Here is a 144,179-nt window from a genome sequence, read left to right on the forward strand (position 1 = left end):
CCAACCAGGCCTGTTATCAGCTTCCCATTTCAGTCTTAGCAATTGCTTTCCACATTATCAACTGAGTCTGTCTGTGCTCCGCTGTCCTCTCCACACTCACTTTAGTTTACCTGTACCATGCACTGAACCGTCCTGATTTGGGCTCTGCCTGTGTATCTAACTGCCCTATGTGACTGTGGCATGCACTGAATCCATCCAGTCTGAGCACCCCACCAGGCATCAAACCAGCCAGTATAGCCAGCTATACAACCCAACCTCAGCTCCCAGCCCCAGTTGTAATTCTGCTGCTTCTGGCAGGCAGCCAGCCTGCTCATTCTTAGATCCTGTACACAGGCCTCAGCTGCTCCCTGATCCCACTACTGAGTGCCTGTCCCATTCCCAATGCAGTGCTGTGCACCTATGGCACTCGCCTGGTTTTTTTTTTTTTTTTAAATCTTCATACTTGTTTATTGTGCCATGCCCCAAGCTTGCTTGTTCTCATCTCCCCACCTCAGTCTGTTTACTGTGTGCCATGCACTGTTCACAGCTGCCTGCCCAAGTCCTGGAGCTCTGTGTCTGCCTGTTCTCAGCTGTCACACGGCGTACTGTACTGTTTGTGTGCCTGTGTTAGCCTGCCTTGTCTGCGCTCACTTCTCATACCTTGCTTTGAGTGCTTACACCAGGACTATCTTGCCCCTTCTCAGCTCGGCACACTGGTCTCAGGACGTGTCTGTGGCGTGCATGCACGTATTCTTCCTGGTTTTAGCACTCCACTCTGGGCTCAGCCTGGACTGTGGACCTGCCTGGCTGCCTGCACCATGCCAGTCTCAATTAATCTGCAATCCTGCACAGTGCACTTTTGGCATGCACCGTGTTTGTCTGTCCTCAAGCCCTCACCCTAGTCTCAAAGCTGTATGCCTGTGCCCTCTGCTTGCCAGTTAGCTTCCTGCAACGCCAGGGCCCAAGCATAATATTTTTGGGCCCAGTACAAACTTGTAACATGGGCCCCCCCTCCCACACACATACCTATGGAGGGGTTGCGGCCTGAGCCGGGCACCCCAGGGCCTCCAGGCCACAGTAAAGCTTACCCACCCCCCCCCTGCGGGGGGGACCCTGCGCAATGCTACTTGTCGGTGGTAGTCAGTGAGCAGGCCTGGTCACCGCTCCCCACACTAGTCATGGGTCTTTAGCCTGTGCCTGGCTCCGCTGTTCTTAATACTCTCCCTAGTCCCAGGGTTGTGTGCCTTAGACATGCACCGCCCATGTCAGTTCTCCAGTTTCAACTGTGTGTGTTAGCGGCATTCACCAAACCGGCTCCCCAGCCTAGTCACAACTCTGGATGCCTAAACTATGTGCTGAGTCTGCCTGTTCTCAGCTTCCCACCCTGATAGCAGAACTGTGTACCTGTGGCATGCAGTAAGTATATCTCCCAGTAACAGCCTCAGTGCAGTGAGCATGGAGCTTACACTGCCCAAGCTATTTCTCCACTAGCAGCTCTCCAGACCCATCTCAGTGCTGATTGTCTCTCCCATGGAACAAGCCTGCCTATTATCAGAACATTTTGAATGGTACTGCAGTCAGACCCACCCATAAAATGCCTCTAAATATAAACAGAGCTGACAAAAAAGCCATTTTTAATTGTAATCCCTTTTTAATGAGGATAAATATTTAAAGCCTACCAGAAAATTAAATTAGTCACTTAAAAAAAAACCCCATCACGTTCACAGTGTCATTTTAAAAAGTGTTTGAATGATTATTTGGGTGCATTCATTGATAAGAACTGATGGGCTCTCTTGCTTCCTTTTTGAGACATCAATCTCTTTTATTTCTTTGGTTTCCCTTTCCTAAAGAGAGTTCATTACAACCTGTTCACTGGAACCACGCATGATTGAAGGTTTTCCAAAGAATAGTGCGTTGTCTATCATGTCACTATCAGAGCAGATGTTAAGGAAATGCAGTTCTGTTTGTAAAAACAGAACTCCTATTTGATCAGCTGGGTAGCTAGCTACTGCTGGTCCAATTCCTGGGCCTTGCTTTATTTGAGTAAACAGTGCTTTGCACTAAGAAGCCATTGGCACAGATGTAATATTTATGTTCATTTTTAACAAACCCAACTTTGATGACGTCTTTCGCCATCTACTAGTATAGCTTGAATTAACATTAGGGAAAATGTCAAAAGCAAATTGTAAGTGATCGTGTAGTTTATATGGCAATTGCAGTAGGAAATGTGCCTAAGTTGCTATGCAAATTATGCTTTTAATTTGGGGCTTTGATTATGTGTAAAAAGTATAAATTATGTTTTCTGAGCAAATGAGCAGAGAATTGGGTTTTTTTGCCTTCGCTCAAAAACTACCCACTGTTTTTAATTAAAAACAAGACGCTTGTTGACTTCACTAATTTTTCATGAACACTAAATTCACTTATCATTCAAGATGCTCAACTCACAGTACTGTAATGTGAAGTCCTGACTGTACCCACATAAGTCATGCATGGAAAGCAGACTGCATACGCTCTTCACAACCTCAGTGTGCCTCCCCCGCATGTGCCACATAAACAAGGAAGGCAGTTCACTCCCTTCCATCCCTTAACTCATTGCCCACAGGCCAGCACTGTCAAAAGGAAGTCGCTTTTAGCCACTAGGGCCAGATTTGAATCAGTAATCCAATAACAGCAAGTTCTAGATCCCACTGCCAGTCAAATAGGAGCCATCCCATCTCCTGTTTGTTTACAAGTCTTCAGGAGCCTGAGCACACACATCAGGTTCAGGCTTTCTTTGCACAGCTAATGGGAGTTTTGGTGACACAAGGAAGCAGGATTGACTTTTAATGCATACATTTTTTAGGGTGAACCATCCTGTGCAACCGGCCAGCACCAAGCACATGCAGTTTTGCCATGACTGAGCATTCAAAAAACATGAGTCAGACCTCCCCACCCCCAAAAAAAAAAAAAACTGAGATTGACTTAAAAATCACGAGATTTTTAAAAATAACAGTCAGAGCTGGGTTCTTTCTGTTACTTGCCTTCTGGTTTTTGAGCTTTTAGGTTTCACATTTTCAAACTTTTGTCTACAATTGCATGAGCTATAAATCAAAATAAAACAAAACAAAACACACTGAGCTACTAATATAATCACATGACTCCAGGAACTGGAATATTAAGAAAAACAACAAATTTTGCAAGACATATGATAAAATCTTAAGAGTCAGCATCACTGGCTATGCACCAATTAAATCACACCTATGGCCTCAAAACAAAGCTCAAGTGGGAGGCAAGTGATGCACAGTCCTTCTGTTGGATCTTTGTACAAGGGCAAATGTCATCTTTAATGATTCTGAAACTGTAATTATTTTAGATCACCTCTGACAGGGAGCCTGTTCAGGACTGGGGGATAAGGGAAGGCAGGGTTTTATGACATGGGTTGCCAATGGAGTGTGTCTAAGTATCAATGATATTTATGCGACCCACCATCATCCTAGTATCTGAGCACCTCACAATTAAGGTATTTATTTTCACAACACCCCTGTGAGGTAGAGAAGTGCTGTTACCACCATTTTACAGATGGGGAACTGAGGTTCAGAAAGGCTAAGGCCTAGTTCCTCAGAGGTATTTAGGCTCCTATCTTCCATGGAAGTTAAATGCTTTTGAGGCTCTGGGCCTTAATGACTCACTCAAGGTCACACAGGAAGCCTGTGACAGAGTAGTGATTTGAACCCAGATGGTTCAACTCCTCGGCTAGAGCGTACAGCAGGATACTACATTTAGTTGACTCAGCAATTGCTGGTCTGTGGTCAGTTGCCTTTAAAGAGCACGCTGTTCAGGAACAAGTCTGGCCGAGCCATTCACGTCATGTCATCCTTCCCCTAGGTGTCACTTAAAAACTTGTGAAAGCTTATGACAAAAGTAAATAAAAACAACTTACACATCCAGAGTACTGAGACCGCATATATTTATCAAATTTACCAAGTAATTGTGTAAAGCAACTCAGCTTAAAGCACTGCACACGTTTTAATTAAAATTCACATCTATATAAAACAAGGAATTTGTGGTGTCTGATAATTAAACCTTGACAGAAGAATTTTAATGGAAAATGCCAATGTTTAACTTGCATTAATTATGTAATGCGCCTCAGTATGGTTTTCCCTCTGGCTTCACTGATGGAGTGGGAATGAGAAAACCTGAGAAAAAGAAGACTACAGCAGAAACCTCTCTGCATAGGACAGGGTTTTATTCACAGGGGTGGTGGATGTTCACTTGAAATGCAGAGGCGAAGGGGGGGAGCAGAGGTGCATAGCGAAACGCAAACATACTAAGCACTGGGAGTGAGAGGAAAGTGAGGTGACAGAAGTCATGGTGGGTGCTGTGGATGGAGACTGGGGGCAGTCAAAGGCGGGGGGGAGTTTGGGTGTCGGGGATAGGAGTAGGGTGGGTGCTCTGCATAGGAAACAAGGGGAGCTACTTGTGATTTGGCAGGGAGGGGCAGCTGGCTCCAGACTGGGGAGCAGGGTGCTGGTAGTTCACATCTCTCACCAGGGGTTGCTGCTCCCAGTCCCAGCCTGATCACCCTGGTTCCTACCTGGTCCCTGGCCCAATCCCAGGTTCTGTGACAGCCTGCTGGGCCCCACTCTCGCCTCCACCCCCAACAGCCATGGAGCCCCGCCCAGCCTAGGCATGTCAAACAACTCATTTAAGAAAGACGCACAGCGGTGGGAACGTAGACCAGACCCCACTATATTTCCTGGTTCTGCCACCCGATTACTATGGCTTGGTCTACACTACAAACTTAAATTGACAGAAGCCACCTTACGTTGACCTAATAATGTATGCTTCTTACACTACCATGGCCCTTCCGCTGACCTAATCCACCTGTCACGTCGACTTAATTACTCCACCTCTGCGAGAGGTGTAGCACTTAATTCCATACTGATGGGTCAACAAAGAAGATATGTAGACACAGTGTTGTGTAAGTCAACTGAACTGGCCTCCAGGTGTCCCACAGTGCTCTGTTGTGACCGCTCTGGAGATTGTTTTCAACTCTGCTGCACCACAACCCCTCCCCTGTCCAAGCCCCGGGAACTTTTGAATTCTCGTTTCCTGGTTGATCAGCATGGGGAACTCGCCAGCCCAGCTGATCATAGCAACTGAATGTCCCAAATGTGCTCCAGCCTGAAGTAGACAGGCAATGGGGGAATGGATCTTGTTGGTCTGTGGGGAGAAGAGTCTGTGTAGGCACAGCTCCAATCCAGCTGAAGGAATGTGCATATCTATGAAAAGACTGCTTGGGACATGATGGAGAAGGGCTACACTAGGGACATGCAGCAGTGCCACGTGAAAATCAAAGAACTTCGGCAGGCGTACCAGAAGACAAGGGAGGTGAACAGTCATTCTGATTCTGCACCACAGACATGCCGCTTCTATGATGATCTGCAGGCAATTCTTGGCGGCAACCCCACCACAACCCCCAAACACAATGTGGATACCTCCCAGGAGTCTGAGTCTCAGGCCACCTCAGGCAACAACGATGAGGACAGTCTGGACGAGGAACAGGAGACGGAGGAGAATAGGAGACAGGTGAGTGAGGAGCCAGGAGCTGTTTTTAACCCCAGAGCAGTCCAGCCTGTCGCAGGACAGCATGGTGGCTGAGCGTGATGCTAGAGAACGCACCTCTGGTGAGTATGCAATTCCAATCCAACTGTAGGGGCTATATCCTCTTACGTTTAATATGAAAAAAAAGTGAGGTGCAGTGGGTATCTGCTTCCCAGTGGCCACTCCAGCTATGTAGAGGGTGCCCTGTGGAAAAGACTGTTTATGTGCACAGGAATGGCATGAGAATCCTCCATGGAGATCTCCAGGAAACTTTCATGGTATCCTTTGTAGAAGGTTTATGGGGAGGGCTGCTTTATTTCTTCCACTGTGGTATGACACTTTGCCACACCACTCCAGTATTAATTCTGCTGGCATCATTGCAGTACACAACATAACAGCATAAGGACCAGATCTGTACCCAGACACTTGCAGCATCTGATCCCATGGCAATTTCTGGGTCCCTCCACTACAGTTTCCCTAACATGCCGGTGGTTTGGTTGGCAGGGATCAGGGTTGACCTCAGAATCTGCTAGTCCAAGGTGACTACTGCCAGCAGCATTAAGGGTGGTGGAGTGGGCTTTGTGTTTTCTCATGGTCACAAACTCCCTCCCATCCCATCCCAGAGCCGCCTCAGACAGAGACCGCAATTTGGGAGGCTTAATGCTGGTCCCTGGTCTCAAATAAATGTCCATGTTGCTGGGGTGGTTTGGGGTGGGAGGAGGGCACTGTACACCAGCCATCCTCTGCTCCCAACTCAGGTTTCCAGCAAGTTGCAGCACAAGTCCCATCACCCATGCCACTGGGCTATAATGGAACAGCAAACCGGTTCCCTGAATAGCTAGGGATTTTAATTATGTTCTGAGCTTGCACTTCCAAGCATCTAAGAAGATCTCAGCTTCTTTTCCTCCCTCGCCATCTCACTCCCCTTTGCATCTTTGTCACAGCAAGTTTCTTATCCCATTTACCACATTTTGACCTTGCAGGCTCCACATGAGAGCTGTCCATTTGCATCAGATGGGACTTCCTTTGAAGCATGATAGCACCATCTTTACTCTGCCAAAGGAAACATTAGGCATTTTCTTCTCCTCGTCACTGCATGGTACTACCACTACCTCCATCTCACTCCAGACCTCTGCTAGCCCAGAGGCTGAGAGAAGGCACTCCTAGCAAGAGTGAGTACAGGGGTGCTGGAACAATGTTTTATAGTGGGGGTGCTGATGATGGAAACCATGTATCTGGTGTTGGTTATTACTACTTTACACCAGGGGGTTTGGCTGCACCTCCAGAACCCCTAGTTCCATTACCACTGAGTGAGTATCAGTATTTGTTACATATCTCCCTCAGTGGCCCCTCCACAAAGGAGATGAGTCTTCACAGCGTTCAGCAGCAAAGCCTGGCTGTTTAGCTCAAACTATAGAGACTCAAGGCTTGTCTCTATGACCACTGACTTTGGGGCAAGTTGGGGTATACATCTCTTCTGCAATAGCCTGTCACACATTCAGGGTCAGTCTACACTTGAAGAGGTGGGGTATGATTCCCAGCTCAAGGAGACATATTCATACTAACTCTCATCAAGATAGTGTGCTAAAAATAGCAGGGCAGCCTGGGAAGCAGCAAGTAGTGGGAGGGGCTAGCCGCCCTGACTACAAACTTGTACAGATCCCAGGGGTATGTATTCAAAGAGCCAGCCTGAGCTGCGGCCTGTGCTACTGCGGCTATGCTACTATTTTCAGAGTGCTAGATCAATGAGAGCTAGCACTAGTATGTCTCCTCAAGCTGGGAATCATACCTCCAGCTCCAAGTGTAGACATACACGAAGTGGCTGTGTGGACCCTGCTGTCGCACACTACAAGTGCCCTAGTGTATTTTGTTCTATCTTACTTTGAAAAGGGAGTAGATCAAAGCACACTAGAAAACTTTCAGTGCATGGCAGCAGGGTTCACACGAACACCTAACGTGCGGCAGGCTGGTATGGGGTAGATTCACAACCCAGCTTCCCCAAACTAAGTGTTCATGTAGACAAGCCGTCATGTGCTCTGCTCTCTGGAGATCCCCCATTCAATCCTCAGAAGTTGGCCAAGATGGTGTCTATCACACAAGTGCAGGAGCAAATACCGATTCCACAATGCCTAGGCTGCCATGCTGAATCATTTGCAAAACAATCTATTGTTGTTCTAGTCTGTAGGAATTGCAAAAACACCAGCTAAGAGGCTGATCAAGGCTGGAAGTGCCTGAGGTCTCACCGGAAATCCTGTGCTTGTCAGAGCTGCAGCCCAATTTGCAAAGACTTGAGTTTAGTGACATTTCCAGACTTCTGCATACTTATCCAAACTGGAAATTGAATGCTGAACCTTTGGAGATTTGCTCAACACATGCACACAAGAAGTAGGCAATGGCAAAGGACAGCCAAAGGAACACAAGCTGACATCAGAAAGAGATTCCACCACCAACTACATAGAAAGCTATCCTATAAGTGAATGATATTTATATCTTTTAGATGCATGGGTAAGTGAATGGTTAGCAGCAGTAGGCCTATGGACAAAGATGGGGGTCCCTGACAGTGCCCCAGTCCAGCTGGCAATGGGCCCCTTGGGACCATGGAACGACTGATTCTCTCATGCTCAGAGCATAGTAGCAGCAGTACTTTACCTTGCTCCTTTGCGTGTATGCAGGGGGAAAGGAAGAAGACATTCCCTGCACCTTCCCATTCAAGACAGGCAGCATTTATCTGTATGGGGGAAAAACTGTTTTCATGCAAGTATCTCTGATATAAAATAAAATAGCATTTTCCTACAGAGAAGGTATTTTCCTCAAAAAGTTTTCTATTAAGTATCAACAGTTTTTCAAGAAGTAAGTTCATCTTTTCCCCAAGAGGCTTCTGAAGAGTCTGTGTTCCCAGTTATCTAACAACTGCCAACTAAATTAGAGCCTATTCAGCCTGACACAAATCAGCACTATCCAGAGAGAGGTTATAAATTAATTTTCAGGTCTAATAATCTCTAAATGCTAATACTAGGATTTCAGTTTAGGTAAATGCAGGTTAAATAGCAGAGTTTACATGTCTAGCTCTCCTAATGGTTACCTCTCCCGTGTGTTCAAAATGGGAAGAAACATGTCAAAGAACTTGCGAGATGCTGGACCACAAAGCACAGCTGAACCTTTAAGGGTCTGTCTACCACGCACTATTAGAACTTGTGCTAGTGCTCTAAAAATAACAGCGGGGACATTGCAACCCGGGTGGCAGTTCAGGGTCTTCAGCCCATCTGACGCCCCTCGGTCTGAGCTCAGGTGGCTAGCCTATGTAGTGCCACAATGCTATTTTTAGTGCTAGTGCAAGTTTGTCCACCCAGGCAAGGAGGCATGCTCCCAGTTGCAGTGCAGACATACCCTAGGTGGTAGTGTGCACAGTCTGGATTTATTATAGAGAACATTTACATTTTAGTCCCATCCTACACTGTAATTAATGCTGGGGCTATACAAGGCTACCGGCGCAAGTACTGCAAAACCACCCGTGCTCATACCCATTCATTCATTACTTTTTTGTTGTGGTGGTTTCCGTCAGACTTTATTTTCTATTGCATCCTTTACATTTTGCCCCTTTCTTTTCCTGCTTAAGTGAAACAAGAATCTTGCATATAAGGAAGCACATGCTATGGGACTATCCAGCAATCAGGCAGCTCTGGAAAAAGATGGACGGAAGAGTTAAAATAGCGCTCGGCTTCTGCAGCCAAACCACAGCTGAAAATATATCTTAGGTTATTTACCTGCTAAACTGGATTTAATTCTGCCACAAACACTTTGGTTCTTGAGGGCTCCAATGATCACCAAGCGCATGACTTTACAAAAATGGAATAGTCAGCTTACGTCTGGAAAAGCGCAGTGGTATTCGGACTTGTCTGAATTAGAAAAAATAGTTTATCGCTGTAGAGAGCATTAATTGAATTTGAAGACATTTGGACCCCATTTCTAGATACATTTGGATAAAAACTTGAGACAGCTCAAAGAGTGCCAGACCTCCATTCCACCTTACCCCTGTGCTTTTTCCTCCCCGCTCCAGTCACCTTCTTCCCTCCTCTCCTTAGTCATATGTCTTCACCTATTTTATTACTGTTAGCCATAACATTTTAGACAGGGGTTGTGTAGTGTTGTCTGGTCTTGACAAATTGTAAACTTGCATAATTCTATTGGAGGTCCTGTGATGCATGCCGTATTTGAAAACATACAGGAGCTATAAATCATTCATCTTCTGTACTTTTACTTGTCCGTTTTTTTATGAAACTCAATAAAACTTCATTTCTAAAAAAAAAAAGATGAAAAACTTACACGTGCTGCTTTTTTGGCTTTCCCATCACATGTGCTTCTTTCATGAGCATCTACTGCACTTCATTAGGGCTTGGTCACTCTGAGGCCATGGAGAAGCACAAATATTTTCCCCAGTGCTTGCACTCTTTGCCCAATGTGTTTAACAGAAGCATACAGAGAAGGGAAGAGTGAACAGGAGAAGAGATGAGAGGGGTGGAAAGAAGAACACTGCAAAGAAAACAAAGCGCACAGGAAAAATATAGAGGGGTTTGGGATTTCTGAACCAAAGCAGCAGGCATTGGGAACAGGTGCTATGGGCCTATCCTATTGTCATTTCGTCTCTTCTTTTCTGTTTCCAATGGCTGGATTGTTTCCTCCTCCCTCTCTCATTTCTGGGAAGGGAAAAGCGGGGAGCAACTTGAGACACCACAATCTGATTTTCAGAAGCTGAAAAAAAACAACAACTTTGGAAGCACTTTAAATTGGGCACCCAAAATGGCTAGCCACTTTTGAAAATCTTGACCAGTGTCAGGTGGGGGGAAGGGGAATCCGCTAGAGCAGTAGTTCCCAACCTATGGCTCAAGGGCCAAAAGTGGCCCACAGGGGCTTTCACAGTGTCCCACTGCTCCCCTCTTGCTGGCTGCAGAACGGAGCCGCTGCCTATAGACCCAGGGAGAATGCGTTTCCCCAGGGCTAAAAGACGGGTGCAGGCTCCTTGCTGCAGTCAGGGGGACAGGAGATCCACGCTCCCCTCCCCCAGACTGTAGCAGGGAGTACGGCAAAACACTCCACCTAGGTCCATAGGTGCTGGGGTCCCTTCTGGAGCCAGAGGGAGACGAAATCAGCGCTCCCCTCTCCCGACTCCAGCAGAGAGCAAAGCGCTCTGCCTGGGTCCCTAGGCGCTGGGGTCCCTGCCGGAGCTAGAGGGAACAGAGCGCTGATTTCCTGTCCTCCTGGCTGTAGAAGGGAGCCACTGCCTAGGGACCCAGGTGGAGCTCAGGGGGTTACAGGATGCCTGTGGTTTCCCTGCTGCAGCCAGGGAGCTGGGAGATCAGCGAGGAGACAGCCTCCCCACTGAACTCCTTCTGTCTGGCTACAGCGGGGGGGAGGGGGCTGCTGTGGCCCTTTAGGACTGTACAAATTATATCTGTGGCCCTGGAGCCAAAAAGGTTGGGAACCACTGATCTCCAGGGCAGCCACATTCCCCCTCTCCCCGCAGCAGGCGGTAGCGGCGCTAAGCCACCAGCGCTGCCTCCAAAGCCCCTTATGAGCCTGTGTAAAGATAAAACCACCCAGCCCCCCTTGCAAAGCGCGCGTCTGCAGGCAGCGCTCCCCGGGCCATCCCCAGAGCAGGGAGTGAGCCGGGCGAGGCAGCGACTTACGGGGCCAGCCGCCAGCCACAGGCTGGCTCGCTCCTTTAGCAAGAGCGGCGGCTCCCCCTGCCAGCGTCTGTCGGCAGCGCCTGGGACCCAAGCTCCAGCCGGCCCCGCGCGGGGGTGGCACAAAGGCGGCGGGGCGGGCCCGCGCCGGGGAGAGGCAGGTAGGTGCAAGGACGCGCCGCTTCGCCCCAGCTGGCCTGCGTGTAGCCGGAGCGGGAGTCGAGACGGAGGCGCGCGTGCGCTTCTAGCCGCGCGCTCCGCTGCCCTGCAGCCCCCCCGGGCCGGGCCCGCCGCAGGGCGCGTGGGCTGGAAGGGCGGCGGCTCGGCCGGGCTGCAGCCCTGGCCTTGCTCGGCTTTGCATTGCGCTGCGGGGGGGGCACGGGACGGGACGGGACTCTCTCTGTCCGCCAGGTGGCACCCGGGGCTGTGCCGGCAGAGCTGGTGGGGCTGGCTGGGGAGGATGCAGCAGCAGCAGCAGCAGCAGCACGTGTGGCATTGTACAAGATTAGGTTAGTACAATTGCCCTCCCTGCCCCCGCCCATGGCGGGGGTTGTACTTGTCTGCGGACAGCCTGATCCTGCTGCTCCAGCAATCCATGACACGACTGCCCCTGAGAACATACGAACGGCCACACTGGGTCAGACCCATTGTCCGTCTAGCCCAGTGTCCTGTTTTCTGCCATTAGCCAGTGCTGGATGCCTCAGAGGGAATGAACAGACCAGGCAAACATCAGGTGATCTGTCCCTTTCCTCCACTCCCAGCTTCTGACAGGCAGAGGCCAGGTACACCCAGAGCATGGGGTTGCATCCCTGGCCATCGTGGCTAGTAGCCATTGATGGACCTATCCTCCATGAATTTATCAGATTTTTTTTTTTTTTGAACTCCACTGTAGTTTTGGCCTTCACAACCCCTTAACGCCAATGGTACTCGTGTGGGCTCTCACGACCCTGCTGGGACATCATAGGATATAATGACACAACCTGGAACGTGAGTAGGACACAATAGCTAGACACTGTTACAAAAAGATCTTTTCAGAGGGGTAGCCGTGTTAGTCTGTATACAGCAAAAACAACGAGAGTTCTGTGGCACTTTAAAGACTAACAAATTTAATATTTGCAGGCATAAGCTTTCGAGAGACGTCAGCTCTCTTATTAACCTGTGTAGCCCCACAGCTGGACGCGATTCCTTACATACACAGTACGCTATAGTTCCTTCACTGCGGATTTTACAGTCTGCTTTGAAAGGATGTTATACAAATATTTAAAGAGTAAAGCACAAAGAACTGGAGCAGACAGTCATAGGAAATCTTTACTGACTGTGAATGGACAGCACCTATTTTATATCTCATTTAAAGAAACTATAGAGGGGGATAGTTTATTAGCTTAATAGCCTTTTCAACCTCCATAGAAGAGCAACAAAAGGAATAACTACTAAATACTTTTCTTATACTTTAAACATAAATGAACTTAATATCTATGAATTACAAGATATTTTATCAATCTGTGATGACATCCATTGATCTTGCTACGATGCACCATGCCACTACTGGTGTTTTTCCTACATGTTTATGCTGACTATTGATTTTTGTAATGGACAGACGGTGTTTTTAGTTTCCGGCCAAGTATATGTTTCTTCTTTTAGGAACACAAACACATTTTCATTTGTCTCATGAACTTCTGCAGAGAATAAACAATTCTGGTAATCTGCCACAGGAACAAGCTGTGAAATGATTTCCCTTAATGGTGTACCTGTTCTGTCAAAGCAACTAGAATTCTTCTGAAATTATGCCCATCTTTTGAACACAAATGAATTAAGAAAATTTAGGCTCAATCCTTTAAGGAGCTGGATACTGGCCATGATCCAGGAAATCATCTCTATTCAGGAAAAACATTTAATCATGTGTTTAACTGTGTTGACTTCAGTGAGAGATAAGCACGTGCTTAAGTATTTTCCTGAATACAGCCCTGTTTGGGACTATTCACTGCTTAAAGTTAATCACATGCTTAAATGATCTGCGGGATTGGGACCAACATTTCCAGCACCTTGCAGAATGAAGACACTAAATATGTTTATCTGTTTTGGTAATTTGTTTATTGTGTGTTTTAATAGGTCTGTATGTGAACACACTTAAAGAACACAATTCATTTCTCTCTTAAAAACACTGTTAATACTCTGGATGAGAGGAATAGATCAGAATTAACTAAGAAAAATGTTGGTATCTATACCACAACACAGAAACAACTTATCTTTTGGATAAATTGCTATATTAATAAAGATAGGCTTGAAAACCGGATAAGCATATTATAGAAACAAGTCTGAAAAGTAATAAATATTTCAGAGGTTTAAATGCTAAAAGGAGTTTAATCAATAATGGGAAAGGTACCAAAACAATTCTGTAAGACTGTATTGATTTTTAAGTCTTCTGAGAAAGGGAAGGTCATTACTAGGCTAGATGGGAAAACCCTGAAAAGTTTAGAGGTTTATGTTTTTATTAGAAAATACAGCCTCAAATTGTATAACGTTTTATAAAATTACATATTCACTCTGACCTACAATATTTATTCTTAGGAAACCACAGTGCCACACAGTATATAAGGAAGAATTCTTTCAATTGCTAAGCAACACGTCTCTAATTACTGTGCTTCAGTCTAACCATTAGAGAGGATACATCTGCAGTCTGTTTCATGATTTCTGAAAAATAAAGGTTCTCTCAGATTCCCAATATACTGACATACCCAGTTAAATACATTCTATTTTTAAATTTTCATTCAGCTAATTAATAACCCATTCCCATTCATGTCTTCTAATATAAAACTAAAAAGGGGTATGAACTTGCCTGGTTACCAGCCTTAGCTACTAAAACTGAGACACCATTATCACTTCTGTGCAGGAGTCTGGTATAAATGTATTGCAGACCCCGCAAAGAACACCAAAGGAGGCTGACCAAATCCAGGTTTCTCTTGTCCTTATTGACTAAAACATCTGCGGTTTGTAACTTTTTTTCTGATAATTTTTCAAAATATATGCATTAATTCTGGACTGAATAGTTTACTCCAACACGTTAGCCTGAGGAGCCAAGATGAAATATACCCAGAGTCGCAAGAGTAATAAATTGTCCCTATGCCAAAGAGAGAGATGGATGCATTAAGGATGATGATGTCATACCAGAAGTCCTGCCTTACCTTGATGTTACAGGAAATTATATTGTCATTGGATATGACTTAAATCATTGTCCTTCTGGAGTCTGGCTAAATCCCTTTCACACTCCTGGACCCCAACCAGAAGTCCCATTTTACCTAGACAGGTATAGTCCAGAACACCTAAACCAGGGCTCCGCCCCTAGAAGTGATAAAGAAACATTGCTAAAGGCACAAAAAAAAGCTAAAATATAAAGATAGAGATGTTTATAAATATGTGCAAAGAGACCTGTAAAAGGAAGAGGTGTATGCTTATAAATATCTAAAATGTTCCAGAATGTTTTCATTGGAGAGGGCTGTGACCCAGACCCCTAGGAGCGTCCCAAGGCCCTCTTCACTTAGGAAAGGAAACCAACAGCATTAGGTATGTGGCCCAGAACCAATGATTGATAGGTAGCCTCACCCCTAGATATAGGGTGACCAGATAGCATATGTGAAAAATTAGGATGGGGTTAGGGGGTAATAGGCACTTATATAAGAAAAAGCTCCGAATATCAGGATTGTCCCTATAAAATCGGGATATCTGGTCACCCTACCTAGAAATGATAAAGAAACATAGCTAAAAGAATGAAAATTCTAAAATGTAAAGGGGCAGGGGAGTTAAAAATACGTTGAAAGGGATTGGCTAAAGGAAAAAATGGATGTTTGTAGAAAAAGTTTGTTAGAATCTAAATATTAACCAAAATATCCTAGTGAGAGAGGGCCCTATCCCAGACCCCTATGACCTCTCAAAGGCAATCCATATCTACAGAGGGAAACAAAAAATTTGGCATATGGCCCAAAGCCCCTAAACCAATGACTGATAAGTAAAATGAAAACAAACTGCAGCTAAAAATATTAGAAAAGCTATAATATAAAGAGAGAGGTGTTTTAAAAGACTTGCAAAGAGACCTGTTAAGGAAAAAGAGATGTTTGTAAATCCGAATGTTTACTACACACACAGCAACATGTTTTACCGCATGCATAACTGGAAAGAAAATTATTTAAAAACAAGATATAAATAATGATACTTTATAATAATTTGTGATATGAATTATATATTTACTTATGTGTTTGTTAGAAAGCAAGTGTGAGGCTTTTTCTTTAAAGTTAAAACAGGATTGTCACTACTTCTTATAAGCATTAAAAGAGAGGGAGCAAATTCAAAAGGTAAGGGAATAGAGAAGGCAGCAGCCCAGTACGTATGCAGATTGTTATTGATGTTTAAAAACCGGCTCATCCCATTTGCCTATCTTTTCTCAATTGTTAATCTAATACAACAAAGATGATGCAAGGGATGGAATGCAAGCCGTACGAGCCAAGGCTGAAGGAACTGAGTATGATTAGTTTGGAAAAGAGGAGATTAAGAAGGGGACATGATAGCGGTCTTCAGATATTTGAAAGGCTGCCATAAAAAAGATGGAGAAAAGTTGTTCTCTCTTGCCACAGAGGCAGGACAAGAGGCAAGGGGTTCAAACTACAAGCATAGCAGATTTAAATTCAATCTCAGGAAAACCTTCCTAAGTGTGAGAGCAGTAGGAGTAGGAGAGCAGTACTGCCTCAGGAGGTTATGTAAGCTCCTTCACTAGCGGTTTTCAAACATCTTGGCAGGGGGGTTAGATTAGATGACCCTCGCGATCCCTTCTAATCCTATGGTTCTACAGGCAGTAAGTCACTCCTTTTCTCTTAATTATTTTATTTGGTTCTGTAGAGGGTTCATGTTTTTGCAGCCAAAGTGATAAAATCCATGTAGTGGGTGTAATCACAAAGATCCTAAAATATTTTATTTAACTTCAGTCTTATCAGGAGCTATTCTGATCATCGTGGCCACAGGAACTTGGGGGCTGTGTCCCCTGAAATTAACAGTGGTGTCAATTTTCTTCTTATGCATGACTTTAAAGTCAAAAAGAAAAAATGTGTAATGCCTGTGTGTTGTCACACATATATGATACATTCATAATAACCCGCTGTGATAATAAATGGAGAAAACACTTGTGTTGTGCGTCACACTGTCTGGAGTGGTTCACAACTGTGAGTGCCAACCTCAGGGCAGATTGTCAAGAAACAGGGCAGACACCCCAAACTGGTTGTATGTTCTATAATTAGATTTCACCAACCCAGTAACAAGTGTGAACTCCTAGAGCACTGTAACAGTTTTACCACAGAGTCACAGATAGACTGGAATGCCCAGTGGGACTATCTTGCCACCCAGGCAAGCCGGACTTAGTGATAGTTGTTGCTGTACACATAAAAACACAAAATATTCAGATTGCTTATAGTCACAAGAGACCAGTCACTTACCACAGGTCAGTCGGTAACTTAGATCTCACACCAAAGACTGTAGTCAATCCTATAGCAAACCAACTAAGGGTTTATTAACTAGGAAAAAGAAATGAGAGAGTTATTTATGGTTAAAGCAGGCAAATGTATATACACAAATAAGTTACAGTCTATGGCTCGACAAGGTGACAGAGTCGTAGGAATCTGTCAGTACTGAATGTCTTTTAGGGCTAACCTGGGTTGACCTTGAGGATCTCTGCTTCTGTTTCGTAGATCCAGCCCTAGAGTCTAACCAGCCAAAGAGATCAAACATTTTCTTGCCAGCTATCCTTATTTCCTTCTTCCAGAATAGCCTTTTGTGGGTGTGCAGCGGCAATTAGCAAAGTCTTTGTATTGCAGTGTCCCACAATAGCTCATTTAGTTTTGATAGTCCTTCCTGATGGGCAAGATGTAATGCCTTTCATAGGGATTTAGCATTTTGCATTAGGTAAAGTTTATTCTTGTTTGGTGAGCTACGTAGTTTAGAAGAAATATTTTACAGCTATATAGCAAACACTTACATATTATCTTAGAGCATGGGATACAGATCTTATGAATAGGATTAATACATGTAGTAGCTTACAAGTATTTCATAAAGTCCAAACACATTGTTAAAAGCCCAATACCCATCTTAACCATACTAACACACAGGTGAGTTGGACAGGTTTCCAGCAATGAATTTGTGGCCTAAAGCCTGGGCAAGAGATGGCACCTGGTTTACCAGCATCACAATGTCTACCTACTTAAATTATTAAAATTAAAACCATGCAAGCAGAATAATTTCATAAACATATGGATAGGGAATATATCACTAAGTATGTACAAGCTCCCACCCTGTTCTCCAGAGAGGGGACTTAGACACAATTTTCACATAGTGGTATCTAATTTATTTTTAAACCCATAAACACACACACAGGCAATCACCCAGACATACATTTAAATTTGTTTTTAATTTATTTTAGCAAAACATACAATGCAAACATATATACACATCCTGCACCATTCCGTACCACTTTTTTTTTTTTAGTGGTTTGAGCTAGTTTAAACAATGGACATCTATAGTTCTTTTTCATGTTAGGTTGCAGCCACAACTGAGAATTTATTTTTGTATTTTTAATGTGTGTTTGTGTGTAATTTATCTATAAAGTAACAGACTGATTTCAGAAAAATGGATAGTTGTCTATACAAGAGTATGTAAGTTGTGTATCTTGTACTGCGTTGGTTTCAGTGTCAGTTTCTTTTCCATTTCCTTCCATGTCATTGTACTGATCACTGTTTCTTTCCCTTTATTATGTTCTCCACCTTTTCCTCATATCTTGTATTGTTATCATAAATAGATTTTACCTGAATGTTCAATATTTAGTAAGACACAAAGAAGTGGAAAACCCAAACTTGGTGGAATGAGGATGATTAATGTGACACAGTATTACACAGGGTACAAAATATATCAGAATGACAGAAGAGATTGTACTGGTGAGGGAGTGAAAGAAAACATAGTCAAATGAAATACAAATCTTAAATGAATCAAACTGTGCCATAGAATCTCTATGGATAATAATTCCATGCTTGAATAATAAGAATATAGCAGTGGGGATATACTACCGACCACCTGACCAGAATGGTGATAATGACTGTGGAATGCTCAGGGAGATTAGAGAGGCTATAAAAATAAAAAACTCAATATTAATGGGGGATTTCAACTATCCCCATATTGACTGGGTACATGTCACCTCAAGACAGGATGCAGAGATGAAGTTTCTTGACACCTTAAATGACTGCTTTTTGGAGCAGCTAGTCCTGGAACCCACAAGAGGAGAGGCAATTCTTGATTTAGTCCTAAGTGGAGCACAGGATCTAGTCCAAGAGATGAATATAGCTGAACCGCTTGGTAATAATGACCATAACATAATAAAATTGAACATCCCTGAGGGGGGAGAAGGGGAAGGGGGGGGGAGGCAGACAGACAGCAAAGCAGGCTACCACAGTAGCATTTAATTTCAGAAAGGGGAACTACACAAAAATGAGGACGTTAAACAGAAATGAAAAGATACAGTGCCAAAAGTGAAATCCCTGCAAGCTGCATGGAAACTTTTTAAAGACACCATAATAGAGACTCAATTTAAATATATACCCCAAATTTAAAAACATAGTAAGAGGACCAAAAAAGTGCCAACATGGCTAAACAACAAAGTAAAAGAAGCAGTTGGAGGCAAAAGGGCATCCTTTAAAAAGTGGAAGTTAAATCCTATTGAGGAAAATAGAAAGGAGCATAAACTCTGGCAAGTGAAGTGTAAAAATATAATTGGGAAAGCCAAAAAAGAATTGGAAGAACAGCTAACCAAAGACTCAAAAAGTAACAGCAAAAAAAATTATAAGTACATCAGAAGCAGGAAGCCTGCAAAACAACCACTGGGGTCACTGGACAATCAAGATGCTAAAAGAGCACTCAAGGAAAATAAGGCTATTGTGGAGAAACTAAATGAATTATTTGCATTGGTATTCATGACAGGATTTGAGGGATATTCCCAAACCTGAGCCATTCTTTTTAGGTGACAGTTCAGATTGAGGTGTCATTAGAGGAGGTTTTGGAACAAATTGATAAATTAAACAGTAATAAGTCACCAGAACCATACCTGAAGAAACTCAAATGTGTAATTGTAGAACTACTAACTGTGATATGTAACCTATCATTTAAATCAGTTTCTGTACCTGATGACTAGAGGATAGCTAATGTGATGCCAATTTTTTAAAAAGGCTCCAGAGGCGATCCTGGCAATTACAGGCTGGTAAGCCTAACTTCAGTACTAAGCAAATTGGTTGAAATTATAGTAAAGAACAGGATTATAAGACAAATAAATGAATATGATTTGTTGGGGGAAGAGTCAACATGGTTTTTGTAAAGGTAAATCATGCCTCACCAATCTAGTAGAATTCTTTGAGGGAGTCAACAAGCATGTGGACAAGGGTGATCCAGTGGGTATAGTATACTTAGATTTTCAGAAATCCTTTGACAAGTTCCCTCACCAAAGGCTCTTAAGCAAAGTACCCGGTCATGGGATAAGAGGGAAGGACCTCTCCTGGATCAGCAACTGGTAAAAAGATAGGAAACAAAGGGTAGGAATAAATGGTCAGTTTTCAGAATGGAGAGAGGTAAATAGTGGTGTCTCTCCGAGGTCTGCCCTGGGACCAACATTGTTCAACATATTCATAAATGATCTGGAAAAAGGGAGGTGTCAAAATTTGCAGCTGATGCTAAACTACTCAAGATAGTTAACTCCAAAGCAGACTGCGAAGACTTACAAAGGCATTTCACAAAACTGGGTAACTGGGCAACAAAATGGCAGATGAAACTCAATGTTGATAAATGCAAAGTAATACATATTGGAAAACATCCCAATTATACATATAAAATGTTGGAGTCTAAATTAGCTGTTGCCACTCAAGAAAAAGATTTTGGAGTCATTGTGGATAGTTCTCTGAAAATATCCACTCAATGTGCAGCAGCAGTGAAAAAAGCTAACAGAATGTTGGGAATCATTAGGAAAGAGCTAGATAATAAGACAGAAAATACCATATTACCTCTTTATAAATCCATGGTACGCCCACATCTTGAATACTGCATGCAGATCTGGTCACTCCATCTCAAAAAAAGTGTATTAGAATTGAAAAAGATACAGAAAAGGGCAACTAAAATTATTAGAGGTATAGAAAAGCTTCCATATGAGGAGAAATTAATAAGACTGGACTTTTCATCTTGGAAGAGGGAATATGATAGAGGTCTATAAAATTATGAGTGGCGTGGAGAAAGTAAATAAAGTGTTATTTACTCCTCATAAAACAAAACCCAAAGATCACCTAATGAAATGAATAGGCCGCAGGTTTAAAATGAACAAAAGGTAGTATTTCTTCACACAATGAACAGTCAACCTGTGGAACTCCTTACCAGAGGATGTTGTGAAGGCCAAGACTATAACAGGGTTCAAAAAAGAACTAGATAAGTTCATAGAGGATAGGTCCATCAATGACTATTAGCCAGGATAGGCAGGGATTGCTGTTTGCCAGAGGCTCGGAATGGCCAATGGGATGGATCACTAGATGATTATCTGTTCATTCCCTCTGAAGCACCTGGCATTGGCCACTGTCAGAAGATAGGTTACTGGGCTAAATGGACCATTGGTCAGACCAATATGGCTGTTCTTATGTTCAATAATTAAGCCTTCCCTGTGGTTTTTCTTTACAACAGCTTTTAATCAATTTCCTTCAGTATTTTCCTTCTGTAGCGAGTAGCATTGTTAAATTGTTTGTGATAAATAGCTCCAGATGCTTTAATTTAAAAGGATATTTTAGTTAATGCCCTGTTGGGAGCAGTAAAAGGAAGTAGACTTTATTTATTTGTGCAGTCACTTATGCTTCCAGATGGCCTCATCAACATCTGTTGAAATTGGGACATTTCTTCTCAATAAAGATTAAATAGCTTTGTTGAATAAATGGTCATTCTCTGAACAGGTTTAAGTATAAGCCTCCAGCATTTCTGGTAAATCTCATATGAAATGTGACCCAACGAATGAGATTATTCAGAACGTGCTAAGAGAGCTCTGTGTTGTACTAAGCCAAAACCATAAGAGTGCATGAATGTACCTAATTAGGTATTACACAACCCTCCCACTCAAGCTAAAGTAAGGCAATTGCTATGCAGTGATTTGTGAATTAATTCCTTTTTATCTTGGGAGTTATGAAGACTTGATCAAAAGCAAGTCCCTCACTGGTAGTCCCCTCCCCCCCACACACACACACCTTGTCCCCTTTGACTATGAAAAGTACTTTTAATATATCAGATAATTGGATAACACACCACAAAGACAATTACAGAAAAGTATATGGAAAAATATTAATCTTATTTTGTTGATTTGTTTTTATAGAGGTCACAGAACAGTAGTATAACTACATCATTTTCAGTCATTTAGCCTATGCAAGAAGTTAGCTTGAAATAAACACACCGCCATACAGGCCATCATAGACAAATAGTATAAGAGACAAAGATAATGGCAATCATTGAGTGCTTCTTGAACACAGTAAACACTGACCAATATTTTCAAAAGTGACCAGTGATTTTCAGAGAGTAAAATCATACTGCTTTCTGAAAATCAGACCCTGTCAAGGTGTCTCAGAAGTTGGGCAACCAACTATTGACACCCAAAGTCACTTGTCATTCTTGAAAATCTGGCCATATTGGCAATAAATTAACGTTAATAATGAGAAAACTTTTCCAAAGACAGCTTCTTAGCTTAATAATATTTAGAGCATTCAAAATGAAAATGATCCAAATATAAAAACAGGTGTTGTATGAATCTCTATTTTAGGCTAGTCATTAATTCCAGGTTCAGCACTTTCTCTAAGGAGGGAAATAGGACCACTACAAACAGTTCTCTCTATCCTTAGAGTTTTTCCTGTATTAGCAATAGGATGGAATATCTTGAAGTGTTGGGGGGCCCATTTCAATCTAAGCCATCATTAAACATTCATATGAAAATAGGCACCAGCAAATTATTAGTTTTTAAAAAAACAAGTCAATAGAAAAAAAAATCTGATCTAGAAGCTTCATTACAGAGAGTAAATGAATTGCACTTGGAACGTCCTCTCTAGGTATAGGATTATCCAATTGTCTTGGTACTTGAATATCTTGCCTAAGAATTCTTTAATGTTTTTTAACTGACTGTACTTATAGAAATAAATAATTTTACAGTAAATTTCAAATTCAGATAGAATGTCTTTGCTTTTAGTCTTCCTATACTTTAATTTCTCTCTTATAGAATCAGTTCTGGGATTTATGTATTCTCTTTTTGTTTTGAAAAGCAAGTCATTTGTCTTTCCTTTCCTTTTTTTTTTTTAAGACCAGAGAATTGTTTACTAAATTTCATGAGATTATTGTTTTTTCCCCAGAGCGAAGAATTTATACGAATTAATATCTTATTAATCCTTAAGGATCTACTCTTTTTGTTATTATTTATTTTTAAAGTAGATAGAGATTTTTTACTGGAAGACCTAACTTAGGTAATTGTTTTCTGATTTGAAGAAGGTAAGAATAAAGGGACTTTAATTACTGCTTTGACAGCATCCTATCTTGTTTGATATTAAGTGTTCTTGTGCTTATTAGATAAAATTATATCCAACTTTCCTTGGCATAAAGCTTTGCTATTAAGATGGGGTTATTATTATGATTGCTAGGAACTGTTTAAACAGTAAGAGACAGCCCCTTTACCAAAGAGCTTCTAATCTGAATAAACAAGACAGAAAAAAAATGGTGAGGAAGGGAGATGCAGGAAGTCTGTGGAAGAGCTGGGAATGAAAATCAGATCGCCTGAGACCCAGCTCAGAGGCTTAACCACTGGTTATAACAACACAGTTGTATAAACGTGGTTCGCAAAGTAGGTTTTTTTGGTTTTTGTTTGTTTTTTGCTTTACCACTGCTTACTCAACTTCTACATCCAGTGGGAAGATGTTTTAGCACTAAGAAGCTGCACTAATGCTGGCGTTACTTTATCCCACAGATTATTGCCATGTTAAAATTCAGGTTTTTTGCAAAAAACTATATTTTCCAATCTAATAGGTCTTCGTTCTCTGTTCTATAAATGTCATTAATTGCTTTAATTTACAGTAGGATAATCAGGCTGAACAACAGTATTGCATGCACATAAAATAAGCTCTTAAAGTTTATTAAGAAGTAAGTGCCATAGACTCAGATCAGTGACAGTCAATTCTCGATAAATGTTTTAGTAATCATATGGTATGTTAATTTGCACTAACTGTCTTATCACATGGAAGTAGTTACATTTGAGAGGATAGCTGATTTGTGTTCAGATACTACCAGATTATGGAGAGAATGGAGAATAAAGAACAAGCTGAACAGCAATTGAACTACCCAGATAAAGAGTACAGTAGCTGCACAGCATTGCTTCCTACAGTGGGTTCTCTTACTGTTGGAGGCCCAATCATACCAGGTGCCAAGGACCCTCAACTCCCATAGAAATCATTGAAAGTTGAGGGGATTAAACACCTTCCAGGCTTGGACCCAGAGATAAAAAGGAATAGAAAATATTTTTCTTTGAGACGCATAATGAAACAGTTGTACTCCATATGAATCACAAAGGCTTAATTTAAATTTAAATTTTATTGTTACTAGGAGATAGCTTTCCAAGGCCCCGAGTCAGGAAGGCATGCAAGCCAGAGGTTAACTTTAAACATCTGATTAGTCCCATTGAAGTCAAAGGGAATAAACACACACACTTCTGCACATGCTAAGTAACTTACTGAACTGGGGCCCAAACGTCATCACTCCGTGAGATTGTGCAGTAGTTGTGCTTTCCTTGCTCTACAGTCAGCACCATGCCTGCCTATCACACCGTTATTCTGGAGCCTCCTCATTCTCTGATTGCAAGACTGTGATATAGACCGCAATATCTCAGAAGTGGAAAGGTGTTTTGCTTGGTTTTTTTGGTACAGATCTTATTAAAATTGAATTTTAAAAGTTCAAATATTTGCATGCAATCTATTTTACTGAATTATTTTGATGATTGTTTTATTTATGATTAAAGGTCTAGAAAACATGACCTGTGAGGGAAGATTGAAAAAAATGGGTTGTTTAGTCTGGAGAAGAGAAGATTGAGAGGGGACATGATAACAGTTTTCAAGTACATAAAAAGTTGTTACAAGGAGGAGGGAGAAAAATTGTTCTCGTTAACCTTTTGAGAATAAGACAAGAAGCAATGGTCTTAAATTACAGCAAAGGTGGTATAGGTTGGACGTTAGGAAAAACTTCCTAACTGTCAGGGTAGTTAAACGCTGGCATACATTTTCTAGGGAGGTTGTGGAATCTCCATCACTGGAGATTTTGAAGAAGAGGTTAGACAACCACCTGTCAGGGATGGTCTAGGTAATACTGAGTCTTGCCTTAAGTGCAGGGGACTGAACTAGAAGAGCTCTTGATGTCCCATCCAGTCCTACACTTCTATGATTCTATAAAGCCATTAGGCTGCACTATTTCATAAATATATTAGATCTACTTACATCAGAAGTTTTCATCAGCTTGTTCATTCTCCAGTAGCAGTTTTCCAGATGTCGTTCTGGCTATGTTAATGTCTGTGGTGTGTGATTATTTCCTTCTGTAGAGTCCTGTATCAGGGTGTCATATCACAAAGAGTGTGTCTGTTACAAGCTGTAGTTATTTAAAGCCAGATTCTGACATACTTGCTATTGGTGAATAGTACCTTACTCTGAATATTCTTATTGAAATCAACGGGACTATACTCATGGAGTAAGCTGTTCTCAGGGTGAGCCCTGCTATCAGAATCTGGTCCTTAACATTTATGAAGAACCACCTAGGTCTGGTTCTCAAGTCTGCCACATACATCCTTGTCAAGTCATTTGATCTTTCCATGCCTCAGTTCCCCCTCTGTAAAATGATCATCCTTCCCTGCTTCTCAAGAATGTTGTGTAGATATAGTTGTTAATGTTGTGAGATGCTCAGATATTATAGTGATGGGAGCCATAAACACACCTATAGTGATAACACAATCTGTGAGGGAAGTAAATATTTTCATATCCTGGTTCACAGTTGGCTGAAAAGAGTTGTGTGATAAGGCTATGAGGATCTGATTCTGAAAGAGAAATTGTTCAATCACACTCATTCCCTACGTCAACATCTCCAAGAAGCTCAACATTTCACAGAATGCAGCTGTACATTTGTATTTATTTCAAAGAAAAATATTTCAAATGCCCATAACATGCGCATTTATTTTTAGATGAATCTCAACATTTGTCATCCCTCAAAGTAAACACTGATTTATGCTTCACTTTGGATTGGTAAATCTTTATAATTGACCCCAAAACAAGTTAAGGACTAAATTCACCAATGGCAACTGAGTTGTCTTCTTTTATACAATGATGGGGGATTTTCCATATCTACAGACTACATCCGTTTAACACATAAGTATACTGGTGCACAGAAGGCTTATGAGACTTGCCCAAAGTCAAACAGGTCTATGGGAAGACCAGGAATCTAAGAATCTCAGAATCTAAGAATTCTGACTCCGGGTCTCCTTCTCTAGCTGCTAGATCCATTGTCTTTCACCCCCAGTTGTATTATACTTGTATACTGAAAATAGGACATGGCTGAGATGCATCCTGGCAGATTTCAGCATTTTAACACAGTGATATTTGTTTTTGTCAGGATTCCGAACAGAAAGCTTTTGCTGATTGGCCACTTTCAGATCACAAGTTAATAATAAATCCCATGGAATTAAACAAGTATGAATAGCATGTTGCCCAGCACAGCATCGGATGTGACCTCAAGGAACACTGAAAGAGCTCAGCTTCAGGATGACTACATGATGGCTTCTCCAGAATGGAACAGAGGTGTCCACAAAGATGATACTGCTCTGAAAGAAAAAGAGCACACTGACATGGTTGCTGGAGCCAGGGAGCCAAGACTGAGTGAGCCCCTGGGACAGACAACTAGCTGGAGTTTGCAGACTTTGCTCAGTAAGGAGGAGGAGGACGAATCCTTAAAATATTCCAAATATAGACGAGGAAGGTCAGCTGGTAGTATACTGTGTCTTGCTTCTCCTGAGCCTTTCTACCCACTTGAAAGGAAGACATTGAGATCTAGTCAATCACAGAGTGTTTTGGCACATTCCTTAAGCATAGTTTAAGAAAGCACATATGGAAGCCATTAACCAACACCAGATACTATCCAGGAGGTTGTGGATTATATAATAGGTGATAAAGTGGCTTTCAAAATATCTGTTCAACTGATTAATAATAATAGTCCAGGTGCTGCTCACCAGGTACATACAGGACCAGCAGGTCATGATGAAGCTGCCAATTTAGAACAATCTCCAGATGCTGCACTCCGTTTGCTTGCACCATGTCCAAGATGAGAGGGGCTTCCAGGAGATGGGATGCAAGATGGACAAGCACTCAGCTCAACTAATCAGCAGAATTTGCTTGATTCACATGAAATGCTGGTGTTGTCAGAGAGAGAAACAACAGCATTGCAATGCTCCTCTAATGGATCCTTTGCAGTAACGAACCAGGAAGGTCCTGGCTTAATCCAGGGGATTAAGATGATTGCAGCATTGTCAAAGAGCTCGTACGGCAGTGACACATCAACGATCTGCAGACAGGGTTTCTAATACTCATAAGGTAAAAAAGACACGTGAGAAGGCTGAGAAGTAGCCTATTTTCTATAGCATACAATCACTTAGAAAACAAATGAGGGCTTTCATGGTCTGGGGGACTGGAAATGGAACCTGATGCTTGCCACCCTAGGTTACCGTTAGAACTCAGACCTCGCTGATGGCGGGTGGCATTTTCAAAATCATCTCGAGGACTTAAGTGTCTAGCTCTTACTGAGTTTCAATGGGAGCTGGGCCCCTAACTACTTTGGTGACTTTTGAAAATCCCATCCAATGACTAAATGTTTTATCACGGGGCTATTTGGTGGCCAGTGTGGTTGCCACTCCTTGTGGACGGGGGCGCTCAAGAAAACAACAACTGACCTTAATTGGCTGTCACAGCTAAGAGGCCAAGAACTGAACTAACCTCTTGTACATAGTGACATGGTGAAAGGCACTCTCACCCAAACAGCCTGGAGCAAATTCCTGGGGCCGCTTGCACTGATATTTGCTGTGCTATTCCCTCTCATGGGACTAAACAAAGAACCTGAGACTTCAAAACTGCCATTTGTCATCCCTAAAGTCACATAAACATTTTAAAGTAAAAGAACCGTATATAAATCTTGTTGTGAGCTCTCCTTGCTAGCTCTGCCTAACCAGCTAAAATGTTACCATCATCATGTATTTCTCTTTAAAAAAAAATCCATACATCTATCCTCTTATGTTGAGAAAATCCACTCATTAAAAATGAAAGGAAAGGGAAAAAACAGCTTCTGTTCATCTCCATTTCTAAAGCACACAGCAGGAGGGCTGGAACGAAAGAAAGAGCCTTTTCAGAGTGTCCTGCTGTCTCCCACACCAGAAGCAGAGGAGGAGGAAGGTAGGGAGTGTGCATGGGAAAGCCGAGGATAGACGTGGGGGCAATACTGGACGCACTTAAAAAGCAGGGGAACAAGGGAGGGAAGCACCTTTACAGCAGCAGCTCATCTGTATTGCTTGGGTCAGGTAAGGCTGTGAAATCTTCTTTGCAGTGAATTGCTGCTACATGGAGTAAAAAGTGCAGGTACTCTTATTTGGGGCTGTGTGTGGAGTAGATTTATTATGTGTGGGTGCAGGTGGGGGGAAGGAAGGAGAACCTGTTCACGGCTGCACTTGGGGTTAGGGAGTACCGCAGCATGTCTTCTTGCTTGGAGACCGAAGTGTGGAATCAGGGCTTCTAATTTACAGAGTCCTGCTTCCTGCCAACTCATCCACTGACTGTGCAAAGCTGGGCTCAGGGAGAAAATTAACCCGACTGTGATTGTACCAAAACAATGCAAATCTATTTTTTATTTGACTATTTTTAACGATGCTCACATCATCAAGTTGGTGACTTGTAGATTTTAAAACAATACTGTTGGTAAGGGGGTCCCCACAACCAGCTTCATCATAGTTATTAGTACATGAACAAGTGAACAAAAAAGTTACCTTCAGCTTCCCACTGGCAGAAAAAAAAGATAGGTTACTACACAGAGGGGCAGCATTGGAAAAGAAACATAGGGCCTGATTTTCTCATTTACACTAAGATTCCTTTACACTGTTCTGCCAGTGCAAAGGGGTCTTCAGGTGTACTTTATTTACATTCAAAGCTACTTCAAGGCTAAGTGAGAATCAGGCCCCTAATTTTCAAGTTACTAATAAAGATGTATGGAAAGCAGTGGCAGGTTTCGGAATTGGCAGTGTACTAGTAACTCAAAAGAAAACCAGTGAAGAGCACACACAATCAACAGGCATATTGTATATTTATTAATAGAGTAAACCTGCCAGGTGCCAAATGTTGCTGTTGCGGATGATAGTCTAATTCGGAACCTTTCACAATAGGATGGATTTGCTATCACCCCAAACAGCGTGTGCAGAAATTCTCCTTTGTCCTAGGCTGACAGGCACCAGGCACCGTGCCCTTTTAAATAGCGCGATAGTGCACATGTTATGTTTATAAATGTTGAAGATGGCCAAAATGTAAAGTGGCTTTCTCAGTTTAATGCATCTTGCTCCTTCTCTGTGCATTGATGTACTGAGCTGACCAGATTTTGCTAGGAAGTGACTGTTCAGACCCCCTGATCCCCCTGGTATTTGACTGACATTTTGAATGGCAGGGCACAATTGCAGCTGCTCCAGCAGTCTTGCTGTCTGAAGCCCTCATCTCTTGTGCCTTTGTGCTGTTTAAAGCCTAACACAAAGGAGAACATGGATGTAAATGGAAGGTAATGCCTACACCCAAGGAGCATTGGGGATGCTGAATTTGGATGCATGAGCACAGAGTGACCAACTAGGACAATGAAGATAAGATGAAAGAAACAGCTGTTAAGTTTGGATAGGGATTTAAAACCAAACCAAACCTGAAATACAGCTTTTGTGCACAAAACAATAAAAGAAAGGGGCCTTCGTGATGGCAGCTGGTCTAAAATAAGCCTGTGTGTAAAAACCAGATAAATCATTTAGTTGCTATTTAAAGTCTGACATTGTATGTTTGTGTGATTATATTCCGATGCCTAGAAGATGTTTTTCAGCAAACAATATTTAAATACCCTGAATACTGATTATCTGCCAGAAAAAAAATACATTTATAATTTGATCTGCTTAACACTCGTTACCTTCAGGCACATTTTTGGTTCAACAAAACTGTTAAGCGACTGCAGAAATTTCATTTGACCTGTTTTCTCATCTTGAATGCACTGTGTTGCTTCAAGATCCCACTTCTATCTATTGATTCTTTTATATTGTATTTATATTTAGTCTTTGATGAGATCTAATCAAAATGGCTTTCTGCTTGTGTAATGGTTTATGCAACTTTAAAAGTTTCCCACATACAGATCTACGTGACTGAAATGTAAGTCATATCATAGAAATATAAACATGCTGAAATTGTACTTGTTTAGCTTTGCATTCAAATACACAAGCAACTACAAATTATGATGTATATATTACAGCAGTAACAAGCTAAGAATTGTTTACGTGGATTTAATGGTAAGTTGTTCTTCCATTTCACCTACATGGTATATTTTTAATATATCATTTAATGTATGAACTCAATTATTGTATCTGTGATCTGAACTGCTTTAGAGGCCTCACATTGCTCCCAATGGCAGACTGTTAATAACTAGATACCCTTTGTTATACTTTTAAATACTAGGCAACAGACATAGAAGAATCTCAGGCTATATCCCTGCATCTGCTGAAGTCCCTGGTTGAGACAGCAGAGGAAATTAATCAGCTTATGAGGAAAGTGCAGATTGAAAATCAGCAGCAGTTGGAGGAACGGTGCCTACTTTCTGCGGAAAATGAAAGGTTCAAAAGGGAGGTAAAATGATTTTGCTCCTTTTTTACTGTGACTTTTCTATATCTCAAGTTTGTGATGCTTAGTCCTGTTAAAAATAGCTGTGAAGTTCTGAAGAGAGATTGATGTGTTCATGCAATGTTTGTTTTAGAATCAGAGAAATGTAGGGCTGGAAGTCCTCAAGATGTCATGGAGTCCAGCCTTTGGTGCAGAGGCAGGAGAACCTAAACCTAGAACACTGATGACAGGTGTTTGTCCAGCCTGATCTTCAAAACCTCCAGTGATGAGGATAGCACAATCCCCCTTGGAATCCTCTTCCAGTGCTTATAGTTTTCTAGATATTCAGAAAGTGTTTCTTAATCTGTAATCTAAATCTCCCTTGCTGCATCAAGTGGTTCTTGAGAACAATTGAGCACAATCCTCTTTATAACAGCACTTAACATATTTTTTTAAGACTAAACATGCCCCCCCCTTTTTTTTTTAATTTTTCCTCATAGATCAGGTTTTTGAAAACTGTTATAATTTTTGTTTCTTTTGAACTCTCTCCCATTTGTCCATATCTTTCTTAAAGTGTGGCACCCAGAACAGACACAGTACTCCAGGAGAGGCCTCACCAGTGCTGAGTAGAGTAGGACAGTTACCTCCTGTATCTTACATACGACTATCCAGTTAACACACCCCAGAATATTAGCCGTTTTTGCAACTGCACTACATTGTGGACACATTCAGTTTGTGATCCACTATTACCCCCAGATCCTTATTGATATTACACATGCAATTATTTTTGTTATACACATAATCCTTTGACTCTGTCTTTTGTGACCAGTACTTCAATTATATTTAATTTTATGTCTGGACAGAATCTAATCCATGGAAATTTTAAGAGATGGGAACAAATCTTTACAAACTACTGATAATTCCAGATATTTTTATAGAGCAATGTCCTTTGTTCCTTTTTTGAAGACGTCCAAAAACAATAATAATATAATTGGAGAATAATTAGTTATTAGTTCTTTCTCTTTACTTTGCTACCCCTATAATAGACAGACGAGTAAACAGAGTGTTGCAAAAATCAAGGATGTGTATGTGGGAGGGGTTATTTACTTTTGCAATTGAAAATAAAACAATTTTTGTCTCAATAGCAAAGCAATTCATTTTAGATTTGGTGCTGTTGCACTGCAGATATTTTAGTTTGATAGCTTTCTACTGAATCCTACACCTTCAGTGGGCAAATTTGATTAGATATTATGATTTTTTCCCTCAACAAGCAAGGTGTGATTACACACACATTTAACAATTGTGCATGCAAATAAAAGTCCAGCATGCAACAGTTACTAGAATTGGCCCTCTGAACCCCTAGTTACCTGATTAATTCAATCACTGCAAATTAAGCAAGGAATGTCCCACCTAATTTCTTGGATGATCTAGTCCACAATGCCCATGAATGAGAAGTGTAGCTATGTGCACATATTGAGAAGAGAATATACGTGGCAGGCTTAATGTCACTAGATTTGTAAATATATTAGAATATATAATTTCAAACCATCAGTTCACGGCCTGGTCCTGTGAGTTGCGTCTAGCTGACAAACTTCAGGAGCGCTCCTTTGTGGGGGGACGGGGAGGAAAGGATGAGCTTTCAATTCTCAGTTCATCTAAAAATGCAAGACAGAAGCCACCATAATCTATGAGCAGTGCACATCTACTACCAGGGGTGCATTCAAACAATTTTAAGTTGCTCCCTACTCCAGGAGTTCAGAGGCCCTGTTGCCAGTAGTTGGTGGCCCCCTGGTCACTATCAACTCTGCCATACAAAAGAAAAACCCCAAAATTAGGAACTGTTGAATATCCCCAATTTCATTTTTGTGAAATGATGTGGTGAGTTGAAGGAGGCATTTGAAACCTAAACTGCTGCTGGGAACCAAAAGAAAAGAGGGACCCAAAGAGTCCAGAAAACTTTAGAAGGAAAAAGAAAGACAAATGTAATAAAAAACTAAGTTAACAATAAATAGATTCAAAATAATAGAGAATGATCATTCTTTTACCACAAGCTGCATTTCTGTGGGAAGGATATCTTGCACATGCCTGCTCCACGTCACACATAAAGGTCTTTTAGCAAGGATACCAGTGGGCAATTTTGTGACCGTTAGTGGCTTCTTTCTACCCCCATTGAAGTCACTGGGAAAACTCCCATTGGCTTTTGGGGTGCAGATCAGAGCCAAAGGGCACTTTTTGGGCAGTTGAAGGCACTCAACCTGTGGTCTCCTGTCTTGCAATGTACTTGGCCTATCAGTGCAAACACTGTTGCAACTTAATTGGCACATACAATGGCCACTCCTCTGATCCCTGCCCTCCCTCCCTCTTTCTAAAGTAGACATGTCATTTTACATACATGAATTGTGATCACAAACACACATCCTGTGGAGCTTAGGAGACATGTTGATTTTGGCCCACTTGCTGTTGAAAATGAGAATTTGTCCTCGGTGTATAAAAAGATTTGATTGACTGATACCTGGAAAAATCTCTCACATAAGCCACCCTCCCCCATTTGACAATTAAATATAATCAGTAACAGTGATACTGTAAAAACAACGAGAGTTCTGTGGCACTTTAAAGACTAACAAATTTAATTTTTGTAGGCATAAGCTTTCGTGAAACTCAGCTCACTTCGTCAGATGCAGAGGTAGAATGATACAGTAAACAGGAAACAGATATACAAGTGCATAGAGAACAATGGGGGAGGTGGATGAAAGCAAGGTACTTGAGGACTAATGAGAGTCATTGAGTAGGAGGTGAGAATGGGTGAGCAAAGCAATTACCTCTTGTAATGAGAGAGCCATTCCAAATCTCTGTTTAAACCCAGTTTGAATGTGTCAAGTTTGCAGATAATTTCTAACTCAGCAATTTCTCTTTCAAGTCTGTTTTTGGAGGGGTTTTTTTGAGAAGTACGGTGACTTTCAAGTCAGTGACAGTGTGCCCTGAGAGATTAAAGTGTTCTCCCACTGGTTTGTGGATGTTATTTTTTATGTCTGATTTGTGTCCATTTATCCTTTTGCGTAGTGACAGTCCAGTTTGGCCAATGTACATGGCAGAGGGGCATTGCTGGCACATGATGGCATATATTACATTAGTAAATGTGCAGGTGAATGAGCCCCTTATGGTGTGATTGATGTGGTTAAGACCAGTGATGTTGTTATTAGAGTCGATGTGTGGGCAGAGCTGACAACAAGGTTTGCTGCAGGGATAGGTTCCTGGGTTGGACTTTTTGTAGGGTGTATGGTTGCTGGTGAATATTTGCTTCAGGTTGGTGGGCTGTCTGTAAGCTAGGATAGGTCTGTCGCCCACTGCCTGAGCGAGAGATGGATCATCTGCTAGGAGAGATTGTAGATCTTTAATGATGTGTTGGAGGGGTTTTTAGTTGGGGACTGTAGGTGATGACCAGTGGAGTTCTGTTTTCTTTGTTGGGTCTGTCCTGTAGTAGATGACTTCTGGGTACCCGTCTGGCTCTGTCAATTTGTTTCTTTACTTCTCCAGGTGGATATTGTAGTTTTAGGAATGTTTCATAGAGATCCTGTAAGTGATACTGTGTATACCATCAACTAGACAAAGTGAAAACATATTATTTGAAGTACATCCAATCAAGTTGATATAAAATCAGATTTGAATAAAATAAAAAATCATTTACTGCAGTATATTGTGAAGTAACATTTAAAGCAGCAGCAATTACAAAAGTTACTCTCAATGCCTCAACATTCAATTCATTTCTTTTTTTCATTCCTTTTACTTGCCTCTCTGTTTTGCAGAGAGACAAGGAACAAATGACCAACTTCAACATTGTACCAGAAACACTGCTGTAAATTGATGGTACCCAGGAAAAATATACACAGCCATGCAGCTAACATCAGCGAGGCGTTTCTTTGGAAGGGGCTGTAGCAAATCTGGGACACAGGAGTGAAATGCTTCAGAAACAGATAATCTGAGCTCTTCACCAGACAGATGGCAATGCCAGGAAAGGAGATAAAAATAGTCTTGAACTGTTGAGCTGTTGCAGACTCATGGTCAGAACAGAAGATGCTCTGCAATACTACAGCTCAGAGCAGCTTTACATTTTTGTTTACTAGGGAGGATAAGAGTGAAGAAGAAAAACTCTGGGAGATAAATGGGGTGAAGAGTAAATGTATGTATAATAGTAAAAATATAAAGAAGACCAAAGCAAGTAATAAAGGGAAGAAAACTCTGGAAAGTTGTTAATATTTCCTTGGTAATAAATTCTATTAATTCTAAACAATTGGATTTCACTGTCAGGAGACAAGGAGTTTTAAAGAAAAGAGGACAACTCCCAGTCACCTCATCTTTGACCGCAGCTCACCTTTAGTACTACAGCAACAAATTGGTATGAAGCAATGTCATTTATCTGGGTCTATTGTTCCTTTTTCTTTGTCAAACACATTCACAAATTAACACATTCTTTTTGGCAGGACATCTGTCACCCGGCAATTAGCAGCTAATTTAAAACAAAGAGCTCAGGCAGAGTTTGCTAAATGACATGTGGGCATGAAATGTCACTGAAGAGTTTTACCAAGTCTAAAGAAAATCCAATCAAGAGCATGTAATCTAAAGCATGCTGATCTAAAACAATGATAATTGTTATTTGAATTATGGTAGCACCTAGACTGTTACCCAGGGTTCCTCGACCCAGTAACTTTTAGTCTCTGCGAGTTGGTGTCAGGACATAAATGAAAGGAAAGCCAGTACCTCCACCTGCTATATGGCTGCCACAGACAAGTCAAAGCCAAGTGCTTTTAACTTAAAGCTTTAATGGTCTCCAGCAATTCCCACTGGAATTACTTTTACTGGAAGTCTCCATTTATTAGTCTTAAGCACATACAAATACTACAGGCTGTTAGAGTACCTCAGAATAGATAGTTACCCCACAAGTCTGAGGCAGTCTTTGGGTGAATCAGTCACAGATTTCCAGATGGCTGGTCCTTCCATATGAGATCTTTCCAATGTGTCCATGAAGCGATCTGTCTGACTGAGACTTGCTACCTCCCCGTTATACCCCAAAAGTTACAGAGATATGTCAATCAAAAGAATGTTACATAGCTGACCAAACAAATCAATCACTGGGCAAAGGCAGGAGTTACAAAGACATGTCCTCCCCCCCAAAAAAAAATATTGTTAAACAAGCAGTCTGAAGCTGTTAGTCTGATAGCTAAATTTCCCCATATTGACAATTCTAAAATCTATCCAGACTGCCTGTTTTTCAAAGACATTCGCCCCAGCATATTCAGAGAGAGAACGCATAGAACAGACAAAGGATTTGGGAGGAAAGGGCTATTACATATAAGGAGAGTCAGTGAAGGGATGTTTGGGAAATATCATGCAAGTTCTGTGATTTATTGCTGCTTTGTTTCCTTTTCTATCTCCTCCACTTTTTGGGTGGGGTTGATGGGAGGACTTTGGAGGGAGAGGATAAGGTTTTAATGGGCCCTTTTGTGTCCCTGGAAGCAGGCTCTCCCTGCACAGTTCTGAGTGGAGGGACAGTGAGAGAAAGGCTAATCCCTATTGAGTCTAAAACTAGGCACAGTAAGGAAAAAGGAGGGTCCCCTCTGTACCTAATAGAGAGAATATTAATGATGGACTTGTGGTTAAGGCACTGGACTGGAAACTCCTGGCTCCTTTGCAGACTTTCTGGGCAGCCAGGGACCATAGTCAAGTCCACAAAACAATAAAGAATCCTGTTGTTTCTCCCATCCTTTGTAAACTCTGGTGCAGGGGGTGTGCCAGTGGCAGGCTTGTAGCGCATGATGCTGTGGGATTCTAGCCTGGCACAGGATGCTGAGGTGCTGCTCTGACTTACACCAAGACTCAACCCGTGGACCGGCTTAGAATCTGGAGGACCCAATGACCGCATACCCCACCCTCCTCACCCACATACTGTTTCCCCGGTCTGTGCCGCTCAGATTTGCCACATTCCGGTGGCTCTTCCTGGAGTGTCTGAGCTCTCTCTGCACTCCAAGGAGCTTGAGGGCATTTTAGAAAGAGAAAAACAACCAAGTTGCATAAAATAAGAGCTTGGTACTTTCTTGTTGGGATTTGTTCTGAAGTCATGAATCATGGTTCCTGAGAGCATTTTGAAATTAATCTCTACCTTGCCCTATACACACACTTATTAAACTCTAGACACATGCATAGTTCCATTGACTGCTCATGTGCCTAAAGTTAAACACATACATAAGTGTATGCAGGATCAGGGCTCAGAAAACTTCTCCATATTCAGCTTCATGTTGTCTCTCATTCCATCTATAGTTCATTGGAAAGACACTATTTATGGTTGATCATTATTTATTAATCATAATATTCAGCACTCGATAAATATTTTCTAACTAATCCCCTTGCCAGAGAAAAAGCTACAACTTTCTTTACCCACCTTTCCCACTCCCATTTAAAGAGTTGCCTCAGGCCACAGACAGATTTAGTGTCCGAGCTGTTATTAGGAATTGGAAACACGCAAGTCCTAACCAGATGCTCAGAGCACTAGCCCACTCCTCTTTCTCCTTAGGAGTGCCCTGTCAAATTAAAAATGCAAGACATGTGTCCCTTTTGACATAGTTAAGTCACACACGCCGATACGTTTGTTTTGCAGGGACTCTTAAGAGTCAGATCAGTGATCTTCAGGAGGCCAATGAGATTGCTGTTCTGGAGCTGGCAAATGCAGACAAAGTGATTGCACAACTGAAAAATGAAATGGCTCAATTAAAATCTGAATATCTGCAGAAGATAGAAGAAAATCATCTTCTCAAGGGAATGGTAAGGAGTCTCCCAGGCCACAGAGAAATCCTAGGTGGTGGCTACCTACTCAGAATAGTGTGTATTAAGGGAAAAACGTGTGATGCAAAGTTGTTGTATAAGAAGAATTTGCACTGGCTGTGCTAGCCCTGCCATACAGCGAGAGCAAAATGCAGAGGGGAATTTGAATGCCTAGAGCAGTGGTTCTTAACCTTTCCAAACTACTGTACCCCTGAAGCCTGAGTCCCACCCCCACGGGGCTGAGGCATGTAACTTAGTTTCATGGCGCCCCTGTGGCTCCAGGCAATTGCCTTTCTTGCCACCCCCAATACCAGCTCTGCACTTGCGACCCCTCTAAACCCCCAGGTTGAGAAACACTGGCCTAGAGTTTCTCCAGCTTTCCCTTCTGGCTGATGGACAGCATGTTACTGGCAAACTCTGGAGAAAGCTACATCCAACCCCTCACAGCCATTCCAATATGTGACTTTCTGGAAAGGGGAAGAAGAAGAAGAAAAAAAAAATGAGCGGAGCTGTAAGGGGATTCAAAATCTCACAGGACTGTCCCTTCTCACAAGAGTCATTTACATCATATGCAATTTAATGCATGAACGTCTCCATTTTGTTGGCCAGAAAAGCAACACAATGATGTATACAGTTATCTTGTATTGTAGCAACTTAAACCGTGTATCTGGTTTATCAACCAGACTGGGGCCTGTGTGTTCTCTTTCCTCTCACTGCCACAATGCTGGCTTTACACTGTGTTTTTAACAGCTTGCTGGGTTTTTTTTATAAAATAGGTCTACTTTTTACAACAGGACTGTTTTTAGCCGCTCCATCTCATTGATAATAAAAGTGGCCTGCTTCATGCACAGTAATTAGACCAACTGGACTTAAAGGATCAGGGCCTGTACTGTACATGAGTCAAATTGACTACTGAGAGTGGTCCAACTGAAGTTAATTCCTTCATGGCATAGAATACAATAGGATTGGCCCTATGAGTAAGGTTTGTGGAATCAGGCCCCCAATTTATCAATACTGGGACATCACTTTCAAAGTAGCATCTTTAATAAAACAACCTTGTTTTAGTACTATTTATGAGCAATTGAGGAAAAGGGCAATATGATTATATTTCACTTCCAGTTTTAAAGAACAACACTGAAAGCTACTGGGAAGCATCTACACATGCTGCTTTTATGGCTATAATAAAATGTGTTTTCGGTTTTAAAGGCAGGCAATGCAGTGTGGGAATTTCATACACTTGATGATTTTTATGGCTCATGAACACATGTACATTTCTCTCCTTGGTTGATGGATGATTAGGTGTCACAGCCAGCCTGCACCTAAATGCTTTAGTCATGTTTTGCATAATGCCCTGCTATTACTCTATTAACACCATTACTATTATTATATTTCTCTCCTTTTTTTATGTTATAGGCTTTCCTGTACTAATGCAACTTCCCAAGTAATTATTCTTGCTATGGAAAGCATGCAGGTAGAATTCAAAGCAAATCTATGAATGATTTTAACTCAGACCAATATTAAAATGAGCATTTCAAGAGCTCAGACAAGATAGATCTGACTTCAAAACCACATTTAGAAGTTGACCTCTCCTCTCTTATGTCTGTACATAATATAATCTCTCTCTCTCAAAACTAAAATCTCACCACAGCTACCCCCAAGGCTTTATCTAAATGCTATAGGCAATGAAATAATGCCATGCCATTTTTATTTTAAAGATGAACAGGGTGAGCAAGAGGCATACCCCACGGGCAACCTATTAGCAGGACCTGCATGAGGAGATTTTTCAACTAAGATGCGAGTCCAGGAGGTTGAGAGAACTCAGTCACCAACTAAATGAGGAAAACCACAGACTGAAAGAAGAGCTGTGGGATGTTAAGAGGGAATATGAACAGCTAGCTCAGATGGCAGCATTCAGAAAGAAGGGTAAAGCAAGCAACACAAAAATATGCCATTTTACAGTTTATTTCTGTGTCTCTTTAGAGGCCTAAGAAAAGGCAAGCAGTGAAATACTGAAGTGCATAACACTGATGCATGGCATTCTAAAACATTTTAACAAGTCTACTTGAAACCATTAGAGTTTAAATAAAATGCTTCTTCATGAAAAATGTGTAGCTCCCTTCTACAGCATGAGATATACCATAATTCTGGAGGTAAAATACAGAACAGGGTGTCTCTCTTGCAGGGTGTTCCATCCTGTTCTGTATTTTCTGCCACCGGGGAAGCATGTCATCTTAGCCCAGGCTCCAATAAGAACAATAGCTTATAAAAGTGTCTGGATGAAATGTAATGCACACTTGTATTATTTCTAAGGCTAGAGCTTTTACTGGAAAAACAGACTAGTCAGTTTGTTTCAATTTCAGTCATTACTCTTCTTCCACATACTGCATTGTGTATGTGGTGCCTTGCGTCAGTACACAATTTACAACCAGGGCTGTACCTCAGAACAATTTTTCTTGTTATGATTGGAACTCTGTGCCATACCGTTCACACTTGAGACTTAAACTGTGAATAACATCCATCCTGTAGAGTGCCATAATATCCACAGCACCCCAAGGGCTAAGGACAGCCAACAGCCTTCTCAAGACTGGCCTATAGAGTGCCCCCATAATCTTACTTGGTGAACTTTCTGCTGCTCTCAACTTAAACGTTCCATCCTTTTGAAGCGGCAATTTCCCGTTAGAAAAATTCTGAGCCCTAATTTGAATGGTCTTGAACAAATGAGAGAATGATTGAAACCAATTGGAAAAACTGTGTGTGAAAAAGGAACCAAGCAGGACTTACCAGTGGTCCTGCTTGAAAAGTCATTGAGGTGGGAGACTGAAGGTTACAGCTACATAAGAATGAATAAACATCGCAATGTCACTGTTCTGTGCATATAGAAGCTGGCTCAAACGCTCATTAGAAAGCACTAAATAAAGTTATAAAATGAATTAGATACACTTGGGGGGGTGGGGGGAAGAGATGCACTGTATCCATTCTGCAGTTCACTAAAGACACACATTTGAGTCATTGGAAGCCTTATTCATAGGAGAACAGGTATTGAGCACGGCAGCATCCACACATTCCAAAAGTTCTCAGAGTTGCTGTGTTGAAGGCCCTGATTCAGCAAAACCCTTAAACCCATGGTTAAGTCTCTCACTATTAAATGCATTAAGTGCAATGCTGAAGCCCAATTGGTAACAGAAGACCAAGGAAAAGGATGGAAGAGGGAGACGAATATAAAGGGAAAATGAGGGATAGAGAGGAACAGGAAGAACAAGGCTTAGAGGGATAAAGGAAGGAACAAGACAAAGCAAACAACCAATCAGTAGACAGTGATCAGCACAGTGCACATGGGTGAAAGCAGTGGGAATTCAGATAGATTTTAGGGATTAGAGGAGTTTCAAATCCTTCAAAGATCAAATTTCCTTCCTTCATAAAGTTTCAACTTGAATTTTCAGAAATCAGCCCATTTGTTTTTTAAACAGATTGAAAATGGTCTTGTTAATGTAAAAATAGCCATCTCTAGCCATCACTTCTCCAATCTCTAAGAAGTACCCAGAGAAAAACTGAGAAGTGAAAGGCTGGTAATTCGACAATAGACATATCACTAGACAATAGGCAAAAAAATAACTCTGCATTCAACTACTCTTTTTTAGGCCAGACCACAACATTAATTCCTTTGATTGATCTTTGCAAGAAAGACTCTCAGACTAGAATTCTGTCATCAGTGCAGTATGGGTAAGTCAAGGGAGAAATGCATGTAATCTTTTCTACCAATGTTATTACATTAGCCAGGGAATGTGGCTATAAGCAAGCAAGCAATACACATTGAGAAGAAATGACTAAAACTGGATACCACGGAAAAAAGCCAATACTTTACTCTCCGCTTACCAATACAGGAAGTTACAATCTAACCTTTACAAGCCCCTTTTTTGTATTTGTCCTGAATGCCCAACTATGCTGAGCAATTCTATAGGCACACAGTTGTTACTACCTGAACAAGTACTGGAAATACATAATAAATTAATCTTATTCAATTTATGACCCAGAGAATAGGATTAATTGTTCCTTCTTGTCAAGATCTGCTTTAACCAACAAGCATGTCAGAATCTCTTTTGGATATGATGGGAAAATGTGCTAAGATTTGAGCAATTCTGCTAAGATAGCATCTTTCTCTCCACACCCCCATCTGCTTTCACCAGTTTTGGAAATCTTTGTTTTGATATGAGTTACGTACAAAAAAAAATGATCTAATGATCATGATCCCTCATTTTCTTCAAAGAGCAGTAAACAATGATTGTATTTTCCCATACCTTTGCTCTTAGTAGGAAAGAAGGTTTACAAACAGATGAGATGAATGGAATTCCTAGCAGTAGAATGGTGTCTATCCTCAAAGCTTTCAACCCCCATTTGTCTGATGGTAAGTGATGTGCAGTTTGGAAATTGCCATGTTGGGATTAAAAAATAAAAATAAATTTTACGTGGGGCCTGCACTGGCTTTTGCTCCAGTAATGAAGGTGTGATACTGGGATTTTTAGTTATATTTCCAAAAACTTCCCAGTTGAGGTCTTACTGAGATAACACAAAATGAGCTCTGTGTAGGTTCAGAGATCTCCCTATGGACAGCTCATTACAGGGCTAGGGTCTGAAACAAGTTAAATGAAGATCTAACAAATATCCAAATGTAGCTATCGTTTTGTCTTTCTGACGAAGAAGAACTTTGTTGTTATTATTATTATTAGTGTTTTCCTTACAATGGCATAAGCAGTACATTTTAAAAAAAACAAATAAGCAGAATTTCTTTTCCTCAGACATTTTTTACCCTGTAACTTTTATGATTTGAATATTTTCCCCATTTTTTAATTAATTAAACAGGAAGTAGCCTAATGCCCACATTTTTAAGCCAGCCACACTACAGTTAAGGTTATATGATCCCTAAACAGTGCTTCTGAGATGCCTGGTCTACAAGAGGTGATAAGCAATAACTTTTCTCTTTTGCTTTCTTACTTTCACCACTTTTCTGCACTGCTCCTGACAGTAGAAATATTGCTTAAGAATGTATATGATACATGGCCATGTACACCAATATAGGAAACACTGATATACAAGTGATTTGTGACCTGAGCTGAAGTATGTCCTCTTATTTTGTTTCACTGCTTCCTGCATTAATGGAGTGTTCAAATTTAAATAAATGAATAAATAATAAAATTGCATTTATATGTGAGAATTAGATGTGTAACAAAGTCTCTCTCAAAGACTGGAAAACAGCCCTTTAAACCAATTGCTTAGCCTACTGTATTCCTTTATTAATAAATAGAATGGTAATTTTACTATTAAGCTTCAGGTTCATCATAATGAGCCTAGCTTTGCTTTCATAATGTAGTATCAAATTCTGCTTTCTGTTTAAAACTAATATCTGCTCCATAGTCGATGACTATGGTACTGGGTCACACAGGTGCTCCACCAATACAAATAAATAATAGTACAAGACTGTTAAGCCTTAGTACATTTTTTACTGCTCAAAATAATAATTTCATCTTTACAGTAATATCTAGAGCTGTAGAAGTTGATATGAGCAAACCTTTTTCTTTCTGTAGAAAGGCGACAAGACTGTTCTAAAAGCAATGCCTCCTCGGTGTCTCTGAACAGTGAGTCGACAGAGATTCTTATCACTGGATACTATGATACAGGCTTAAAGAAAGAACCTAAGAGAAACTCAAAAGGTACATTACTTTAACTGCATATTGTTTAGAGTTGTTCATTAAAACTCTTTCCAATTCAGTTGACGCTTTTCTCTACTGCATTACATAGAATTTTTATTTCCAATACCTCTGTGGTCAGAACCCTGCTTTGATGATGATTAAATAATCTTACCATATTTTCACATTCAATCAATCAATCTACTGTTGTCTTAATATTCACACAAGGCATTTTGTCTGCCCTTTATTCATATTTGTATCAGAAGTAATCCAAGCTGAGAAGCGGTGATCAAACAGGGCTTCTTTTTGAAAAAGCTGAATATTCACAACAGCAGTCAAAGATGTTCTCTGAGATATACAGTAGACCCTGGGGTTCAAATACTACAGTGATGGGTATCCTGAAAGTACTTTAGATATGGAAGCATGTTGCACAAATAATATCAAGGAAGCTTTTTTCTTTAAGTAAATTCTAATTATTTAATTCTTGTGAGCATTACATTTATTTAGTTCTGTTTTCCCCCAAAACACATACCATCTTTGTTCACCCACAGAAGAGGCCATAGACCATCTGCAGCCTGGGATCCTATAGATAACAGGGGGTCCCTACAGGAGGTCATACCCATCTGCATGGAAGTATTGCAACCTGCACCAGCTCTGGCGGCTCTTTGTCAGCACAGCCCCAGATTGCATTATTTTTTTATCAGCTTCCTCAGGGTTGTGGTGCTCAGTCTCTGTCCTTCTCCCAAGCCTTCACAGGCACCAAAGGTGCACTGACTGACCCTTCCTGGGAAACCCACACACAGAGTTTCCCCTATATGCATTGATCCCTGGAAGATGAGCTGTTTAGGTAAGAAAGGATCCACGATTAATCGGAATGACACATCTGCTGTTAGAGGTCACTTTGCTTTAAAAAGTCATCTGGAATTTCCACAGTCATAGATCTCTAGCCTCTTTTTTTTTTTTTTCATTACGCAAATTTAGTGCTTGTGAAATGCGCTGGCTATTGGTTTCAGGAGACTGAAGCTGCTGAATCAATCTACACCACCATAGACAGGAGCAGTGGTTGTGCAAATTCTCCACACTGCCTCAAAGTACTTCAGCGATGTGCTAGAGACTGATAACTCCTTAAATGTATGTGCACAATTCCAACTCATGGCCAGTTAAGCCTTTGACTCACCTTTGAGACTACCTGTAACACTGCCACTTGTGGTGGTAGGTATTTAGTTTATTGGACAAATCAAACATGTGACCATTAAATTGAATTGTGTCCATGGTTAAATTTCAGCTGGGTCAGCTGACAACCTCTTCTGCCCTAAGCTGGAATTGAACCAGGGACTTACATTGAAAGACTTCATTTATTATTATGAGCCATTCTGTTTGTGCATCAATCTACTACTTCCAGACAGATAAGATTAAGCTGCCGTTCGCAACCAAGTTTGGTATACATTCCTGTAGATCCTTTTCTAGCCTTTGGTTTAGAAAACTCATGTACTATGTACAACTTCAATGCACCCTCTAACCATGCTGGTTTTATTGCTGCTTTCAAGATGGTGCATGTGAGGAGATTCCAGAGGCGTGTGATGATGATTTGCCTGCAATCAGTCAGCACAATAGGACGTATCATGTGAACTCTCTACAGCATGATGTCGATGTAACAACAGGCAGCCTCTCTGCAATGGATACCTGCAGTAAACAGACCATGAACAGGTAATTTAGAAATTAGCATAAACCACAGGTTTATTGAAAGTAAAGCAAAAACATTTTGCTAGACGTTTTAAATTTTCTAATCCTATTTAAAAACAGTATTCCAAAATAAACTCTATCCCAACCGGAGCTTTCTATTCCCCGAAAAGGAAGAGGAGGAGGAGTCTCCATGAGACTCCAGAAGTCCACTAGAGATTTGGCTAGTGCTAATCTGCTTTCTCAGAAGATGCTCAGGTGCTTTGGTGATGAGCTGCAGTATAAAACCTAAAAACAGAGATGCTGATGAGTACATCCAGAAGCATTTTAGCTGTTCAGGCACTGATAGAATTAAGGTCTCCCTCTCAATTTATTTTTCAGTTAAAAGAAATCTGTGTGTAAATCTGCTTTAGGAACATGTGTTGTGTAACCAGGCAAGCGTCTCATCCCTTCTTCCACTTCCTGAAGTATTAGGAATGATGTATGAGGGGCTGCTTGTATGGCCACTTTCTTTAGTCACTAAATTGTTAAAAGCACAGTCGCCTGACACACGTGCCAGTGCCTCCCATGTACAACATCAGTTGTTAAAACATCAGCTAAAATCTTCAAGCCACCATTCTCAAGCAGAGACCCAACTGTAATGGTAATGATATGCCTTCCAGAATTCCCTGATGGGCTTCACATGGTGGCTTTGCCAGACCAGTGGGTGAAGTGAATTCAAGGGTCAACACATCCTGCTTCTAGTTTCTCAGACAAATTTATTTCAGTTACTGTGGTGGAGCACGAGGAGAGAGGCAGCCATCACCCAAAACTGTCGGGCTTTTGTAGATCAAAATCAACACCTTGAATTGCTTCTGGAAACTAATTTATAACTATACAAGACTACAGAGGACCTGTGTAAAACATTCCATGCTAGAAGCACTTGAAACAAGCAGGCAGCCACTTACTAAAGTTCTCAGGTGGGTAGCCCTGTATAGGGAGCCACTGCTGTATTGCAGAGCATAATGCAGTGAGGTCCACCTCGGAGAGGAAAAGTCACAACTTCCAAACTAATTTGGCTATAGTGGAACCTAGGGGAAGTGGGGAATCCAGATATGAAGGTCACTTACTAGATCGGCATCCCCTTACAGTGCAAGAAGCCAGTATCCCTTCCATTCTCTTCTGTACTCTAGTGTGTTTCTTCCAGCCAATCAGTATCCTCTTGATTCTCATCCACAAGGTGTTTCCACCAGTTTGTTTCTATGCCGCCCTCCTTCATAGATCAGACCCTCTGAATGTTTATAACTAAATCATGTTTTTCATAAAACTCATTTCAAACAAGAAAAAACTAAACTGTATCTCTCTTGCTTTGTTTACTGTGGCCCTGTAATAAATCAAAATGCTTTTGCTTAACTGAAGAGTACTGCTGATTTAACAGCAACCAGTGTGACTTGGTCTTGACCAAGAGGGGGAGGACTACTTCTAGGCAGGTGAGTATCCAGGTCCATTTAGTCCTCAGACTCACTGCTGAGACACAGGATCAAGGGTGTACTTTTTCTTCTTATTGTGAGGCGGACAACTGTTCATTAGGAACGGAGCAGTCATTTCACACAGGCCAGGGCTGAGTGATCAGATGATAATGATTTTTTTATTCCTACCAACCAGGGCTGGGATTGAAGCAATGGTCAATTGTCCTGAGTTATCTAACAATCCTTTCAGAGACATTTTTAGATATATTGTTTTTAAAGAGAGGCTGAGGTTTCTTTTTTCCTGATTATATATAATTGAATGTAGTGATTATGATGAGTGCTAGATTGGCAGCCAAGGTAACTGAATTACCGTAGACCAAAAACACGATGGCACAGGCTATGCTGATTTGTAACACTGCCAGTGCACTTACTTCTTGTTTTCTAAGGACCATCTCAAAGGGTGAGAGGGTAGTACAGTATCCATGAATGTTCAGTCTGCTAAGGCTAACAAAATTAAGGTAACGTTTGACAAGTCATTACTGTTAGGGAAAAATAAACAGTTTTCATAATACTTGTTGACTTCAATGGCATCTTAGGCCGCTGTCTTTAGCCCATTGCCAATTAAATGGCTGTATATTTGGGGAGTGGGGCACAGAGACTGAATACAATAACTAATGATGTCATAATTCATGTTCTTCATACTTTGTGTCTGTTGGTAGAACAATACAATTTAGCTGTTATTTAGTTTTGCTTATGCTTTTCAGTTACTTATTCTCTTATTCCTAACCAACATGAGAGAAAAAAACCACTATCACTTGTTTTAGAATGTGACCAAGCCGATTGCAAGAACGCTTTAAAAAATGCAGTCTTAGGTTAAAAGATTTTTAGAAAATCTGTCTAAAAGGTTAAACAAAAGTAGCAAAAGAACTTAACACTACCACGCAAGCAGCATGGCATTAGCCCTGAAGAAGATATTATATGAAAAAACACACATCCAAAAAAGTTGCCAGCAGTAAAACGTGAAACGCAAAATGTAAGAATCATTTGCAAGCAGACAGGCATTTTTGGAGTCAGTCATTCTGCAAGTTCACAACCTCCCTATGATTTAACTAGAAGACACTTCGGTAGCAATACTTCATAGTTAGGTAGCACCTTTCAGCAGAACATCTCAAACATTTAAACCACACAACTAGCCTGTTATGTAAAATGAATGTAAAACTTCACTACATCTGGGTAAACTGCAGAATATAGGGGTTAAGAAACGACTTTCCCATGGTTACGGGAAGGACCATGAAAAATCTGGGAATAGAACCCCTGGTAGAAGTCCTTGGTACAACTTAAAACTGCCTTCTCTGCAACAGCCCCAAAGGAAGAGGTAGTTCACTTGTGTTGTCGGTATTCACACATCAGTCAGTGTAAATCCAGCCTCTGGCATTTGTGCTGAACAATGGCCAAAAAAAAGTTGCCAGCCCGTATGTAATAATAATTCCATCTTCAGTCTTGGCTCAGGCTCCAAGCCCTTGCTAGAAAAAACATGCCAGGGCTTTGCCCAGGAAAGCTTTGGTGGGGTCAGTGTTCCTCACCTTGTGCCATGCAGGTAATTGTAGTCTAGTCTGGTTCAGGTGGCCCATGGAGTAACTGTTCCCTAAATACAGTATCCAGTTTGCTGGCACTCCTCAATGTATTATTTGTACCCTACACTCCACTTACAGGGTGCTTCACATTTTCACAAGTCATTCAAACATTCACTATGGATCCAAATCTACGACAAAGCTCCCACTGACTTAAATGGTGCAAGATCAAGCCTTAAGTCGGCATAACACCGCTTTGGTAGGAAAAGAGTAATTACTTCCATTTTAGAGGAGAAAAACAGCAGCTCGTGGACTTGCCCAAGGCCACACACTGAAGTCAGTGACACAACTCAGGATTATAACTCCTGTAGCTCCCAGTCCCATGTTTAGTCCATTATCCAGGGCTGCCTCTGTGCTCTGGCATGCAGTGAAAGAGGAAGGAAGGCATTCAGCCACGCTCAGCCCATAACACCGAGAAGGCATCAGTCATCAAATTTCTTGAGTGTCATGAGTCATAAAGGAGGCTTCTTCTTGGGCTTCATGGAAGGATCCAACTCTTTGAATAGCTTCAGCCACAAAAATAGGAAATTCATCACAAAATTGGCCCTGTTGTCCTGGAAAAAACATCTGTTCTGCTCAGCTGCTCCCTCACTGGAGCTGATAAAAAGATGTACGGCATAGAGTATCCTGATTATTGCTTCTCATCTAAACTGGTGGCTTTTGGTCACTTCCTGCAGGAGACACTGGCTGTGCAGATGACACATTACACTGTGATCATTTGGGTTTTTCAGTGCTGGTATAAATAACTTCATGGCATGAATGGCCTGATTTAAGCTCCAATACATTTTTGAAGGACCTAGAAAGAAAATCTGTTTGCAGTCTGTCGCTTTCTTTGTTCGCGGCTGAGTGAGGTCCTTCTGTGTGTAACCAACTCAAAGCAGTTGATAAATCATAATTCCAATAAAAGACCTCTTCCATTCTTTTACTTAACATATATATAGGGAATTCAAATCTCACAGGAATCGGAACCTTGTCAGGACTGGAATAGTTACCTGAACTTCAAGTTTGAAGAACAATATTGATTCTTTATCTCTGACCTTACAACCTTTACAGACCAGGAATTTACACATTCTCTCTTGCCCTCAGGCAGGGTTTCTTAGTATCCCAATGGGCTCCAGGGATTGTGAATTTGGGAATGGAGGTCTCAATCCTAGTGCATTCTAGTTTTAGAGAATTCTTGAACTAAGAACCGTTAGTCCAAGTCTGTTCCTTTGTACCAAAACAGTTTGAACATACACTGAGGTTTTTATCAGGCACAAAGAGTAATACTTAGACTGAGGCTGGAACTTAGGCCCCTTGGAGAGGAGGGAAATGGGGAATATGGTGAAGGGAGGAACATACATGAATATTTGAGGACAGTGACAGAACATGTTAGGCTTCTGATCCACTCATCCAGCACATTTTAGTGTATGTTCACCATCATATACTTAGCTTAGGTCCTCTCATCGGGAATACTTACCGGGTCCCTGCTGCCTAGAGAGAAGGGTCAGTCAGAAGGGTTTACTTATGATGGGAGTGACTCTGCTAGCCTGGAATTTTGCCAGAAGGCAAAATCTCTAACCACATCATCTCTGCAAAGTCTTCAGAAGAGCCCCCTTGCTCCCCCATTCCCTACCTTTCACAATGCATAATTCTCCTTGCATCCTTTTGTGTGTCATGGTGCCTTCAACGAGGCCAGTTCCATTGGGTTCACGATACTAGGTGATTTGTTTTAAGACTGCATCTTGGCATGGTGCTCCCAGTGTAGTGAGCTGAGTTAAGCCACAATCTCACCAGTAGTGAGAATTCTTGGCTCTGCCACTGGCCTAGCAGGCAGCAAAAGGACAAAGGGAGGGCAAGTGAAAGAATAGAGAGGCATAACATTTAGTGACAAATTTATAGTAGGTCATCTATTCCATGCCCTTGTCAGAATAGGATTATTCCATATAATACATTTCTTAGTGCTTCGTCCAATTCATTGCAAGTCCCAAGTGTGATAGGCTTTCACCATCTCTGTCCCAGTGGAGATGCAAATTATATTTTTGCTGTGGTTAGTAACTGGGGAGTGAGTATCTACACAGGCAAGCAGTTATCAGGAAGTGCACTGGGACTGCTTGTGTATTCCTATCCCTTTATAGTGAATGAATGTAACAGGAGAAAAATAAAAAACAAGTTACCTAAGCTGCCTCCGTGCTGTTGTGGGGCAGAACACCTCCCCCCCCCCAGAAGTCTTTCCGGATTGCCAGTTGAGAATGTAGTTTTAAGAAATGTAAGAATTCTAACTGGAATTCACAGGGCATTTATCAAAGTGGATCACACGTACAAAGAGTTATCTGGTACTCTGAAAAGAAGCCAGCAAATTAAGAGTTCTTCAAAGTCTAAAATTAGTTTTACTCTTTTAGAAAATGGTTTTGCTTTTTTTATTTTTTACACAAGGGCTACTGTGGGTAAGGTGCTGTTACAAAGACGACCATTTGCACCAAGAAGTGTTGCAGACTTGAAAGTTGGAAACCTGGTGAAATTCTCCCATCCAGCAGGAAAGATCAGTAAAGGAACAATCAAGTACTTGGGGCACCTGGTTGGGAGAGAGGACATGTATCTTGGGGTAGAACTGGAGGGCAGCGAAGTGGGAAAACATGATGGAACCTTTCAGGGAACAAGATACTATATCTGGTAAGATTAACCTTATAGTTACTTTCAACAAAACAGCCTCTTACTATTCCCCTGAAAAATCTGTGATTTATGGTTCTATAACTATTAGAAATAATTATAAATATATTTATCAAAAGATAATTTGCTGATAAATAGCTTAGCTTTTATTTAATCAACAAATACGTATAAGCAAAGAAAATGTATTGCCCATTTTCACTGCCAGGTCATCTAGTTTTGAAGCAAAATTAGTAAATTTTCAAAATTTATTTTGGACAAAGAGCAAGTCACATGAAAACCAAGACAAATGGCCCAAAATTAAATAAAGGACGTTTCAGGTGAATCAGAATGCATGGGGTGACCACCTGTCCCCGCTTGCAAGTTAAAGGTTGGCACACTTACCAATCATTTGGCATTTCTTAGAGCAGACCAGTAAAAACGGCTGTCAAACCATATTGATCTTCCAAGCTCATAAGAAACACAACATTATGCCAGATCAGCAGACTGAGTAGAACCATAAAAACTGGTTTTCACTTTGGTTTAGGGCGAAGCCCTACTGTCAGTTCTGCAAAATTTCTATCATTTGAAATACTGAATATTTAGAAACAAAAATTTGGAATCCAGATCTGCTTGTCAGATCCAAGAGCAAAATTTTACTCTGTTAGCAAAAACAGATTTTACTAACTAAACTGATTTGCAGAAATGAAAAAAAAAAATCAATCAGTCTTTATAGAGTGTATTTCATGATTTTTAATTAAATATTGTGTTTTATTTGGAGAGAGGAAGGAAAGCTGCATTTTGTTCTTAACTACTGTGGGAGTTTTAAAGTGAGCACTAAGACAGACATTTTGTAAACATTAACTGAATGTTTTGTATGGGGTTTTTTTCTAGCAAATCTAATAAAGGAGTATTTGTGAACTTCAGCAAAGTCATCATGGCATGGGAATAACGAATCCAGGATAACCTATAATAACCGCTCCCTCACTTGAGCCTATGGACTCTGACTTTTACAACAAAATGCTGGAATGCTATGCCCTTTGAATAACTGCAAAGAAACTAATTATATTGTTATACACAGCCCATTAGCCAGAAGTCTGTTGATGTATTTGTTGCACATTTTTATAAAAATGTTTACTTTAAAATATTTTTCTGGAACCTTTGTTGACCTTTTGGAAAATAAATATGAAGTGTTGTCGTTCTTGAAGGGAGACTCTTTAATGACATAACTGGATTTTACTTTTGTAAGAACAACATTGCATAATCAACAATTTAGCAAACCTTCTAAAGATAGAATTACCTGCTAAAATAAACACCTGTTCCTATAAAACTTGGCATAACACATTTATAATATACCAGAAAAAAAAAGTTTAATGCAATACCAACTGAAAATCTAAAGTGTTTCACTTATAGGAATGCTTTATGGAAATATACCAGAAAAAAAAGTTTAATGCAATACCAACTGAAAATCTAAAGTGTTTCACTTATAGGAATGCTTTATGGAAATATCTTTCTTTTCCCTCTGTACATAAATTAAATCCTGATCTACATTAGAAAATTTGCACTGGGTTAACTAAATGGATTTTTAACCCCCTCCTTGTCCTCCCCCCCAAAAAACAAACAAAACACAAAACAATCTAGTTAAATTAGTTCAAACCTCTAATGTAGCTTAATTTAAATCAGTGTAACCCTCACTTAAATTGGGTTAAATTAAACCAATTTAAGTAGGGGATAAGCCAGTTTAAGTGCATCTAAAGAAGAGGTTTGCAGTGCAAGGGTTTAACTACACAAATATAAATATTAATTTAGCTAACTTACAACTTTTCCTAATTATCTCACAGTATAGGACAGAAAACCAAGAATCAGCCTTTGCACCATTTTAACAACTGCAGATATTTGCTACTCAAACTAATTTTAATGTCCAAATTAAAAAAAAAATCAACTATTTGTTCATGATTAGCACTTAGCTCTTAAGGCAGCATAACAATGAGCAGATTACAAGAGATGCTTTCAGGAAAGGATACTTGTTTTCTAATTTTGAGTAATTAAGTGCTTGTCTACACAGAAAAGTAGCATTGGTTTAACTAAAGGTGTGGTTTAAAAAGCAATTTACTGAAACCAGTGCAAACCCCTGCACAGACAATCATATCAGTTTACACCTGGTTCATATTATTTTAGCTTGCATCACAAGGAAGCCAGTGTTTAAACCAATATAAAAGTCTCATATACAAAGGTCTAAACTATGCCAGGAAATTTACCAGCACAGATAAACCACTATAACTGTTTGTGTGGATGCAAGCCAAAAAAAGTCATTCTGACTAAAAGTGTTGACATGAGGTGTTATATGAGTAACTATGGTAATTCTGGTACATTTCCCCACTACCAAGATGAAGTTGTACCATTTTACATAAATTAGTTGTAAAACTACACCTTTAGTTAAACTAGTGCAACTTTGCATGTGGCCCAGGTCCAAGTGGCATTGCTAAGTAGTTAAATGAGTCTGTAGTGTGGAACAAATTTATATCTTGTTCCATACTTTACATTCAGTACTGGTTTAATCTATTTGGTGCTGGATTTTTCATCTCACATGCTAAGCTGATGCTTCATCCATTCAGTCTGTTGACAGCAAAGTGTTAAAACATACCTTGTGTCTTTCACCTTGCCACAATGAACACTGCAACTGCAGTAAGGGTATTGTTTGATTTGTAGGCTACACAGGTGCAAAGTTTACCTCATCGTATTGGCTTCCTTTGACAAAACCTGATGGACATGAGAAGTTTTGTCAATGCCACATTCTTCTACAGGTCAGGCTCCTTGTAAGAGGTTGCTTTTTAGAGGTTATAGATGGGAGCAGGGAGATAAAGCGTGCAGGTATGAGCGAGACAGCCCACAACGGAGTCATGAGGGAGGGGAAAAAAGGACTGAAGGTATGGAAGGGGCACTGGGGGGACCAGAGATGATGGTGTATGGAGTGAGCAAAGCTCCTGGGGCAGCATTCAGAGAGTGAATGCAGGACAAAGCAGAAGAATGCTAGTGTTTTCTGCCTTCTGTACATGACAGACCGGCTATGGTCCAAGTGCTTTGACCCGAAGCAGGAGGGCTGCAACAGTTCTTCTCCACAACCAGTTCTTCTCCACTAGCTAATCAGCAGCTCCTCACACACCAGACAAGGCTGCAGTCCACAGACCCAAAGTTAACTATGACCCCAGGAATATTATGTTGTGCTGAGACACACTTTACAAATGCGTAATGTTATTACTACATCCACAATCTGGAGGTGACAGTTAAACGTATACAGTGAGCAAGAATTAGAGGAAGTGAGTGTGTATGTGTATGTTGGAAGTGCTGTGTATGTTGGAAGTAAAAACAAATTTGTCATGCAGGTGGAGTCTGTGTGTAGGTGCTGTGTTTGGAAACGGGGAAGACCTGTACACCGAGGTTGTTTTAGGTGTTAATGTAGCCTAATCTGATGATTTCCTTGGTTTTCATTGATTGCTTTAACACAAACTGTACTTGAGCAACTTAACTCAATCAACCAAGTTTATGTGGTAATATTATATAAGGCACTCCCTTCCCACATAACAGATTATTTCCCCCTGTCCTCTCCCCCATTATGCTACACTGGCTTTTTAGAAGCTTGAATTTTTCTTCATTTGCTACAAAGCAGGAACTTAAAAAGCTACACAAACATTCAGCTTGCTCCCATGGTGGAAAGGATTGCTCTCTTCACTGGTATTGGCAGCGCTAGGAGGAGCCAAATTTGCTCATTTACAATGTAACGGTTTAGATTTTAGGCAATAGTCCCAAACGACCAGTTTTGAGCTAGGTCAAACTGGGGGTCGAAAGTGTAGGATTAGTTAGCTTGACAGTTCCCGCTGAAGTCAATGTTTAAACACCCATTCACTTCAATGGGAGAAGAGATAGGCCAACTCTGAGCATTTCCGAAAATCCCACTCAAGGAACTTGAATAGTCTCCATTCATAGTACGGAAACCTTTGATTCAACAGACATCAGCAAGCTACTATTTGAGACCGATTTTCAGGTTTCCAAAATTAGATGAAGTCAGTTGTCTAGCCCCAATATATTTAACCTGAGAAGCAACAATTAAACTGAGTACTTACATATTACCATACTTTATACAGAAAGGTTAAAAGGATCAACTGAAAAGATTAATTCCTATATACCTACCAGATCACAAGACAAATCAATTTTTTAAACTTTATAGTTTGAAGAAAGGAAATTATCTTTGCAGAGATGCATCACTGTCAAACCTGATTCATTCTTAGGAAAAATGATAACATTTCTACACCACTCATTCAATATAAGAACCTTTTCCTCAAGCCTTTGGGGAGAAAAAAATCTACAAAAAATATTCAGCTGCCATTATTAACAACATCTTTTGATATCTGAATGCTCCCTTTGTCTTGCTACATCTTGAAATGAAACACATTTTTAATATCTTTCAGATGCAATATTTCAATGAATTAAATATAAATAAATATAAGAACTTTCATTGGAATACAAATATTTCCTGCAATTTGTATATAACCGTTCAAAGTGGCAGGAAGTTTGTAAAACTTTAAATTTCTTAAATGCACGTGCTGACAAAACAAGATTGAAAAGAAAACTGTACTAGATATGTTAGACTAAACTGTACTTAATGATTGAAATAATGTGTGAACACAAGGAATATAATGTAGGACAACTGGAGAATTCAAGTTTGGAATGATTATGGAAAATTGATACAATCTAGATAATGGCAAATCCCATTTACAAAAGCATCTAACTTTCTAACAGAATGTTAGTTCATGTGTCAAATCCCTCTTCTCTCTCCCAAAACTTTTTCTCTCTCATTAGAAGCAGTAGGGGATTTGCCTCTACTGTCGGCAAACAATGTTATGTTGACCAGATAGTAGAAACACCTGAATTTGGGTCTAAGTTTGATCATCTGCTGGGGTATACAAAGCTGCAACTTTTTACAATTTCCTCACAGATTGAAAGGAAGAGAGGCCAAAACAATTTTGAACATCGTTTGTGCAAAGTAATGTCCCAGTCCTGCAATCTGAACTGCACAAAGGACCTTTGACTTTAGTGGGTTGCCACACAGCTCATAGGTCTGCCCCGTAGATCCACCTGTAGGTTGGCAGCCTAAGTTCAATGTAGAGCAGTTGTTCAGAAAGAAATATACTGACTTACAAAAACATAAATGTTTGATATAGCTATTGGTTTATGGGGAATACTGAACTTTAAAATAGAAACATTTAGTTGTGAAAGCAAGAAAATTTGGTATTTCAGAAATGTCTTCTACTACACATGAGAACAAATGCAGGATCTGATGTTTTCTTAGTTTATTAATTTATTTTTGCAGGAATCTGCATCTCTCCAAGTATGTACTTTCTGGAGGTACCATGAATGCATGCATAGCCTCTTAATGCTTTTGTACATTTTCATCTCTTTGTAATAATCTCATTCACAGCATACACATCTAAAATGTAGAGACACCATATTTACAGGATTTAACAAGATCTTGTCTTGTTGTTTTAATGAAAAAATTTAACAGGGTTTCACACAGCAGGAAATATGGATTAGATACATTGGTGCCACCATAAATAAATAAATTTCAAGAACACAGGTTTAAAAAATTCTTTAAGGTCTTGAAAATCCAAATTTATAATATTGCATTAACTCCACTGACCTCTTATTATTCAAATAAGTCAAGAAAAAACAACCTGTATTAATATTTATAGACAAAAAAGCAATGAGAATGCCCCAAACTCAAAAATATGGCAAGTTTCAATCATGGCCAACTTTAAATAATTAGGTCAAACATTTGGAAAGGAAATAAAATAGGTGCAAAAGAGAGGCAATATTGACTACAAGAGGCATTATTTGTGTGCATGTCATCTCTCTTTATAGGGTGGAGAGTCACAGTAGTATCACAGCATGTAAATTTTACAGTCTCGGAGAAGCAGTTAAGTATCTATGAGTCCAACTGACCATCTCTAACTGTGAAAGCCATTTTCACATTCCTGGGTAAACCAATGAATTTTAAAAAGACTCAAGACGACAATTTCATTTTTAACTTATTTGATATTCTCACATTCTTTTTTTAAAACATTCTTTTTTCTGTTTTGTTTTGTCCCCATTTCAGCTGATAAATATTTCTGAATTCAGTTTCAAAAGATTTTACAATCAATCTTAATGTCAACATGTGTTCCAACGGAAAAGTTGAAATGAGAGATGCATAATTGGGACACATACAGTAACTGAAAGAAAGCAATAATATATTTTTAAAGAACACATGATTTAGTAGCACATCATGATCAGAAAGTACTAAGACTGAGACCAGCTCTTTAAAAATTATTACACCTTCTCATCATACCTCCCATATTAAGGGAAAACACACGTACCACAGACACACAAATGCACAACTCAATCTGATCTTAGACTATATTTTACGAAGCATTTTCTTCTTAGCCCCCACCCTTCCCTTTGCCTTCCCAAACAAGCAAGGTTGATAATAACATCAAATTCAAAGCATAGCCAAGTCTAGGATTTCTTTTGGTATATCCTGAAATATTGTTCACAAGTCCCACTCTGACTAAAACTTTTAAAGAACTATGGTAGCAGGAAGGGATAATTGATACTAATAGGTGGTAAATATAAAATTAGCTTTTAAAAAAGTTCATTTACATGAATAGTGAAATCCTTTTGAATACCTAATGTCCAAGTAGGTTACCAACCCAACCATACAGTCTAGTAGCACGATTGAGGGAAAGCTCAGTTATTAAAAATAAGTAGTGCATTAACTCAACACAATGGCATCAGCCTCCCACCATCCACACTCACACACGCTCAAAAGTTTTATATAATACAGTGCATTTTATATGCCAGCTGACATTCGGGTTTTGTGTGCGTTAAATAAATATTACACACAGAAACCTTTTTTGGCATAATCTACAGTTCAGTTGGAGTGTGAAAGGCGTTGCCTGCTTCCAAAAACAAAATGGATGATCTAATATTCAAATACAATTTATGTTCTAACAAACTAAAGATTCAAGTAACAGAGTTATTTTACTGCTAATGTTTGTGCATGGACATTTACAAGTAAATGAACACAACAGAAAAATTTTTCAATACTTTTTGTACAACCAACAAATGAGAATAACTGAAAAGTTCAAATAAAAATCAGCTTTACTCTTAACATCAACTTGCCCATTTAAGATGGCACTAACTCTCACCCTCCCAAAAGCATCTCCCTACAATTGCCTCTTTTTGGTCTTCTGCTGGCTGGCGAAAGTTATGACTAAGACTAGAAGGTCTTCATAACACCAGAAACCATGCATTTAGGATTATTAGAGCTCACAATGGGTTGCATGCATTTCTTTTTTTCATCAACAGCATCCACGCTGTCTTAAAATAGTGGCACAACTGTTCTCAAGCATGCCATTACTCTCATCTGATGACTGTCATTTTAGTTGTTAGAATTTCTGCTATTCCAACATAAACCAAAGCTGTTAAAAATTCAACATAAACAGGATTGAAAACTGAAATCATACAAAAGAAAAGGCATCATCATTGAATAACTATGACAAAATCAGTATTGTACTAAGCAGCTGATTATACAACAGGTAATGGTGTTGCTCATCTATCGAGAAAGAAAAATGTTTTATGTAAAATGCTTCAGCTCATCTGTTTTCCATACTGTCCTTTCAGTTTTGCCAACTTGTCCATATAGACAAGCAGAATTACAAAAATTTATTCTTATTTTTAACTTCATCTGGACAGTGGGAATTTTATTTTCTTTCAGACATGAGCTCCTCATAATACAGTGCAAAATCATTATCAACGTAAAAAGAAATCTGCACTCCGATGCCTATGACTTCATTTTGCTTATTAATGCTGCACACTTTGATATATCTGCCTGAGATCAATTAAATAGATTTTAGGTTATGCTTAAGATTTAAGGAATGCAGGAACATATTTCAATATCACACCAGATAAAAGGCAGTTCCTGATCTGAATCACTAGACAGCAATTTCTGCTACTATCTTTTTAAACTTCATGGAGGCAAGACACCAGAAAAGGCAATACAGGAAAAGTAACAAATACTCTCCCCCTCTTTCAAATGCTGTGAAAATGTTGGATTTTAAACAATGAAGTTACAGTGTAAAAATTCAAATGCACTATACCAGCTTCTTACAGTTATGAAAAACATCCTAAATCAGTCACACACAATTTCATATCATAATCATTCAGCTGCCCGAACCCAGAAGTTCTGATTTCACAAATGACTGCTTTATTCCAGCAAACTGAAGCATTTAAACAAAACGGATCATCTTTATAATACAGTATATTATATGCATAAAAGTACCAGTATGGTTTTTAGTTTGCAAGTGTTTTGTATTCATCACTGTACTGCAAACATTTCCTGACCAAAATAAAAAATGCAGTGTGCAACATTTCAAGATCTGCCATCTGCTATTTTATACAGGCTGGTTTATTAACAATGTGCAAATAAACCTTTATTGAAGAGCTAATATTGATTATTTCTTTTTCAGCTAAATCAGGATTGGGGCACAAAGTACCTTCTGTGCTGTAAACATCATGAATTCTTCACAAAATTGGAAGCTGAAAAGGCCTAAGTAACAGGGTGCAAAGACTTCTCATACACAACCATGGCTGAGCTCAAATCTTCCAAGCAGAATTTGGAATAGGTTCTGCATTTGGCATACGTTCACTGTATTGCTACAGAGCACAGTCTTTAGAGAACGTTGTTCATAAATGCATGCTTTACTTTTAGCTTTAAAACGCAATGGCCTAATAAAAGCATGCAGCAATCTTTTAATCAGTAATATGGTAGAATTAGTTCTTAGTTAATTACCAGTGTTGACAATGCTTCGTGAGCACTGTACAAGCAAAAGGGATTGTAGAATCACCTCTGAATCTACTTTTTGTAAGACTCATACAGTACCTCATTTACTCACCAGAAGTCAATTTCAAAACAGCAATTTTTGTGTAGACTTAAATCACCCTGAAAAAAGCAGCAATTACAAATACCCCTTTCTTTCCTTTCTATATGTTATAAAATTTACAGTTGCATTTTCCTGTCTTCTTTTTCAGTAGTAGCACAGGGAGCCTTTGTTTTCCAGCTAGCTGGAACCAAGTAGGACAGTTCTGGCTCTTCAGTTTGTTTAGATAGCTGTAATATTTCACATGATTATTAAACAGTTTATATTTAAAAATTAAGAGCCACTAAGCAGTAACTGTAGCCACAGGATTAAATAGCAGCAGTTATCTGCTTTCCTGTATACATTCTTCAAAGAGTGAATCCTTTTCTGGTTTTGGGCATTCTTTCTGCTTTGCTCACCACAATGGGATAAGAAAAGAATATCCTCCCCTCTCCCCAATTTATTCTTTAGTGCAGTACAAGTGGAAACAGTTTCACATCTCCAACCACACCCTCCCACCCCCACCAATCTGAAAATAGTTGGCTGGCAAAGGCCTGGCAAATGGACTGAAAGGTTCCCCATGTTTCATTCTCCTATGGCTGTTGGCTCAAGAACCTGTTTTCAATCTAATGCAGACTCTTTCCAGATTCAAGTATAACGTGGCATTTCACACTGCTCGCAGCGATTTAGTGCTGGGTGGTTCAGAAAGGTGCAGCTATCACAATTCCATGGAGCTCCTTCAAAGTCTTCATCTCTTGGCTGAGTCTGTGGAGTCTGTTTGGAGCTGATTTGATGTTCTAAAGGGGGAAAAAAATGTTATTTTTCAAACAAACCTTTACAGGTAAGAATGATGCATATCATATTACTGGACTGTAGTTTCAAAAATATGTCTATATCAATATGAATCTGGAAATTTCTACTCTATAAAACTGTACATTAGAAAAGCATATTACATGTAAAAGCAAATTAGCTATTAAAATGTTTAAAGCCTACTATGAGCGTTTCACGTTCTCAAAAGATAAATGCAGCTCTATTCCTGTTCCAACTGTCACAAATAAAGAGCTTGTCAATATTGCTGTGTTACACATCATCAAAACAGCCCCTAAGCACCACCACCTAAGCAGTTATCCACGATGGAAATGTTTGTAGCAAGCATTTTGCACACTAAGGGTATGTCTATACTGATGGCGGCAAAGTCGCCACCCTCAGATCGATCTTTCTGGATCGACTAAGTGGTCAGCGTAGACTCGATCAGGAAGTCAACGTTAGTAAACCACCCCGTCAAGTGATATAGTGCTGCGTCGACGGGAATGCGGTTCCCGTCGGTGCAGTGCAGTGAAGATTGCGTGCAGAAGGGAAGCACAGCAGTCAACGGGAGTTACGCAAGCTACTGCGTCGACGGCCGCCGAATCTCCAGGTAAGTGTAGACCAGGGCTAAGGTAGCTCTCATCTGTTTCGCCCTCAACCTAAAAGAATTTAGATGTACAAATAAATCTTCACAAAATTGATGCAGCCTAGAAGCATTTTATTTACTGAGATTTGCTTATTTTTGCCATGATTTGATTGCTGTGCCTAAAGTGTTCTGCTCAATATTCCTGTGTGTCTTTCTTGAGAACACTTAAAATGAAAGATAAACTATTCCCCTCTATATTACTTAGTATTGCTAAAAGCTTGACAATTTAAAAAATTTTTAAAATAAAATGTTTGCTAAGGTAATACTGCTACCCTCTCCTCCCCTCCCTGTTAAAGGATTGGTGTGCATTGGTTTAAACATTCTGGTCTGAATCCCAAATCTTGTTTTCACAGATAGGTGTGATTCAAAATAGTCCCTTCAAACAGATGTACAGAATAGGCGGGGAGGAAGGTAAAGGGGAGACATAGAAGATTTGTCAGGTCAGAAGAACACAACATGGATTTCCAATGGAAATAAAGTACTAAGAGGGGATAATTTCCCCAATTCAGCAAGTATTTTTTTCTGCAAAAATCCTGAGGCAGTAATGTTCACACGCATGCATTACACATTAACTCTGAAGAATCAGAATTTTCTGATGCCTACTGCTGAGGCTCCAAGAGTTACATCCACTGCATGTTTGTAACAATGCAAGAGTCTTTGGAATGTATTATGAGATCTAACAAGACTTTTCTTTCATAAGAAAGTATACCAAGCAATTTTAGCAAATATTTAGAGGAGGTTAAGGTAGTCATCTGCTAGCTAGCGGTTTTCAGCTGTGTTTTACAGATATCTAAATGGCGCTGTACAATTGGATTAGGATTTGACATTCAAAACGTACAAAACACATACATTATATATTTACTACCTACTGAGAAGGCAGTCCAAAACTGATGACTAAGGATACGATTCTGTCACTGAGGTCATGGAAGTCACAGATTCCGTGACTTTCTGGGGCCTCTGTGACTCTTCTGGTGCAAAGGACTGAAGCAACTGTCAGCTCCTGGGCTGCAAGAGTAGGGGGGGTCCCCCAAACAGCTGACCAGCAGCTGCCCAGGCCCCTCCCCCAAACATCTGATTAGCAGCCCTAGCCTTCTTCCCACACTGCCAAACAGCTGATTTGGCAGCTGGGTTGGGTCAGCCCCCCGGGACTGGAGCAGTCACCCTCAGCCCCTGCCCCAGGAACAGCGGCAGGCAGGAGCAGCTGCAAGCCCCAGCAGCACTATGTTTGTCCCTCCTGCCCCAGGGTATTTTTAATAAAAGTCAGGGACAGGTCACAACTTATGTGAATTTTTGTTTATTGCCTTCAACCAGTCCCTGACTTTTACTAAAAATACCCATGACAGAATCTTAACCTTACTGATGACTGTTAGCAGGGAATGACATGAATCCATCCCAAGGCCCATGTAAATATTACTCAATGGATATACATGTATCAAAGGAAGGGAATTTTCTAAGAAATAGCGTGTTTGAAGACTCCATGCTAATTGCCAGGCATTCAGCCCCAAAACTCGTCTTCACTGGGCCGACAGTAGGAATGTTGAGGTCATGCAGAGCACCGCAATGCACTATTGCACTGGTTGCCCATAAATCAGCAATTTAGTAGAACTGCATGTAATACAACATATTTTACTTTGAAATAACTTGCTCTCTCATTAGGAGTATGGTTTATACAGCTATAGCACGAGTAGTGTCTGAAAAACTGCCATTTAGGAAGAGTTTGATGGTTCTCCCTTCTGTTGTCCTCTTTCCCATTTAACTACCTACGTTCTGCGTGTTTCAGAATAATACAAAGGGAGATACCAACTTCAGAAGCCAGATAATTGTTTTTATTTTTTCATCTAATCAAAAACTTTACCAAAAAACAACCCTTCCAAAAGTTTTATATTTTTCTTCTTTGAGGCATGACTCCTTTTCCATGTAGATTAATCTTACCATCAACCAGAACGTATTTATTAAAGCCTATATTTTCACACAGCAATTGCGTGAGAAGCCCAATTTACATATCCGTGGATTTTTCTGTACTTTAGTGATTTTTTTCAAGACTCTTCTTTCCATATTTGTTATTAGAGGCTATCAATAATTCATAACAAAAGATTTACCATAAAAAAACCGACAAATGGTCTGTCTAATTTACTATCCTGCATCCAAAAGTTGACATTGTAGGATGCCTCAGAGGAAGATAAAAAAATTCCACACCCCTTCCCCAATCCTTCTTTTAGTCAGTGATAAATTTCATGGAACTAGCTCCAGTAAGTTTGGGGAGGGATTGAGGAATCTCTTTATTTGTGTTCCTAAACAAGGCCAAATAAGAAGGTAATGCCATTGACAAGCAGACCAGCTTGTATATTAAATAATATAATTATTATATAGTATTCTTTGCTATAAAACATTCATATGCTGTTCCTCAAAAACATTGATACTCTGATGCTGCTATCGTCAACTGTGCAATATGAAGGAGGAGCAATTCGTGTGTGTGTGTGTGTGTGAGAGAGAGAGAGAGAGAGAGAGAGAGAGAGATTTTGTGGGAATTTATTTAGGAAAATACCTGGATTTGGGACAAGAACAGTCTACTATTCAGAAATGTCTGTTATGAAAGCCAGGGATAAAAGTTGTCTCGTGCAAATGTGATTCAAAAGTATCCTGAAGGGGAAAACTTTTGAGGCTGGTCAATCATCCCAACCTTCTTTCAGTTTGGTGACAGAGTTCTTAAGGTGTTCCTGTGCTCTCCTTTCAGCAACACACAGTCCTCCTGAATTGGGGCATGACCCAATAGCAATTGCTCATAAAAAAGTTAACATTCATTAAGTATATAAGTGTTTAAAATTGATTTGTGCCTTTGTCAAATATATCTGGAAATCAAACCTTTATATTTCAAGTTTTTCTGCAAAAATCGAAAACCCCAAGCATGTCACACTATCAAGACAAAGACTGGAGAAAAGAATTCTCAGGTTTCATTTCTCTTTATCCCAGACATTGTTATCCATTTTTCAGAATTTGGTGTTTTGTCCCAGGTTACCTGTTAACTGCTTCACTATCATCTCTTTGAATTCCTTATAAATTACTTAACCTGATTTATACCCTTATATGCTGGCATTTTCTAGAACACCAGTAAAATGAATACTTAGAAGAATGTAAATATGGCCTCAGCCTATCAAAGTCTGAAAAGCTCAAATAGTCAGTTTTTAAAATTGCACACCATTGTCAAAGCGCTGCCAACAAACTATTAGTCAACACTTGTGTAGATTATTTGATGTACCTTTTTTACTACACAGCACAAACTAATTTAGTTTAGATATTGCACAGAAATTTAGATATTCCATCAGAACCTTGACCAAAGAACTGACTTATGGGCACTACACTCTGCTAACTACCCATTTAAAATTAAAGCTGCATACTTTATCTATAGATGATCATGGCCTGACAGGGAGAGTTCATTAAGAGATTTACCCTGTTCTAAAAACAGTTTTAACATTTCTATAATTTCAGTAACTTCATCCAGCTGCAGCTTCTATGCACTCAACTTTTCCAATCAATACATCCTGAAAGAACAGAAAGGATAGAAAAGCAAGCACTGATCAGTATCCATTGCTCTCATTACACTGAAGTCACATTGTCACACACTTTTGGGAACACTACACTTTGTGAAATAATTGCCATGTACTGCTTAACTGAAAGGCATCAGGGTAAAAATAGCGAAGTTTAGGTGTATCTTTGGTAAACTTATCCAACTCTCTGCCATCTCCCGACTCCTGTCCATTCTCTACTGTGTTTTTTCTCACTCTTTTCCCCATTGTTCTACTCTTGTTTAAAATTATAAGATAATTTTGGGTTTGTATACAAGGCACCATAGTTCAAATGTGAATGCCTAAAGTTAGGCTCCTAAATCTAAATTTAAGCTCTTAAATAAGTGTTTTGATTTTTTATCCACACTAGCAAGCTGAGCAGTAACTCCCCAGTTTGGACACTAGGTGTGCAAACTAAAAAAGTACCTAGTTCACGTTAACTTAGTCCTGTTTCAAGCAGGACTAAGTAAATGCGAACTAGGTACTTTCAATTCATGCCAGTAGCGTCAAACATAAGAGAATTTGAGCTAATGCACAAAGCAATTCACACCCCATGCTCCAGACTGCAGGGCCTTGTGGACAAGCCCCACACTGTCAAAGGTGGGTGCCTCATTGTATTTACACTGTTAAATAAGCATTCAATTGAATTTAGGCCCCCAAATGCCTCAATCACTTTTGAAATAGACAGTCTCCTAAATCAGTTAGGTATTGCAAGGCTGCGCACAGCAATGCCTAAATACCTTTGAAAATCTGGGTCTAAATGACTTGCCTAAGGTCACAGGGAGTCTGTGACAAAGCCATGAATTGAATCCAAATCTCTCAAGTTCCAATTCTGTGCCTCAACCACAAGACCATCTGTTTTTTCCTAACCACAATAGTATTCTGCAATCATACTATCACAAGACAAAAGAAGTGAAGTGTGTCAACAACACAGAGCAAATTATACTCGCTAGGTTAGCCATCACAATGTTTTGAGTTTTTGGTGATCAGCCTACAATATACGAACCACAACACAAGTGGGACTCCTACTGCTGTGAAATGTTACTAAGTATGAAATTTACTCTCTGCAATCCTGGCCAAAATGGTGGCGGTTGAGCTGACTATGTTAATGGGAAAAACATAAAATACCATTCAAGTTATGAATTTGTATTACCAATTTAATTTATGTATGGCTACCACTGCAGTTATGTTTATAAAAATCCCCACAATGCACATTACTGGAAGGTTCAGACGTCCTAACCTAAATAAGATCTAACCAAACTTGCTTATTTAAAAAAATATGTTAATCAGAACTTAAAGTTAATCTGAAATCATCAACTATAAAAGTTTATATACTTTCAACTTCTATTAATAAGCAGTATTATGCATAAACAACATATGATGAAAATTTTAATTTCAAACACATTGATAGAAAATAGCTTTCAGTGCCAGTGTTATTGTTGCTGTATCAACATAAATCTGTTTAAGTGTTTTAGCTGCACAGCTTGTAAAATGTATAAATAATGCAAGAAAATGTTTCCTGCTACTACTGATTGTAAAAATAAGTGCATTAACAGTTACTGTAACACATGGAAACTCTCCTTCTCAGTGTGAGAGCTATTAAATAACAGTGAGAGATGTGAAAGGTTTTCTTGGCCTTTATTTGTCGACTTACCTTTTTTACATGGCTTTGGTGGCACAACAGGACCAGGCTCTATGTTATCATAAAAGTTGCTCATGGCTTTTGGATCAAAGTTACCTGATAAGAGGGATATAAGTATAAATAATATTAAGAAAGGATATTAGAGAGTATATGTACATTAAGTACCTTTTTATATGAAGGATGTTTACATCTTATTACACCTTCCATATCATCCCATTGCTGCCTTCTACTTTGGGGACATAATACTACAATGAAGAAACTGTAGCAGACTTGCCACATGTCCCTGAAATTCTGCCACTCTTCAGAACTAAGTTTAGCAATAAAAGCTGCACTATTCCACAGACAGCAGTGAGAACTTATAAAAGTTTAAATATGCCAAAAAATGTCCAAGAGAAAAAGGAGATAACACTTCATCTCATCCATCTTATTTCCTAGGAGGACACCAATTGTTCAAGGAACTATATACCTAAATTGAGATCCCCATGACCATGTGGAAATGGAAGCAAAATAATTAAGTCTAAAAATGGTACTGTTTTGATAGGATTGCCATACTAAAGATCTAACATTAACTTTTTTTAAAAAACAAATAAATAAAAGCTGCTCCAAAATTCTTCTAGAAACATCTTCTCTAGAAGTTTAACTTTCAGTGCTGTATAAAGATCTCATCTCTGTAGTGCTTCAATTTTTCCTCTGATATTTTCAGCTGGGCCCCTAAATTTTCAGTTTACCTGCTCAAGGCTAGTTATCCTGTTTCTTTTCCACTGCTTTGTCTCATTCCAAAAGGTGGAGTTCTTAATAAATGGGTGTGCATTTTACAAAGGGAGAGCAATGTAGTGCAACCCTACTGTAGTTGCAGATGCAAGAGAAAGGGTTGTAAATAGGAGCTGCTTCTAGATCGTTGGTTAGAAAAGCAAATGAAAATCAGTTTAGATTTAAATGAAGATTAGCACTCATTTCTGAACAGCTCTCTGTTCATATTCTTCTGGGTATGAATCCAAAGGAATTTCTGTTTTTCATTTTCATTTATGCTGTGCAGTTTCACTGGGCTTTCACATTTCCTATATTCTCAGCTGGACTTGGCGCACAGGTTTAATTTTGTGGCTAGCACTGATTGTGTCACTGATAGTAGTCAATCCCATTTCAGTGTCTGTGTTCTGATATGCAATTTGTTTTAAATATGCTCACATATAAAATAGGATCAGAGCCCCCACACAGAGAATAAGTTGTCTGTATGCTGTGGGAATTCATTTTTCAGTTTATGCTGACTGTTTTGCAAGTTGTGTCCTTTGCTAGAGGACATTCTCATTCCATATTCTCCTAGTCTATTTTTGCATGTTTCTATGGATCAGGTTTGAAAGATGTAGATCAATATTTAACGTTTAAAAAAATAGGTAAAATTCTGTTTGCTCTGCATGGACATTCAAGATCCCATAGCATTTTCTGTAAGAATTACCACTGGAGCTCTTGATATCCTTGCCTAAAATTTCATCCCTAGTAGTCTGGCTGGATGAATTTCAGTGGTGTTCTGTTCATCTCCTGCAATGTGCTGAGCAGTTCCTGGAAGTGATGAGCACTTTCAGCTCCCTAAGGAGGAAGTCAGCAGTCCAGGAACTACTCAGCATCTTGCAGGATCAAGCTTAGTCAAATCTGAGTCATGGTTCTATTTCTTTTATATGGACTGATGCTGAGGGCTGGTCTACACTAAAGAGTTTTGCAACAAGTCAGCTTTTGTTGACAACACAGTATTGGTGTACACACTGTGATCACACACCCAGCTGACAAAACTGCCATATTTTGGACAAAATAAAACCATCTCGATGAGAGACGTAGGGCTTTTGTCGGCTTAGTTAGGACACGCAGTATCCTATATATAGGATATATAGGTGGTGGGGCTATCATTCTTGTCAATTTCACTGATCTCCTGGAGTGGTGAAATTGACAAGAAAGCCCAAGCCCTGGCTGCTGCAAGCCCAGGCTGGCTGGATCCTAGCTACGAGTCAGGGTGGGAGAAGCTATGGGTGGCTGGATCCCGGCTCCAGATGCGAGTCAGGATGGGAGAAGTCAAGAGGGCAGCTTCCCTGCCTACTACCCAACAAGAACCAGGCAGACTTATCAATTTCACAGTTCAGCCATGAAATGGACAAGGCTGCCAGCTCCTGGGCACAGCAAGCAGTGGGTGGGGTGCTAATGACTGCAGTGGTTGTAAGAGGACATGTTATGTTGACTTTGAATGTAGACAAGGTCTGAGTCATTCAGGTATTGTTACCAGTGTTTAGACATTTGAGAGGTAGTTTATTTGCTCATTACAAAAGTATTTTGCTCTGGTCATCTAAAAGCTTTCCTCTCTATGTTCAATTCGTGTTATGTTCTATTTCAACCTTTTACTGAATATCTCCAGTTTTACTTTCTTCTTTCTTGACCTAGCATAAAAATGGACACAAGATTCTTATACCTGATTCATTAGACTATAATCACTATGGCCTTTTTATCTTGAAAGGCTGGTTCATGTGTCTTCAAAATATGATGTGGCAAGTGTGTCATCTCAGTTTACAAATGGCAGATATAACACAGCAAGACCACATATGCAGCAATTTATTTACTACAATTTATTCAGTGTCACAATAAGTCACAACAAAGATACATTTGCAGCAACAATGAATATATTATGAACTCAAGAACTTGAGTATGGAACCATTATCAAGGTATGCCCATTTTTAGAATCAACTATCTTGACAAATTACTTTTAAATTGCTATTTGCAAGTAATTACTTAATTTAGTTTGGGCAACACTTTTACTGATAATTTTATCAACAAAACAAAAACAAAACAAAAAAAATCACACTATTATAACTGACAAAGAAAAAAAGACAGGTTGTGTCTTTCATTCTGAAGTAATGACTTGATATCAGTAAAACCCAGTTTTGATAAAAAAGGGAAGAAAAACCCAAAGATACTACTCACATTTAAACACACACTACATTAAAACTTATGTTTTACAAAAACAATCAAGTCTATACCTCTAGATTGAAGGAGGTCAACTTCTTTCAGTGTACAGTCAACATTTATCTGGAGCTGTCTATTCAGGCTTCTCAATCTGGTCATTTCCTCAGGCTAGTAAGAAAGGACCCAAAATAGCAATTGTAGGAAAGTCAGCATCAACTCTAATGTAGATATAACATTATGTTATTTGTCTCCTATGTTAACAGTTCCTAATAATAATGTTATCGGGTTGTCAATGATCAGTAAGTGCAGCTGAAAAAGAATTCTTAAATGAATGTCAAGGGAAATGTTCAAACATTTTTTTAAAATGGGTTCTCTATTAGGCATTTTGGAGAGAAATAAACTTACACAAATTAGTTTTAATCCTTACCAGGAAGGAAAACTGTTCTCAGCTTTTAAAATTATCAAGTTACATGAACAAAACCAACAGTGGAAACTACAGTACTTAGATATAAGGATTCTTGCACTGTACCCTTAGGCCAGATGCATATTGCCTTGAGCATCTTTGAAAGGTCAAATGATGACCAATGACCAAATTTTGTTGTCAGTTACACTAGTGTAACTCCTAAGCATTCTGCAGTTACTCCAGATTTTTATCAGTGTACACTACAAGCAGAATCTGACATCTAGTTTATGTTAATATTAGCAGCTGCAGGTCAGAAGTTACATTTCTATCCCACCTCAAGATGATGTGTGTAATAGCAAAACTTCTAGCCCAACATTTGTCAACTGTACAATGCTGCATAGAATTGATAGTGGTAAGTAAGGGATCAACTGATCCAATTGCATGTGCAAAGATTAATGAAGGTAGGTATCGTGATACTTATGGGCCTGTCTACTCATTACCAACAGCAGGGATTAACGAGTACTGAGGGGAGTAACTCCTCTTAACACACTTGAGCATGCCCAGGTGTGACCAGCCAAGTGATACCCAAGATTCCCAGACCTGCCACACCAGAGAGCAGGAAGGGGGAGGTCTACAAGGTACAGATATATTCCAAGCAGTGACAGCAGCCTGGCATACTGAAACTTCTTTTCAAAATCTTTGTGCAACATGCATACCCGAACTCTGTGCATGCCAAGTCTTTGGTATAAAAACTAGACTTCCTCATTAATCTGTCCATGAGCACCCACAGGATATTTGAAAGCAGCCATTATTGTGGGGCACAGAAAAAGCACACGCATATAAGTTTCACTGTGTGCACAATAGAGTTTCTGAAAGCGTAGCCCATATGTGTTTCTTAAAGTACCAAATATCTGTATATTTCAAAGGAACTACTGATCTTGCAGACAAATCACAAAGCAAAGAGCAAAAATCACTTTTCAATTCGAAGAGTTTAATCTCCAAAACATCTTGCTACATACTGTACTTTGTAAGCTGCTTGCTTGGACTAGCAACAGTTGAACAAGGGCGCTTCAAAAAAATTAATGTTTACAAATACAAATGTCTTACTGTTGGGATTGAGGTTGTACAGCTTACTCTTCTAAGTCGCCTCTGCATAAGATTGTGCTCCATGCTATTAACTTCAGTTTTCAGCTGCTCAAGTTCCTCTTTCTCAAGCTTCAGTTCTTTTGCTAACCTCTCCATCCTTGCTCGTTGATGTAATAGCAAGGCTAGAGTAGTATAGAGAATAAATAGTCAATATAATGCACTTAATTAGAAAACTGAACTCTTAATTTATGTGTAATAAACACAAGTGACCTTTCCAAAACAATAGGTGCGCATAAACATGCAGCCAAATATCAGTGTAGAGATGCTTCATGCTAACTGAACTATAGTTTAGGACAGTAAATTCTTCCAGAATAAAAATAATGGTTTAGACAGTAATTACCACCATTTTGGTCACTGCTTCTTTTTTTGTATTTGGTCATTCTCCATTCAAAAATACAAAGGCACCTGTACAAGGAGAGAGCTTCTCAGGATGAAATAGCAACCTAATTATACTACTATTGCATTGACAAGAATAAATACCAGAGGCAAGAATTACAGAGTGTGAAAGGCTGCACCAAAACATGACTTCACAGCTGCTATTTAATAGTGTCATCTGATTACTCAGTTCTCTCATATTAGTCAAGTGCCAAGCCTGTATTGATTTTTTTCAGTGCTATCAGAGAATATGCAACAGTTTTAAAAAATTGCTTTTGTCCTTTGGAATAGCGAAGGGTTAATACCCAATATTATAAATTCACCAATGCTCACAGGCAAAACTAACGAGCGAGAAGAACCCATTATTAAAGCAAGATGGACATAAACTAGTTACAAGTATCCTCACATGAAGACCTTCAGGACCTTTAATTCTACTGTTAAAGTTGAGTCATTCCTACTAAACCTTTTTCAGTCATTAACTTCCTCAAAAGTTATATCTTTAGGCTGAAATTTGTGATGTACACTCTCAAGCTAACAAGACTTTTGTTGTCATGGGTTCCTGAGGCAGTTGCTAAGCAGGTAAAGATAATCCAACTAGGCAGAAAATAAATATTAAATCTTCTCTGATAGAGACTAGGCAGGATTTTTCTCAATATTTTACTCTGATGTCAAATAGGAGTCGTTAATACAGGTCACTGGTCTGAGGTTAATGCTTTCTGACCTGCTTTTTTCACTCATGCTCAAATGAAGAGGAAAGATCCTACTTGACAAGGATAATTGAGTGGGAAGGGCAAAGGGAAGAGATTTGCTGCTGGTATTCAGATGGGCAAACTGTCCAAGTAATGGGTTTGCCAGCAGATGATTCGTATATTCCTGAGGTGAAATAAAAAATAAAAGAAATGCACAAGGCACACTACAGAAGCCTGCAAAGTGCTACTATCGGCAAAGCACCTCAGCCCCTCTCCTTCCTGACCTCCGCTCAATACAAACAAATTAAAAATGTTTAAAAAAAAAAAGTATGAAAAATATAATTGTATGCCAATTGAAAGAAAAAAACTCCAGAGATGGAGTTAAGCGCAGACATGATACATCCTACTGATGCAGGATAAAAAAACAGAGAGGAAGAGCTGAGAGCATGAAAATATGGTGCTTTTATTAGCTGCCACTTTTCTACCTGAAGCAGAAATACTACATTTTGGATTTTGTATGGACCCTCAAAAGCCAGTGGCAGAACAAGGATTAAAAACAGGGTATCTTATTAAATAATTATATTATGAAGGAATATGAGAAGCCTATTTTGGCCAAAAACTTTAAGATAACAAAACCAGCAACCATCTTTCATAAAAGAATGACCTGTGTCTCAGTCAAGTGAAGAGCTTGAGAGATCATAACAACAGTATTAATTTCACAACAGTAATGATCTTGAAAGGCTCATGGCTCACTAATTCCTGGCTTTATATGCTCTTTCATCATCCAGTTTATACCTGACATATACTGTGCCCTCTCATATATGTTGTATCTTATTAGGCGATAGCATCATGCAATATAATATAACATACTAAAGAAATAAATTAGCAGTGATGCATATATTTCTGTCACTTTTTCACCACACTAGAGACTTATAGAAAAGTCATACAAATTGATTTGTTTCCTAATTTGGCAAAATCTGAAGATTTTAAGTATATTCATCTTTAAAACTTGATTGTGCTACGTAAGTTTGCAGAGGCTAAATATTATTGCTGTTGATATTTAAATTGCAGTAGCATGCAAGGTCACCATTGAAGCTTCATTGTACTAACTTTTCACAACATAGAGGAAGATACAATTCTCTGCCCCAAAAACCATACAAACCTAGGAAACTGAACTGTCAAAATAAAGGAAACTAATTTACCAAAGGAAAAAAAAATTCTAGGAAAAAAACTAGGGTACAAAAAAAACTGAATAGCCAATAAAACCTTACTAGCAAGTAATTTTGCAACCCAGAATCCATTTTTTCATCTTAGTCATATGAAGTCAGTTATATTTTTCCTATACAACTGAGTTAATCTATGGTTAATCTGTCAGCTGTTAAAGGTTGTTTGGAACCACTAAAGGGCCTGGCATGAGAGAGTTATACAGCCCTAGCAAGTAGGGCCAGGTTAGGAATGTTGCCTACAGTAAATACCAACTGGCTCCATCTCACTCCTACTGTTCTCCACCATCCACAGCGTTTATTTCTGCATGCTTTCAGTCCAGCAATCAGCAGGGGATACCTTGTGCATGGAATGGAAAAATCTGGTACAGAGCAATTCCATGTTAAGAGGCTAAACACAGCTCAGAGGCAGCAAGGGAAATGATGGCCCAAACGCTGCAGGGCAGGAGTTAGAGAGGTGAAATGATGTGAAATAGGAATAAAATTAAGTGAAAAGAAAAGATAGAGGGAGGAGGAGAGAGGAAAGGCAGATAACCTCATTTCATTAGAACTCTAAGTATGAAGTAGACTCTTTGAATAATCGCTGTTCATTAGCATTATGAGCCTTACTATAGCTGACTGGCTTGAAGGCTTGCAGACTAAACTTTCTCTGTGCAAGTGACAAAATATAACTAACCAGGTTTCAAAAGCTGCAACTCTGAAGAAAGCACTTTTCTGCTCAAATGTTTGGGTAGAGTTTTCACCCAATTCTCTTTTATTTAATTTGTAATTACTTAATATTTGATATTAAGGGTCTCTCAAAGTATTTGCTGCCCCTTATCCATAGAACGCACTCCCTAAACCTGATTGCCAAACTACACCCCTCTTTGCATCCAAATCCCTTTGAAAAAAACATTTCTGCCATGTCATTTATGATAAACTAAAAGTTTTTAAAATCTTAAAATAACTGAATTATTCTACATCATTTAATCAATCTGGCTTCCAAAGGAGACTGTGGAATCCCCATCATTGGAGCTTTTTTAAAAATAGGTTAGACAAACACCTGCTGGGGACAGTTTACATTTACTTGGTCCTGCCTCAGTACAGGGTGCTGGACTGGATGGTCTCTCGAGGTCCCTTCCAGTCCTTTACTTCTATGAGTCTATGAAAATTATCTAATCTGTATTTAAATATTTGTGTCAAACTTCAACACAGAACTTTGCAAATGAATTATGCACTATACAGAAAAGTGTTTGCCTTTGTTAGTTTTTCAAAATACACAACTTTTCAGTTTCTTCAAATGTGTTGTTCACTTATGGGATGAGGTGATTTGTATGTCCATTTACAATAAACCATTAGAATTTGAATACCATCTCATCAATTCGTATTTTACATATTATATTTTAAGAACTTCTAGTACATCAAAATCTCTCGGATCACATAGGCCAAAAATCATCTATGTTCTTCTGAATAGGTTCAGTGTCTGACACATAGCTAGTAGACACCTGAACTGTAAAATGCAGTTTAATTTAATTTTTAAAATCAACATAGTTTGAAGTTCAAGAAATTTACCTTGAGTATAAGCGTAGTCATCTGATCCAGAACTGGAACTCCTCTGGTATTTATGGATTCCTTTTTCTCCTCTAGATCCTGGTATTACTGAAATGGGCTGAATAGGTTCTGGTGCTGCAGAACGCTCCTCTTGGTCCACTAAATTTAAAAGATTCTCAGTCGGCGCTCGACCTACTGTGATTTTAAACACTGTTGAGTTTGGCTGAGATACCATTACCCGGGGAGACTGAGTTAGTGCACCTGTAGGTCCAGTTGGTTGTGTGTAAGTAATATATAATGGATTAACATTAAATGGCGGCTTTGGTTGACCTGATATACCTCTTGAAGGGGAGCCTGAAGGTGGAGTAGTGGATGCATACAGCGGGTGCTGGTTTCGTTGAGATGGTTGATTACTTATTGGTGAAGGACTTCTATTCATTGCAGTCCCAGGTCTTTGTGGTGGCTCAACTGTAATTTCTATCTTGTTCATAGAACTTTTGGATAAGCTAGGTCCACCATAAGGGAGATAAGATACTGAGTGACCGCCTTGTTTTTGATAACTCTGGGGCGCTTGTTGATATGGATGGGGTGGAACAGTTGAAGGACTAGGAGGCATAAACACATGTGAACTCTGATGACCTAATTGGGTAGGCTGCACCTGATGCTGAGGAGAGCCAAAGGGAGAAGGACACTGAGAAGCAGGTGGTGATCGATAAGCTGACTGAGGGATCTGGGGCTGTTTAGGAGAATACTGTGAAGGTTGGTAGTTCTGTTGATGTGGATAAACAGGTAACGGGCGTGGAGTATAATGTGGAACTGGACCTTGTGGAGATGAATGCCACTGTGCATTCTGAGGAGTCTGTCGTCCTGAAGAACTCTGAGATGTCTGTCTAATATATATAGAACCAGGAGTCCCATAAAGATTGCTTGGAATCTGTGGAAGAATTTGTAAAGCTCTGGGTACTGTTTGTCCAGAGGGGAGGTTTTGTGATAATGTAACAGTAATAGGATTTGTACTGTACCGAGGTATGTGCATATATGAAGGAGGAGGAGGGCCTTGCATAGCAGATGTGTTCATTCCTGGTTGCATGGAAGATGGCTGTTGAGGTTGTTGTGGAGGAGGAGTAGCTGCATTTCTATTCTGGTCATTCATGAAAAATGGATTGTAATTAGGAGAAGCTGCCACAACAGCTGGAGCAGAGTGTGGTTCTTGAACTAAGCATATCAACTGTTTACCTGCTGTACACTGTGGATCAATATGTCCATCACTTGAGCTATGTACCAGTGTACGACCACCGTTAAGTTGAGCTCCTTCCCCTGCATGGTAGCTGGTATGGGGATGAATACCAAGATTAATGTGCAAAAGGCGATTCCTGTTCATTCTGCTATCATCGGGGCTATGGTACTCCATATATAAGTATTTGCTGCTCTCCTGTGCAAGGACTCGACAACATGCTTCAAGATTGTTGTTGTTCTAAAAGTAAGAATTGACACTTATTATCTTCAAATTACATTAGTAACACCAATCTGTATATTCAACTGAAGCTTCAAGTAAGCCTAGCTTGAACACATGTTAGGGATAACATTTCACTGTAGCTGGCATACCTATGGCTCCTGAAATAAATTAAAGATAATCCCTGCTAGACCATGCTATATAAGAAGTATGTGGCTCGTGTTACCTACAGCAAAACCTTACGATAACACCAGCTACTGAGTGACCGACATAAAATCTAAGAAGTCCAAGTCAGGGGAAACAGAATTTGGTAATGGTTATAGCTTTGGCATTCATTCCTGAAAAGTGTCTGTTTCTTCAGAGAAGGGTGTATGTGTATATTTCAAATGAGAAAATACTACAGATTAGAACTATTTCACAGTTTGGAACTCTAAAGTGTTCAAAACAATATTTCAAAGTGGCTTAACATATTACAGCCATCTAAATCTCCATGTTTACTGAATTTACAATCCAAATACTCATCTTGTTTAAGTTTGGTTTGCTCCTTCATTAGCTGCAATTTAAAATAAAGCCCTGTGTTAAAAATTTCACTTTGTTTTAAAAGTGTGTTCATAGTTCAAGTATATTCTGTCTAGCTTTCCTTGAAACAAGCTGCCCCTGATTTCTGTCCTTTATCTTAATACACTGTTTTGATCATTCCCCTTTCTAGAAAGTAGTTTAGATGTAACAAACAGCTACAAATACTCACCAGGATTGAGATGTTTAATACACTATACAGAGACTTGGAAGTATTTTCTAAACAGTTTAAAAACTAGTTACAAATAGTCTGAAAATGGTGCATATTCATATTTTAATATTAGTAATGCAGATACTAATGCAAATCTGTCCTTTGTAAAGAGTTTGTAAAACATAAACCACCACCATTCTCTGTCAAATTTTAAAAAATGAAATCTGAAACATTTTGTCCATATTATTCTCTCTTACTGGTTTGGTTGTAAAGTAAATTTAAAAAAAAGTATCTAAATCCATTTAAGGATGCTAAGACAGTGTCCTTTACCTATGACATAATTTACAAAATCCAAGCACTTAAAATCAAGGAAAAGTTTAAAAAGGTATCATAAATCCTACACTGGCCACAGAATCTTTAAATTGTTTGGGAATGCATAACCATTTTCCAAGACTCCTTATATTCTGACATTTTATCTTCAATGCTTGTTTTCCTTAAAAATAATAAAATAAAGTATGGTGAAAAAGCCTGTGCAGCCCTCAGGAGAATGAAGAATCTGAACCCCTTAAAATTTCAGGATGGTTGTAGTCAGGACTGGACCTGAATCTATGTAAAGTTTTGGTTCTGAGTCAAAACCAAACATAAAAGGGGCTTTTTCTCCTTATTTTAGTTATATCCAAAGTCTTATGACAACAGCTGTTCTCATGATATATTGGCTCAAGATAATGGAAATGAAAAACACATCAGAAAGTGACTCAAGATTGTGGAAATTGTGTGATTTCACTGAAATCCTCACATTTTCAAAATAAAATCAAAACAAAAGCTGTGATTCAGCCTTGAATCCAAACCCTAGTCTAAATCGAATACGTACCTGATTGCCTTTAGAAAAATGTATCTATTTCAGACCACAGATATTTTACAAAACTGTTATTTTCTATGATACTGTAGATCTTAATAGGTCAAGAATAAAATGTAGTTATTAGAAAAGAACAGTTACTTACCTTGTAACTGTTGTTCTTCGAGATGTGTTGCTCATGTCCATTCTGATTTAGTGTGTGCGCGTGCCACATGCACCAGTGCCAGACATTTTTTTCCCCCAGCGGTATCCATAGCCTCTAGCACCCTCACATATGCACTCACATATATAGCGCTGCTGGCCCCCTCCCTCTCAAGTTCCTTCTTGCTGGAACTCTGACAGAGGTTGGGTTGGGGAATGGATATGAGCAACACATCTTGAAGAACAACAGTTACGAGGTAAGTAACCGTTCTATCTTCTTCAAGTGCTTGCTCATGTCCATTCTGATTTAGGTGACTTACCAGCTGTGCCTCTAGAGGTGGGCAGGAGTTCATGGCCGTAAGGATTGCAATACTGCTCTGCAAATCCTGCATCATCCTCAGCTTGCTGCATGACGGCATAGTGAGATGTAGCGGTATGTATGGATGACCATGTAGCGGCTCTACATATGTCTTGAATAGGCACATGCACCAGGAAAGCTGCTGAAGATACCTGGACCCTTGTGGAATGGGACGATAGGGGTGTTGGAGGCGCAACTCCAGCTTGCTCATAACAGGCTTGAATGCAAGCTGTAATCCAGGTTGATATCCACTGCGAGGAGACTGGTTTGGCCTTCATCCTGTCAGCAACCACCACAAAAAGTTGCGAGGAGTGGCAAAATGGCCTGGTCCTATCAACATAGAAGGTTAGGGCCCTTCTCACATCGAGAGAGTGAAGGTGTCTGTCTTCATTAGAGCTATGAGTCTTTGGGCAGAATACCGGCAGGAAGATATCCTGATTAACGTGAATATGGGAAATGACCTTCGGCAGGAACGCAGGATGAGGGCGAATCTGGACCTTGTCCTTGAAAAACAAACACTGTGCAAGGAGACTCCAAGGTCAGGGCCTTTATCTCCGACACTCTGCATGCAGAGGTGATTGCTACAGGACAAGTGCATGAGTGAGCAAGAGGCCAACAGATTGAAAGGCAGAGCAGTATGCCGGGATAGGACAAGGTTTAGATCCCACTGGGGAACAGGCTCTCTAATTGGAGGGAAGAACCTTTCCAGCCTTGATGAATCTAGTCGCCATCTTGTGAGAGAACATCGATTTGCCTTGTATCGGTGGGTGAAAAGCCAATGTCGCTGCTAGGTGAACTTTGACAGACGAGAAGGCTAAGTCCTCCTGCTTCAAATGAAGTTACTCTTAGGAAGCCCATCGGTGACCACCCCGACCAGGGAAGAGACTAACTTCCCCCAGCTACTGGGTTCCTCCTCTACCTCACCTGACGAGGCAGTAGCAGGCCCTTTTCATGCTGCCCCGCTGGACTACAGGCTGCACCAGGAGCTATTAAAGCAGGCAGCGGCTAACCTGGGCCTCAAGATAGAGGAGCTTAAAGAGCCGGTCAACAAACTTTTTGGCATTCTGGCTTCTGCAGCACCTTCCAGGGTGGCCCTCACAGTGCATGAAGGGGTAGAGAGGCTGGCTAAGGCTCTATGGCAGACCCCGGCATCTCTGCCCCCCACATCCAAGTGGTCAGAGAAAAAGTACTATGTGCCTGCTAAGGGTTTCGAATACCTGTATACACACCCATCCTCAGGTTCACTAATGGTCGCGGTGGACAACAAGTGGGACAGGCTGGGGCAAATGAGCTCAATGCCTAAGAATAAAGAGGCCAAAAAGATGGACTTATCTGGTTGAAAGATTTTATTCAGCCAGCCAGCCTGCAGCTGAGGGTGTCTAACCAGCAGGCATTGCTGAGTAGATACCACTTTAACATCTGACAATCGCTGGAGAAGTTCACTGACTCCCTCCCACAGTCCTCTAAGCAGGAGTTCGAGGCAGTCCTAGAAAAAAGTAGGAGAGTGGGATTCCGGTGTCAGGGAGCAGTGCCAAGAGACAGAGCGTTGGCTATGCTTTGACTGTGTCTTCAGTTTTCTGCCAGGGCTCCGGTGGCCTGCTGCGTGCTGGGGACTTGCAGTGCTACAGGCTCTGGGAGCTATAGGGCTCCAAAGACCGATGCCAACACTCAGTGGCTCAGTACTGATGCTCCAGGGACCAGCGCTTGGCATCCAGAGATTGAGGTGTGCCCAATGTGTCTCGGTGCAGTTCCGGAGACCAGTGCCGAGAACCAGACGAGTGGCGTGAAGCCAGCGAGCGGCGACCAGTTGATGGGGGGTTGTTGTGCTGACTTTCCCTTTGTCAGACCCCCAGCCGGGGCAATCAGTGCAAAGGCCTACCCTCATGAGGCGTAGGGGGCATCAACATGGCCAATAAGTCCTTCATTGCCTGGCACACCTCAGGCGTGGAGGGTACCAATAGACGGCAAGGCTCTCTGCCACTCCTCAGAGTCGGCGGTGGCGCGGATGCCGGGCTCGATGCCCACATAGGTGTAGACCCCTTCTGAGTTGACTGTGGCATCCCCAAATTTTTCTTAACTGACTTCTGTGCCAGCAAGCGCTCCTTCCTGGAGTGCACTTTTTTCTGGCTCTTCTTCGGCACTGGGGATGCCAAACAGTGTCAGGTTGACTCTGACGCCGGAGGGATGCTTCTTGTCGATGTCACGGTACACATTCCCGAATCCAATCATGGCTCCAACACTGGTCGGAGTGCCACCTCCATCAGAAGTGCCTTAAAGCCTATTGTCCCAGTCCTCCTTAGTACGTGGGCAAAAGCCCTTGCAAATTTTATACTTCTTGGAGACGTGGGCTTTCTTCAAGCACTTCAAGCAACTCTTATGTGGGTCGCTCAGTAGCATACACTTCTTGCATGAAGCGCAGGTCTTAAACCCCGGGGACCGGGGCATGCCCCGACCCTGAGAACTTGCTAACTAATGAGCTAACAACTAGCAAACTACTTTTTTAAGAACTACCTTAACTATATACACTAAAACAGCTAAACCACTAGGAAAAATGGAGACTTGCAAGAGCAAGAGAGTTGTTCCAGCATCGTCACAGGCAGTAAGAAGGAACCAGGGCCAACAGTGCCATATATGCGAGCACACGCACGCCACTGCAGAGGGTGCTAGAGCTGGCCCTACAGATACTGCCGAGGTGCTGGTGATAGGCGCTGAGGCAAGGGCGACTGGCGCCAAGGCAAGGGCAATCAGCGCTGTATCATTGGCGACTTGCCTTTAGATGGCGCCACAACCTACGGTGCTGGAAATCTTGGGTCTGGCACCCTCTCTCCCGAGACGGGGGACTGCTGTGCCTCAATGGCAATCAGGTCCTGCACTGCCTCAATTGTATCCGACGTGGAGGGAAGGTCCAGCTCCTCCACCTCGCTCTCCTTCATCAGGGATCCCACACTCACCAGGCTTGCAGGTGCCCTCTGTGGAGCTGCAGCTGACGGCCCCGGAGACCCTTGCGCCAAGTGCATCCAGGGGCGCGATGAACCAGTGTCCTTTCCCATAGGCCACATAGTGGGTGAACGTCGGACCTGTGCTTCTTATGGGGCACTGGTGAATGGGAGCAGTGACAAACCAGTTTTGGTTCCGAAGGTTGCGGCTGAAGAGCTGCCTCCATGAGGATCTGCTTGAGGCGCACATGCCTCTCCTTTCAGCTTCTTGGGCAGAAACTTTTACAGATCCTGCAGCGATCTGTTTGGTGCAACTCCCCTAGATACTTTAAGCAGGAATCGTGAGGGTCGCCTTTTGGCATAGACTTATGGCAGGATCCGCAGGGCTTGAAGCCTTGGGTTCAAGGCATGCCATGGGGAGGGGAGTCCCAAAGACCCTTAACCAACACTTATCTATCGAACTATGTAACTAGAAAACACTAACTAACTCTAACTATCTAACTATTTACAGGAACTGCAAGGAATGACACGGGGAATGCTTGCAGAAGCAAGAAGACTGAAGCACCAACAAATATCATGGGCAGTAAGAAGGAACTGCAGAGGCAGTGGGTCGGGAGGGCCCTATATATAGCATCATGGAGGCACCACTCCAGGTGGCGCCTGCATCAACCTGACGGGTTCCGCTGGGGAAAAACCTTCCAACGACTGCACATGCGGCATGTGAACACCTGCTTGGAATCGACATGAGCAAGCACTCGAAGAAGAACCTTTTATATATTTCAAAGACTATAAAAGTAAAATTTTGGAATACAGTATGTTAAAAAGAACACTATATTTGGAAGTCCAGAGTGTCTGGATACTGCATTTCAGCAATACGGGTCTTTTAGCTTTGTCAATTTACAGACATCTGGTAGTGCAACATGGTTCCTCCATGAGATCATCTACTTACTAGTACAGAAGAAATGACTGATGGAGTAAACAGAAATTCTGTATTACAAGAACATCCTGCACTTCTTGGCTGAAAACAGCTCAGAGCTATGATGGGTAGAGATACTGTATGCAGTAATTTCAGCAGTAATGAAATTGCTGGAGCACTTCTACAGTTAAGTTATGTCCCCACTTCACAAGCCTCCTTTAACAGCGCTGCTTAGGGGAAAAGGACTGCAATCTGACTTGGCAAAGGGAAAGTACAAAAGCCATTTTGACAAGCCAGGCAGCAGATAAAAGGGATGACTCCAAAGGAAAGGTTTAGCCTACTACAAAGAACCCCATCCTCCTCTTGAAGGAAAAGGAGGGGATGTTCAGGTAAAGTTACCTCTGATAAGCTTTCAGCAGTAACTATCCCACCTGCTATTCTCCTTGCCCTGACATACTGCCCTAGGTCAAATAGTTGGAGATGAAGAGCAAGGAGAAACACAGGTGAGTGGAGGCACTGCTGCCAAGGAAAGAAGCAGACATATCAAAAGGTACCACCGTTGGCTCTCACTAGCAGAAGGTTGAGTTCTGTGCAAGAAACTGAGCCTTAGGGCATGTCTACACAGAAATGGAACTGAAATAATTAAACCCATTGCAAACCACACTTTTCAATATTTTGGATCAAGTTGGTGTCAATTTCAGTTATACTGAAATATTTCAGAATAAATGCACACAAACTTGAAATTAAATAATGAGACACAAGAATTACAAGCCACTTAGTTATTGTGGTTCCATTTACTGCATAGACAAGTCCTTTCTCTTTCTCCACTACAATATATCCAGCTGAGCTCTTAGGAAGATGCGTATGGATCCAGTTGAGCTCTTTAGAAGATGCTTTACAGATACTTAGAGCTGAGCAGGAAACAAGTTTTCCAATTAAACAAAAATTTTTAAGATTTCAAAACTTTTTCCCGTTCTGTCCTGGGACGAAACCAAGACCTTTTGAACTATTTTATGAAGAACCAGAGACACAAAGGGGCAGACACCCCCACTCCAGAATACCCAATAGTTTGGTAGTTAGGGCACTAGTAAGGGATGTGGCAGATCTGGGTTCAAGTTCCTGGTTCAAATCAGACAGAGCTGGCTCTTGAACCCAGGTCTGCCACATCCCAGCTGACTGCTCTGACCACCAGGCTATTAGTTATTCTGGTCAGCTGGTTGGGCTCTCTTTCTCATTCAACTGCATCCTGAATACTTTGACAAAAGTTTTGTCAAAACTGATAGATTTCTGAGAAAAGTTTTGGTTTCAGTGAAAATCTCCTGACCAGTTATAGTGATATTACCTTTTCAGAAGTGCTCCAACTGCTGCTTTTGGATTGGTTCAATACCTTCAACCCAACATCATTATCCCAAGATGCCTTTATTTAGTAAGTGCAGAAATTTTCTGGAAATGTAAATATCTCAAAATCAACTCTTTATAATAGGGTTTCTCAAAAAACGGTCCATATACAAACAAACACCCACAACACTTCTGCTCTCTATTTGTATTCAGAGCCACATGTGCTTACATTAATGACACAAGTAAGTTTTCACTGTTGTTTCCTCTATTCAACCTCAGAGCCAACACAGCTAAAAAAGTTAGTTGGAGATTAGTAGTTAGAAAGAAGCCCTTTTTACTTTTTAAGTGAACATATTTGATTCAGAAACCAAATACAGAAACCAATTATGCTATTTTACAGTAATTTTTCAGACTAGAGCTGCATTTTAAACAATTGTTTCTTTAATAAAAATGCTTAATATCATTAGTAAGGACCTTACTGCTAATAAAAAAAAATCCAGTAACCCACACTTCAAATTCAGGTATGAGTGCAACACTGCCTACACAGAATGGCAGAGGAGAAAAAAGGAGTTTTCCACTCTCATGTCCTGAGATGAGACACCTGAATAGCGTCTTTACATTCAGTGACAGGGAATATCTAAGTTCTTGTGCAAAAAAATCAACAAAAAGCAAACTGAAAAAGTTTGCTATGTTACCCAAGTGCCTGTTACCCTTTAGAAACTTTAAAAAACAACCCAAAAACCAGAAGACAACTGTGACATTGAACTGATTTCTAACTAGTCTATTACAAGGGGGTTCTTTTTATACTACAAGGATAAATGTACAGTAACTGTTACTATGTTATTTTACTCTGCTGCAGCATACCTGGAGCATGCACTGAGACACCACCCCTTCTGGAATCTCAGGGAAACGTTGCCGGAGGTCATGGAGTACCTGCACATCAAGTTGCTGACTGCCCTGCGCCATGCCAGACGGATGTTGTTCTGGGATTCTCAAGAATGGAAATCAATAACCCTTCCAGTGGATATGATCTTCCGATGCGTCAGGCATTTTCTATTAGGAAAATCAGACAATGATAATCATATTTATTAAATACATCCTAATTCATTCAAAGTAAAACTAAAAGTACTTTCCTCCTCCCTTGAACTAAATTTGTGCATAGATGACCTGAACCAATTTCTAAATTCACTGATTGAAAAGCACATGGATTAAACACAGGAGTTGAGTCATGAAGTTCTAATCCCAGATGTGCAATAGATTCCCTCTCTGACTTCAGTCCGCCTAAATTCCCCTGTTGATAAAAATGGGATTAATACTAATTTACTTCTTAAGGGCATTTTGAGTAGCTAAAATTTGTGATGTTTAAAGATATGATGTACAAGTGTTTATTCATAATTTTAATAATAGAGCTATTTGCTAACAGTGACAAAGTGAAAGTCCAGGTGGTAGAATTACTGGTGATATTTTAAATAATATATTTGAACTAATAATTAGTTCTCCACAACTCCCATAGGGCACAAACACCACCACCTTTAAGTATATACCACTAACTAAAATTAGACAACAGTTGCGGACATCAATGTGTTATTCAGAAAGCAGACTTTGCAGCTCAGGTCTACAATTTTCTAATTGTACATATATAATACATCTGTTTAGACACTTTAGTTTAGGCCTAATATGTGCCCTATGTTAAAATTCCTTAAATATGGAACAATGTTCTCCGGATTTAATCTCTTTCCTTCTTATATCATTCACAAATTAGAGAATTAGAAAGAAAATATACAGCCACTATTTTTTAAATATATACAGGAAAACAACTCTTGCTGACTCAAGCAATTAAATCAACCAATATTATTAAATCTTGCACATGAAGAAACAAAGCCACATCTGCTTCTATTCCACTACATACAAAATATAAAATATTTTCAAAATAGAAATGGGTACAGTCAGTAGGACAAGAATATTTTCATGTCTTTAAGACATGAGCATTCATTCAAGATACCATCTGGGAAAGAAGAGTGCCCAAGAACCTGCAAAGTGACTTTAAGATTACAGTAAGGATTTCTCCTGGGTATTCATAAAACATCTACCACTTATATTTAAACACTGAGTGAAAAGTGTTTACTTTTGCTTCAGAATTCTTTTATCTAGTAGTAATATAACAAGTAGCATTTGAACTGGAATAAGGAATATACAAAGGATAAAATGCAAGATTCTTGATTAAAGATGGGTTGCCCATTAAGACTCATCAATACAATACAATACAAGCCTGAAGTATGGTAGCTGAACCCAAAATACAAAGACATGGATGCCTTCTACAATTCTGGGAGAAAATAACTCTAGTAACATTAAGTATTTCCCATAGCTAAACTTCAACATACTTTATAAACATTAACTAAAACCTCAAAACCTTCTTGTGAGGGAGTTAATATTATCCTCATCTAACAGATATGGAAAGGAGAGAGAGGTGTTCTGGAGCCTGGGTTGCTCAGCTAATTTTTTGCTCAGAGTAAGATCATTCCTCTTTTCTATGCATCTCCCAGCCCAACCAAATTCTTCTGTAGGGTTCACAGAACTTTGCATGTGCTTTACAAACCATATTTGTAGACAATTTCTTTTCCACACTTTTAGCCTTGACACTGTAAGCATGGCATCAACAATGTTAAAAACCATCCAGATAGGAATCTTAATTGTAAGTAAATTGCACGAACATTTCTTATCCATCTCAAAAGACTCTCAAAACTAAATTAAGATTCCTCTCCCCCCCCCTCAAAATTACAGTACTTTAACATTAGACTCTTAATCAAGAGACTATAAATTGAATATTACACAATATTGTGCATAGGGATATTTTGGGTATGTATTTATACATGTACTTGTGTTTATAAAATAATTACTTCACTGGTAGCAATATTGACTCCAACTGTTTTTTGCTCACTGTATTGGTACATCTGATTTTGAAACATGAACTTTTCAATAGAAAACAAGCACTTCAAAACACATTCTGCAAAACATTGCCACACAAATGTCAGTGTCATTCCACAGTGAAAAGCTTAGTTGAATTGTAAAGAACTAAACTCTGACTAAATATTCTATTTTATTACTTGTATTTGTACTGCATAAAAATAATATATTTAAGAAATACTATGCTGCTGTGATAATAGATTCTTCCCAAGCATTCTGAATGGTTTAGACAACAACTAGTTTCTTGTACCATGCCATGGTATTCCTGGTTGCATTATATGGCTATAATATCTGGTCTTATCTAATAGACACTTCTGATCAAAGATGTGGAGAAAGGGAATAAGAAAGTATTATTTCCCCTTCACCTAACACATGAATCAGGGGTCTCCCAAGGAAATTAACAGGCAGCAGGTTTAAAAACAAACATAAGAAAGTACTTCTTCACACAGCACACAGTCAGCTTGTGGAACTCATCGCCAGATGATGTTGTGAAGGCCAAAAATGTAGCTGGGTTCAAAAAAGAATTAGAAAACTTCATGGAGGATGAAGTCTATCAATGGCTATTGGCCTATATGGTCAGAGACACAAGCCCATTCTCTGGGGGTCCCTAGATCTCTGCCTGCCAAAAGCTGGGACTGGATAACAGGGGAATGGATCATTCAATACATTACCCTGTTCTGTTCATTCCCTCTCAGGCATCTGGTAACAGCCACTTAGAAGACAGGATACTGGGGTAGATGGACCACTGGTGTGACCCAGTATGGCTATTATATTCTTACGACTATGTTATGTGGAAACTGCCACTTCTGGCAATATACCTGGACCTGAATACAAAAATTATGAAAAAGGCATAAATACCTTTTCATGAACGGAATAGCCCTTGATAGCTATTCTACAGAGACTAAGACATTAGACCCAACTACCGAGAAATGAATTGGGATAGCTGAAATGCTTTAACACAGGATTTTAACTAAAGTTGCATCAGGTTAATTTGGTATAAAATGTTTGAGTGGACAATGTCAAACTGTTTAAACTGATATTTAAACCTTTATTTTGGCCTATCCACATTTTGTTTAGACAAGGGTTGTCCTGCTCCATATTGAATGGCAACGGCCCTGTCTGCGAAGAGTTATCTTCAGTATATAACCATATTTCCTAGGCAGGGTTTAAACCTAGCTGCATTCAAACTGGGTTATAACATTGTGCACTGGGCTCTGTAGAGGTAACTAAACTATGTTTAAAAACAGGTTAGTCCAGTTAGAAACTTATGCTAGAACTTTTTAACCCTGTTTAGCCAAGACTGGTATCACTAGTGTAATCCTGGCAAGAGACATTTTTACCACCATCTTATCTAGGCAAGTAGTAGACAAAGTGGTAAAAATAGCTGATTGCACTAGCATTTCCATCAGTGCCAGAGCAACAGTGGCACAATTTTCTGATATTCTCAAGGCAGAAACAGACTAGCAGACAAACCATGATATAACCCAATTCAACCGTGTTTAATCCACACTTAAATTCAGTTGCTAGATATGGTTGAAAACTTTGCGCAGACTTGGTCAGTTGTATTAAAACTGAAATAAATTGAACTGTCTAAAAAGCTATGTTTACACTAGTTCAAAAACAGTAAGTTTGAGACCAACTGCACAGAGGACCTTAGTTTGAGGACACTAATATGCATGCTCTTCTCTAAGAACATACAGCATTAAATCCAGTATCCTGTATCTGACAGTGTCCAATGCTGGCCCTCAAAGAAAGCTTGTTCTTAAACCCCAATAGGTAAAGAGGTTGATTTCTGTCCCTGAGGCCTAACTGTTTATACTCTTTCCAAAATCTTGGTGTCTGCTTATTTTTTTTATTTTTTTAATATTAATTCTGGACATTCCTCTTACCCATATATAAATGGATAATTCTTTTTGTATGTTGCAAAGCTCTGGCCTCTCCTCACATCTCCCCAAGAATTCTTTATTCTCTATGGCCTTTTCTACACTCAATTCCCCCCCCCCAACTATGCTACCATGCAGTTGGGGACCAAAAGAAAAAGCAGCGGCGTGACTCATTTGGATCATCCGATGAAACAGGCAATTATGGAGGTCTGGCTTACCCTGCTAGTAAAGTTAGGAGGGCATAGTAATCATGCAAATCAGTATCTCTACATTGAGGCAAAGGTGCTACAAGCCTTCCTTTTCAGCTGTTCAGATATAAATTAGGGGAAGGAGAAGATGGAAGGGAGAAGAGTGTAGATCAACAACAAATACATCAGATATGTTCTGTAAAGTTTCTGTAATCAATAGATACTAAATGTTTCTTAAAGCGCCACTAGATATGTTAATTTACTCTGTTAGCTGAGACATCAGTGTTAGAGTTATGGCAGGGCCTAGCGTACTCCACTATCACTGAATGTGCCACAAAATTCACCCCAACCACAGAATTACGCAGAGAATGCTTGTTTTCATTTGTTAAAATATTGAGTTTTTAGCCCTTATGGTTGCAAAGATAACCTTGAAAATCTGAACGTTTAAACTGATGCCGGATTCTGCAAAGAACCTGAAACAATGACACTGACAGGCATGAACTAGCTCTAGTCATTGCATTCAGAGCGCCAGGGACCCCATGACTGTGCTAACGTGGAATCTGACATTTTTTCCCCATACACCAGAGAATTCTGCATTTTACCTGAAGAATGTGTTATTTTGCTCCATTCAGGAGCCCAGCATTTTGTTTTCTATCTCCTGGCCCTGCTTGACCTGTCTGCAGCTGCCTCTGACTCTATACTCTAATCCAGTGGTTCTCAACCAGCGGTACATGTATCTCTGGGGGTATACAGAGGTCTTCCAAGGAGAATAGCAACTCACCTAGATATTTGCCTAGTTTTACAAAAAGTACTAGTGAAGTCAGTACAAACTAAAATTTCATATAGACAATGACTTGTTTATACTGCTCTACTATACACTGAAATGTAGGTATAATTGATTTATAATTATATGGTAAAAATGAGAAAGTAAGCAAGTTTTCAATAATAATGTGCTGTGACATTTGTATTTTTATGTCTGATTTATAAGCAAGTAGTTTCTAAGTGATGTGAAACTTGGGGGTACACAAAACAAGTCAGACTCCTGAAAGGGGGTACAGCAGTCTGGAAAGGCTGAGAGCCACGGCTCTAATCCATATGAAGGTGTAAACTACCTGGATTGCACTGCATGCTTCTTTCACCATTCTATGGAACCAAGCAGGCAGGGAGCAGGAGGGCCACAAGGGCAGGCTGGGCAGCTAAGGCAATAAACCACTGAAGCCCATTACATGCTTTCCCCTTTCTTGGCATGCAAAGGGCAGGGAAAGACATTTCTCAGCTGGACAGCCCAGGTATAACTACTTAATTCCACAGAGAGAGGTTTTTTGGTGAACAAATAAAAAAAATCTACCATCCAATATAATGTTGATGAATTGTACAGCAAATTATTATTTTCAACTAGGAGAGAGAGAGAGAGTGTGTGTTTTGGTGTCAGCCAGTCAGGAGTGAAAGGTATTTCATGTCTATATAATAAATTAACATTGTCACAGAATTTAGAAAATCTTGCTGCAGAACTTAAGGGTGCTTGTGCTGCAGAGTACACAGAGATGTGGTTGTGGGAGTCAGTAACACAACCTGCACACTAAGACCCTCAAGAAAGTCTCGCTGGTGCCCTATGAAGTTATATTAATCAGCTTTCCACATAATTTATGTCAGAGAGTCATATTCACAATCAACAAAACAAGAACATGAGAGCAAGTACAATATCAAAAGATTGAATGATATTCCATTAAATGATCTGTAAGCATTTTGAATGAAGGAAAGAAACTAAGGCGGCTCATAGTTCTATCAAACAACAAATGCCTTCTTTCTGAAAGGTATAGTGAAATTGCCAGAACTCTATCTTTCCAGGCACATCTACTGTTGTAAAATTCTAACAAATCACTTAAATTGACTTGGCTTGAGAAACCATCTCTTTACAGGAAATTTCTTGTCTGGAGGTATGTACGATTACCAGGGGAATTATGCATCTGCATTCTTGAATCTCTTATTTGCATAATTATACACCTAGTGCATAATTTGCCAGTTGCCACATTATATTGCATATCTACCTCATTTGCCCTTAAGCCAGCTGTCATTACAGCTTATTCATGTATCTTCATAGTTTCTGGTACTCCAAAAAGAATTCCAAAGATGGCTTTCCTTGCAAATATAGTCTTGATTACAGTTGGGGTGAATTTTGTTCAACATCTTAATTAATGATCTGGAGGATGGGGTTGATTGCACCCTCTGCTAGTTTGCAGATGACACTAAGCTGGAGTGAGCAGTAGATACCTTGGAGGGTAGGAATAGGATACGGAGTGAGTGGAGGATTGGGCGAAAAAAAAAATCTGATGAGGTTCAACAAGGACAAGTGCAGAGTCCTGCACTTAGGATGGAAAAATCCAATGCACTGCTACAGACTGGGGATGATAGGCTTTTTCTTTTTTTTTTTTTTTTTTTTTTTTAAATCAGCCCTTGTTACTGCTGATGTGAAATTGTATCCTACTCTCTAAAGCCGAAAAGAGGTTCAGATAGAGTACTAGATCACAGTGTCTCAACTGAAGCAGCAGCTAGGGCAATGTGTAGTTTTTAGTGAAGAGTGTTATTCCATTATTACAGTGTAGGAAATACAGTTCATAGACTCAGATATAGGTAGAAAGGAATCTGGAATCCATTTTAAATATCAAAATAAGTAAATTGAGATCCCATAAAAAGGTACGTTAATTTAATTTACAGAGTTACAACAACAGTCATATGAAATAAACATCTGTTTATAAAATCCACCATGAAAGGACAAGGTGGCTTCTGAATGAAACCGTAAATTTAAGGATGAGTTCTTAACTGAAACCAAGTTTCTAACCTGGACTGCATTCCTAACCTAAAATGAACTCACAAGACTGAAACAAGCTCCTGTGCTAAATTTAAATACCAGGGTAGAGTGAGATCCCAGGGCTGGAAACCAGCTTTTTAGTCTCTTAGCTCCATCCTTTATTGGTTTTAGCCAATCAGCCCTTTCCATATAGTTTCAATGGGAAGCTGCAGCACTGCCTCCTAACAGATGGTACTATAAAAATTATATAAACAACAGCATTTAAGAGCCCACTTTCATGAGCCCAAATAGAGGGCAACAACCAGCAAAATATACATCAAGTTAACCCTTTCACTGATCTACTATGCAGTGGGTTTCCACATTTTGTAACAACTTATTTCATCACAGGGAGATCTCCCTTGACTTTGTAAGAGCTAGTCTAAACTAAAAGCGCTACACCGGCGCAGCTGCACCGATGCATGCCAATGCATGCACCGATCTATGCCAATAGGAGAGAGCTCTCCTTTAGGCATAACAAATCCACCTCCACGAGAGGCAGTGACTATGTTGGCAGGAGAAGCTTTCGTCACTCAGGGGGTGACTTATTCACACCCCTGAGCGACGCAAGTTATTTCGAAGTAAGTGGTAATGTAGACCTGACCTTAACTTCTGCAGTGTGTAACTCCTACTACAGAATACCAAGGAATCTTTTGGAATCTCGATACCTTTTCCTGAAACGTTCTCATTAAATGAAGATGTTCTGAAAAGGGAAACCCTTGGACCTTATTTATATAAGACAGGAGAATGCTTCTACTGTATTTAGATATGACTGGAGGAATTCCAGCAACCATGAAGCACAAAAATTGCATTAGACTATATTCACTATACAGTAAAATTACATTATGGACATGATATACCAGATAAGAAAATCAATAATTTTATCAGTAACAAATTCTGACGGACGTATATGATGACAATGACCACACTGCCATCTGTTACATCCATTACGTTTGTAGATCTTCAAGTAACTTAAATTAGCAATAAAGAAATTCATATGCTATATGATTTCTTTGACTTATGAGAAAACTGTGATCCTCAAGGATTTAGGAATCCTCTAAGAACTCAGGTTCAGTCCTGAAATAATGTATTCTCAACCAAGAAGTCACCTCACAGAACTTTGTATGTTCTTTTCTTAAAAACACCATACATAATCAGTTCTCAGGGAGTCCAGTGAAGCTGAAGGGAAAACATACTTTCAGTGTTCTTACTTTAGGATAAGACAGACAATTAATCTTAGCACATGTAATCTAAGAATATTTCTTTTAGTCTTGGAGAATAGGAACAGAAGTTTTCAGAAAAGGCTACTTTAAGTGTAAGACTCGTCTTAAGAGATATCTAATCACCTTTACAGATCAGTTAAGTAGTCAGATTCAGCAACCAATCTGAAAAACAGTATTATTTAGGAATCACAAATACAGGGTTCCCGACAATTTTCTAGTGGCAAAGAAGTGGGCTGTTCTTAGGTTTGATATTCAATGCACCAGGCAAAGTTCACTGTATTCACTATTAGAGGTTGTCAAATGTTCACTTTGGAGAACAGGATTAAAATTCAAAATGATCTGAACTAGAGAAATGGTCTGAAATAAACAGGATGAAATGTAATGAGGAGAAATGCAAAGTACTCCATCTAGGAAGGAACAACCAGTGGCACACATACAAAATAGGAAATGACCACTAGGAAGGAGTACTCCAGAAAGGGATCTGGGAGTCATAGTGGATCACAAGCTAAGTATGAGTCAACAGTGTAACACTGTTTCAAAAAAAGCAAATATCATCCTGTATTAGCAGGACAGTTGTAAGCAAGACACAAGATTAATTCTTCTGCTCTACTCCATGCTGATTAGACCTCAAATGGAGTATTGTGTCCAGTTCTGGGCACCACACTTCAGGAAAGATGTGGACAAATTGGAGAAAGTCCAGAGAAGAGCAACAAAAACATGACCTCTGAGGGAAGATCGAAAGAATTGGGTTTGTTTAGTCTGGAGAAAAAAACACTGAAGGGGGACATGATGATAATTTTCAAGTACATAGAAGGTTCTTTTACAAGGAGGAGGGAGAAAAATTGTTCTCCTTAACCTCTGAGGATAGGACAAGAGGCAACAGGCTTAAATTGTAGCAAGGGCGGTTCAGCATGGACATTATAAAAAATTTCCTAAATGTCAAGGTAGTTAAGCACTGGAATAGATTGCCTAGAGAGACTGTGGAATCTCCGTCATTGGAGATTTTTCACAGCAAGTGGGACAGACACCTGTTATAGATGGTCTAATGCTTGGTCCTGCCTTGAGTTCAGGGGACTGGACTAGAGACCTCTGGAGGTCCCTTCCAGTCCTACGATTCTATGATGGAGCCTCAGACCAGACTCCAATTTATGACCCCATTTCTATTATCCTTTGTGGTCACAATCCTTTGGGCATGTAAAGCTGCACAGAAGTGGGGTCAGGGAAAGAAACTGCCTGCTTTTATATGAAGGTTGGTGAATGGGGAAGCAATGTTCTGCTGGCTGGGGTCTGTTTTGAAGCCAGGTGCTAAGGGTGTGGAGCTGGGGGAATACTGCATGGCAGCTGAGCCAGATGTGTGACTACCGGGAAGAAGTGGGAGTTGAGGGAAAAGGAGCTTTTCATTTCCTCCCCTAAGCTTCCCTAATACCCAAATCATGCTCTGCTCCAGGAAAGTTCTGCTTAAAATTATCAGGAGCTGGCTGATCACTGTAAGCAGTGGGGGCAGCTGATTCTACACCAGTGATATTATACCCATAAAACTATCTCCCTTGCTGCTTTGGTTACATACTTCTGAAAGACAGACTATCCTCCATAAACTGCATGCCAGAAATAAAACATAAGACAAGAAGGAAACTAGCTTAGAAGATAGAATTAGAAAGCACTGAATTTAAATATATTACTATTTTTGGTTTGTTGCTTAACAGTGGAGCACAAAAATGAGTATGTTCTTAATCAAATGTCCGGGCTATACTCCTAGGCAAAGACGTGCCATTTCCCCTCATGCCCCTCAATGCTCTGGCAACCTGGCTGTTATTTCTACAATCACTATAAAATGCACAGCAGTAACTAAGTGACTGAAGGAAAGGTTGTTAGGATATTAAAGCTTTTATAAACGAGGACATTCTACTCCATGAAATCTGAACATAATTCAAGTTAAATTCTCTCATATCAAGGATTAAGTAAGCCAAAAAAAGGGTCTTTAACATTTCATCCCGCTCATGTCTACTATCTGTTCAGTAAGTATCTGCACCCAATTATAGCCTTGTAAATATGACTGGCATGTGACCTGGCTGCAGATGCCATCACGTAATCTCACCGCTCTAATCCTTTGAACAGACTCTGGCATCGCGGCTGGCTCAACCTCAAACTTGCCTGCAGTACAACTATTAATTAAGTAGAGTATTTGAATGATTTAAGTGATCTGGCTCTATGACATGACGAAAAATATAAAGAAGTTTAGTATGTGACGTTTTCATTTATTTAACTATTCTATATAGTGATTACAGTGATAAACCTAACAGGAAAATTTGTTTTCTCCAAAAGTCTCATGCCAGATAAATCTCTTTCTCCTCCCTACCAAAAGATAAAGGCAAACACAAACTTACGGAAATTTCATATCAATAAAAGTATTTTCTGGCTAAAACAACTTAAGACTCCAGCCACTTGTTACAAACTACGTGGCTTCGTGTGTCTACATGCAGCAGCATTTCTGTCATCACAAGTGAGTTTTCGGTCATACCAACCACCTCACCTAACCATGTTTATTAAGTGTATTCTGGGACACAAAGTCATATGTCAAGGACTATGGGTATTTCCTCCCCTCCCCCCCAGACTGCCCAACCTACCCTAAATTATTCATCCAGGATTACAGGATGGCTCACACAAAACTCCATCTCTTGTCTCAGAGATCAGTGACCATTTGTTGTGGAGACATTTCCAGCACTGCAGGTTGCTACATCCTCCAGGTTCTGGACTTTGCTGCTTAACAGCCTGGAAGCAGACTGTGCAGAGACAGTTATAGTATAAAGAGCAATCTCAAGTGTAACCTGAAAATGAAGTAGAGTTTAAAATGCCAAACTGAACCACAAAGAAAGCAGACCCTCAGCAAAAACAGTGAACTGCTGAGACAACACTGTAATAATCTTAACAGAGCAACTATCAGACACACCAAAACACGAGCACAGTCACTTTTGACTGTATGTGTGGCATTAGCAACTACCTTACAATGGAAATTCACCCAGATGACAGAGACTGTCCTTCTGGACAAGAACTGTCATAGCACTTTGGAGACTGGCCAAGAATACAGACTACCACTCAAAAGCTTTGGCATAGGAAAGACAATGGGAGAAATCGTACTGAGATGTACACTGCAATAAAACAAATGCCACTTATTCATGATCAAAAAGTTACCAATGCCAATCAAGTAATGGAAGGCTGTAAATGATGCTAGTAAGTCCTTAAGGTATGCTGGGGCTACTGACGGAATTCACTTCCCAATTCTTTGTTCATTTCCCCTCACTACTTAACCCTCAGAGCTCTACAACCATAAAATAAAGCTAGCGTGGATCACAGAAAGTGCTTCATTTTGCTTACCTAGCATAACTCAGGATACCAGAATACTAAATCATTAGACACTGTAGAGAAAAGGGTAGATGAGAGTACCATTGCCACAGTAAAACCAAGAAATATATGACACTAGTTTACACTTTGTTGCCCTGCAAAACTAAGATTATGAGATATTAAAAAATGGCAATTTAACTATTTCTGTAGTGCCAGAAAGGTGTGAGAGTGCACCTTGAGGATCTATGGAGATGCCTATCGAAGCAAAATTACACTGATCTGATGCATGTCTCTACAGTCTTTGCTAAATGCTCCATAACATTTGTGAACAGAGGGGAAAGCACAACCAAGGACACAAAATGGAGTTTCGCCTATTTTCCAGGATGCCATGTGCCATTATTTTGTTCTCCATAACAGTGCAGTAGCAGAGAGGAAAGAGAACAGAGATATCCATATCCTGTGCTTATATTACATGATCTTTAATCTATTTTTTAAAACTACAAAGGAATAAATCGGACGTTATTGAGTGACTGCTGTATGCAATAAAAATATTATGATTTAAAAGTATTTTCTTGGATTCTATGCAGACAAATACTACAAAGCAAGGTTATTTTTCTTCATTAAACAATGACAAACAAGTTTTTCAAAATAAAGTCAATGGTTGAAATAGAAAAGAAAGTTTAATTAAAGCACAAACATGTTGCTTATTTACAGCTGAGATCACAACTAGGGATAGTTCTCACGGTCATCACAGTACTCACAGAAAGCAGGTTTGCAATTCTGAGACAGGTAGGGTCCCTCACTTTGGAAGCAAATGAATCATTGTCACCGAACACATTATGACATTGATGGGAAATGGGGCTGGAGCACTGTGGGGTCCCCCATCTGTGGTCTGGGAGCAAATGTGTTAGTGTGTCCACTTTACAGGAGTCATTGCCTTAAACTATTGATTCCACTTCCTCTCAGGGACAGTCATCTTCTCCTGCATCTTATCATAGAAGATTAGGGTTGGAAGGGACCTCACGAGGTCATCTAACCCCTATATCCCTATGGAAATTTATAATAGACCATGCAGGCAGCAATCTCAATAGTAAGGTTGCCCAACACTTTCTAGTGTAAGACCCTATTTGAAGATGCTTATACTTTTGACAAACTAACTATTCATGATGAAATTTTCCATACTAGGTGTCTGCTTCAGTCAACTGCACTTTTTTTTTTTTTTTTTTTTTTTTTGGGGGGGGGGGGGGTAAGTTTCCTTTTCCTGCAATTGCTCCTCTTGGCTGCTGTGTCATTGGGCACAGAAATTAAGAGCCATGAGACTGTCTCCTGTCCTTTCTATGCCTCTGCTTGCTGGCACCCAGGCAGCACAGAGAAGCAGCAACCACACTGGAATATGGAGGGTTGAGGAATGTGGGGAGGGATCAGAAAAAGAGCAGTCAGGAGCTGGTGGAAGGGATGAGGCTAAACAGAACCAAAGGCGGTGGTATTTGCAAGCACATGGGGAAGTGAGACATTAGCTTGGCAGGCGGGGGGAGGGGGAAAGCTGGACAGGAGCACAAGGAACAGAAGAATCTAACTACTAGAGCACATTTCTTTCCACAACCTACAACTGAATCAGAGTCTTTACATTCCTCTGCTATGACAAAAAGCTCTGAAACCCAAAATGTGGGCAATATCTGGCACATCCCTCTCTACATCTTGTCCACAGAGAACAGCAGCCAACTAATGCTACCAGTTATTCAATTAGCTCAAAATGGTAGAGGTCCATGTTGTGTATGTAAATATCTAAATCCTGATAACCTAAGCTGGGGTTACTCAGGTTCCACGTAACAGAATGTGGGTTTTTTCAATTTTTTTTTTTTTAATTCAGAAATTATACAAAAACATGTTAGAAGAACATTAAACTTGTAAGATCAAACACTTAAAAATTAGGCAAGCCAGAATTAAGCCTATGCAATCTTAATTTGACTCCCTTGTGCACAAGCATTATGATACAGCCAGTAATTACCTGATCAAATACCTTTCCCCCCAAAGGGCCCCTGCCTCATTCAGTGAATGGGTGGTTATTCAATGTTTATTTTTATCCTTTATTCACTGTGTTGCTGCAGGCCTTATTTATCACACACCATCAAACCCTGCACTGAATACAAATACTTTAATTTCTGTTTCCATGGTACTTTGAATCATAGAACTGGAAGGGACCTTGAGAGGTCATCTTGTCCAGTCCCCTGCACTTATGGCAGGACCAAGCTTTATCTAGACCAGCGGTTCTCAACCTTTTTTTCCCCGAGTACCACTCGGGCCAGGTACAGTCAGGTCAAGTACCACTTGACCCGACTGTACCCGACCCGAGTACCACTCGGGGAAAAAAAAGGGAGGGGACTTGCGGCGGGGTTTCGCGGCGGGAGGGATTTGTGGCGGGGTTTCGCAACGGCGGCGGGGAGAGACGGGCGGCAGGGTTTCGCGGCGGAAACAATACCCGCCATCGAAACCCTTCCGCCGTTTCCCCATTTTTGGCGGCAGGGTTTCACACAGGCGGGTGGGAGGGCCCTTCCGGCAGCGGCGGCTTCAGCAGCGCGCGTACCACCCAGCCTTCCAGTAAGTACCACCGGGGGTGTGTACCACCGGTTGAGAACCGCTGATCTAGACCATCCCTAGCAGGTATTTGGTCTAACCTGTGCTTAATTTCCAATGATGGAGATTCCACAACCTCCCTAGGCAATTTGTTCCAGTGCTTAACTACCTTGACAGTTAGGGAGTTTTTCCTGAAGTTCAACCTAAATTGCCCTTGCTTCAATTGAAACCCATTGCTTCTTGTCCTATCCTCAGGAGGTTCAGAACAAATTTTCCTCCCTCCTCCTTGTACCTTTTATGTATTTGAAAACTGTTATGACCCCTCTCAGTCTTTTCTTCTCCAGATTAAACAAACCCAATTTTTTCAATCTTCCCTCAAAAGTCAAGTTTTTTAGACCTTTAATCATTTTTAGCAAAACAGCGAGAGACCTGTGGTACCTTAAAGACTAACACATTTATTTGGGCATAAGCTTTTGTGGGCAGAAACCCATTTCGTCGGATGCCTCAATGCATTAATCATTTTTGTTGCTCTTCTCTGGACTTTCTCCAATTTGTCCACTTCTTTCCTGAAGTGTGGTGCCCAGAACTAGACATGATACTCCAGTTGAGGCCTAATCAGCGTGGAGTGGAGCAAAAGAATTACTTCTCGTGTCTTGCTTACAAACACTCCTGTTAATAAATTCCAGAATGTTTGCTTTTTTTGAAACAGTGTTCCGTAGTTGACTTATATTTTGCTTGTGATTCACTATGACCTCCAGATACCCTTCTGCAGTACTCTTTCCTGGGAGACATTTCCCACTTTGTATGTGGTCACAGTATCAGAGTACTTCAGAAACATTAAAGAATTTAGCTTCACAACACTCATTTAGAATAAGTAGAGGTGTCTCCATTTTACACCTTGGGAAACTGAGGAACAAAGATTAAGGTCAGAAGTGTCCACTAATTTTGGTTACCCAACTTCACATGCCCTGGGCCTAGTTTTTCAGAGACTTCACATTTGTATAGCACTGTAACACGGCTATTTTTAGCTATTCTTTTTTAGCTATTTTTAGCCTCTTGAAGAAAAAAGTCTCACTTAGGCCTTGATCCTACAATCAGGACAGATCAGTGCAGATTCTTGCTCACTCAGATCCCATATTGACTTCAGTAGTGCTCTGCAAGGATGCCAGGATCTGCCCAGGAGAATTAGATTGCAGGATCATGGTCTTAATTTCTTCTCTGGTTCTAGAGCATTTATTTTAATTAGCAAATTGCTCTTATATACATTTTTCAATAGTAACAAAACCTGACAATAAATATACACATTCCAAACACTGTCACTGCCCCAAAGACCGCAGATTTCTAAATGATGGTTTTTCCTTCTGATGTTTACATTAGCAACTTCTCAGAATGAATAACTGAGCATGAAAAACAAGAGAGTCCACAAGTAAATAAATGGCCATTTAGCTTAGGTCACAGTTTCATATTCTGAATTATAGTGCTGACAAAGTCCATGCGTCTTAGTTGTATCTTTTTTTAAGCACTATATTGTGCATATCAAAACTGGTAATAATTGGCATACTCCATTACGAAAGGCAATTACAGCAAACATTGAAACTTAAATTGTATGCAACATACTGTAAATTCTAATAAAACTTCTTAAAAATGTGTTTTTACTCCCAACATCACATGTAAACATGTAATTTAGGGAATCCATCATCATGGCAAATCCCAAAGGGACATGGCCTCACAAATTGAGCTCCACCCAGAGTACTCTCTGACAAGGTGCTTGGTTGTATATTCAGTTTATGTCCATCACTGGCAATCTTATGCCACTAAAGCTTTTTGACACCCATGCAATTAACGGCCACACAGGAGCATTTATTGGTGCACATGCTTCAGAATTCTTGGTCTTCTGTTATATTAATATATCAGGGGTGGGGAACGTCCGGCCCGCGGGCCGAAATAATTTGGTCGGCCCCGGCGGCGGCGCGGTTTCACGGCGGTGGCGCGGTTCCGTTGAAGGGGGGAGAGGGGGGAGGGCAGTGCCTGCCACCGAAACCCTGCCGCCGTTTGCCCCTTTTCGGCGGGGGGGGGACTTCGGCGGTGGGCACTGCCCCACGCCCCCCACGGAACCCCCCCGCTGCCAAATTCTCCCCCGCCGCCAGGGCCACCATCAGGCCCTTGACAGAAAAAAGGTTCCCCACCCCTGTAATATATCCATATCAAGAAACCTACTGAAACTAAATTAGTACTGATGGAAGCAGTTGCTGGATTTGACTTGAAATATCCTCACTTCTGATCTTGTTCTTGATATGGAGCATTTGATGAAGATGACAAGAATCAGAAACATCAAACCCAGGGTACTTCAGTCTTCCTTTGTAACAACGTGTCACTTCCATTCAGTGGAGTTGGTGTAACTATGGCTCTTTAGATCTGCAACTTTGTAGCAAACTTGACGGCACAACATCCCCACAGAAGACACTGAAGGGGCCAAAACATGGCAGCAGGTGCAGCTATACACAGACACCCACATCTTTTGAGCATCCTCTAGCACTGTCTATGATGCTGCCCAAATATTGGAAAGCTGCCATCTGCTCAATGTCCCATCCAGACACGTTAACACTGGACTGGTTGTAATGTGGAGCTGGAGGCTACTTGATGGTAACAGCCAAGGATTTAACTTGATCCAGATTAATAACCAGACCAGTGTATATTGCTTCTTGCCCAACCAGATCAGCTATCAGTTACAGGGATTCACCAAACTGAAGCAATAAGACAATGTCATCAGCAGCTGTGACATTGTTTGGTAAATTTAGGGGATCCAACATGCAAATAAAGCAGCTGACAGATGCTTCTTCCAAATTCAAGCTAGGAGATAACAAATCACAGTAATAGGTTTTCAAATTCTATGATATATTCAGAGACAAATATGAGATTATTCTCTCTCTTGACATTTGAATAAATAATGGAACACCTATTCAGCTACTGTAAATTTACAACTCCAGCACTAATGCTAACAGAAAAGGTTGTTTCTTCAGATAAGCATGACTACAAGCTTAGAGACGATCTCAGCAAATTTGGGATTCACTTAGGAAGACTTAAAATAAGAGCAAATTCTGATGATCCATAGTACTACTCATTTACTAGATCATTCACTAGAGCAGGGCTTGAACCCCGGGCGCCAGGTTGCCATGGTGCCTAGGAATTTAATTCTGGTGCCTAGTATTTCTCCCAGTGAAAGACTGGGTCCCAGGGGGAGCGGCCGCCATACTCCGGCCAGGGTGCCACTACATCCATGTGGCGGGGCCGGGAGGGGGGAGCGCTGCAGCTGCCACGCTCCAGCCAGAGCGACCCGCCGCTGGGCCCATGTTGTCTGGCTCCTTAATTTTTGGGCTGGCTCCTAGCTACAAAGCAAGTTTGTCGAACCTGGCACTACAGTTATCTAGCATTCTAAGGCCATGTCTACACTGTCAAGTGAAGTCGACTTTAAGTTGACTTTCAGCAGCCGATTTTTAGAAGCCACAGCAGCGTGCATACACTACGCTACTTGCGCAGGTCTCTTGCGTTTACACTGAGCACTCTTAATTCAAATGGCAAAGCAGTGCAATGTGTGTAGCTATCCCACAGTGCAACTATCCGCCATGGCTGTTGGGATGAGTGTCATCGTCCCATGATGCGATGTTGCTTCCTCCTCCCTTCTTCCCCCCCAAAACAAACAGGAAAAGTATTTTCGTGCCTTTTTTTACTCCCCGCACTCGCCATTGCTGCAGAGACATGGAGCCAGCTCAACTCTGCACTATTATTGGGAGCGTTACAAATACATCACGGCTTATCATCGAGTATTTTCGAAGTAGAGCAAGAAGCTGAAGCACACACAACAGCAATGCCACGGAGGCTGCACTGCTACAAGCCATCAAGCAGAACAATTCCCGATTGCTGCAGGCTGTAACAAATCATCTGCATTCCGTGGAGCACCGGTTCTGGTGCAGGGAAACAAGCACAGACTGGTGGGACCGCATCGTTATGTAGCTGTGGGATGATGATCAGTGGCTGCAAAACTTTCGTATGCGAAAGGCAACTTTCCTCGAATTGTGCTTGGAGCTGGCCCCGTCCCTGAAACGCGTGACTAGTCGCTTGAGACAAGCTCTGACGGTGGAGAAGAGAGTTGCCATTACTCTGTAGAAGCTGGCAACCCCAGACTGTTACCATTCAGCTGGGAATCAATTCAGAGTTGGTAAATCTACAGTGGGCACCACCGTTATTCAAGTATGCAGGGCCATCAATAGACTTCTTCTACGAAGGATAGTGACTTTGAGAAATGTGCAGGACACAGTGGAGGGGTTTGCCACGATGGGGTTCCCAAACTGCGAGTGGGAATTGATGGGATGCACATCCCTATCTTAGTGCCTGCCCACCTAGCAACCGAGTACATAAACAACAAGGGGTACTTTTCTATGGTCTTGTGGCTCACAGGGATCACTTCACCGACATCTATGTGGGGTGGTCTGGGGAGGTGCATGACGCACGCGTATTTCATAATTCAGAGCTGTTCTCTAATATGCAGGTGGGCACTTCTTTCCCAGATCAAAAAATTTAAATTGGGGGTGTGGAAATGCCCATAGTGATCCTGGGGGATCCTACTTATCCCTTGCTCCCTTGACTAATGAAGCCGTACACTGGTCACCTTGCCAGCAACAAGGAGTGTTTTAATAAGAGGTTAAGCAGTTGCAGAATAGTTGTAGAATGTGCCTTTGGGTGTTTAAAGGGTAGATGGAGGAGTCTCCTCACTAGGCTGGACATGACTGAGAAGAACCTCCCTTCTGTGATATCTGTGTGCTGTGCTCTTCATAATGTGTGTGAAGCGAAGGGTGAGAGGTTCCCCCACGGTTGGGCTGTGGAGGCAGAAAGACTGGCCACCAATTATGAGCAGCCAGATGCCAGCACTACGCTGAGAGCTAACCGTGTAATGCTTTGCATTAGGGAAGCTTTGAAAACCAGGTTCTGCAATGAGATGCAGGACTGATTTCTGTTCCTGTATGTTGTTTGCCTTTGGTGAAACCAACCCCCCCACTCCCCAATCAATATCTGTACCTGCCAAATCCCTCCAGGACAAGATATGATTTAATAAAGAAACGTGTTGAAATGATGCTTAACTTTATTTATGAACATTCAAGTCATGGGGGAAGGGAGGGAGTGTTCATTCACTGTCTCAAGAGGTAAGGTTATGGCTTGCTGGCCAGCTGTCAGCGTGGCCGCTGCTGCTTTCTGCTCACCTCGAGCACGTACTGCAGCCTGGCCAGTCTCCTCAGAGACCGGCGGGGGTCAGGCATCAAAGCCCTCGGTCAAGGAGCATTATGGAGGGGCTGCAGCGTGACTTTTGTCCTTCCTCCACTCCTCCTGAAGCTCCATAAGTCTCTGCAGCATGTCTGCCTGGTTCCGCACGATTCGCAGCATCTCCTGCATGGTACTGCCATCATGCTCCTGCATTTCTCTGCGACTCTCCCTGTCCATGTCCATATTCTGGGACAAGATGAGCCGCCACGCTCTTTGCTCTGTCTTTGTGACCGCTGAGATGTTCATGAGCTCGCAAAACATGTCATCTCTTGGGGGGTTTTTTCCCTCTTTCTAATCTGCGATAGTCTTTCCGAAGCATTTCTTGAGAGCGGGGCCAAGGCTGAGGTGTCTACAGAATGAAAAAAATAACAAGGTAGCCACTGTTAGCATAGAGAAGAAAATGATACAACTGCAACAATGCAGACAATAATCCCCATGCAGTGCACAAGGCAAACACAGAGCCTCATTCCATTCCTGCCATCCCAGAAGGGTCTGCTCTCTGTGTCCTTACAGAGAGGAACTGTGGAGAGCGTTGGGGGGGGAGGGAGTCTCTGCAAGTATTTTAAACATGCGCAGTGTGCCCTTGCAGACAGTTGTGGGGCCGGGTGTGTGTGCGTGCGCGCGCTCTGCTGGTATTTTAAACCCTTACAGAGAAGAACTGCAGAGAGCGTGGGGGAGGGAGGAAAGTCTCTGCTTAAAACAAACATTTGCTGGATGCAGCGGGGTACCAGCAGTGTTCTGCCACGAGGCAGGCTCCCTTGATTGCAGCAAAGCATCCTATCGTGGAGGGAGGAACAAGGCAGCCCTCCCCTGAAATCCTTCACAAAAGTTAACAGATTACATACATGAAAGTTTCCCTGAGATATCAACTGATGATCAACATAGCATTTCTCATCACATAAACAAACTGTTCCCTGGGTAACCCCCCAGTACAGTCACCAAAAACATCTGAAATCCCCTTCATGCCCCCCCCCCCAACCCAATGTAAAAGGACAGAACTGCTAAGAAAAAAAAAAAAAAAACTCACCAGATGTGCCTTCCACAGAATCATTAGTGCTGTCCTGTGTGCTGCTGGACCGCTCTGGGGTCAAGAATATGTCCTGACTTTCAGGGAGAACGGACAGCACGCTCTCATGCACCCTGCTTTCCTCTGCCTCCTCATCCACGGAGTCCTCATCATTGTCCATGGACTGTGACCCAGCGGAGGTATCGATGCTGCAGGGAGGCACCGAGGTAGGATCACCACCGAGAATTGCATGCACCTCATCATAGAAGTAGCATGTTTTGGACGACGAGCGAGAATGACTGTTAGCTTCCCTGGCTTTCTGATATGACTGACGCAGCTCCTTGATCTTCACGCAGCACTGCTGAGCATCCCTTCTCCAGCATGCCCTGGGATATCTTCCCATAAATGTCCAGATTCCTTTTGCTGGCTCTGAGCTGAGCCAAAACGGACTCCTCGCCCCACAGCCCGATGAGATCTAAGACTTCTGGTCGACTCGATGCTGGAGCACGTTTGGGCTTTGTAGTAGCCATGCGGAGAACAGTGACAAAGCTCTCTCCACGCTGGCAGCACAGGCAATGAAAATTCAAATCTTCCCGGGGCCTGAGGGGAGGGGACATTTCCTGGTAGCGTGACCACAGAGCAGCACAGCACGACTGTTCAGAGTGGTCAAAACGGGGCATTGTGGGATACCTCCTGGATGCCAATAAATTCGATTTAAGTGAAGTTGTGTCTACACTGACACTAAATCGAATTAACAAATTAAATTTAGGTGCTACGCCACTTGCAGAGGTGGTCTTGATTTTCGAGGCGACTTAATTCGAATTAACAGTGGGCCAGTGTAGACACAGGTGTACGTAGGTTGACGAATGTGACTTTACGTCGACCTACGTTGCCAGTGTAGACCAGGCCTAAGTTTCAAGAAGGAGAAGGAAGGGGTTTTTTTGGTCTTTTTTTTTTTTTTTTGGGGGGGGGGGGGGGGAACCAAAATCCAGAATAATTCTTATACTTTTTATTGCTTCTTGCCCAGCTAGCATGCCTGAACTAGACACATTCAGCTCCTTACTGAATTTTCTGGCAGGAGGCTGGTAAGATTGTTTCCACTTGTGTGAGGACTTCAGCTTACATTTCTACTCGGAGTCATAGAAATGGGGAGATTGAATAGAGACTATTCTAAGAGATCCCTTTGAGAGCCAGAGATCTGGAAGTGCCTGGACTTCTCAGAACTTGCTTTCTTTGGAGATTTGGTTCCTTTCTTAGGTCCTGCTTATCCAGCCTTTTGAAAAGTGTCTGGATCTTAGGTATTCCTGTTGAGACACTGGAGGAAAGGATTTTTGCCCAGGGAAGTAGTTCCCATGATGAGATACTTAGGGATGTGAGCTACTGGGGAGAGATTGCCCATAGAAAAGGAGACTTTACACCAGGAGATATTTCCCATTTCTAAAACACACAGATCTGAAACTAAGGCCTTAATGGAGGGATGCTAGCTGAAAATATGGACTGATGACCTATTGTTTGCGCTAAGCGGAGGAAGGCCATTACGGATGAGCCACTCCAACAGGTGGAGCTGAAAGCCCCTTAATAGTATTTCATGCATCCCTTGGGGCTCCACATGGTGGTGCTCCACCACTGGGGATAGGAGCAGGCAATAGTAGCTGTACTATAAGCACAGATTGCTAAAGCAGGCTTGAGCAGTTTTGGCTTTGTTTTCAATAAGCCACCCTTCAGTCAGTGTTCCGGGTCAGGGAGGCACATGGATAAAATATTCAAAAGTGCCTGAGTCCCATTTTCAAAATAATGTAAATGATTTAGTGACCTATATCCCATTGACTTTCAATAGGACTTAGATCCTCAAGTTACTTAGGGTATGTCTACACAAAGGATAAAAAGCCCATGGTGGGCCCAGGTCACCTGACTCAGGCTCATGGGGCTCAGGCTCTGGGGCTGAAAAACTATTGTGTAGACATTTGGGTTTGGGCTAGAGCCTGAGCTCTGGGACCCTGCAAAGATAGAGAGTCCCAGAGACCGGGCTCCAGCCTAAGCCCAAATGTCTATATTGTAATTTTTCAGCCCTGCAGCCCAAGCCCTGTGAGGCCAAGTCACAGGGAGAACCCAGAGGTGTTTAACTGTAGTACAGACATACCCTTAAAGCATTTTGGAAAATTTTACACTGTTCCACAGATCCTCCATTCTCTATTCCCACTTTGTTCCCTTCTGATCTGGCAAAGATAAAGAAACACTAAAGCTACTCTTCTACTATAGGAAGTCAATAGCTACTGACTGCAGAAATTGCACAAATCTGTCCCTACATTCAACTGGATACATTACAGGAGTTTTAGGGTATATAGTAGAAAAGAAGAAGCTAAGTTACTTATCCTTTAAAGAAAGAATACATCCCCTTAATATCTTTTTAGGAAGTCCTATTTCCAGGAGTGCATCTCTGCTGATTCATTTGCAGCATCTGTTTGAGACAAGGTCATTTGCATCAGTTCCAGTCAGAAGCAGAAAGTGTTTCCATTTTAGAGAATGGGAGGAAATAACTGAAGCAAGCAAGAATGATTATGTTGCATAATTCTGGAATGATTACAAAAGATGGATCCTGTGAAACATCTATGCACCAATATATTTTGTGTTTTAACGAGTTAGAGGCAAAGCTAATACAACAGTTAAATCTAGCATCATAAGAAAAGTTTTAGAATACTACTAAGCAGCATCACAAAAAAAAACAGTTTACTTTTCTGATCAATAAAGAAAAAATATCACCAGAAAGAATTCCATCAGCACTACTGCCTATCACAAGGAATGACACATCAAATTCAGCTACATGGAAGTAAGTTATTTCATAATACTAAGAAGCATGTGTGTGCAGCCAACATATGCTTAATATTTTCCTAATTTTTCCACATGACTAATGTTTAATAAGATGTATACAATTAAACATTTCCCTAATATACATCTCATAACTCCATCAACCTCCCATTTGCTAATAAATTTAAAATTACATGTCTAGAAATCTTGGATAAATACCAGTAGAGAACTGCAGCAACAGCCATTAATAATATACTCTATAAAACTATCATCAGAATGCTTACTGAAAACATTATAAAGCATCAAGTGTTTTATATAGTACGTGTCTACTGTAAATACTGCAAACACAACTAGGTTATCTAACAATTAATATGTGCAGACTACCAAATATGAAGTCGCAAATTTTCATTGACAAGTGATCAGTAAAATACATTTTCCAGACTGACTTCCACCTTCATGTATTTTAGGAATGTTTCAGTATAACTGAACACTATTGAATTACTACTTAACTACGCCACATAATTCAATACAGCTCCCCTCTCCATAGAGAAATGTTGCCATACAAGTTATATCTAATACACCACATATGACAAAGGGTCCCAAGTACTGGTATATGATATGGAAGTGTCGATATTCCAAATATTCTCTCTCTACACAAGTTTTCATTTTCTGATCAGACTTAGTAGCATATAACAAATAATGTAATTTAAAAATTACTACAGCTTATGTAAACATGTGACAATAAAAATAATTTCTATTGTTGTCAGTATAACAGACAACAGTGGTAAAGTAGCATAGTTCAGCAAGTAACATTTAGAGCTTAAATTCAAATACCAGCAAGACTTAATACAAACTACTACTGACAAAGCTTAAATTCTAACATTTAGCTCAGGGATCAAATGAACTGAAAACTACATTAAGCCAATTACCCTCAAGTAAATGTATTTAGTTTAGCCCCAAAGCACATAAAAGCAATGTCAATTCTCCAAAAAGGGCCATATTTTTTAAGTTTAATGCACCCATCTCTGCACACACCCAAATCAAATGTGATTTGAAAGCTTATTTTATGTATGTTTAGAAGAGATATGATGTGGAGCTGTCAGATGATGCCATAAGCCTGTTAGCAAGATGAAACAATGTTACCCAAAATGAGAAAGTATTTTTTTCCAGAATCACTGGAACATGACTATGACTACAGTTTTTACTCCTTAAGTTAATTTCAACACTTTCATGTGCTGTTCATTGGTCAAAGCTACCACACAAAAATGTACTAAAAGATTTTTATTAGTTTTGCATGGGCAAGTTTTTTGGGTTTTTCCACCCACTGAAATGAATCTGTTTAGCATATGGCAAAAATGGCAAATATCAACATTAACATTCTGCAATATATTAACATGAAATATTTTCATATAACATATTCTTGATTGTCAAAGTACCGCACAAGTGATTATAATAGTTTTCTATTATTTGCAATCTGCTGACCAGATCAGTCTCACACTGAAAGTTGTGCACCAGTACCAACAGATTTCCTACCCATAGTTTGTACTGGATAGTGGGTAAATATAAAAGAGTATGAATTTCTAATATAATGCTTCTCCCTTTGTAAACTTTTATATGTACAATTTAGGATCTAATCTGCCTGGTAGAAGGTTAATTTGTAATTGCCTATGCATACAGTATTACCTTTGAAATCTTCTAGAAACTAGCTTTTTAATTCAGTGACATTTATGCACAAGTCAGCATTAGTGTTAGATTACAAATACAGAGTTTCATACTGGATTTCAATCAAAGCACTCTAAAAAAATGGTTATTTTGACACTAACAAATATACCTAAAATATCTAATTTAGCACAAGTCTGTGAAGGTTGTTCATAATTCTGAAATGTTTGTAACTTGGAACAAAAGGTTAAGCTTGTTCTTTCAAAAGTTTACAACTGAACACTGAATTAATACGGCTTTGAAACTTTAATATGAAGAATAATGCTGCTTTTGACCATCTTAATTTAAATGAAACAAGCACAGAAAGAGCTTTTTTCCTACCTTGTCAAATAATTTTTTAAACTTTCTCTTTATTTTTATAGTAGTTTACATTTAACACTGTACCGTATTTGCTTTTTTTTTTTTTTTTTTTTTTTTGGGGTGGGGGTGGGGGGGGTCATCTCTGCTGCTGCGTGATAGTGTGCTTTTGGTTCCAAATGAGGTGTCTGGTTGATTGGTCTGTTCGTAACTCTGAGATTCTACTGTACTTGTACAAAATGCAAATGGTGGTGGTGGTTGCTAACAATAATGTTGCTAACAATATACTCTGGGAATTTTTACCTCTTTAGGGAAGTTACAGTATATGAAGACATGGAGGACACAAGCCCCTTAAAGCATACATCTAAGAGAAAGACTCAGCACAGATTTTGAAAAATTTGTTATTTTACAAGAAAAATCAAAAGAATGCAAAAACTGTCAAAAGTCACCAGTAATGGACAGTATTCTGTGATGCTGGCACAGAAGCCATGAGAGTTGAATTGTACTGGTGTCCACTGGATGAGTTTTCTAGTTTGTGTCACTAATATTCTATTACAAATGTTACCTTTAGAAATGCACAAGCAAACTGAACTGGCATAGGTCAGAGTTGTTTGAATCCAGGAAAGAAAACAGACTTTGAACCAGATCAGACAGCATCATGTTCAACTGCTTCTGTAGCGACCAGAGTGCACAGTGACTGATCCTTTTGCATTGTTTGCTTGAGAAAAGCCACATAAGACAGACAAGAAGTCTCATAAAACCGAAATTTTTGAGAGAGCAATTGAACTACAGGAGCAGCGCTTCAAGGAGGAGCTGATATTGTGCAGAATATCTGTGGAAGACCTGATTGCTAAGGATGCAGTTTATCACTCAACATACCTTTCTTGCCATTCAAGTAAATTGAATCTTAAAGCAAAATCATCTAGTTACAGTGCAACAATACAGTCACCGTATGACATTGCATTTTTATCACCTTCTTGAAGAGATATACAATGATCTTACGTACAAGATGGCTCTTCTCTATCCAACCTGCTATAAAGATATAAAGTCCTACTTCCCGCAGATATAAAAACTGCTGGCTAGCTGAGTAGCAAACTACAGGCAAGACTAAAAAAACCATTATGGTTCTGCAATTTATTCCATGCACCTCATGGACAAGGCAACTTTACTATTGTTCTATGTAAGCGCAATAACATTATCTGATGCTATCCAAGCCGCTAGTAATCTGAAGCAGGAACTTAAGTCATCCAAATATTTTGTGGATGTTCTTCTGGAGAGTGAACTTGATGAACAGCTTTCAAATGAACAAGAGGTTTTGCATATTGCCACTTCAGTCTGAAATAGTCAAAATGAAAGCCTAAGATTATCATCCAAAGGTAGGTGAGTATAGTTCACAAAAGGCAATTACTTTTGTGCACTAACAGATAAAGGACAAACTCCTGTACCAATCAACTACGGAGGCACATCATTCAGCCAGTAATGAGTATCATTCTTCAGGAGACATTCAATGAAGGTGCTTCTCAATTGAGAAGTGCACAGTATTTAACAGTACCTAAACAATCACACTACTGCACATGAATCTCGCTGCACAGCCACACTACAAGTCTGAGTCTAGCAATTTAATTGACATGCAACATCTTCATGGATTCTGCATCAATTATGACGTGCTAAGGCAGTTCATCATTAGTACTGCAAAAACTGAAGTAGAAAGACACCAAATGGACTTGTACCACTTCATGCTGGTGGAAATCTCATCCATGAAGGAGAGGATAATTAAGGTTAAGATTTTATCACAGTTATTTTTAGTACAAGTCAAAGACGGGTCACAGAAAACAAACAAAAATTCATGGAAGCCTGTGACGTGTCTGCGACTTGTACTAAAAATAATGGGGGGTGAGGAGGAGGTATATGAGAGACGACTGAAGCCTGAGTGAGGGGGATAACAGCCCGAGTCCCGCTGTGGCAGGGAGAGTGGTAGTGGAAGGAGAGGGTTCAGGACCCACCACGGCTGACAGCTCCAGGGGCCCCGCCACAGCCCTTGAGGCTCAGGATCCTGCAGGCTGCTCACAGCCTCCGCCAACTGACTGGTCTGGCCCCACTGCCCAGAAGTGGAAAATGTCATGGAGATCACCAGATATCATGGAATCCATTACTTCTGTGACAATCTTATCCTTAATAATACAGACATGGTTTGTATTAGCCAAAATCCACATAGAAACCACTGATGGAAAGAATACCTTCCATTCAATGGCTAGAGTGATATTTCAAAAATAGTCTGCACACAGTTCAGCCAGTGGTGTACCGAGCAGGGGGGGGGGGACGGGACGGGACGACAGGCCCCCTTCAGGACGCGCAGGAGGCCTCAGCGCCTCCCCCCCTGCGCGTCGTGAAGGGCTGTCTGAGCCCCCCTCCCCAGGCCGGGGTGTGTGGCCTCCTCTTTCGAGTCGGTGCCAGGCTGCAGCAGGAGGCAGGCGGTGGGTAAGTGTGTGGGAGGGGGTGGGCGGTGGCAGCAGCAGAGCCAAGCTTGCATGTGCGACCCCCTCCCCAGCCATAGCCCCCCCCCCATGCAGTTACAGATCCTCCCCTTCCCAGGGCAGCTGGGGGAGCAGCGTCGGGACCCCTCCTGCCCTACAGAGGGGACACAAATGTAGGCTTGGGCCCCGGGTGCCGGAGATCCTCCGTACGCCATTGAATTCAGCATCACAAGAAATATCACTGAAGCACAGGAAAGAAGTCAATTTCCCACGGGCAATCAGAATTTCTTATGCAGTATGCAGTCTTTGAAAAACTAGAACATGTCCACAACGCAATGGTCATGAAAAGTACTTGAGAAAATCAACTATGTCTGTAATCAGAACAATCTTCAGTGCACAGAACTGTGTATGTGCCAAAACAATGAAGACTATTGTAACCCAAACACACTCAACAGAGATCATAAAGAAGAACAAGGTTAGAACAACGAGGAGGACTGGAAGTATCACCAACGCTATTATATTTCAGTGATACCTGTACAAATTTATTATTAGATTTTGTTTTACCAGACTGTTGTGATGCTTTGAGGTCACAAAGAAATCCAATGTTAAGTCTTCATTTAAACTCTATGTATTATTTCAACAGAAATGAAGGCAAATGTTCCAAAATGGTCCATTAATGTGTGCATGGCATTATTGTTTACCCCTGTTTCTATGGTAACAGCATCACTTTACAGCTCCACATTATATCACATCTTGAATACATGATAAGCCTTCAAATGATGTGTGAGAGAGAGAGAGAGAGTGTGTGTGTGTGTGTGTGTGTGTGTGTGTGTGTGTAGAGAGGGTACATTAAGTTGACCAACTCAGTGGTGTCTGCCACTTGCCTAACACATTTACCACAACCACAGTACAAAAAAGGGTAATGACCATAAGTTCCTCTTTAATACATTTTTGTACTATTGGGAATTTAGCATAATGAAAACATAAATCTGCATATTTTACAATTTTCATGTCAGAGTTTTTTCCTGGATCTCATATTATAAACATGTAAATAAAAAATAAAAACAAATGGAGTGTGCAGCTAGCTTTTTTCTAGCATTTCACCAGGACTTATAAAACCCTTGCCTTTAGGACGTCTCTAAACATATTTAATGAAAGGAAAACAAGATATTAAAAGGAAAGAAAGAATAAAAACTTAGAGTGGTTTAAAGACTAAGATAGGGAAACTGAAGCTCTCTTGTAAATTTTAATAGGAGGGGAAGTGCAAAAAATATAGAAAACATAAAAAATTGCTGCAAGAGTTTTGTCCTGCACTACATTAATAAAAAGTAAGGCTGTGATTTCTCTTGCTGCTTCCTGTCAATGGTCTACTGCCACTTTGCAGGCATCTAATCCCTACAGGAATGGAGAATGAGGATAGCAATCCCTAAGGTGGCCTTCAGGAAGTCCAGTTTAAGTTTTTTATAAAGTGTTTAAGATTCTTCACATCCACATTCTGCACAAGAATAGCAATTATTTTGAATTAATACAAATTTTCTTATCAGAATTATGTTTGAAAGTTGGTAAAAGGATATAATAACCTAGACCAGCGGTTCTCAATCCATAGCCCAATCAGCACATAGCTGCGGCCCATGTGACATTCTCAGGGCCGTACACGAAGTATTGTAGGCAGTCCACAATCAGGGCCGAATTTCCAATTAGGCACAAAAGGCACATGCCTTGCGGCACCTAAACAGTGGCGGATTACCGCACGGGCCAACAGGGCCCGTGCCAAAGGACCGTGGCCAATTTGGGGGCCCCGCACAAGTGCCAGAACTCAGGTCCCGACCCCTGCTCGTCTTCCTCTCTCTCAGGGCCCCACCGCCCTGCTCCTCCTCTTCCCCTTGAAGCCCTGACAACTGGCCAGATCGGAAGCCGGAGTCTGCTCAACTACTGGATTTGGGTCAATTAAAATATTCAGTAAAATGAAGAGGAGATACATAGTGGGATCTCTCAGGTCTAATAGATATGCAAGAGGGGGAAAGAGCAAGGAAAAGCATTAAGGGAAAAAGGTAAGACATTAAACTGTTAGTGTTCTAAAAATCCTGAATTATAAGACCTATATGAGTATCATACACTTCTTCTTTATCCAGCATATCTTCGTTCTCTTCAACTTTACCATATTTCTCTCAGTTTTTAATCCCACTAATAAGAAAGCTGCATCAGTGACAAATTTCTGAAATCAAAGTGCCTAGCATACATTAAAATGTTAATATCAGATCCCCATCTTTTAAGTATTGATTGATAATAGAATGAGCTAAGGTATCTACTTCATGAAGAACAGACAGACAGAACAGGAGGTTCAATACCACTGAGGTTTCTGCATATATATCAGACCAGAACTTGTTTAATTTAGGACGGGTGTGACAAATTTGCAGAGTTGTCGGAATCTTCAACATTTGTTCTCCTTTGCAAGACCTGCTTCAAATAAATTAAATTATCTGAAGTCAGTAGACTCTATTGAGCTTCTTGTTCTAAAAGAATTTTGAACGAGCACTTCTGACATTTAAATAAATTTCTGCCCTAGTCCCCAAGAGAAATTTTTATTTCTTCCAACTCTCTCCTCATTTAGCTATAATCCTTCACACAGATAAATTGACATTTGATATCTATTTGTATGCAATCTCAGCAAAATGGTTATCAGTCTTTCACAAGAAATACTCATTTTCCACATTTTTATGCAGACAAGATAGCATAAAATATAGTTTTTAAAATGTGGAGCATGCAGAAGATACATATTACATAGCCAGAGGTCATAAAATGGACACCTTCATCTTAAAAAGTCACTAACTTTTATTTATTTTTATTTTTTAAATTTATTTTTATTATAATTATTATGAAATAAGTTAATAATATAATATATAATCATATTATTATAGAATTCTTGTTGTTATAATTATTATTTATTTTTAACGACGATAATGCAGAAGCAGGAAAGAAACCCTCTTGCCAGATTCCAGGACAAGTTTCTGGTTAGGAAAAAATTGTTACTTGTAAATTGAGAAAATATGACACAGAATATCTGACAAACAAAACAGCACATACTATTTTTAAAAACTGCTTTTTAGATTAGAATTGTGTTTTAAGATAGAAAAAAAAACCTGAGGCAATAAAATGACTTTCTACACACACTGCAACTTAATATTGATAGATTTTTAGGCCAGAAGAGAGACCATTATGACTACCTAAACAAGACTGCCTGCATAATCCAAGTTATTGAACTTCACCCATTAAATCCTGCATCGTGTCCAGTAAAATACCAGCCTGAACTGAAAACATATCATCTTGATTAATACATTTTCCAATACCTCCTACCATTACAAAACACTTCTTGGATATTGAAAATTCCATTGCCAAGACCACCTGTGATAAAATATCCAAGTAGGAAGTTATTTTGTTACAGTTCAACTAGACCAAGAAACCTGCTTTTTTAAGAGCCTTTCTAGATCAATACCCATGGACATGTTTATCAACACTTAAGACATGAAGTGTCAGTTTGATAAAATAGCTATTGGCTATACAAATTAGACTATCAAAACATTTCAATGTTGCCTACCTCAAGAGCTTCTTCAGCATCTTTTTCATTTTATTTGCAGACAGTAGTCAGAGATTGTCTTCACTGCAGAGTTATAACTTGAATGTTGCCCCATCAAGTCCAGGCAACACCAAAAACAAAACAAAACCCACTAACGCAAGCTGATTGGCTTGACAGGGGCATAGGCTCCAGTTACCACAACTCTTAGCTGCCAATACAATGTCACTCTGCTTAGCTCAAGTGTTATTTCACAGTGTGGTTATTCTCACTGCAGCAGATAACTCGAGTTAACTCTGCAGCGATGACACAGCTCAGTCAAGTCAATAGTTACTTTTGTCTTAACGAGCCATTGCTATTATACAAGGCAGCAAGGATCCCATGGAAATGTACAGCAGACAGAATAGTAGTACGCCATAGTTGCAACCTCACTATCACAAGTTCAATTCACAATGTAACCTGCAGAGTATAAAAGGACATGAACTAGAGAGAGGGAGAATTTGTTTTACAAGTAAGAGCCATAGTTCCACCTGTATTTCACGTTTTAGGTATATTATAAATACCATTTTTCTACCATATTTATCACTCATTTTATAAAATTCGCTTTGAACAGCAACTTTGCAAGCACAAACCTGAGGAGTTTTACTTTTAAAAAAATATCACATTTTGAATTTCTACACCTTAGATTATAAGACGATAAATAACATTTAATTGTCTACACATGTAATCACAAATCAGAGTTTCAAAAAGTGGGAATGGGTAACAGTTCTACTTTTGTACACATTTGAGAATTATACCAAATACTATGTTAAATTATAGCGCAATTCTATGCTGAAAAGTGACCATGTAAGAAAGGCACCTTTTTGCTCTATATTCAGAATCCTTACTTATTTAGGTTGCAAAATGTTTTTCTAGAGTTGCTTACCTTTTCTTAGGGCTTGTCTACATTTGAAAATTAAAGTAGGTTAACTAAAGGTGAATGTAAAGTGCAATGGCTGTTCTAACTAACGCCAAGTGAACATTCTTATTTGAGAACAAGAGTATCTTGTCTTGTTTCTATTTAGCTTAATCCACTTTGCACCACTCTGAACTGTATGTAGACAAGCCCTTAGTCTTGCACAGCTGACAGAGGATGATTCTTTTTTGTGTATATTTATGAGAGAGTGCTAGGCAAGAACACTATTAGGTTCCTGGTCTCTGATCACAGCAGCTCTCCAATCAAACAATGCAGAATGGAGCTGGTTAAACAGAACTGTGCCTAATTTGTGGGTGGAGCAGAGCTGGAAGGCTAATTCTACCATTAGGCAGAAGCCACCAATAGGCACAGGAAGCAAGTAAAAACAAGGGAAAAACCAGCAACGGGGAAGGAGAGAGATTGCTCTCTCCCGCTTGCTACAGGAGCTGGGGGTCCTCTAAGACAGTGTTTCTCAACCAGGGATATGTGTACCCCTGGGGGTACACAAAGGTCCTCCAGAGGGTACATCAACTCAGCTAGATATTTGCCTAGTTTTACAATAGGCTACATAAAAACACGAGTGAAGTCAGTACAAACTAAAATTTCATAAATAATTACTTGTTTATACTGCTCTATATGTTATACACTGAAATGTAAGTGCAATATTTATATTCCAAATTGATTTATTTTATAATTATATGGTAAAAAAAGCAAGCAATTTTTCAGTAACAGTGCAACATGACACTTTTGTATTTTTGTGTCTGATTTTGTACGCAAATAGTTTTTAAGTGAGGTGATACTTGGGGTACACAAGACAAATCAGACTCCTGAAAGGGGTACAATAGTCCTGAAAGGTTGAGAACCACTGCGAAGACTGTTGGAGCAGAGCTATATATAGTAGTATAAAGGTGGTAGGACCCCACATTGTAAATAAACTACACAAGGGTCTCTGAGCAGTGTGTGGACCAGAGCAGAGGCTGGAGCCAGAGGGCCCTGTCACAATATTCAAAAGAATTGTTTACCAAGTTCCAAACTGTTATACCAGCCATGCTGACAACAAAAAAGTTCAGGGTTTTTGGTTTTTTTTAAACTGATGATTATATGCAAGAATCTTTCAATTCAGCTTGATTTTTAGATCTTATATTCAGTGTTTAAAGATGACTAACAGAAAGAGATCACTACCACATTTGATCCCAAAATCAGCAACAGGTAAACATGGAAATCTTTACAGTTATTTTTCAGCAACTTAGGGTGAATCTACACTACTCCCAGCCCAGGCTGGCTGATTCGTGCTAGCAGGGCTCAAGCTAATACACTCAAAACGGCAAAGTGGATATTGCAGTTTGAGCTACCGACCCCCTTGATTTGAACTCGGGTGGCTAATCCCAGTCTCCTCCAGAGCCACAATATCCACCCTGCTATTTTTAATGTGCTAGATTGAGAGCCCCACTAGCAGAAATCTGTGTATGCAGGCTAGAAGTCTCACTCCCAGCTATCATATAGATATATCCATAAGGGGAAAAAAAGTCAAAGGTAAAGTTCACATTCTGACCTTCACTGTCATCATGCCTAAAACAAAGATTTTGTTCTACCGGTTTTGGAGACTTAAAATTCAGATTGAATTCTGAATTTCCTTCCTTCTGTTAATTTGTTTCACAACTAAGCGATTTTTTTGTGTGAATCGAAACCACCAATAACATTTTTACAGTAATGCATATTGCTAAGAAGTTCTTCAGATGTCTGGTATCAGCAGACAACATTGCAGACGACAGATATTGCGAAATACTTTATTTTGAAAATGTAAGAACACCATTCCTCCACCCCTACCAAGAGGAAAGTAACTAAACATTTCTTCATTTTACTTTTAAACATGTTAACTGAATATATACTTCCCAGGAAAAGATTAATCATTTTTCATGTTATTCTACTGTAAGTACAAAAAAATCAGTAGTTTAACTATCAAAATTAAATTCCCTTTAAAAAAGAGACTTTAGCCTTGTAAGAATTTTTAATTTAAAAAACACTCAAAACTTAAAACGCTCCTGTATACCAGTTATAGGCTACCAATCTACCAACTGACAATTCATACTCATTTTGTGTAGTACTGCATGCCACAGCTAAAAACATGAACATTCTCTACTGATAGAACAGCAGTGAGATTTGGCCTATCAACTATTAATGTTTATGTAAAATGAAAAAGTCATTGTAGAACATCATGCTGACAAGGCTTCAGCAACCAATACTCACTGTATAGGCTATTGTAACCATTAGAAAAGCAACTACCATTTTTAAATGACTCATCAGTTTAAGATAGACTGTAAGATAAATAGCAAACAATGATATTAACGATGTTATTGCTTTACTTTATGAAGAACCACCTTTCAATTGGCACATCTAGTCCAGGCCTCTTTTCCAGAAATAAAGCAACCCTACAGTAAGTTTCTGAAACTTTAAAATATGTTCTCATGGATGTTTAACAGGAGCAAAAAAGGCAAATAAAATCAAATCTTTCTTAAACAGGGAAAAAGCAGACATCGGATTACAGATCATGTTTGAAATGTAAACGCCCTGCACAGATAAACAGCAGCAGAGAGAGAACCTATGTTAAGCGTAATTAGTGTCTTTCTGTCCCTCTGACAGGTCTGTACAGTCTACTTCCTTCTGAATGGTTACAGACCACACAACCCACAGGAGCGCAGGTCTAGCCCTGAGGCAGGAGTCAGTCCGGACAGAGCAAACGACCAGGCCACCGCTGCCTCTGGGGCTTTTCGGTCTGTGCCCAGAGCCAAACCCGCTCACAGCAGGACCAGCAGCTGCAGGCGGCGGCGTCAGCGCGCCGGGGAGTCGAAAAGAGGCGGTGGCAACTCTCACACCTGCAAGGCGTTTACACCAGAAGCAGCCAGACAACAAGCGCCGCGGCCCCGCGCCAGCCACACACACACGGACACGTCCCTGTCACAGAGCCGTGCGGCATCGACAGGCAACCGCAGCCGAAGTTTTGCTGCCCAGAGTGTGCGTGGCCGGGGGGGGGGGAAGGGAGGCACCACCCCACCCATTACCCCCTCCCCGTCCCAGCCCGGCAGAGGAGCGGCCGGGGGTTTCCTTTCGCCTGCAGCAGGGAGCAGGCACCGCAGCCCCACCCCGCAGACCCCTTCGCACCGGGACTCCCCCCCGCCCGGCCCAACCTCGTCCCCGCCCCCGCCCCTTACCGTGCGCTGGGGCGCGGCAGCAGCATGCCCGGCTCCCCTCGCTCTGCCCCCAGGCGCGGGGGAGGGGCGGGAGAGGCCCGGGACGCCCCCCTCCTCCTCCTGGGTCCGGCGGGGGCGGGTCCCCCCTGTCCGCTCGCGGAGGGGAAGGGGGAGGGGACTGGTAACTAAGCGGGCAGCGCGAGCTCAGCACAAGGGGCGGGGTGGAGAAGGGTGGGGGGAGAAGCGCTGCACTGGGCGCGGCCGTAAAGCGCTTCCGGGATCCGGGCCGCCGGCCTCGCGCGACAGCGGGAGAGGCCGAACCCGGCCCGCTCTACCCAGGCACCAACATGGCGCAGCCCGGGCCGGCCGGCCGCCGGCCCAGCTATCGCGAGACGTGACAAAAAGAGGCCCAGCATGACGTGGGGCGGGGAGAGGAGCGGTCTCGTCGCGGCTCGGCATTCGAAGCCCGACGCAGCGCAGCGGCGGGAACGTTGGGCGCTAACCGCCGAGGAGCTGCCGGTTTAACGCCCGCCCTGCGGCGTTGTTACAGTTGCAGTCGGGGGACGTTGCAGTCGCGCCAAAACTGCGGCTGCCCCGTGGTCCAGGCCCTGCGGCGGGCGCGGGGACGCTGCCCGGTTTTTCATTGGGGGAAGGGAGAGTTTCCAGCTTCTGCGTGAGGCTGCCCACGGTCTCTTGGTTGTGATCCACCCTGTGTTGCTAGCCCCCGCCCGACTCCTCTAGCTGCAGGGCCCCACGGCAGAGCTGTGGTGAGAGGGTGCCCCTGAAACAGGCGGTGTGAACAGGCCAGGTCTACGCTACAGACTTTTGTCAGCTTCTTTTGCACCACAGCAGCGGTGGTGTGCACACTGCAATCCCCCCACCCCTCACTGACCCAATTCCCCTGATTCTGTGACAAAATAAAACCACCTGGATGGGAGGCATGGAGTGGGGTTTTTTTGGTTTTTTTCTTTGGCCAAACTTTTAGCGACAGTGTCAGTGTAGACACCGTGCTTAGTTCTGAGCGGTTGAGGTAAATGGCCTCCAGGAAGCGTCCCCCCAAATGTTCACCCTGACCGCATCAGTTTGAGCTCTGCTGCCCTGTAGCCATCCGTCCCTTCCCCTTCAAAGTCCGGGGAATTTTTGAAATTCCGCTTCCTGCTTGGTGAGCGTGGAGAACTCACATCTTCCCCGCTAATCGGGGTGGCTCCATGCATCCAAACGCTCTCCCACTTGGAGCACACTGGAGCATCTGAAGCTGATAGGGATTTGGGGAGAGGAGGCTGTGCAGTCCCAGTGCCGTGCCAGCTGAAGAAACATACAGTCAAATTTCTCTTAATGGTGGAGAAGGGCTATAGACAGGACACACTGCAGTACCATGCAAAAATCGAGGATCTGCAGCAGGGTACCAAAAGTCTAGGGAGTCAAACTGTCGCTCTGGTGCAGAGCCAAAGACCTGCCGATTCCATAAGGAGTTAGAAACCATCCCACCTCCACTGCCAAGAGACCCATGGGCTCTGGGGGCCCAGAGTTAGCCGACACTGCACTCAACCCCCGACAAAAAAGGACGATGTGGAGCACTGGACTGGGTCATTTGGTGATGTGGGGAGCCAAGACCTCTTCTCAACTCCAGAGGACTCGAGCTAGTCCCAGCCCTCCCACTCTGGTGTGCAGGAGAGGAGAGCTCGGGTAAGTGATTATTTTGAGTGGTGCTGCTCGGCTACATGAGGTACAGCTGTCCTTTGTTGCATTATACAGCTGAGTGAAGGGAGAGAAATGCTCAACAGTAGCTGTGTTTGCAGGCTTCCCATTCTCCTGTTCAGCTAGGCAGTGCCGTGGAAAAAAGTGTTAATGCCCACCAAGATTTCACTGGAATCCTCCAGAGAGAGCTCTAGGAAACTTTCCTGGAGGTACTTTCCTGGAGATTCCTCAGCAGAGCTGCTTTGTTTCTTCCCCCCTTGTAGGAAAGTTGCCTGCACCAATCGGCAATCATTTGTGCAGGGATGAAAGTGTCTCATAGGTGAGCAGCACAGGGACCCAGTTTAAAGCTGCTCGCATGGAGGAGCTGTACCCTCGCATCCCTGGTTGCTCTCAGGAATGAGATACCAGCTTCTATAGGTCCCACCTGTGGAAAATGGTGGCACAATTTGACATTTTGGCCCTATCTACCTGAATCAATACCCCAACCAATTACCCAGAACCTTTTCCCCATCTTGAGTGTCCCATCTCCCGAGCCACAACTCACTGTGCCCTGGTTGATTGTCGAGTTGTGCATGTGCTAGAGGGTGTGAGAGGTGTATTTTACCATAATGAATAACTGCTGTTATTGCACTCATAATCATGCTTCTGTTAATTGTTTGTTGTGCTTCTACAGATGTGTCCGTGGAGGGGAAACCTCTCCACACCTGCTGAGTGCCTATGGCTGATGAGAAAACAACCCCGGAGAAGCAAAGAGGAGATGTTCCAAGAACTCCTCCAGTCATCTGAGGTGGAAAAAACTAAAGAGGGCATGGAGACACACAGTGTCTGAAAATCAAAAAATTGATAGGCAGGAGAGGAGGGAAACCCAGGAGTGAATGATAGCAGGTCACGAGCACATGATGTAAGCCATGGAGGAACAAACAGAACTGCTAAAGTCACTAGCAACACTGCAGACTGAATACATGCATGCTCGTCGTCCTCCCCCCCTTGCAGCCAATACAGAACTGCTTTCCTTGCTCTCCCCAAACTCCACCCATGCATTCCTACCACACTCCTGGCTCATCTTGGTACCCTGTTCACTCCATTCCTTCAGACAGTTTCCAAACAATAGCTGCACTTACACCCAGCTGTCATAGCTCACACTACCCCTCACTGCTTTCTCACCTCCAGCCAAGCTTTTTGTGTGTGTTGTGAATAATTGTTATTAGATAAAGACAAACTCTGAAGAATAACCAATCTTTGTCTCTTGCACACGGTGGTTGCAGCTCACACTGATACACAGTGCAGGCTGGAAACAGTCATATCATGGCACAGTGCTGTTTATTAAGACACCTTTTATTGCTGGTCAAAAATGGCTCCTCAAGGCCTCCCTGAGTCAAATGGCCCCCCGTTGTGCCCCTCTAATAGCCCTGACATCTGGTTGTTCATAGTCAGCTGCAAAGCAATCCGCCTCTACGCTGCACCCAGGGGGAAACTTTTCATCCTTAGCTTCACAAATATTATGGTGAAAATTTTCTTTTATGCTACTGGGCAAGACTCCCCTCGTGACTTGAAGTTAGTTGCAATTTCTGTCCAGTTTTTCAAAAGTTAGTTGACTGCTGCTAGGTTAAGGAATGGCCAACTTGTATTCACATGTCACAATATTTCATTCCATTCAATTTCAGCAAACAAAAAACACTTTAGGAGTTCTCTGTGCTTTGCAGACACAGCAAAATGGTTCTAAATTTTCAATACAATCATTTTTATGTCAACTGACAGCCAGTCACTCACATTTGCAAGTATTGTCAGCTATGTGTGTGGGTAGGGCAGTTCATCTCAGAATGCAGTCATTTTTAGCACGTAACTGACACACTGAGTTATTTACCATAGTTAACATTTGCATTATCATCGCAGTATGCAGTAATACAATTAATGTTAATCTAGCATTTCTCTAGGCAGGTCTTTACAGCACAATAAATGTTTCTTGCAGATTCATCATAGTCTTCATAAAAATTGAGCAAGTGGATTGCATCCTGTGAGATATGGTAAAGTATTGCAAGTACATCAGAAACATCTTTCTATTCTCTTTACTTGAGGCATCAGTTGCTATGGAGAAATACACAGTCTGTTTTAGTAGTGGTGGTAATAAATCTCAATCCCTCACAGACTTTGGGACCAAAACATTGGTCATTAATAGCTCTGCCTTGGTTTCCACAAGACAATTTGTTAACATTTGAATCCCAAAAATATTTGACGAGCAAGCATATTGCCACAATCCATGCTCTTGTAACTAAGGCTGTATTTAACATGTGGTAAACAGTTGCAATATCACATGCTGCAATTCTGTCACTTTCAGTGAAGAGACAAAGAATTTGCTAATATTTGTCATACCATTGGCTTGTATCATGTTTTTCTTCTGTCAGTTGCTGCATGCTGCTGTAAGTCAGTTTTGCCTCCATGCCTGATGAATTCACTTCACTTCATCAATGAATTCACAGCAGCACAAATCACAAAAGGCTTTAACAGAATTGCTACTGTCAGGTTTTACCCAGTTGTATTTTTCTTCTCTTTGACATTTATATCTATATAGTCTCTTCACTTCTATTTAGGCCCAGGACTTGCCAATATTGCAAGGCAGCCAGGCTGCTGCATCTGTTCCCACTGGAGCTTTCTCCACGTGGGTGGCCCTGTCCATTGATATAGAGTTGCAGGAACATAGGCTGGAGGTGACAAGTTGGAGCTTTAACCCCACTGTCCTGGCCAAATTTCAATGTGGAGAATTACATTTGGGATCCCCAAATCTGCTCCTCCCTCCCCCATGCTGCAGTTCCTATTGGATAATTAGTTTCCTGGTCACATCCATTCCTATAGTGTTGCAGTTGAACAGCTGACATGTTCCACCCAGAGCAGCTGCAGTTTGAAGGTGAACAAAGTCCTTCCTGAGACAACCCCACTGCCCCTTTTTCAGGAGAAACTTCCACTGAGGCCAGCGAGAGTTTTGATTAAGTGGGGGATATAGAAATGGGGCTGGACCCAAGGTCAGAAAGGACCAAGGGGTCCTCCGGAATGACAGGCACTGGGCATATGTGGAGCTTAGCAAAAGACAAGGATGGACCCAGACACAGAGGTGTGTGGAAAAGAGACAGGACTTGGCTGTAATGAATATAAAGAATATTCTGTATTAGGGCTGCTGGACACACACAAACCCTGTAGTTCCCTCTGTCTCTCTAGCTCCCAGCCTGAGCTGCCTAATGTCAACGCACTCCGGTTCCCTAAGTCCTGGCCTGTCTGGACTGTTCAGTTATGGAAAGGACTACTGGCTGCAGTCGGTATTGCAGTGAGTGAGGGTGCCTGGTGAGAGATCTGGCTCCTGTATTTAGCTCCCTCTGTTCACCCCTCTGGGGAGCCTGACTGCTTCCCGAGGAGGATGAATGTTGAAATACAGCATAAAAAGGCATCATCTACTGATTTAGTATGGGACAGCCAATTTTCATTAAAATAACAGACATCCTTCATAACACAGATCTGCTGGCAACCCTACCCTGGTAGGGTTGCAAGTGCTATTCTCAAGGGTAGGAGGCCCTGGGACAAGTTACTGCAGAACAAGCATGACTAAGGTGGCTGCCACTGTGGTATGACTTTCATTTTAAGTCATTTTATACGTTCTCTTTTGTTTTACTTAGTGTTATTTTGCATTTGTGGAAAACACGGGGCTCTAGCCCTTGTAATAATATTTGTCTTCCTACCTATGTTGTATGCTGTAATGGGGCCAGAGTATTTGCATCATGAGGTTCCTGCTATTGGAGGGCATGTGGTGGCTGCCTAGGCCCAAAAACATAAAGGACACTTGTGTGAGAAAGACAGCACATAGTTTAATTTCTAAAAGGGGCACCAGCCCATGCTGTCTTATTCTTGAGATTGATCCATGCATAGCACTGGTCTGTCCTTAGACTGTGAGCCCTACAGGGTAGGGACTAATCCTTCTAGTCTGTCTGGCAAGTTCCTCACATTTTCTGCCACTGGGGTTTAGGTTCCTATTAAAACCTAGGCAAGTTAATCAGTCCTACAGTGAATCGGCAGCAAAGCCAGGATTAGTTTAGGAGTTCATGTCCCACTCAGGCAGATGTTTACACGAGGTGGACCACATCTTAAAAGGAAAGTTTGTTTTGTTGAGCCACCTTCTCTCCCAAGTACGACTGTACAGAACACTTCCTCTCCTATTCTAGCAGGAATTTCTCCGCGATTGCTGTGGCAACTACAGCAATTGATAACATGGAGTAGTAATGTTAGGAAAATATTTAATATATATTGTAGCTTCTTTTAATAGGACGTAGCAGCTGGTAAAAAGGAAAGCTGGTCACCAGCCAGTTTTTGTTAAACAGTGACTTAAGAACCCGTGCAGTAAACAGTAGTCTGAAATATGTAAGTTGTGTGTATGTGTTTAAACAAGTAAAATATATTATACTTTGAAAAAGTAGACATGAATACTTAATATTAAAACAGGTAAATAGAAGTAGAATGGAATTCATAGTTAAATCTCATTACAGCAAATCATAAATTCCAGATGAAAACATCCTTGAGTTCCTTTTCATAGAATCATAGAAACATAGAAAATTAGGGTTGGAAGGGACCTCAAGGTCATTGTCAAAGCAGGACCAACTGCAACTAAATCACCCCAGCCAGAGCTTTGTCAAGCTGCACCTTAAAAACCTCTAAGGATGGAGATTCCACCACCTACCTAGGTAACTCATTCCAGTGCTTCACCCCCCATCTAGTGAAAAAGCTTTTCTTAATATCCAACTGTAGAGGATCTCCTGTAGTGGGCGGCACCAGTGGCTCTCCCTCGCTGTCAATCTCCGATGGAAGCCATACCTCCCAGCACCTGCACCCTGCGGGGTGTCCAAAATAAAGGGGTCGTCTCTGGCCCTTAGCAGGGTGAACCTTGGTTTCACTTACTATCCTTAGGGATTGTAGTCTCTAGCCCTTTAATAGGACTATCACGTAGTTCAAGATCCCGACCCTTAGTCAGGGCAGGCCAGCAAATGGGAAGAGTCTTGAGCCCTGCGTAGGGCGAGTAGAGAGTTCTGAAGCCCCGGCCCTTAGGCAGGGCAGGCGTCACCACGGGAGCAGTCTCCAGCCCTCCCAGGGCGAGCAAACAGTCTACGGCCCAGCCCTCAGTGGGACGGGCAGGCAGCAGGAAACAACCTTCAGTCCTCAGCAGGGTGAGGCAATAGTCTCAGGCCTAGCCCCAGTAGGACAGGCTGGCAATGGGGGAAACAGTCTCTAGCCCCCAGAGAGGTGAGGAAATGGTCCAAAGCCCCAGCCCTGCAAGCAGAAGGGAAGCAGTCTCTAGCCCTCAGCAGGGTGAGTAGCTAGTTCCACATCCGGCCCTGTGGCAGGGCATGGCAGGCAGCAGGTCATCACCCCTAGTACCTGGTCTCCTGCACCATACCCCAGCTCTGAGGGGTACTCTGCCCAAGGGAAACTCCAGAAGCCCTTGGCCTCATTGCTTGACAGCAGGTCCGGGAACTCTTCAGAGTCATCTGCGGGAGGCCAGCATCTCTATGTCACAGGGTCCTGCAGTCCCCTCAAGCTCACAGGGGGTTGGCAGCTTGGTAGCTCCTCCAGGTCCTAAAGGCTCCTGGCAGTGGGCAGCCTCTCCTCTGGCTCACGAGGTTCAGGCAGCTCCTCCAGGTCCTCAAGGCCCCACACCCTGAGTAGCTCCGACAGTCTCTCCTCCGTGGAGCTAACGGGTGTGGCCCTAGGCTCAGGCACCAAGGAAGACACATCCTTCTCCCTCAGCCACTAGACTTTGAGTGAGCAGGCAGGCCTGATTTTTATACTCCTAGCCCCGCCTACCTGTTTCCGGTCAGGTGGTGTACTCCTGGGTTCCAAGCCCCAGGGGGGGTTTAGCGCTCCCTCCCAGTCAATCTCTGAGGGAGGCCACACCTCCTGGCTACACCAACCTAGAACTCCCCCAGTGCAATTTGAGACCATTGCTCCTAGTTCTGCAATCTACTATCATTGAAAACAGCCTAGTTCCATCCTCACTGGAACCCTACTATCAAATCCCCCCTCATTCTTCTCTTCTGCAGGCTAAACAAGCCTAGTTCCCTCAGCCTCTCCTCATTAGTCATATGCTCCAGCCCCTTAATCATTTTTGTTGTCCTCCGCTGGACTCTTTCCAATTTGTCCACATCCTTTCTGTAGTGGAGGGCCCAAAACTGGACACAATACTCCACATGAGGCCTCACCAGTGCCAAACAGAAGGGAATAATCACTTCCCTCAAGCTCCTGGAAATGCTCTTACTAATGCAGCCCAATATGCCATTAGCCTTTTTGGCAATAAGGGTACACTGTTGACTCATATCCCCCTCCTTGTCTACTGTAACCCCCAGGTCCTTTTCTGCAGAATTGCTGCCTAGCCACTTGGTCCCCAGTCTGTAGCAGTGCATGGGATTTTTCCATCCTTAGTGCAGGACTCTGCACTTGTCCTTATTGAACCTCATCAGATTTCTTTTGGCCCAATCCTCCAATATGTCTAAGTCACTCTGTATCCTATCCCTGCCCTCCAGTATATCTACCACTCCCCACAGTTTAGTGTCATCTGCAATTTTGCTGAGGGTGCAATTCACCCCATTCTCCATATCATTAATGAAGATGGTGAAAAAATCTGGCCCAGCACTGACCCCCGGGGCACTCTGCTTATTACCAGCTGCTAACTAGTCATCAAGCCATTGATCAGTAAGTATCCTTTGAGCCCGATGATCTAGCCAGCTTTCTATGCACATTATAGTCCATTCATCCAACCCATACTTCTTTATCAAAAGCTTTGCTAAAGTCAAGATATATCACGTCCACCACTTTCCCCACATCCACAGAGTCAGTCATCTCATAATAGAAGGCAATCAGGTTGGTCAGACATGACTTGCCCTTGGTGAATCCATGCTGACTGTTCCTGATCACCTTCCTCTCTTCCAAGTGCCTCAAAATGGATTTCTTGAGGACCTGTTCCATAATTTTTCTGGGGACTGAGGTGAGGCTGACCGGTCTGTAGTTCCCCAGATCCTCCTCCTTCCCTTTTTTTGAAGATGGGCACTATATTTGCCTTTTTCCAATCATCCAGGACCCCCCACCTCCAATCAGCACAAATTTTCAAAGATAATGAGCTATGGCTCTACAATCATATCAGCCAACTCCCTCAGCATCTTCGGATGCATTGCATCTGTCCCCAGGGACGTGTACATGTCCAGCCTTTCTAAATAGTCCTGAACCTGGTTCTTTCAGCACTGAGGGCTGCTTACCTCCTCTCCATTCTGTGCTGCCCAGTGCAGTAGTCTGGGAGCTGACCTTGTCTGTGAAGACAGAGGCAAAAAAAACATTGAGTACTTCAACTTTTTTCCACATCATCTGTCACTAGGTTGTCTCCCCCTTTCTGTAAGGGACCCACACTTTCCATGACCTTCTTCTTGTTACTAACATACCTGTAGAAACCCTTCTTGTTACCCTTTATGTCCCTTGCTAGCTGTAACTCCAATTGTGATTTGGCCTGCTTGAGCCATATTTTTATACTCCTCCCTAGTCACCTAACCAAGCTTCCACTTCTTGCAAGCTTCCTTTTTGTGTGTAAATTCAGCGAAGACTTCTTTGTTAAGCCAAGTTGGTCGTCTGCCATATTTGCATATTGCCATATTTCTTAGCTTATTACTTATAGCAGTCATTATCATCAGCTTTTGAGAGGCCTCAGGTTGGGATTTAAATTCTATATTCCCTTCATTTTTAAGCAGAACAAAAATGTAGTTAGTTCTGCTCCCCTTTCCTTTTACTGAATAGCATTCTGAGAGACCCATTTTCCTATTTTGGAAGAAAACAATTTTATGCATGTTTATGGCTTAGAGATACAGTCAGAAAAGTTACTTGATAAAAATGACATTATACATTCCATATTTATTTTCTCTCAATGATTTCCATATTGAGTTAGCTCAATTTACAGATCAAAAGATTAATTTTCTAACTGTCAGTGCTGCAAACTGAAACTAGAATCTGAAAAATCGAGCTGAGTTATTTCTGCCTATTACATCATGACTAATAATTCTGCCTCTGGAATTTGGCTGACAGTTTTATTTGATGATGCAAAAAAGCAGAATAGAATATGACTCACTTTTCCATGGCTATTATGACTCTATTGAATTAAAAGAAGTAAAACATTTTCCCTCTGTAAATGAAGCAGGTCTCATTCAAAAAGACACGGAGAATATTTCTAGAGTAAGAAGGTACCATTTCATATCTCTATGAAAAAACATGAATTGGGATGAAACCTACAGAAAGTTAGACCCAGTTCTGCAATTTATTGCAACACAGAGAGATCCTTGTGACTATGTGAAGCCCCAGGGGTGTGCACAGGAATAAATATTTGGCCACTTTTGAAGGGACATTTTCTGTGCCCCCCGAAGCCAGAGGAGCTGGCTCTTCCCCCTCCTCCCATGGCCCTGGGACCAGAGGAGTTCCCTCCCCTCCCCACCACCAATTGGAGGGACGCCTTCCCCTGTTTGCCCTCATTGCACAGGCCCCATTGACTTCGAATAGTGTTCACACACACATAAGAAGTTGCAGGAGTGGAGCCTATATAGGGACTTTTAGTTACAACTCTACAGTACTAGAGTTTTCAATAAAGAATATCCTTTCTATATAATTTTTAAACTAACCTACAGAATATCATAGAAAATTATATCCCCACTATAAATTGCTTTTAAAATCCCAAAACCAGTATATCTTCGAGATTAAATCATATTGGACTGTTCCATAAAAGCACTCATTTATCTGACTATAACCACGTTTTAAACAATATAGCCTTGATCTTTCTGTTTTAATAATATCTCTGATAGTGTTCAGTACAGTATAGACAATATGTTTGAGTGAAATCTCCCAAAAGGTCAAGATCTAGTCAAATCTTCACTCAAATTTATATTCCCTTTTCCCATTTGAAGTAAGAGCATTACAACTGAGACAGATGCCTTCATTATTTTTTCATTTCAACTTTTCATCAAACCATGTGAGGTTTGAGGAAACTGAAGAAAAAGTTTCTCTCTTGTTTAGGAGTGATCATGGGTCAAAGAGGTTCTGATTTCAAAATGTAGATCAAATGAGCTCTATGGCAGAAGAATAAATTCAGCAACACAGAAGTAGAGAGGTCAATGAATACTTGTGAGAAAGGGGAAAGAGATTCTTAAAATTGCTGTGGATCTAGTTTTTGTTTTGTTCCTCTACAGGATTCTCCATCCATCCTACTGCAATTCAAAAGCAACTGGCATTTGATATGCCCTGCAGATGGATACATAATAAAATACATAATATCATTTCATAATAAATGTGTGGGATTATTCACCACTGTTAATTATCTTTGCTGTACCTCTGTTGTTCCACAGCTTGAAGGAATATGTTAGAATGTCAAGTGTATATATCCTGGAAAAATTCCAAATTTTACTTTTGTATTCTTCAGTACTGTAACTAATTTTTGCAGAGTGGCAGTAAGCATTGACAACACTGTGCTCTTGTTTTGAAGTTATTCTTTTCACACAGAATACCAGAGAGACACTGCACAGAGCAGCAGAGGTGGTGCCAGTATGCACTTTTAATTTGGCTTTGATTCATGTATCACGAAAAAAAACTGCTCCAAGCCCCATTTTCTCCCTTACAGTTTTATTTCCATGATATATATAGTTGTTGAGGTTTTAATTCATTGTCCATTTCTAGCACAACATACACAATCATAGAATCATAGAAGATTAGGGATGGAAGGGACCTCAGGAGGTCATCTAGTCCAACCCCCTGCTCAGAGCAGGATGAACCCCAACTAAATCATCCCAGCCAGAGCTTTGTCCAGCCGGGCCTAAAAACCTCTAAGGATGGAGACTCCACTACACTCTAGGTAACCCATTCCAGTGCTTCACAACCCCTAAGAAAAAAGGTTTTCCTAATATCCAGTCTAGACCTCCCCCACTGCAACTTGAAACCATTGCTCCTTGTTCTGTCATCTGCCACCACTGAGAACAGGCTAGCTCCGTCCACCCTGGAACCCCCTTTCAGGTAGTTGAAGCCCCTATCAAATCCCCCTCACTCTTCTCTTCTGCAGACTAAACAAGCCCAGTTCTGTCAGCCTCTTCTCATTAGTCATGTGCTCCAGCACCCTAATCATTTTTGTTGTCCTCCACTGGACTCTTTCCAATTTGTCCACATCCTTTCTGTGTGTGTGTGTGTGTGGGTGGGTGGGGGAGGGGGGGGGCAAAATTGGACACAATACTCCACATGAGACCTCACCAGTGCCAAACAGAAGGGAATAATCACTTCCCTCAAGCTCCTGGCAGTTCTCCTACTAATGCAGCCCAATATGCCATTAGCCTTCTTGGAAATAAGGGTACATTGTTGACTCATATCCCCATCCTTGTCCACTATAACCCCCAGGTCCTTTTCTGCAGAATTGCTGCCTAGCCACTTGGTCCCCAGTCTGTAGCAGTGCATAGGATTCTTCCATCCTAAGTGCTGGACTCTGCACTTATCCTTGTTGAACCTCATCAGATTTCTTTTGGCCCAATCCTCCAATTTGTCTAGGTCACTCTGTATCCTATCCCTACCCTCCAGCGTAACTACCACTCCACACAGCTTGTTGTCATCCAGAATATTGCTGAGGTTGCAATCCACCCCATTCTCCAGATCATTAATGAATATGGTGAACACAACCAGCACCAGAACTGACTCCTGGGGCACTCTGCTTGATATTGGCTGCCAACTAGACATCAAGCCATTGATCACTGCCTGTTAAGGCCTATGATCTAGCCAGCTTTCTATCTGCCTTATAGTCCATTCATCCAACCCATAATTCTTTAACTTGCTGATAAGAATATTGTGGGAGACTGTATCAGAAGCTTTGCTAATATCAAGGTATATCACATCCACTGCTTTCCCAACATCCACAGAGCCAGTCATCTCATCATAGAAGGCAATCAGGTTGGTCAGGCATGATTTGCCCTTGGTGAATCCGTGTTGACTGTTCCTGATCACCTTCCTCTCTTCCAAGTGCCTCAAAATGGATTCTTTGAGGATCTGCTCCATGATTTTTCCTGGGACTGAGCTCAGGTTGACTGGTCTGTAGTTTCCCAGCTCCTCCTCCTCCTTTCCTTTTTTAAAGATAGGCACTATCAATGCCTTTTTCCAGTCATCTTGGAACTCCCCTGATCACCATGAGTTTTCAAAGATAATGGCCAATGGTTCTGCATTGCATGCACTGAAGGCTGTTCACTTCCTCTCCATATTGTGCTGCCTAGTTCAGTAGTCTGAGAGCTGACCTGGTCTGTGAAGACAAGAGGCAAAAAAAGCATTGAATACTTCAACTTTTTCCATATCATCTGTCACTAGGTTGCCTCCTCTATTTAGTAAAGGGCCCACACTTTCCCTGGCCATCTTCTTATTACTAACATATCTGTAGAAACTTTTCTTGTTACCCTTCACATCCCTTGCTAGTTGCAACTCCAATTACGCTTTGGCCTTCCTTATTTCATGCCTGTATGCTCGAGCAGTATTTTTGTACTCCTCCCCTAATCTTTTGTCCAAGCTTCCACTTCTTATAAGCTTCCTTTTTGTGTTTAAGGTCTCCCAAGATTTCGCTGTTAAGCCAAGTTGGTCGCCTGCCATATTTGCTATTCTTTCTGCACATCAGGATGGTACCTGCTCCATCAATAAGGTTTCTTTAAAATACAGCCAGCTTTCCTGGAATCCTTTCCCTCTCAGATTAGCCTGCAAAGAGATCCTGCTTATCAGTTCCCTGAGGGAGTCAAAATCTGCTTTTTGAAGTCCAGGGGCCATATTCTGCTATTCTCCTTTCTTCCTTTTATCAGGATCCTGAACTCAACCATCTCATGGTCACTGCTATCTAGGTTGCCATCCACTTCTATTTCCCTTACCAATTCTTCCCTGTTTGTGAACAGCAGGTCAAGAGGAGCATGGCCCCTAGTTGGTTCCTCCAGCACTTGCATCAGGAAATTGTCCCCAGCAATCTCTAAAAACTTCCTGGATTGTCTATACTCTGCTGTATTGAGTGATTGAAATCCCCCATGAGAACCAGGGCGTGTGATCTGGAAATGTCCATTAGTTGTCTGAAGAAAGCCTTATCTACCTCATCCTCCTGGTCAGATAGTCTATAGCAGATGCCCACCACGATATCGCCTTTGTTTCTCTCGCCTCTAACCTTAACCCAGAGATTCTCAACAGGCTTTTTCCAGTTTCATATTAGTGCTCTGAGCAATTATATTGCTCTCTTACATACAGTGCAACTCCTCCACCTTTTCTCCCCTGCCTATCCCTCCTGAACAGCTTATACCCATCCATGACAGTGCTCCAGTCATGTGAGTTACCCCACCAAGTCTCTGTTATTCCAATGACATCATAGTTCCTTGACTGTGCCAGGACTTCCAATTCTTCCTGCTTGTTTCCAGGCTTCTTGTGTTTGTGTACAGGCACATAAGATAACTAGCCAATTGCCCTACTTTCTCAGTACGAATCAGGAGACCGCCCGTTGCACCCTCCTCCTTGTGCTTCCTCCTGGTATCCCACTTCCCCACTTACCTCCGGGCTTTGGTCCCCATTCCCCAGCCAACCTAGTTTAAAGCACTCCTCACTAGGTTAACAAGCCTGTTAAAGGGTGGAGACATTATAGGACTATATCCCTTCTACAGAAATGCATACAGACACACACCACGCAAAACATGAAAAACTGAAACCTTAGTTACTCCAACATTTTTATTTTACTGACATTGACTTGCATTATTGCATTCTACAATTGCCACTGTTTTGCCACAGTCATTGTCATCAGCACTACCTTGTGCTGAAACATTGACAAATGAAGACAATGAAACATCTTTAAAATAAAAAGCATGCTGACAGAAAGAGTATTTTCTGATTAACTGAGCAGGATGGGTAGTGTGAAAGAGATCCAAACTACTGCTGGTCACAATGTTGTTAAAGGGGCCACTAACCCTAAAAAGATATGCGTCTTGCTTACGACAAGTGCATTCTTATACTCAGGCTCAGAAGTATTTGTAACAACAGTGGGAAAAGGACTTGTAGGTTTGAGGATTTGTTATGGGTTTTTTTGGAGGGGTGGTTGCCTTCCAAACCTACTTATGTGTGGTTTTGGGATGATATATGATTGACAGACTTCTCTTTTGCACTTTGCATTATAGTTAACCTTGGTGTCCTAGTCAAATTCCCTTCCAACTCATGTAATGACATTCTGAATGCCTAAACATTCCCCCTGTAGTTTCAGTAATTTAAATTGGAGGTGTTACTCTACTTTTCCTATTCTAATGCTGGTATGTGGTTTTACTGTGCACTATAAAACTAGGTGCCACCTTTTACTTCAGAGATGGCTGTACTTCATTGGTGGGAAAAATGATTCATGTGTGCATCCGTCTCACTACCTATGATCTAGTCAGACTGGCTAAACAACTTATGACTAAACAGATATATCTAGATGGATGGATATACAATTTGTAAAATATATTGGTAAAGCTTTTTGAAATCTTTATGAATGAAAGATATTACATATTCGTAAATTATCATGAAAAAACATCAGAGGCCTGTTCTTACCCATATGTTGTAGGTTGCTTTGATGGATTGCCATCCACTCAGGACTGGTGTAATATTTTTGCCTCAGACTTCTTTAGTGGGATTCAGTTGTCACTAAATTGTTTTCTTGGTGACACTATGCTTTTTCATCCAGGAGATTCTTCATAAGATGTGAAAGTTTAGGCATTTGAAAGCGATAGTATTTTCTGAGTTGTACTGACTGCCTGTCTAAACTCATCATCACTTACCATCTCTGACCTAGTCAAACTGGCTAGACAGCTTATGAGTCGGCACAATGCCAGTTTAATATGTGAGCATGAACATAGGCAGCCAGTAGATTAACACATCACAGTAGCATCATGTCTGGTTGGTGGGAAGAGAAGTCTCAGAAACACCCAAACCTGCCAGAAACACACAAGCTATACATGTGAAATGCCATTACAAATCTTGTATTAACTGGAATACTTTCTGTAAATAAGATATACAATTTTCTGGCCATGTAGAATGGTGCAACACAAGGAATATAGAGGAACATTATTTGGCTAAGGACCAAATGTTTCTCATCATTTCTCTCCCTCCCTTGCACATCCTGCAGATATGCAGGGCTTAAAATAAGGTGCAATGAGTGTGGATCTACTGCAGGTTTGGGAGCAGAGTGGTTAGGCTGTGACCAGGATGCACGTTCATGCTAGATGTTGTACATCTTATGGAAAGTCTAATAGAATTTAACAGAAAACAGTTTTTGAACCATTCTATACAAATTCAATAGATAACCATAATTAACCTAATTAACCCTAATTAATTAACTCTAATTAACCTTAATCTAATTTAATTAGATAACTCTGCTGTAGAATTCTATACAATGGTTCGGAAGAAAGAAAGAAAAACTCACACTCTAGTCAATTCTATTGTTATTTTAGTCATTTCTGTAGAACCCCAGTGGTTTCATTGCTATTAGATTGTAATAGGGAAGGCGTGGTTTGTTGGAGGGACATGAACAGTGGGATCATGGACTATGCAGATTCATCAGCCAAAAAATCCACCAAAGTGGCACTGAGGCTTCAAGTGCTGCAACAGAACATGGGCTGGAGTAGTGATTGCAGAGCAGCTATGTGAATGTCCCATATTTTTTGCTAAGGTAAATGAAAGGTTTTGTTCCAAGCTACTTTGCAAGAGCCATTTACTCAGACTTTTCACAGGAGACCAGCATCAGGCCCAGTACAATATATATGGTCAATAGTGCCATATTGTGAACCCCTTATTCATGCTGTAAAATGCTATTCAGCATGAGTAATTCAAGTCAATAAGAAGTCAATAGGACCACTTGTGGAGTAAGATTGGGATTTTCATAAGAGACTAAAAATTCAATAGGAATTGGGTGCCTAAGTCCCTTAGGCTCTTTTGAAAATCCAAGGCCAAGGTGAAACATTTTGGGTGAACTATTGCAGCAACATTTAAGTAGCTAAAACCTCAACCTTGAAGAACTTTCCAACAACCATCCCATCACCAAACTCCCTTTCCTGGGCAAAATGATCGAGGAAAAAGCAGTAATCACTAAACTCTAACAACATGTGACATCAGTCAACATCCTGGATGTCTTACAATTGGTAGGGAGCAGGACACAGGACAGATACAGCTCTGGTGGTACTAAAAGATAACCTCCTCATGGCCATGGAGTCAGGAAAGATCTCTATGCTCATACATCCAGATTTCCTTGCAGCCTTTGATACATTCCGCAAGGTACTACTAACACACCTACATGACACTGAAGGAATAGAGGGACCAGTACATAGTGGCTCCATTCATTCCTCTCTAGCAGAACTCTGATAGTGATGATGGGTAACTGATCCTTTTCCTCAAAAGCCCTCACCTGCAGGGGCCAAAACGATCCCCACTTCTCTTCAATATCTACCAGACAGCACTGGGAGAGATAATGAGATGACATGGGCTTAGCTGTCAACAATATACTTCTAATGCTTAACTATACATCTCATTCTCAACTGATGCAACCACCACTTCTACTAACATGTCAGAATGCCTCCAAGAAATTAGCTCTTGGATGAAGGCAGCCGGGTCAGGCTGAATCCAGGCACAACCACAGCGATGCTGGTCACAAAGTAGAAACATGTCAAAGAACTGGCAAAGATGTTGTCTCTGTCATCCACTGAAGGCATCAAGACCCCATTCATCAAAGTGGTGTGAGGCCTCAGGTTCCTGTCTGGTATCTCACTGAGCTTGGATGAGCAGGAAAGGTTAGTTTCCAAAAATGCCTCCTTTCACCTCTAGCTTGCTAGGAAACTTCATCCCTTTTCCTGGCAAAGACCTGGTCACAGTAATATATGAATTTGTCACATCCAGACTGGATTACTGTAACCCACTGTATCTGAAGGTGAATGTGAAGATGCTGCACAGGGTCTACCTGATATAGAAGGCAGCTGTCCACCTTCTCCATGGCCACCATGAGCACATCATGCTCATGCTCAAGTCTCTCCACTTCTGATGTCATTTTCAGGGCTCAGCTCTTATTTTTCAAAGCAATTAATGGATCAAGCCACAGCGACAGTAAAGACTGTATTTCAATCTATGAACCACTGCAGTAACAGTGCTCCTCTGGGACAACGCAAATCAAAGAGCCCAAGATGAACCATGGGAGAGCAGGGACAAACCATTCTCAATTGCTTAGTCATGGGGACAGAGCTAGGGAACAATCTTCCAGAGAAGATCAGGAGAATCCAGAGTTCTACCATCTTTGGGAAATGTTACAAAGTCTGCCTCCATGAGAAAGCCTTTCCACCATAAGTGATGCTCACAATACCGATACCCTTCTGTTTTCAAAACCCTATCAACCCCCCTCAAAAACAACCAAAACACCCTACCCCAACCAGAATTTTGTCCCCATAAAGGGAGAAGTGCCAGTGACTTCATGAAGTCTGCTAGAGTCTTTGCTATTGCTATTACATGGTGGGTGCTCAGATAAAACAATCATGGGTGGCATATAAAGCCCAAAGAAAGAAAGAAAGCTATTCAAAGCTATTACAACTGATCCTTGTGTGACTTTCTTCAGTATAGGTCAGCAGGGTGCATAAATATGTTCTGATTAGCTCTTTGGCAGCTTTTTCATGAGAAATGGGGCAATGAAAGTGGAAAAGGAGATATTAGTGCTGTTAAGTAACAGTTCCTAACATGAATACCATGGGTGATATTCTCCCAGCCAACAGTTTCAAAAGCAAAGTGTAGTGATTGGACAGGGGAGAATGAATAGGCACTATTGCAGACAAATAATGCAGGAAAATAGCATCTTGTAAATATTGTTTTCACCCTGAGATGCAGCTTTCCACTTATGAAGAAAAGGGAGGTTGTACATTCTCCCTCATGTCCAAGTTTGTGTCAGAACAAGAACAAACACATTCACTCTGTTTAATTTGTGTTTACCATTTCGTTTGTCATCATCATTAATGCTGTTGTTGATGATGCCTTTTTCCCCACTTACCTCTGGAAATGGTCTCTACATCAATCCTCTCAGTGAAATGTAAAATGAAGCACTTATTCATTTCTGAACAGAGAAAGCAGTGTGCAGTCATTCAAATAGGAGAGACCTTCTGTAACACTGCAAGAAACATTTTTCTGACAGCCAGCTTGTTTCTTTCATTTGTGGTACAAAAAAAAAATAATAAAATAATAAAACAAGAACAAGAACTATTTTTATCTGTGTTCCCACAATAGGGCCAAATGCTCTCCAATCCCACCATGGAAACACACAATGGGTGGGTGAGTGTTAATGATTGACCCAACAGATTCTTATCTAAGAGCCCAATCCTTCATCCATTGAAATTAATAGGGGCTTTGCCACCAACTTCAGTAGGTTCCTGATCAGCACCCTTAGCAGGGAGAAGTAAGCCACCACCTTGAGGGTTAAGGTGCATGTTCACAGGCTGATGATCCAAGAAAATTCTGTCCTCAAACTATGACCATTAGGGTCACCTCCTTCCATGACAATCTGTCTCATTCTAGAACTGAGCTGCCTTTGGTCCTACTGCCTCTGCCTGCATACACCAACTCCCTCCAAAATGCATGGAGCAGAACTTCATGCTACCATGCAGAGTAGCTACTCTCTAGCTGCAGCTCCAACTCCAAGAAGACCATACACATGTGCCTTGACCTGCTGTGGAGCCCCATCTGCAAACTCTTTTTGAGGAGGCACTTCTGCATGGTTGGCAGGAGGAATGAACAGCAGCAATAGTTAATGCCTCCAATTTCCTTCTGTTATTTCCATCTCCTGTCCACTCTAGTTTTCCTGCTCCTTTCCTCTTCTGAGCACTGTACAGCAGAAGGGAACGCTTGGCCTGTAATAACTACAGTTAGAGCTGGTCAAAGGTTTGTTTGTTTATTTAATTTGAAATTTCGACAAATATTTCCCTGAAATTTCAAGTTTCAATGAAAACTGGACAGTTGGCAAAATACAATAATTTGGCACATTTTTTTGACCAGGGTGTAGATTTTCTAAGGATTAAATGGCACTTATGTGCCAGGCACTTATAAGCCTTTGAAAATCTAACCCCAGCGCTGCACTAAGTGGAGTGACATTATTCATCCTTAAACAGAGTACTGTAAAATTTTAAAGAAATTCTGCAGCATTTACACATTCTAAATTGGAAAAGAAAAAATTCTAAATGTAAGAAGCCTAAAGAAAGCTACAGCTTGTGAGCTGAAACACACAGCATCAAAATACAATACTGATAGGATTGCCTTATTTGTTATACACAATACATCTGAGCACAAAATCCATAGGTCATTTTTATCAGTTTGTTTAAATAATACCATTTTAGACTCATTCACATAGGACCTGATCCTGCTCACATTGAACTCATAGGCCACTTGCTCTTAAACTGGCATAGGGTGCATAAATGACACCTCATTGTACAAGCTACTCCTCCTGTACTCCAGGAGGAATTCATTTGGAAGGGTGGGCAGGCAGTTTTAAGTTGCAGTCAGGATACCACTGCAACTCCATCAGTGGTGGTGACTTCCAAAATGTGTCCCAAATCACTGCCCTGGCCATATCCCCTCCCTGGGTGGTGCCACTGGTCTCTTGGGACCCTTCAGTGCGGGGAGGAGGGAGAGGCTGAGATTAGTTTCTACCCTCTCAAATTCCTCCCCTATTGCAATCTTTCTACCAGAGGGTGTCTTTGTCAGTGTTTACATAGACAGAAGCTGGTATGGTTCCAGGATTGAATATGCATGATTGACTTCTGTGGATCCCATAACTTCACTCAAACAAAACTTCTGAAGTTAACAGGACTGCAGAATTTACAAAGACTGTGTAATTTATACTTGGATTCTCCAGCCATTTGATTATATTTAAGAATGAGATGATTACAGTACAATAATTGCATGGACTCAGTTTTGGACACTTTTTATTTTTTAAGATAACAGTAGAAAGAGCTTATAATGTATAATGTGTATTATCCCACTAAGTCACAGAGACTTGGTCGGATTACACACACGACTGGAATATTGCTATTGAAGGATACAGTTTGCTCAGGAAGGATAGGCAGGGGGAAAAGGGAGGAGGTGTTGCCTTATATATAAAAAATGTATACACTTGGACTGAGGTTGAGATGGAAATAAGAGACAGACATGTTCAAAGTCTCTGGGTAAGGATAAAAAGCGTAAAAAGCAAGGGTGATGTCATGGTAGGGATCTACTACAGACCACCTAACCAGGAAAAGGAGGTGGATTAAGCTTTTTATAAACAACTAACAGGACTTGATGGTGATGGGGAACTTCAACCACCTGGACAGCTGTTGGGAAAATAACACAGCAAGGCACAGATTATCCAACAAATTCTTGAAATTTATTGGAGACTATTTTTTATTTCGGAAAGTGGAGACAGCCACTGGGGAGAGGCTGTTCTAGATTTGATTTTGACAAATAGGGAAGAACTGATTGAGAATTTGAAGGTGGAAGGCAGGTTGGATGAAAGTGATCATGAAATGATAGAGTTCCTGATTCTAAAGAATGGTAGGAGGGAAAACAGCACAATAAAGAAAACGGATTTCAAGAAAGCAGACTTTATCAAACTTAGGAGTTGGGAAGCAAGTGTAAGGGGAAAACAGTTCAAGAGAGTTGGCAGTTTTTCAAAGAGACATTATTAAGGGCACAAGAGCAAATTATCCCAGTGCATAGGAAAGATAGGAAGTATGGCAAGAGACCAACCTGGCCTAACCAGGAGATCTTCAATGATCTGAAACTCAAAAAAGAATCCTACAAAAAGTGGAAATTAGGTCAAATGACAAAGGATGAATATAAACAAATAACACATGTAGGGACAAAATTAGAAAAGCCAATTCACAAAATGAGATTAAACAACCTAGAGACATAAAGGGTAACAGTAAAACATTCTGCAAATACATTAGAAGCAAGAGGACGATCAAAGACAGGATAGGCCCATTACTCAGCGAGAGGAGAAAAACAGTAACAGAAAATGTGGAAAAGGCAGAAGTGCTAAATGACTTTTTTATTTCAGTTTTCACCAAAAAGTTTGGTAGCAATTGGACATCTAACGTAATGAATGCCAGTGAAAATGAAGTAGAATCAGAGGCTAAAATAGTGACAGAACAAGTTTAAAATTACTTAGACAAGTTAGATGTTTTCAAATCACCAGGGTCTGATGAAATACATCCTAGAATACACAAGAAGCTGAGTAAGGAGATATCTGAGCCACTAGCGATTATCTTTGAAAAGTCATGGAAGACAGGTGAGATTCCAGATGACTGAATATAGTGCCAATCTTTAAAAAGGGGAATAAGGATAACACGGGAAATTACAGACCAGTCAGCTTAATTTCAGTATCTGGAAAAAAAATGAAGCAAATAATTAATCAATCAATCAATTTGCAGACATCTAGAAGATCATAAGGTGATAAACAACAGTCAGCATGGATTTGTCAAGAACAAATCATGTCAAACCAACCTAATAGTTTTCTTTGGCAGGGTAACAAGCCTTGTGGAGGGGGGGAAACAGTAGACGTGGTATATCTCGACTTTAGTAAGGCTTCTGATACTGTCTCACATGACCTTCTCATAAACAAACTATTGAAGTGCAACCAAGATGGATCGACTATAAAATTTGCAGATTATACCAACCTAGGATAGGTTACAAGTGCTTTGGAGGATAGGATTAAAATTCAAAATGATCTGGACAAACTGGAGAAATGGTCTGAAGTAAGCAGGATGAAATTCAATATGGACAAATGCAAAATACTCCACTTAGGAAGGAACAATCAGTTGCACACATACAAAATGGGAAATGACTGCCGAGGATGGAGTGCTACGGAAGGGATTTGGGGTCATAGTGAATCACAGGCTAAATATGAGTCAACAGTATAACACTGTTGCTAAAAAAGCAAACATCATTCTGGGATGTATTAGCAGGAATGTTGTAAGCAAGACACGAGAAGTAATTCTGCTCTACTCCACACTGATTAGTCCTCAACTGGAGTATTATGTCCAATTCTGGGCACCACATTTCAGGAAAGATGTGGACAAATTAGAGAAAGCCCAGAGAAGACCAACAAAAAATGATTAAAGGTCTAGAAAACGTGACCTGTGAAGGAAGGTTGAAAAAAATGGGTTTGTTTAGTCTGGAGAAGAGAAGACTGAGCGGGGACATGATAACCATTTTCAAGTACATAAAGGTTATTACAAGGAGGAGAGAGAAAAATTGCTCTCTTTAACCTCTGAGAATAGGACAAGAGGCAATGGGCTTAAATTACAGCAAGGCAGTTTAGGTTGGACATTAGGAAAAACTTCCTAATTGCCAGGGTGGTTAAGCACTGGAATAAATTGCCTAGGGAGGTTGTGGAATTTCCATCATTGGAGATATTTGGTTAGACAAACACCTGCTAGGGATGGCGTAGATACTACTTAGTCTTGCTTTGAGGGCAGAGGATTGGACTAGAAGGCCTCTCGAGGTCCCTTCCAGTCATACAATTCTATAAACATTTAAAATTGAAACCAATCACATGTGGATTTTTTTTTCTATTTTTGTGGATTTCAGATACTTGCAACAAATTTAACCATTGATATGAATGGAAAGAGTCCCACTGACTTTGTTGGATATTGGATCTGGGTCTTCATCAATCACTAAGAAAAATTAAGAGCAAGAAATAGTCAGTAAATGAGAATTAAAAATATTGCTATTCAAATTTTTGTTCCTGTAGAAAATCCTTCTCTTTATTTAGTTTCCAGGCATGCTATCTCTGATTTGAATTATAACAACATGAATATTTTGTCTGTGTAATTTTTAGTGGCCAGTGACAAATTCCCTAGATATGAGAAACACCTGGAGTGTCACGTTTTCAGTTTTTTCTCTCAGACCCAGCTGTCACTGTGGGCTGAGAGATTTATCCAAGTTCCTCTCTGACACTCTCAGGAGACCAATGCCCCTGAAATCAAATGACCACAACAATGTCTGAAAAGACCTGAAAAGACTTATTAAAGTTTGTGAACAGACCAAAACAGCCCCGTCCCTTCCCCTTCCTGAGGCCTTGTCCCCACTTACTCCTCTCCCTCTTCCTTCCATTGAGTACTTTTCACTCCCTCCCCGTCACTTGCTCCCCCTCCCCTGAAACTCACCTGCTGCTTGCAGAGCCAGGCTGGGGTGGGAGGGTTAGTCTTCAGAGTAAGGGACACAGCAGGGTAGGGGCAATTAGGTCACAGTGGGGCGGAGGTGGGGGATTGGTCTCTGGGTGGGAGCACAGCAGGGCGGAGGAGGGAGATCTGTCCCCAGAGTGAGGGACCGGGGTAGGGAAATCAGGGTACAGCAGGGTGGAGGAGGGGGATCTGTCCCCAGAGTGAGAGGCCAGGAAAATCAGGGCACAGTGGGGCGGACAGGAGCCCACCCCCTCCTCTCGGGTAGCAGCTGCGGCACCGGTACCTACCTCTTGAAGCTGATTCTGGGAGACAGCCAGTTCTCTCAGTCTGGCATCAGCTGCTAAGCAGAGCAGCTTCTCTAGCTCCCGCATCAGCTGCTGCTCTTCCTTTGAAATTAATCTTATGCCATGTAAGGTATTAATGGAAAAGTTATGATTTGCTAAATATGGGCAATCAGATATACAATGCGCCCAGGGAGAGAAGTCAGGGGCTACACCTATGAGTCAGCAGGACATGTAGGGACACGCCTGTGAACGGGGAACTCCAAGAACTTTTCCATACCCATGTGCTGTAAACCTGTGTTTGGGACAAGCCATATGGCAAAGAATATAAAAGGAACCTGCAACATCTCCATCTTGTCTTCAGTCCTGCTTCTCATCTCTGGAGTAACTTCTTTACATTCTGAAGCTTTGAACAAAGGACTGACAGACCCAAGTTTTGGATGTGCTCCAAAGGGACTTTGCAAGCCAGCAAACTCAACAATGCTGCTAAAAACCTGATATATGGACTTTGAAGTCATATGTATGTATCTGATTGCTTTGACCATTTAACATCTCTTTTCACATTTGTTTCTTTCCTTTTATAATAAACCTTTAGTTTTAGATACTAAAGGATTGGCTGGCAGCATGGTATTTTGAGCATGATCCAAATTAATATTGATCTGGTAATGTGGCTGGTCCTTTAGGGATAAGAACATTTTGTAAAGTGAATAGAGTTTTCAATAACTTATCACTTTGCTGGACTTTGCTCATTGGGAGCCAAAAACTGAAGTGCAATAAAGGGGGCTGTGTGGTTTCTTTTTTAGCTTCTTGATATCCAGTGGGTGGGATCAGGAACATAGTTTGTGACTGGTTGGTG

At 41.1% G+C, this 144,179-nt stretch overlaps 2 protein-coding genes and 1 long non-coding RNA gene across 5 annotated transcripts; 1 reads left to right on the forward strand and 2 right to left on the reverse strand.

Moving 5' to 3' along the window:
* Window positions 1–9,109: 9,109 nt before the first annotated feature.
* On the reverse strand, window positions 9,110–9,983 carry LOC137151073 (uncharacterized). Its single transcript, XR_010919160.1, has 3 exons — window positions 9,886–9,983; window positions 9,327–9,458; window positions 9,110–9,241 (listed from the first exon to the last, which is right to left on the reverse strand). It is a non-coding gene; the product is annotated as an uncharacterized lncRNA (long non-coding RNA).
* Window positions 9,984–11,364: 1,381 nt separating this feature from the next.
* Window positions 11,365–51,286, forward strand: LOC137151074 (uncharacterized). Its single transcript, XM_067545299.1, has 11 exons — window positions 11,365–11,404; window positions 30,083–30,250; window positions 34,529–34,616; window positions 36,873–37,036; window positions 38,752–38,959; window positions 40,675–40,756; window positions 41,344–41,438; window positions 42,616–42,741; window positions 44,265–44,424; window positions 49,892–50,128; window positions 50,996–51,286. Exons 5-11 carry the CDS (start codon window positions 38,938–38,940, stop codon window positions 51,051–51,053), a joined length of 780 nt encoding a protein of 259 aa, XP_067401400.1. The 5' UTR covers window positions 11,365–11,404; window positions 30,083–30,250; window positions 34,529–34,616; window positions 36,873–37,036; window positions 38,752–38,937; the 3' UTR covers window positions 51,054–51,286.
* Window positions 51,287–55,434: 4,148 nt separating this feature from the next.
* TAB3 (TGF-beta activated kinase 1 (MAP3K7) binding protein 3) lies at window positions 55,435–119,280 on the reverse strand. Of its 3 annotated transcripts, XM_067545068.1 has the most exons (7): window positions 119,113–119,280; window positions 83,609–83,797; window positions 74,041–75,493; window positions 70,164–70,324; window positions 68,728–68,821; window positions 65,723–65,806; window positions 55,435–59,849 (listed from the first exon to the last, which is right to left on the reverse strand). In XM_067545068.1, exons 2-7 carry the CDS (start codon window positions 83,708–83,710, stop codon window positions 59,701–59,703), a joined length of 2,043 nt encoding a protein of 680 aa, XP_067401169.1. In that variant the 5' UTR covers window positions 83,711–83,797; window positions 119,113–119,280; the 3' UTR covers window positions 55,435–59,700. The 3 variants fall into 3 exon arrangements, with proteins under 3 accessions (XP_067401169.1, XP_067401170.1, XP_067401171.1); XM_067545069.1 differs by lacking the exon at window positions 119,113–119,280 and having other exon boundaries at window positions 83,609–83,923; XM_067545070.1 differs by lacking the exons at window positions 55,435–59,849; window positions 65,723–65,806; window positions 68,728–68,821 and having other exon boundaries at window positions 69,927–70,324.
* Between the last annotated feature and the right edge of the window lie 24,899 nt (window positions 119,281–144,179).

The sequence above is a fragment of the Emydura macquarii genome, unplaced genomic scaffold (assembly GCF_026122565.2).
Source record: "Emydura macquarii macquarii isolate MOO-44397 ecotype Brisbane River unplaced genomic scaffold, CSIRO-AGI_Emac_v2 contig_1043, whole genome shotgun sequence".
NCBI classification, from domain to species: Eukaryota; Metazoa; Chordata; order Testudines; family Chelidae; genus Emydura; species Emydura macquarii.

Coding starts and splice junctions, on each gene's coding strand:
- TAB3 (XM_067545068.1), bottom strand. CDS start 83,710: ATGGCGCAGGGCAGTCAGCAACTTGATGTGCAGGTACTCCATGACCTC. Junction 75,494..83,608: donor TGTCTCAGTGCATGCTCCAG/GTATGCTGCAGC, acceptor TCTTACTTTTAG/AACAACAACAATCTTGAAGC. Junction 65,807..68,727: donor TGACCTCCTTCAATCTAGAG/GTATAGACTTGA, acceptor CCCTCTTATCAG/GTAACTTTGATCCAAAAGCC.
- LOC137151074 (XM_067545299.1), top strand. CDS start 38,938: ATGGCAGCATTCAGAAAGAAGG. Junction 41,439..42,615: donor CAACCCCCATTTGTCTGATG/GTAAGTGATGTG, acceptor TTCTTTCTGTAG/AAAGGCGACAAGACTGTTCT. Junction 50,129..50,995: donor GGAACAAGATACTATATCTG/GTAAGATTAACC, acceptor GTTTTTTTCTAG/CAAATCTAATAAAGGAGTAT.